The 131,735-nt window shown below is 42.4% G+C and overlaps 1 protein-coding gene across 2 annotated transcripts; it reads left to right on the top strand.

The window, feature by feature from the left end:
• Positions 1-518: 518 nt before the first annotated feature.
• Positions 519-117,444, top strand: FAM120A (family with sequence similarity 120A). 2 transcript variants are annotated; one of them, XM_006045415.3, is made up of 18 exons: positions 524-1,041; positions 25,348-25,594; positions 28,811-28,893; positions 45,088-45,216; positions 45,962-46,058; positions 64,586-64,683; positions 64,911-65,188; positions 75,258-75,345; positions 78,537-78,764; positions 81,261-81,435; positions 91,035-91,284; positions 97,911-98,025; positions 103,335-103,544; positions 105,609-105,792; positions 106,377-106,514; positions 108,641-108,782; positions 109,085-109,181; positions 115,532-117,444. In XM_006045415.3, the coding sequence occupies exons 1-18, from the start codon at positions 568-570 to the stop codon at positions 115,841-115,843; spliced, it is 3,345 nt and encodes a 1,114-aa protein (XP_006045477.1). In that variant the 5' UTR covers positions 524-567; the 3' UTR covers positions 115,844-117,444. The 2 variants fall into 2 exon arrangements, with proteins under 2 accessions (XP_025137866.1, XP_006045477.1); XM_025282081.2 differs by lacking the exons at positions 105,609-105,792; positions 106,377-106,514; positions 108,641-108,782; positions 109,085-109,181; positions 115,532-117,444 and adding an exon at positions 99,401-99,455 and having other exon boundaries at positions 519-1,041; positions 103,335-103,470.
• The last annotated feature ends 14,291 nt before the right edge of the window (positions 117,445-131,735 follow it).

The following is a 131,735-nucleotide window of genomic DNA, read 5'->3' on the forward strand; positions in this document are numbered from 1 at the left end:
CCAGATCCTGGAGCCGGGATGTGGTCTTCGGTGACCAGCTCTGGGAGACCAGGAAGGGGACGAGATGAAGCTACCGCCCCGACATCTCCTGGGAACTCGCGCAGGCACAGCTGCGTCCCTTGGGCCCGAGGGCTCCTTTCCCTGGGCTGGGCCTCGCGGACTCTGCCAGGGCTGGGACCGAAGTTCGAAGCCGGAGTCCGAGTCCTGCGCCGCCGGGAATCAGCCCCTCTTCTGGTTACCGGCCCCTCAGTTCGCAGCACCGCCTCTTCCGCCCCTTCCGCCGGCCCGCGTACGTCAGCTGGCACCGCCCCGCCCCGCTGCTGCCCGCCCGCCCGCCCGCGCGAGGCCGCCTCAGCTTGGCCTGGGCCTGGAGCGGCGCACGGCGCAGGTCCCTCCCCGCCATGGCCCTGGGAGGCGGCAGCACATGGCGGCCGCAGCGGCCATGAGCGCGCCCGCGGCTCGGCCCGGCCCCCCCTAGAGCCCGCCGCCCCGGCCCCGGCCCGCGCCACGGCCCCGCCGCCCCCGGCCCCGCCGCCCCGCCGCCCCGCGCCCGCCGCCGCCGCCGCCATGGGCGTGCAGGGCTTCCAGGACTACATCGAGAAGCACTGCCCGAGCGCCGTGGTGCCGGTGGAGCTGCAGAAGCTGGCCCGGGGCAGCCTGGTGGGCGGCGGGCGGCAGCGGCCCCCGCACACGCCGCTGCGCCTGCTGGTGGACGCCGACAACTGCCTGCATCGCCTCTACGGCGGCTTCTACACCGACTGGGTGAGCGGTGGCCAGTGGAACCACATGCTCGGCTACCTGGCCGCGCTAGCCAAGGCCTGCTTCGGCGGCAACATCGAGCTCTTCGTCTTCTTCAACGGCGCGCTTGAGAAGGCGCGGCTGCACGAGTGGGTCAAGCGGCAGGGCAACGAGCGCCAGACGGCGCAGCAGATCGTCAGCCATGTCCAGAACAAGGGCACCCCGCCGCCCAAGGTCTGGTTCCTGCCGCCCGTCTGCATGGCGCACTGCATCCGCCTGGCGCTCATCCGCTTCCACGTCAAGGTGCGGCCAGCCGGGCGGGCAGGCGAACTGGGGTCCTTGTGGGCCGGGGGCGGGGTTGGAGACTGGGGCCGGGCGTAGGTCTGCGTGAATTTAAGGGGTCGCTTGAATTTAAGGGAGGGTGGGTCGGGGTTAGACTAGAGTTTGGGGGCCCAGGGTTTGGGGTCTGGGGCCAGGGTCCAGGCCTGGGTCGGAGTCTGGAATTCGGTTGGGGTCTGGGTCTGGGGTCTGGGCAGGCCAGGGTCTGAAGTTGGAGCTGGGTCGGGTTTGGGGGTCTGGGCGCGGGGGACCGCAGGCGCCTCTCTCCTCCAGGTCTGACCTGCTGCAAAATGGACGCGCCGCCTGGAGCCCGGCCGGCTGCCGAGTGCCCGGGGTCTGGGAACCTCGGCTGCACCAGGCCGGCCGAGAACCGTAGGACCAGCGGATAGCTGCAAGCTTGGAAGGTGCAGTGCCACTCGCGGAGATCCCGAGTATTCCTCCACACTTTAAAGCAGGCATATTACTAACCTGAACTTTTACGAGACGCTGGTTTTCGATTTTGGAAGGCTTGAACAGCAACAGGTTTTTTGTGGGAGCAAGTGAACTAGATGGCGACAGGAAGGGGTCTCCAGCCACTGCCTACTGCTGTCACCCCGGTTCGACCTGGGCAAGGTCTGTGGAGTTGGTTTTCTCTTGAAAATGCAAGGCTAGGTCCAGGTTCCCAGTAAGGTAACAGTTTTTAGAGAAATTGTTGGGTTTTTGTGTGTTGGGCTTCAAAGAATCATACTTTGACATGATGGAATATTGTCGGTGCTACGATTTAGTCTGCGTGAAAAAGTCTTTGGTTCTGTGTGTCTGATGTGAAAGGAGTAGTCCAGGATCAGGCAAAGTCAGTGAATCAGAGTTTCCAGGATTTATTTCTCTCAGCACAGTAAGAACTCCACCACTTTGGGCTGTGCACTCAGGTAATCAGAGCTTTGGCTGTCCAGCATTCTGCTCTCCTTTTGGCAGAGGGATCCTCCCTGAACTCAGGCCAAGGAGTGCTTCAGGACCTAGCAGCTAGGGCAGAGATAACATGCAAACTAGTGACCCTTGACTTGAGTGTTGATTGCTTCGTTTTTCATCGTTCTTCGTTTACAATTCTTAGGGGGGGCTGTTTTATTTTTCTGAGTTTGGCCACTCTGCCTTCCAGTGTGCTTGTTATTCCTTTATTTCTGCTTGAACTGTGCTTGATCCCAAAGTTTGTGAAATTCGAACTTCCTGACTGCTCTTGCCTGTGCTGAGATGGTGGTGGTTAAGCCTAAAGTGATAGCGGAAGTCCCACCCCGATCCTAATGCAATTGGTGACAGGGTTTCTAAGTCTGCGGGTCGAGGCTGCTGGAAAAGCTGCTATTGGTCTGTGAATATGGCAGAGACCTAGCCTGCGTCCCTGGGGAGGATCGGGTGAGAGCAAGGGACTGCTGCTGGCATTTTCTGCCCTGGAGCCTGGGCTCTCTGAGAAGTAAGACAGTGTAATTCCCCGGTGTGATCCACCTCCAGAAGATGCTTTGAGTGTTAACACTTTTGTCTTGTGCAAAGATGGAAACTACTTACTACTGAAAAGACGATGAGGTTTTTAGTCAAATGGCTTTCAAAGGAACATCATAAATTTTACTTAGGATAAGATTCAGTGTTTGTACATGGTCTCTTATCTTTTGAAAGAACTGCTATCTACTTTTTTAGTTGTAAAGTTTCTTGATATTTATCTTTGCGTCCCTATAAATGTCTCACCTGCTAGGTGCTTAGATTTTTGACCAATGTGTGAGTAAGAAACTAGAATTAAGATCATTACTTCCATTTAGGTTTCTGGACTCAAGATATAATTGAGTGTATAACCACTTTGCTTTAGATAAACTTTGAATTCCTGATATAGAATCACAATATAATGTTAATTTTACAGTTTAATATAGTAGTGACTCAATTAATTCCCTGGTGTACACTTACCAGGCAGGCTCACCTTTTTGGAAAATGCCTAAGAAATTTAGCTGCTAAAAATTTCTCAGCAGCCAAATGAGAGGTCAGGAAGTTTTGGTATAGTGATCCGAAAAGGAAAAAAAAAAGCTTTCTGTTTCCTCATTGAAGAATCAACTACTCTCCCTTGTAGACTGCCCTCTCCTTTTCAGATGTAATTCTGATAAACTTAGTTACCTGTTTCTAAAGTCAGCTTGAGAAAAGGGTGCAGAGGAAAGTCTGCCATAGGCAAGCGCACCATTAATAGCAAGAAGTGACACTTTACAAGGGAGAAGATAGAAAAGGCTATAAAAAGCACACGTAATTCTGGGGCATCTTTAGAAACAAATAAAACAACCCTATGTACTTCAGTAGCCCCTGAGGGGTAGTATGGTTTACTCCATGAGGATGGTTTGGGGGAAAATGTATGTTCAGCATTCTCTAAGGAAGTGAAACAGCATATACTGTGTTTTAGAAAAATGCCTATTAAAATGGTTAAGTGAATTAAAACCATGATGGCATATCACTACATACTTGTTAGAATGGCTAAAATAAGTAATTCCGGCAATGCCAGAATGCTGGCAAGAATGCTGAGCAACTGGAATCGTCCCACATGGCTGGTGGGAATGCAAGATGGTATGCCACCCTGAAAGATAGCTCCCTTAGTTTCTTATAAGATGGGTTTACCATATGATCCAGCAGTTGTACTCCTGGGTGTTTTCCTAATGAAACTATTATTCACAGAAAAACTATACTTGATTGTTTGTAGTAGTTTTGTTCATAATAGCTCAAACTGGAAGCAACCAAATATCCTTTAAGAGGTAAATAGTTAAGCGATGGTACCGTGCAGTACTACTTAGCAGTAAAAAGGGAAAAACTACTGAAACAAGGAAGCCAGGCTCAAAAGGTATGATTCTATTTGTATGACATTCTCTTGCAGATAAGGCTGTAAATGGGGACCAGATGACAGGTTACACGAAGGTGTGAATATAAAGGGACAACAAGGGGGAGCTTTTTGAGGTGATGGAACTGTTCTGTAGCCTGATGGTTGTGGTGGTAGCATGTTTTAAAATTGTAGAACTATACATCAAAAGTAAATAAAAGTTAATTTTGTTGTATAATTTTTTTTTAATAAAAAAAGCTTAAGTAAAAATTGGCAAAGCAATTTACACAAGCATCTTACCGTATATAATGTTGGGCATATGAAGCATTTTTCTTATAAAAATCTACCATTGTATTGACCTTCTCCAGGGTTCTGTAAATTGGCAGAAAGGCTTAATTTCCTGTCAACTTTGCTTTGAGAAATCTTTTTTGGCTTAGAGGAGTATGTCTTCACTAGAGTAATAATTGTATTTCTTTAACCATTAGAAGTTGGCCCACACATCAGCTAATTTTGTTCAGGTCATTAAACTGCCTGGCCTGAATTTGGCTTCTGTTCGTTACGAGGAGCATTTCCTCTTGTGTGCCTTGAGTCATCATAACCTTTGAAACTTAGTGAGGACTGATGTTTACTTAAAAATCTTGGTGGCATTAAGTTCCTGGAACTTTCCTAAATGTTTCTTCCTCAAGACTTGTGGTGGTGTTGGTGTGCAGGTTTATCATGAAGTCCTTGTGTATTCACTGAGATCTCTCGTAAAGCCAAGCTGGTGTTTTAAGTCACTGGAAGAATGTGAGATTAGGCTGTGGCCTGAGATCTTGTGGTGATGCTCTTTCTTTGTGTCCTTGATGGGGGTAGAGGGACTACTCTGTAGGGCTCCAGTTCCGTGCTAGGTTCTCTCTCATGGTGCTGTCTCTTTTAGCCCTCAGTGTTTTGCTGCTAATTTTATATGGCAAGAAATGGGGTTGCTGACTGAGCAGTGTCTGGGGAAAGGTAACCAGTAACCTCTTTAAGAGGGAAGTGGTGTGCTGAAGTCAAAGTTCAGTTTCATTGTGTAAGAATGCTATAGGGGTGTGCCTACCTGCAGTTCACTCTCAGGTCAGATCTGATAGCAAAAATGCTTTTGCTAGATAGCACAGTTTCTATCCAGGAGACACTGAAAACTAGCAATATACTTTTACTCTTAAAGATCACTAAGCTCAACATTCAGAAAACTAAGATCATGGCATCCGGTCCCATCACTTCATGGGAAAATAGATGGGGAAACAGTGGAAACAGTGTCAGACTTTATTTTTCTGGGCTCCAAAATCACTGCAGATGGTGACTGCAGCCATGAAATTAAAAGACGCTTTTTCCTTGGAAGGAAAGTTATGACCAACCTAGATAGCATATTCAAAAGCAGAGACATTACTTTGCCAACAAAGGTCCGTCTAGTCAAGGCTATGGTTTTTCCTGTGGTCATGTATGGATGTGAGAGTTGGACTGTGAAGAAAGCTGAGCGCTGAAGAATTGAAGCTTTTGACCTGTGATGTTGGAGAAGACTCTTGAGAGTCCCTTGGACTGCAAGGAGATCCAGCCAGTCCATTCTGAAGGAGATCAGCCCTGGGATTTCTTTGGAAGGAATGATGCTGAAGCTGAAACTCTAGTACTTTGGCCACCTCATGCGAAGAGTTGACTCATTGGAAAAGACTCTGATGCTGGGAGGGATTGGGGGCAGGAGGAGAAGGGGACGACAGAGGATGAGATGGCTGGATGGCATCACTGACTCAATGGATGTGAGTCTGAGTGAACTCTGGGAGTTGATGATGGACAGGGAGGCCTGGTGTGCTGCGATTCATGGGGTCGCAAAAAGTTGGACATGACTGAGTGACTGAAATGAACTGAACTGAATTGATCAGGGAATACTTAGAACTCTAAGTTGACCACATTATAAGTCAAACCAACCATCCATTTAAAATACTCATTTAAAATTACCTATTTTCTTCAAGTGTGCCAGTTTGGTGACTGGTTTATTTCATTTAGCCTAATGTCTTCAAGGTTCATCCATATTATAACACTGGGTCAGAAGTTCCTTCCTTTTTTCTGTCTCTGTTGTGTGGATGAACCACATTTACTTTATGGATTCTTGGGTTACTTTCCCCTTGGGCTATTGTGAAATAGCCAAGTGAATAGCACTGATGAATAGTGCTCCTGTGAACACGGTTGTGCAAAAATCTTTTGGGAGTCCCTGTTTTCAGTCCTTTGGGATATGGACCCAGGAGTGGGATTGCTGGGTCATTTGGTATTTCTATGTCTCAAGGAATCACCATACTGTTTTCCACAGCAGCTCCCTATGTATATTCTATATATCGTATATTATCATAGTAATTTTAGTTTTAACGTTAATGTGATCGCTACATTATTCAGCAATTTTGCTTTCTTTATAAGTATATAAACAATCTTTTCCTGTCTATACTTACAGTTCTGATTCTTTTTAATGCCACGGTGTTCCATAATTTATCCATCTCCTACAAATGGTATGATACATATGCTTGGTGGGTCCAAGAGTGTGCACATTTTAAAAGCCTTACAAAACTATGGAGGTAACTTTGCCAGACCTTGAGATTTTTCAAGGAAGTCAGAAGTCCAGATTCTTATTTGAAATCATCCCATTTAAAAAAACACCTTTGAGCCAAGCAAAATGGACTCCAGGCTAGATTCAGCTCTTACGACACCGATTTGTGACTTTAAGCACTGATATTTATCAACAATTACCACCCATTTCTAAACCTCCCCCCGCTTCTGGCCTTTTTTACGATTAAAGTTAGACTTATCAAAGCCCACTGCCTCTTCTCTTCTGCCTTGTTGAACCCTTTTTGTTTATCAAAGCACTTCCATTTCCTGGAGTTACTGAAATATAACTTTGCATAAATGCCATAATTCTTTGAGACTTTTGTTTTATTGTTGTTGTTTAGTTTCTAAGTTGTGTCCAACTCTTTTGCAACCTGATGAACTGTAGCCCAGCAGCCTCCTTTGTCCATGTAATTTCAATTTCCGAAGAACACTGGAGTGAGTTGCCGTTTCCTTCTCCAGGGGATCTTCCCAACCCAGGGATTGAACCCACATCTCCTGCACTGCAGAAGGATTCTTTACCACTGAGCCACCAGGGAAGTCTATATGTGCATAGTATCAACCTCAAAAGAGATAATATTGGGGATTATAAGAAGAGTATATAACAGAGAGGGCTTCCCTGATGGCTCAGTGGCAAAGAATTGTGGGTTCAATCCCTGGGTTGGGAAGATCCTCTGGAGAAGGACATGGCAACCCACCCCAGTATTCTTGCCTGGGAAATCCCATGGACAGAGGAGCCTGGCAGGTTACAGTCCATGGGGGTCTCAAAAGAGTTGGGAACGACTTAGCGACTAAAAACGAAACTATGCACATACTTTTTCAGCTTTTGAGAGATTCCAGTGCACCCTTTACTGTTCTTAAAGACGTGAGCAGCTAGTTTAGCTAGTTTTATATACTTAGAGATTATTTCTACAATATCCCATTCAGCACACAAACTGACTATTTTCATCTCTCATCTGGCCTCAGATTACTCACCTCTAGTGACGGTTGTAATTTCACTTTAGCTACCCTGGAGTTTGTTCCCCATGATTATCAGGAAGAATGATAAGACTTCAAACTGCATGCTCCCCTCCCCGCCCCCGCCCCAACCTGACCACTACTGATGTATCCTTCGTTCTTTTTTCACTTTCCACAATTTTTCCTTCTCCCAGTCTGTTCTGGTTTCACTTTTAGCCCTAACTGGTTTGAACCTCATGGTTACCCACTTCAAAGGTACACTTAACCACCCTAGAATCATCTTTGGCATTTTTATCATTCCATCCTCCACTCCCTGCAGTATGACACGTCAGTTCTAGCCCAGCAGCCTCTCACACTTTTCTTCCTCGTTTCTAGTATCCCCAACATGTGAACTCCCCAAATTTACCGAAAAGGCCTAAGTCTTTGCAAACGTGCTGGTGGGTTGTAAAACCAAATTATTGGGTGTTTATTGGCATTTAAAAAGTTGACACAGAATAAAATAGAATAAAAAGAATACAAGACATATACCAGGGGTAAATATCATTATATTAAAGTGTGTCTTTACTGTGGGTGGTCTCTGGATCGCCTCTGGATCTGCCTGGGCCCCCACGCCTGTGTCAGCAGGGGAACTCCTCTTGTGCACAGTGTCAGAGCGGCCTGCAGGTCGTCGGGTGAGTCACTCTCCTGGCAACGACTAGAACGGAACCTTAATCCAAACTTACTGTTTAGGCTTTTAGACCCTCCTGCAGTCTGAGTCCATTCTACCTTCTGTCACATTCACAATTCTTCTATTGTACTTTTAAAACGCTCCCAACCAGACTGTTCACTGTTTCCTGACTGATGTTGCTCCCTCCTGTCTACCCCACTTTTGCTTGTTAGAATTTTACTTCTACCACAAAGCCCATCTCAAAAGCTTTATTATAGCTACCGGTGTATGTGTCTCTCCCACTAACTATAAGCTGCCTGAGACTGGGGACTAATTTTACTCCTCCTGTATGTTTAGTATAGGCATGCAGCTTGTTAATCATATATTTGCCTTGTTCTATTTATATAGGCAGACGAATGGAATTATTTTCTTTTAAAACCTGGATCAATGGCCATTAAGTAAGATTTATTTTCTCACCTTAAATTTCTTATACTCTCTTTTCTGACTTGTTCCCAATGATGATTCACTCTCCCTTCAGCAAATATTGAGTGCCTGTTATAGGCCAGGCATGGAGGAGTGAATATAACAGAAACAAATGGAATTCTTTAAGGCGTTGAATAGAAGCTGGGGCTCCTTTTCCCCAGGCAGTGTTTGGAACTTTCTTGGATGCCATAGGACAGTCTGTTTAGTCAGTGAAGAGTAGTGAGTGGTTCTCAACTGGGGCTGAGGACTGGTGGTTTTGACAGTGTGTAGAGACATTTTTGATTGTCACAACTGAAGGCATTTCAGCTGCAGGCTAGGAATGCTGCTAAATGTTCTACAATGCACACAGTTCAGCCCCACAGTAAAGAATTGCCCATTCCCAAATATCAGCAATGCCAGTACTAGGAAATCCTGGTGATAACAAGTCAGAGAATTCTAGGCTTTGCGCGTTAGTAAAGCCATAAAATGTTTGAAACAGGAAGAGAAGTAATTAAAGAGAATTGCAACTTAGTTTTCTAAATAAGATACATAAATATACATACCTTCTCTCTAATATATTTCTAGACCCACAGTGCTCTTCATTTTGTTTTATACAATGAGAATTCATACAGTGGACAGGAATTAATTAAAACATACTACACATTCCAGTCTTAGTATGAAATTGACCACAGGAATAAATGCCTTGTAATATGAAGAGGAGTTACTTTTTTTAAAAAGTTGAGATGTAGTGGGCATACAGCATTATATTAGTTTCAGGTGCACAGCATAATGATTCATTATATTTATATATTTTGAAATGATCACCCCAGTAAGTCTAGTTAACATTCATCACCATACATAGTTATACTTTTTTTTTTCTTATGATGAGAATTTTTAAGCCTTCTCAGCAACTTTCAAGTATACTGTGCTTAGTCTCTCAGTGGTGTCCGACTCTTTGCAACCCCATGGACTGTATGTAGCCTGCCAGGCTCCTCTGTTCATGGGGATTCTCCAGGCAACAATACTGGAATGTGTTGCCATGCCCTCCTCCAAATAGAGATGACCCTTGAATAGCACAAGTTTGAACAGTGCAGCTCCACATATATGTGGATTTTTTCTCAGTAGTAAATATTACAGTCCTACAACCAAATCTGTGGTTGTTGAATCAGTGGATGCAGAACAATGGATGGAGGACTAACTATAAAGTTATACACAGATTTTTGACTGTGTGGAGAATTGGTGCCCGTAAACACCTCTCTCCTGGTTGTTCAGGGTCAACTATAACTGGAAGTTTGTACCTTTTTATTTCCTTTACTTATTTTCTCAACCCTCACCCTAGGGAAGTGATGCTTTAGGATTTGAAAAGTTAATTTTCCAGTGGATTTATAGAAATAATTTTATAAATAGAACAATTAAATGTATTAATCAGAGTTCAGATAGAAATACTCTAAAATCCTGCAAATGTCTCTATATAGCTGATATTGTTTGTTTTTTACTTATGTTTATGTTTTCTCAAAGAGTCTGCCCAACAACAACATTTTCTCTAGAAAGTCCTTTGATGAATGACCACCATTACTCAGTCCCCTTTGCGAGATAGTGTTAGCAGAAAGATGGTAGAAAGTTTGTGTTCAAACTCAGAGTCTTGTCATTTCCATAGGTAAGTAGTCTCAGCTTGGTTACCTGGCGCAGAGGCTTTATCTTTGAGTAAACCCTTTATGCTGCTTAATTTAGGAGTTGTTTTGAAGAATAAAAAGGGTGACTGCTTAGGGTAATTGGCTGAAGTTAGCCATCATTTCTCCCTTCTTATACGTGACTTCTATCCAACCTTGTTTCTAGGCATCTTAGAACTAGTGTAGAGTTGAATTTGGCACACTGATTTATCTGCAAAGGTGATGGTGAATCTGTGAAATTAAGGATCTGTGATCTAGAAGCGTGTTTCTTTTGTACCCTGGTTACTTGCCTCCCACTTGTCTCTGGAATAAATTTATTTCTTTGGAAAAATCGAAGCTACCCTGTTGATATTAGGCTAAGTATTGTGGGGATATATACTGAAAGGGATATTACTGGAGGGTTGAGTTTTCATGGCTCTGGAGTGTACTGTTCATATTCATGAGCAGGAGGGCCAGCCAGTCCAGATAAGGAGGGCCTCACTTGACTGCTTGGATAAGCATAGGCTCCATGGGTTTTCAATCTCCTGTACTTATGTGGGGGCTTCCCTCGTGGCTCAGACAGTAAAGAATCTGCCTGCAGTTTAGGAGACCTGGGTTCGATCCCTAAGTTGGGAGGATTGCCCTGGAGAAGGGAACGGCTCCCCACTCCAGTATGCTTGCCTGGAGAATTCGAAGGACAGGGGAGCCTGGTGGACTCTCATCCATGGGGTTGCAAAGAGTTGGACATGACTGAGTGACTTTAACCTTCACTCCTGTGAACCATGCCTGTGTACTTAGGTGAGCCATAAAATTTTTAAATAAAAGAGTTTGCAGGTGTCACCCCCTTAAAATAGATTGCATCAATCTGAGATTCATTTTTCTAAATTCCAAAACTTGAATTTTGATGTTCTGAAACTGGATTTTTAAAAAGAATAGTATTGCTAGGAGTTAACGGAATCATTAGATTAATATAGTAGGCTGAATAAACACTGAATATAAATGATGGTATTTCTACATTCCTTTTATCATTTTATTTTTTATTTTAAAAATTTATGAAGTTTAACTTGCATTTCTTTTATGACATTTACTCTAATTTTTTTTTAAGCAGAGAAAGAAAAGTTTTATTTTGAATAAGCGTTGAAACAGATTGCAGTGGCATCACAGACAACATGCTAAAGAGATTGCAAAGAAGAAATCTCACCCTTTTATGTAAGCTGGCAGATAATATACGTTACATATATATTGTCATTACTCAAAGGAAAGATAAAACTTCTCTTTTGACAAGTAGGAAGTTATGTCTTGGCACCAAGTGCCTAGGTTTCCTGAGAAGACAGGGAGATGGGGTGCCACTCTCTTTTTATCATTATATATTTTTATTGTTTAAATTGTGATAACCTATATACATAACAAAAGTTTTACCATCTTAACTATTTTTAAATGGAATTAAGTACAAACTTCCCTTGTGTATACGCAGATGACTGATTCCAGGATCCCCCTCAGATACCAAAATCCAGAGATGCTCAAGTCCCTGATGTACAGTGACATCGTACAATGAGTGCAGTCAGCCCTCCATATCAGTGGATGCAGAACCACTTCCACACTGTCATGCAGTCGTCACTGCCGTCAATCTTCAGAACTTCCTCATCTTTCCCAAGTGAAACTGTGCTCGTTGAGCACTAACTCCCCGTTCCCCTCTGCCAGCCTCTGGCAGCCACCGTTTTACTTTCTTGTCTCCATGAATCTGACTACCTCATGTGAGTGGATCACACAGAATTAATTTTTTTTAACTGCATTTATTTCAGTGAGCATAATGTCCTTGAGGTTCATTGTATTGTAGCATTTGTCAGAATTTCCTTCCTTATTGAGGCTGAATAATAATGTGTTGTGTGGATAGACCCCATTTTGCTTATCTGTTCATCTGTCAGTGGACACTTAAGTTGCTTCTACCTCTTGGCTATCATGAATAATATTGCTGTGAAAATGGGGGTGCAAATATCTGTTTGAATCCTTGCCTTCATTTCTTTTGAGTATATGCCCACAAATGGAATTGCTGGTTCATATGATGATTTTATATTTTGAGATCTGTTATACCATTTTCCTTAGCAACTGCATCATTTCACATTTCCACCAGCAGTGAGTGAGGATTCAGGTTTTTCCAAATACTCGCCAACACTTGCTTACTTCTCTTTTTTTTATAGTAGCCATCTTAATTGGTGTGAAATCGTATGTCTTTGTGGTTTTGATATACATTTCCCTATGACTAATGAAGTTGAGAATCTTTTCATGTGCCCCTCCCTTATTTTAAAAGAAATTGCTTTTCCTTGCTTTTAAGACCACTGTAAACAATTCTTATAGAATAACCAAGAGCTGTATAAGGTAAAAAACTTTGTTCAGCCACAGTTTCAGATTTCCTGAGGAGGAGAGATTTACTTTTAGAGACATTGCTAATGTATCTCATGACACTGAAATTGCTCTTTAAACAACAGTAAAATCTTCCACCAAATTGGCATTGACTTTCATGTTCTCACTTTTCAGCTCAACTTGTTCAGTTCAGTCACTCAGTCGTGTCTGACTCATTGTGACCACATGGACTGCAGCATGCTAGGCTTCCCTGTCCATCACCAACTCCCGGAGTTTACTCAGACTCATGTCTATCGAGTTGGTGATGCCATCCAACCATCTCATCCTCTGTTGACCCCTTCTCCTTCTGCCTTCAATCTTTCCCAGAATCAGAGTCTTTTCCAATGAGTCAGTTCTTCCTATCAGGTGGCCAAAGTACTGGAGCTTCAGCTTCAGTATCAGTCCTTCCAATGAATATTCAGGACTGATTTCCTTTAGGATGGACTGGTATGATCTCCTTGCAGTCCAAGGGACTCTCGAGTCTTCTCCAACACCACAGTTCAAAAGCATCAATTCTTTGGTGCTCAGCTTTCTTTATAGTCCAACTCTCACATCCATACATGACTACTGGAAAAACCATAGCTTTGACTAGATGAACCTTTATTGGCAAAGTAATGTCTCTGCTTTTTAATATGCTGTCTAGGTTGGTCATAGCTTTTCTTCTAAGGAGCAAGTATCTTTTAATTTCGTGGCTTCAGTCACCATCTGCAGTGATTTTGGAGCCCAAGAAAAGAAAATCTCTCACTGTTTCCATTGTTTCCCCATCTATTTGCCATGAAGTGGTGGGACCAGATGCCATGATCTTAGTTTTCTGAATGCTGAATTTTAAGCCAACTTTTTCACTCTCCTCTTTCACTTTCATCAAGATGTTCCTTAGTTCTTCTTCACTTTCTGCCATAAGGGTGGTGTCATCTGCATATCTGAGGTTATTGATATTTCTCCCGGCAATCTTGATTCCGGACTGTGCTTCATCCAGTCCGGCATTTCGCATGATGTACTCTGTGTATAAGTTAAATAAGCAGGGTGACAGTATGCAGCCTTGATGAACTCCTTTCCCGATTTGGAACCAGTCTGTTGTTCCATGTCCGGTTCTAACTGTTGCTTCTTGACCTGCATACAGATTTCTCAGGAGGCAGGTCAAGTGGTCTGGTATTCCCATCTCTTTCAGAATTTTCCACAGTTTGTTGTGATCCACACAGTCAAAGGCTTTGGCATAGTCAAAGCAGAAGTAGATGTTTTTTTGGAACTCTCATGCTTTTTCAATGATCCAACGGATGTTGGCATTTTGACCTCTGGTTCCTCTGCCTTTTCTAAATCCAGCTTGAACATCTGGAAGTTCTCAGTTCACATATTGTTGAAGCCTGTCTTGGAGAATTTTGAGCATTACTTTCCTAGCATGTGAGATGAGTGCAATTGTGCAGTAGTTTGAACATTTTTTGGCATTGCTTTTCTTTGGGATTGGAGTGAAAACTTACCTTTTCCAGTCCTGTGGCCACTGCTGAGTTTTCCAAATTTGCTGGCATATTGAGTGCAGCACTTTCATAGCATCATCTTTTAGGATTTGAAATAGCTCAACTGAAATTCCATCACCTCCCTCAGCTTTGTTCGTAGTGATGCTTCCTAAGGCCCACTTGACTTTGCATTCCAGGATGTCTGGCTCTAGGTGAGTGATCACACCATCGTGGTTATCTGGGTCGTGAAGATCTTTTTTTGTATAGATCTTCTGTGTATTCTTGCCACCTCTTCTTAATCTCTCTTGCTTCTGTTAGGTCCATACCATTTCTGTCCTTTATTTGTGCCCTACTTTGCATGAAATATTCCTTTGGTATCTAATTTTCTTGAAGAGATCTCTAGTCTTTCAGCTCTATTGTTTTCCTCTATTTCTTTGCATCCATCACTGAGGAAGGCTTTCTTATCTCTCCTTGCTATTCTTTGGAACTCTTCATTGAAATGGGTATATCTTTCGTTTTCTCCTTTGCCTTTAACTTCTCTTTTTTTCTCAGCTATATGTAAGGCCTCCTCAGACAGCCATTTTGCCTTTTGCAGTTCTTTTTCTTGGGGATGTTCTTGATCCCTGCCTTGTGTATGGTTTCACAAACCTTCATCCATAGTTCTTCATGCACTCTATCAGATCTAATCCCTTGAATCAATTTGTTACTTCCACTGTATAGTCATAAGGGATTTGATTTAGGTCAAACCTGAATGGTCTAGTGGTTTTCCCTACTTTCTTTGATTTAAGTCTGAATTTCGTAATAAGGAGTTCATGATCTGAGCCACAGTCAGCTCCCAGTCTTGTCTTTGCGGACTGTATAGACATTCTCCATCTTTGGCTGCAAAGAATATAATCAGTCTGATTTCTGTATTGACCATCTGATGTTGTCCATGTGTAGTCTTCTCTTGTGTTGTTGGAAGAGGGTGTTTGCTCTGATCACTGCGTTCCCTTGGTAAAACTCTGATAGCCTTTGCCCTGCTTCATTCTGTACTCCAAGGCCAAATTTGCCTGTTACTCCAAGTATCTCTTGACTTCCTACTTTTGCATTCCAGTCCTATATAATAAAAAGGACATCTTTTTTGGGTGTTAGTTCTAGAAGGTCTTGTAAGTCTTCATAGAATTGTTCAACTTCATCTTCTTCAGCATTAGTGTTTGGGGCATAGACTTGGATTTCTGTTTTGTTGAATGGTTTGCCTTGGAAATGAACTGAGATCATTCTGTCATTTTTGAGATTGCAACCATTCTGAGTACTGCATTTTGGACTCTTCTGTTGACTGTGAGGGCTACTCCTTTCCTTCTAAGGGATTCTTGTCCACAGCTGTAGATATAATGGTCATGTGAGGTAAATTCACCCATTTCCATCCACTTTAGTTCACTGATGCCTAAAATGTCGATATTCACTCTTGCCGTCTCCTGCTTGACCACTTCTAACTTACCTTGATTCATGGACCTAACATTCCAGGTTCCTAAGTCAAATCTACAACTGGGTGTTGTTTTTGCTTTGGCTCCATCTCTTCATTCTTTCTGGAGTTCTCTCTCCACTCTTCTCCAGTAGCATATTGGGCACCTACTGACCTGAGGAGTTCATCTTTCAGTGTCCTATCTTTTTGCTTTTCATGGTGTTCATGGGTTTCTCAAGGCAAGATAACTGAAGTGGTTTTCCATTTCCTTCTCCAGTGGAAGTTTTATCAGAACTCTCCACCATGACCTGTCCGTCTTGGGTGGCCCTACACGGCATGGCTCATAGTTTCATTGAATTAGACGAGGCTGTGGTCCATGTGACCAGTTTGGTTAGTTTTCTGTGATTGTGGTTTTCATTCTGTCTGACCTCTGGATAAGGATAAGAGGCTTATGGATACTTCCGATGGGAGAGACTGACTGAGGGGGAAACTGGGTCTGCTTGAAACAGCTCTACTTGAGTAGGTAGTAAATAGCCTGAATAAGTACCCATCTAAAACCTAGCGTGTAGAATTCTTTGGATAAAGGTTAGAGCCTGATTTTTTTTTTCCCCCCTCAGAATTTAGCTCAACTTATATCCTCTTCTGTTCAGGTTAAGTTACATCTTTTAAATCTGGCAGTTGGTTGGAGGATGTGTCACGTTATCCCCTGAGCTGAAAATTATTCTAAAGAAGAACCACATAGGGTATTTTTTCCTTTGTGTTAGAAAATCTAAGAACTTAGGTCCTGCCTGAAAAGCATGAACAAGCAGATCCTTTCTCACAGAGCTTACTAAAAGTAAATAGTAGCTGACATTTGTTGAGTGCTTATTGTTTGTGAATGATTCTGAGCTGTTTACATGTAGTAACTCATTTAATCATCACGGCTACCCTCTAAGGTAGGGGAGTACTATTATTTTTACAGATGAAGAAATGGAAGTACAGAAAGTAGGTAGTGGAGTTCACCTACCTGGTGCCAGAGATACAAAACGTCACTGTACAAGTGCTTCTTCACTGGAGATTAGGAGTAAGTAACAGTGTTACTTTTTCATTCTTACTGGACTTTCCCCATAGCTGCTTTCAGCATTAATAAATAAATACATTTGCAAAGTAGCTTGAGAATTCTTTAGTCATTATTCTTTGTAAAAAATAGTGAATTTTTGATATATCTGCCTTTTTAATAATGAAAATTAAACCTATTGAGATAAAAAGATTTACCTAAGATTCTGTGGCAAAAATATAGTAGCATAAAGTTACCCCTAGCTAAATATGAAGTACTTCATTGGGACCAAAAATAGGGCGCTTTGCCAACTACTGAAGATCTTGAACATGAAGCTCTTCTACTAAAGATCTTGTATACACTGTGTTTCTTGGTGACGCCGTGTTTCTGGGTGGAGAGGTGAGGTGAGATGTTTGGTGGTTCCCAGCCTGGTTGTGATACCAAAACACGTATCAAAAGTCAACATTGAATGCTCTATGCTGTATACACAGGAGCTCCAGGGTTTCACACCCTTGATCTGGAGTCGCATTTTGATGCAGTGGTGATGGTAGCCATGGCAAAAACCAGTCAAGGCCTAGTGCCTTTTAAGGTGGTGGGTAGTCTTTGGTTCCTAGCCTGGGGTTTTCTGTAAGAAGGTATGCATAATTCCAAGTCTGGCTCACTCTGACAGGAGGCCTTAACCCCTTCTTTATCACCTGGAAGTAGGTAGGTCTCAGGGCTTAATTTTTTAGCTTGTTTTATAATACTCTTTGGGAGTTCAAATTGAAATAATCTTCCCAATTGTATTTGATAGTTTTTACTCATTTCTAAAATAAGAATTAAGAACTAGACACAGCGTGTTCATTAAGCATCATGTGCCCAGTCTGAGTCAGGAGCTAGAAGGCTAGGGAATTGGAGAGACAGACACAGGGACAGGGATAGAGCAGATAAGACAGGAAACAGGAGAGGGAGATGTTTGGACCAGAAGAGAGACACACTCAGAGCAGAAAGAACAACGGATACCTGTTAGACCCTGATTCTCAGAAGCTTAGTCTCTAGAATTTAATTTTTATTTTTAATTAAATAACTGCCTCTCAGGCTTTGTTTTGATACAACCCAGGCATTTTCCTATCTTCACCCACACCTTGCATTGAGTCTTCTTTTCATCCCATCCAATTCTCTGCCCCAGATTCTTTACCAGGCTCTTTGCTGTGAGTCTTGAAGAGTTGTTCACTGGACCTCTTACAGGTATTCTTGGTTGTTGGATTTTATCCATCCATTCATAGGTTTATGCCATCTGCATTGGGCTTTCCTACCTCCCTCAGTTGGACTGTCTGGAGACCCAGAGTTATGTTTTCATATGATAGACTCTTGGAGACTTTGCCTTTCATGCCGTTCAGTGCTTTGTTCCCCTGATGAAATAGTTTAAAACAGTCTCACAGTGTCTTGCAGACTTTTTTTTTTCCTTTTAAAAATAAACTTACTTGGGAATAATTTTGGTTTATAGAAGAGTTGCAAAAATGGTACAGAGAGTTCCTAAATGTCCTTCACTCAGCTTCCATACATGTTAACATCCTAGTTAATAGTTTAAAAGTATTAAAACTAAAAAAATTAGCATTGGTACCTCAGATATGCAGATGATACCATTGCTAATGGCAGAAGGCAAAAAGGAACTAAAGACCGTCTTGATGAGGGTGAAAGAGAAGAGTGAGAAAGCTGGCTTAAAACTCAACATTCAAAAAACCAAGATCATGGCATCTGGTCCCATCCCTTCATGGCAAATAGATGGGGAAAAAGTAGAAACAGTGGCAGATTTTATTTTCTTGGGCTCAAAAATCACTGTGGATGGTCACTGCAGCCATGAAGTTAAAAGATGCTTGTTCCTTGGAAGAAAAGCTATGACAGACCTAGACAGTGTATTAAAAATCAGAGATATCACTTTGCCAACAAAGGTCTGTATAGTCAAAGCTATGGTTTTTCCAGTAGTCATGTATGGATGTGAGAGTTGGACCATCAAGGCTGAGCACTGAAGAATTGATGCTTTCTTATTGTGGTGCTGGAGAAGAAACTTGAGAGCCCCTTGGACTGCAAGGAGATCAAACCAGTCAATCTTAAAGGAAATCAACCTTAAATATTCTTTGGAAGGCCTGATGCAGAAGCTCTAATACTTTGGCCACCTGACGTGAAGAGCCAACTGATTGGAAAAGACCCCGATGCTGGCAAAGATTGAGGGCAGGAGAAGAGGGCAACAGAGGAGGAGATGGTTAGATGGCATCATCAACTCAATGGACATGAGTTTGAGCAAACGCTGGGAAATGGAGAAGGACAGGGAAGCCTGGCGTGCTACAGTTCATGAGGTCACAAAGAGTCAGACATGACTGAGTGGCTGAACAACAACAAGTGTACCATTAACTGCATTATGTATTTCATTCAGATATCTTCCATTTTCCACCCGTATCCATTTTGGATTTGCTGTTGCCTTTAGGCATCTTGTCTCCCTTAGTGACCTCTGGCTTCTGCTAGTCTCTGTGTTACCTCAACACTTCGGGAGAATTGATCAGGCATTTTGTAGGCTGGCCTGCAGTTTGAGCTGTCCGATGTGTTCTTGTGATCTGGGGAGAATGCTGCAGGGACGCAGTGCCTGTACAGTGGTATTTACAGGCATCTGCTCGGTGTCACGTCTGTTGTCCCCTTTGCTGGTTTGGTTCTTTGGAGGCTGTCCTAAAGTGCAGCATACATTCAAGGGAGGGGTGGGGGTTAAATGGCACCTGTTGGGAAGGGGTTTTACATTACTATTTGAATTCTTCTGGGGGAAGAGTTGTCTCTTTTATTTCATGTATTTGTATCAGTATCGACTCATGTGTTCATTGTGCACTTTGGTTATACCCAGCACTACATTATTTGTTTTGTAGCACAGATTGTTTCAGCTTTGGTCATTGGGCATCTTTCAGGTGGGCTTTTGTGTGCCGTCAAGGCTGTATATTGTCACCCTGTTTATTTAACTTATATGCAGAGTACAGTATCATGAGAAATGCTGGACTGGAAGAAACACAAACTGGAATCAAGATTGCCGGGAGAAATATCAATAACCTCAGATATGCAGATGACACCACCCTTATGGCAGAAAGTGAAGAGGAACTCAAAAGCCTCTTGATGAAAGTGAAAGTGGACAGTGAAAAAGTTCGCTTAAAGCTCAACATTCAGAAAACGAAGATCATGGCATCCGGTCCCATCACTTCATGGGAAATAGATGGCGAAACAGTGGAAACAGTGTCAGACTTTATTTTTCTGGACTCCAGAATCACTACAGATGGTGACTGCAGCCATGAAATTAAAAGACACTTACTCCTTGGAAGGAAAGTTATGACCAACCTAGATAGCATATTCAAAAGCAGAGACATTGCTTTGCCAACAAAGGTTCGTCTAGTCAAGGCTATGGTTTTTCCTGTGGTCATGTATGGATGTGAGAGTTGGACTGTGAAGAAGGCTGAGCACCGAAGAATTGATGCTTTTGACCTGTGATGTTGGAGCAGACTCTTGAGAGTCCCTTGGACTGCAAGGAGATCCAACCAGTCCATTCTGAAGGAGATCAGCCCTGGGATTTCTTTGGAAGGAATGATGCTAAAGCTGAATCTCCAGTACTTTGGCCACCTCATGCGATGAGTTGACTCATTGGAAAAGACTCTGATGCTGGGAGGGACTGGGGGCAGGAGGAGAAGGGGACGACAGAGGATGAGATGGCTGGATGGCATCACCGACTCGATGGACGTGAGTCTGAGTGAACTCTGGGAGTTGGTGATGGACAGGGAGGCCTGGCGTGCTGCGATTCATGGGGTTGCAAAGAGTCGGACACGACTGAGTAACTGATCTGATCTGACATACCCTGTCCTTTGTTTTGTGATCACTACCTTCCTTCCTTGCACCACAAGGTAGATGTTCCAGACTCATCTTGGACTTCTCTGCCCTGGCGTTACCCACTTTTTTCCCAGAGGCTCTGGTCCCTTTTAGTGGAGAATGGTATTTAGAAACCCGATTGGAGTATAGATGTTTTCTCCTGGAGTGACTGCTTCTTGGCTCTCTGCTGACAGATAGGAGATGTATGTGTGTGTTTATAGACCAGCCCACGTGCACATGCTTACCTCTGATGATTTCTGTGACTGTGTTGTCATCTGTGAATCTCTCCATGGCTAGCCCAACACCACAGGAGCATGCTAGCCTCCTCCCTTTGCACATTTGTAACCCCGTTCTTTGACAGGGACATACCCAGATCATCTCCTATCCCTTTACCCCAACCTGACACATGTGAAAATGGTTGCAGAGTTGTTCACCGGCACCGCTGTGACAGACCGTTTATAATACAGTTGAGTACATTTGTCAGTTTGCATCGGGCCTAGCGTTCCTTACTGCTGGCTAATTTTTTTTACATTGTGCATATTAAAGTTTATTCTATGTATGAGGTGTACAATGATGTGCGCTTGTACAAATGTAGAGTCATGTTGTATTCATCAACCAGACTCTTTCATTTAGGTGTTCTGTGAGGTTTTTATTTTCCTAATTGAGTAACTGTTAGACCATACTTCCATTGTTCCTTTACTGAAAAGGATTTTATGTTTAATGTTCTGTACTCAGTCACGTCTGACCCTTTGCAACCCCATGGACTGTAGCCTGCCGGGCTCCTCTTTCCATGGGATTATCCCGTCTAGAATACTGGATTGGGTTGCTATTTCCTACTCCAGGGGATCTTCCTGACCTGGTGATCAAACCTGCATTTTTGCATTGGCAGGCAGATTCTTTACCACTGAGCCCCTAGGAAAGTTTGCATTTCTGTTACCCTGTGGCTCTTAATGACATGTAGCCTTTCCTCAGATAAAGACATAATAGATGTTAACTAGTAAGGAAGAATACTAGAATTTTAGAAGATGAAAGAACCTTGAAGATTCATGAATTTTACCTTCCTCACCAGACAGGTTGGGCATCAAGCCAGAACTGGAACTTGGACTTTTTGGTTTTCCTCCCCATCACTCACGGTACTTGGAATAGGAAAGATGAACAGGATGAAAGATGAGCAAAGGGCACAGATTGCTTGACCTTGCTTTATTATTGTTATTATTTACTGAAGTACAGTTGATTTGCTTCCCTGATAGCTCAGTTGGTAAAGAATCCGCCTGCAGTGCAGGAGATCCTGGTTTGGTTCCTGGGTCAGGACGATCTGCTGGAGAAGGGATAGGCTACCCACTCCAGTATTCTGGCCTGAAGAATTCCATGGACTGTATGGTCCATGGGGTGGCAAAGAGTCAGACAAGACTGAGCGACTTTCACTTGCTTTACAGTGTTGTGTTAGTTTCTGGTGTACGGCAAAGTGATTCAGTTATATACCTTGCTTTAGATTTGAAGTCTGTGTTTACTTAAGGGTGGGATTTCTTTTTCTTTTGTTTTAGGAGATTAATTGGCCTTCCCCGGTGGCCCAAACGGTAAAGAATTCTCCTGCAGTGCAGGAGACCTGGGTTTGATCCCTGGGTTGGGAAGATCCCCTTGAGAAGGTAATGGCTAGAGAATTCTATGGATAGAGGAGCCTGAAGGGCTTCAGTCTATGGGGTTGCAAAGAGTCGGACACGACTGAGCAGGCTCCTTTATCTTTTGTTTTAGGGGATTAATTCTAGCAGACAACTATTTGTTTCATGTTAGATGTGCTTTGGGAGAGGATTAAGATATTTAATCAAATGAACTTATAAAACAGAAACAGATTCACAGACTTAGAGAACAAATTTTTGGTTGCAGGGGAAAGGAGGAGGATGGGATAAAAGATACTTAGGGAGTTTGGGATGGACCAGTATACACTGCTGTATTTAAAATGGATAACCAACGAGGTCCTACTGTATAGCACATGGAACTCTGATTGATGTTATCTGGCAGCCTGGATGGGAGAGGAGTTTGGGGGAGAATGGATACATGTATATGTATGACTGAGTCCCTTAACTGTTCACCTGAAACTGTCACAACATTGTTAATTGGCTATAGCCCAATACAAAATAAAAAGTAAAAAAGAAGATATTGTTAATCACTTGCAAATTAGTCTTGCAGTGAATTATTAATAGTTCATTTACCTCACTTTTTAATGCCAGTCTGAAATCAAGTGTTCAGAATGAACAGGGAATTGTGTTTGGAAAAGGGTCTGTAGAAGAAGGAAATGACTGTGAAAAGTGCTACATCCCACTCTCTCCAGATAGATGAAACCACTCTATAAGGCTCTGATGGATGTTGGTTTCTACTGATTAGAGTTTATCCTATTAACCTTTATAAATAATTTAAAGACTGGGGGCCTCTGAACTGGAACCCCCAGAGTTTTTCATTTCTTAAGTAGTTTTTACTGTATGCCAGGCACCAACCTAGACCCTTGATACACAGATGAGCAAGTTGTATGCCTTGTCTGGTGAGCCATGGATATGAAAGGAGGAATATTTGACCCCAGGGCAGTGGCATAGAGGTGGCCTTTTTCTTTGAAAAAAAGTTTTTTTCTTTAAAAAAGCATAATTGCACCACCCTGAACCACCGTGTCAGTTTTTGCTTATTCCTTTGTGGTTGTATGTACAGAATATTGTGTTCTGAAATGGTTTTGTTTAATATTTTGTTCCAAGCTTTTCTCAAGTTTCTTCACAACATTGTGTAGTTTCTGTCTTTGCCTAGCTCCTTAATATTATTTTTCCCATAGAAGGCTACCTTCATCCTTTTTATGCTCCCAGCATTTTTTTTTATCTGATAGGTTGGTTTCTTAGGCTGTATTTCCTGGAGTAAGATTACTCCAGGATCAAAGAGTATGAGTGCTTTGCAGCTCTGGAAATGTATTGCCTGTTGTTTTGCATTGCCAGTAGCCTTCCTTGAAAACCTGCCATAGACCTGTCCCGCCTGCTGTGACTCCATCACCTGCTGCTTATCCCTGGGTCACTAGGATGGGGCTGCAGATACCACACTCACGTCTGAGCCAGTACACTTGCTCTTCCCCTGCTTGTTGAACACCCTTCTGAGTGACCACACAGGGCTGGCTCCTTTCCCCTTGCAGGTTTATTATGAGGGTAATGAGGTAATATGCTGTGAGGCATGTAGACAAAGGGTGCTCAGAGAGGATGTCTCTGGACTGCTCTCGTCCTAGAGCTGGGCAGAGGTAGGTTCTGAACTGCTCTTAGCCTCAGTTTCCCAGAAGAATAGGTTAATAAACTCTCTTGCAAAACATACATTATACACTGACTCAACTCATACCTTTAATTCTGCCCCATCTGGTGGCTCAGTGGTAAAGAATCTGCCTGCCTAAGGAGGAGACACAGGTTTGATCCCTGGGTCAGGAAGATTCCCTGGAGAAGAGAATGGCTACCCACTCCCATATTCTTGCCTGGGAAATCCCTCGGACAGAGGAGCCTGAAAGGCTAGATATGGGGTCAAAAAGAGTCCGGACGTGACTTAGCAACTATGTCACCATAATCTCCTTTACAGGATATCTGATTCTATGGAGCAAGGAACCATGCTGCCTTTTCTAGATCTGTGAGGGGGGTGGAGCAAGGGAATGGTACTTACAGTCTCTTTTCATTTCAAAAACCTCTTAGGAGATTGTGCAGACTTAATGTTAAAGATGTCTGGAAAATAGGAATCACTGGTGATTTTTAAATGCCTTAAGACATTGCTGTAAATATAAAATTCTACATAATAAAGTGATTTGAGGTAGAGAGCATGGACTCGAAGATTATCATTTCTAGATGCAGCTGGCCTAATTTTAGAATTTTTTTAATTATAGTTTTCTGTACTCTCACATCCATACATGACTACTGGAAAAACCACAGCTTTGACTAGACGGACCTTTGTCAGCAAAGAAATGTGAGAATTGGACCATAAAGAAAGCTGAGTGCTGAAGAATTGATGCTTTTGAACTGTGGTGTTGGAGGAGACTCGTGAGAGTCCCTTGGACTGCAAGGAGATCAAACAAGTCAGTCCTAAAGAAAATCAGTCCTGAATATTCAGTGGAAGAACTGATGCTGAAGCTGAAGCTCTAGTACTTTGGCCACGTGATGGGAAGAACTGACTCATTGGAAAAGACCCTGATGCTGGTAAAGATTGAAGGCAGGAGAAGAAGGGGTCGACAGAGGATGACGTGGTTGGATGGCATCACTAACTCAATGGAAATGAGTTTGAGCAAGCTCCAGGAATTGATGATGGACAGGGAAGCCTGGCGTGCTGCAGTCAGTGGGGTCACAAAGAGTCAGACACGACTGAACTGAACTGAACACACGTTCATTCTTATTGTCCCATATGTTCAATGCTTCAGGATCTATATTAACTAGTAGACAAATAGGTGATGGATAATACTTGGCTTTTATTTTTGTTTAGAAAATCCTTCTGATTATTTCACCTATTTGCTCTGATCTTCTTTGAAGAAATTATTTTGGTTTCACTGAGAGTGTCTGACTTCTCCCTTTCTCTCCTTCCTTCTCACTTCATTTTCCTCCTCTGTCTTCCCCTTCTCCCCCCACCCCCTTCCTTCAAAATACTGTCACAGGGGCCACCTGGTGTTGTATATTTTTAAATGGGGTGATCTTCAAATTTGATAAGAATTGAAAATTAATCTGCAGTATGGTTGGGATCATAAGTTACTGACCAGAGATATTTCTTACTGAAATTCTTATTTGAGTAATGTGCCTCATACTTTATTATGGCAGTTTTGACTATTTGGCTCTCTTGCATATTTTCCATATCTGGCAGTTGCAGATTCTGTACAAATATGTCTGCATATTGAGCGCATGCTGCAGTGGTACTGGCCTCTGATGAAGTGCTCTTCTTACTTGCACAGGTTGCACAGAGCATTGAGGACCATCATCAAGAAGTGATCGGTTTCTGCAGAGAAAACGGCTTCCATGGCTTGGTTGCATACGACTCTGATTATGCACTGTGCAACATCCCCTACTACTTCAGTGCCCACGCCCTAAAACTGAGCCGGAATGGGAAGAGTCTCACCACGAGCCAGTACCTGATGCATGAGGTTGCCAAGCAGCTGGACCTGAACCCAAACCGCTTCCCTATCTTTGCTGCTCTGTTAGGTAAGTGGCAGTGTAAAGCTCTCTCATTTTGTGAAAAAGTTCTGTGTATCAGGAACATACTGATTTTTTTTTTTTTTTAATTTCAGTGCTAGAATATTTTGGATTGTGTCTTAAATTTTAGAAAACCAGGGAATGGGCTTCTCTTCAGTAACATTCTTTACTCATTATTTTTTGCTGATAATGTATGTGCTTCTTTTGTTCTTAATGTTTGTTTATGTATTGTTTCATCTAGGCCAATAAACTAATTTTGGGGATAAAACGCTCTTAAAGTTTCGGGGAAATAACATTTAAAAATCACAAATGCTAATACGTTCTCACTGTGAAAAACATTTAAACCTTTGACACAAATTACAGAAGAAAATTTGCTGTGAAGTTAGCACTGTTCTGTGTTCCCCTTGTTTTCAGGATTCTCACTACTTTAAAAGGAAAACAACAGAAATAAACTATCCTACCTTTGTTTCCAAAGGCTGCATCTTAAGTAAATGTATGCTGCTAAGTCGCTTCAGTCGTGTCTGACTCTGTGTGACCCCACAGACTGCAGCCCACCAGGCTCCCCCGTCCCTGGGATTCTCCAGGCAAGAACACTGGAGTGGGTTGCCATTTCCTTCTCCAATGCATGAAAGTGAAAAGTGAAAGTGATGTCGCTCAGTCGTGTCTGACTCTTAGTGACCCCATGGACTGCAGCCTACCAGGCTCCTCCGCCCATGGGATTTTCCAGGCAAGAGTACTGGAGTGGGGTGCCATTGCCTTCTCCAAATAAATGTATAAATATCTTTAAAAACTCCCTTGGAGGAATTCTTTATGCTGAATATCTAGAAGGGATGAAATCTTGTTTTAACTAAGATTTTATATATAAATTTTTCTCTTTAAAGTAACTTGGTAAGCCACCAGGGAAGTCCAACTTGGTAATAGGTAATCCATTTATTTATCACTTTATGTCTGTAGTTTATAGTTATTTCTGTCTTTTCTGTCAGCTTCCCTTTCTTGTGCTTGGAATGTTCATGTCTCTTAGCTACTTGGGTATCTGGCTCTAGTTTGCTGAGAGTTTGTTAAAAATGTGAAGTGTGTTCTGAGCAAAACCCTTCTGTGAGTAAAACCCAAGAACTTCAGTGATGAGATTGAGAGCTGTTTGGGGGTACTCAGGCCCTCTTTGAGAGATGTGTGGTCTTAAGAAAAAGTGAGATCTTACTGCACTCTCTCAGTTTTTATTCTGCAATGCTTAGCAACAGGATCTGGTTGTGCTTACAAGGGGGACTATATTGTGGGTTCTTTTAGAAATTTCTAATTAGCAGATTTTTCAATAAACATTCCAAAAGAGTTTTATACAACTAGAAATTATAGTGAGGGAGCCATAATTTTTCATATGTTATTTGGTGATAACATTTCAAATTGTGTAACTACAAATTAATAAAAAAAAAATTCTGATTTTACAAGTTGTCTTTATTTGGATCCAATCTCAAACACATGTCTTTAAGTTAGTACTTGGCTATTTTCTGTCCATTTTCTTACTGAACTCTTGTGACTTGGGGTTCAGAGGATTAAAACCTAATTTCTAAATGCATATAGTACTTTTATGTTTTCAGATATTAAAATATAAAAGGATATTTCCTCAAATGTTAAAAAGTGATGAAGTGGATGGACACATGAAAAGTTTCATATTTGCTTAAATGTTATACCCATTGACTTGGACATGTTAATTGACTTTAAATGAATGGGAATATTGCATACTTTTAGAATATGGATATCTTAGCTACCCTGGGAAGGGCATTTGTTTATCTTATTTAAGAAACATTGAATAAATTTCTTGGGAGATAATACCAACTAATAGTTTATGAAATATTAAAAGAAATGAAAAATAATAACATTGTGAATAATTTAGTAATGAATTAATTTAAGGCTTGAAATTTCTTCAAAAAATTTAGGCGAATTATAAACTCTTAATTGGGTGAGCATTTTTAGAGCATTTTAGTTTAGATTTTGTGTGAAAATTTCAGTGTCCTCATATGAGAAATATTATTTTTCCTTTTTTTAAAATAGAAAGTATAATTTCTCCTTTTTGTAATAGAAAGCATAGCAATATAAGATGTTTTGTTTTAGAAAAGTTGAGTGAAATACTCATTTAAGTCTGTGGCCCAAGTTTTAACAGACTATACTTGATGTTGGAATTGGCTTAATATTTTTTCAGATAGTGGCTTCAAAAACAAATCTCAGATGCTTTATACTTCACAGTGATGTTCTGGACTGTCTGTGAGCAGAGGAAGGCAGTACAGAACTCAGTGATTGACGGTTTGGGCCTGGCTCTGCTCTCGTGGATGTCGTGAGAGTTCGGCAAGCCTGTGTCACGTGTCTGTGTCTAGAGTATTAGGAGTAGCAATGCTGAGACGTGCTCATCTTGTCTTGCCTTCTGCTAGCAGCTCAGTAATGCATCTGCTTAGTGTGGAGGTGACTAAATCATAATATACAAATCACAGAATTATTTAGGAAATTATTGCTTTTAAATTGTATCAAAACAACTAACAAATATGTTAGTATATCAGGCATCCAAGCATTATATTGAAGGGAAAATGTTTACCCTCCAAAATGTAGTTCCTCAGCTGAATACACTTCTTACCTGTGACATAGCCCTGGTGATATGCAAAGAGCTGACGGAAACTTCTTGGTGGTAGTGCAGTCTGTGCTTTGTACATCTATTTTGTGGGTGGTGCTAGAAATTTGAGGAGGAGGGTGTTGATCCGTGTCACAAACTGCAAGCATTGTCACTTAACCTTAGGTTTTATAACTGTGTAGATTCTGCATCTGCTGTCGAACCTACTTCACAGAATGCAGTTTGAGCCATAGTCTCTCATAAACACATGAAAATTTGTATCAGATTGGTATTTGGCATCTGGCATTGTCAGATTGACCTTAATACTGTGCTGGGGAGTTACTTAGGTTTTTATGCAGTTTATTCAGTTTGAATGCTGTTAAGCCTATAATGGAATGTACTTGAAGCAGCTTCAAGCGATTGGCCTGCTGTATGTTTTGTGTTAAAAGGTGAAGAAATATTCTCAATGTCTGTGTGGAAGTTTTATGCGGTGTATTAAATGAGGTGGTCCTAAGGAGTTATATTGCAAAGTCTAACACTAACAAAGATAATCTACAGGTTATAACATGCAGTGATATTAAGTTTCCCCCGTGTCAGTGATGGCTTTTGTGGTATCCCTGTTTGTATTTCAGGAAATCACATTCTACCTGATGAAGATCTGGCTTCCTTTCATTGGAGTTTACTTGGTCCAGAACATCCACTAGCTTCACTTAAGGTACAAATTCATTTTATTTCCAACATTTGTTGCTTTTCCTTTTCCTTTCATAATCTAAGTAATGTTTCTTTATTGTAGAAGGAAATACACCACAAAATTAGCAATATCATGCTTCTGCCTAACTTCAGAATCTGTGCTGTCTTAAAAAAAAACAAAGAACCTACCTTATATTGTTCCCAGCACCTACATTTTAGGGAAATATATGTAAATGTTTTTTAAAATTTCCTTAGATGAATTCTTCATGATAGGTGTAAATTTTTTAGCTAAAGCTTTTACGTATTTTCTTTTCTTACAAATATTATTTTTTCAATAGATAATATCATCTGTTATGGATCAATATCTTAGCAGAGTTTGATAAATTTCATAATTTTCCTACTGATTTTCTAATATTGTAAAAATCTATAGTTTTAACGCTTTTTGAGTGATTGAGGAGACCCAAGTTCATTAGAAAAATGGTCTATTTGTACTGTTTCGTCGATATTCATTTTCTTATTTTTCTCCCCTTCCTGTTTGTGGAAGTAATGAACATCCAAGAAGAAGCACTTAACTTTGCTTTTCTAAAGTGGGAGGTTTACAGTTTGATGTGAGCATAGTAGTGGAATGCTGTGAGTCACTAGGGAACTTGTATTTGTGAGCGGCTTCCTGTGATTTTCCGAATTCCCTTTGCTGGGTAAATTGGTGTGGTGTTCTCTGCTGTCAGTGTTGTGGTCATAGCTGCCACTGATTACATAGGGAGTTGGGAATTCTGAACCTAGACTGGCCGGCAGCCTGGGCCTCAGTTCCTTGTGCTAATGGGGAGGTTGCATGGAGTGGTTTCTGAATGCGTATTTTCCTATTGCCAGAATTGTCCTCCAAATAGGATTTTCAGTGTTTAGCTTACAGCAAACTGTGATACTTGGAAGTTCAGGTGACATTCCTCTCTTGCCTCTTTCATCTTGTTCCTTGGTGCCTAGAACCCTTTTTTTCCCATTTCTTATTGATGGGCCCTGATGTTTTCCTTTTTATCCTAACAGTTCTTGGTATGGGGCTTTTCAGCTTCTGTTGGAAGGTCAGTTTTTCTCCTTTTGTTTGAGATTACTTGTTTTCTTTTGCCTATTTTTTTTCCCCACCTGAAGGAAAACAGCTCTCTATTTGCTGTTGGCCAGAATGTTCTTCATGTGTGTTTTCATTTACAAAGTACTGCAATTTGTAAACTTGATTCCAAGCTCCTGGTGATACCATTAATGACTTGCAGAATGAGAAAAGTAGAGTCTGAAATCAGGTAGTCTCAGAAGTTTTATGCTCATTAGCTTATTAAACAGTATGCTTTTAAAAGTTGATACAAAATGAAAGCTTGTTTTTTACAAGGTTTGTATTGTTTTGAGTAGCAGGGGTGAGTGAGAGGCTCCCAGGATCCCCAGACTGTATACATATGTTTAAATTGAGCTTGCCTTATTTAGTGTGTCAGAGGTTAGAAGTGAGGAACTGTCTGAAGCATTATTGGAAAACCAACTCAATCCACTGATAGGTCACAAGCATCATTATCACGTACTTTTCCTAAGTTTGTTAATAAAAATATATAAAAAGTTTAAATAGAAAATATCTATTCATATATCCATCACCTTGGTTCACCTGTTGTTAACAGTTTGCTGTGAAGTATATTTGTATCTGTGTGTTTGTTTTTTAACTCAACTATTTGGAAGTAAGTTGCAGACATCATAACACTTTATTTGTGAAAACTTTGGTTTATATCTGCTGCTGCTACTGCTCCATCGTATCCAACTATTTGTGACCCTGTGGACTGTAGCCTGCCAGGCTCCTCTGTCCATGAAATTTTCCAGACAAGAATACTGGATTGAGTTGCCATTTCTTACTCCAGGGGATCTTCCCGACCCAAGGATTGAACTAGCGTCTTCTGAATTGGCAGGCAGGTTCTTTAGCACTGAGCCACCTGGGAATATCTTGGTTTATATCAACACCACCACCTAAAAATAAGGATAATCTCTTAATTATATTACTGTTATCACATCAACTAAATTAATGTCATTTAATATAAGTCCACATTGACATTTTTCTGTTTTCTCTGGAAGTCGTTTGTAGGATTGTTTGTGTATGTGTGTATTTTAAAATTAATCATATATTTTTGGCTGTGTTGGGTCTTCATTGCTGTGCACAGGCTTTCTCTAGTTGCGGTGAGCGGGAGCTGTTCTTCGTTGCGGTGCGCAGGCTTCTCGCTGCAGTAGCCTCTCTTGCTGTGGAGCACAGGGTCTAGGCGCATAGGCTTCAATAGTTGAGGCTCGTGGGCTCAGTAGTTGTGGCACATGGGCTTTGTTGCCTTTGGGCACGTGGAATCTTCCCGAACCAGAGATCAAACCCATGTCCTCTGCATTGGCAGCAGATTCCTATCCACTTGTGGGTTTTTTAAAAAATCAAATTTTTTGCACTATCAACATGTGTATTTTAAATATTAGCTAGGTATTTTTATAGCATAATAGCGAAGCAGTGCAACATAATTTTTCAATGATTTGATAAGTTGTAGGATTTTTTAAAGTGACATTATGAAAAGTGAAACGTCTGGCTTTGAGTTAAAAAATTGCAAAACTTTTGTGTTTTGACCTTTTACATAGTTTCTGTGTGTAGTATCATTTTAACAAAAACTGGGATTTTTTTTTTTCTTTTTAATTGGAGTATTGCTTTATAATGTTGTGTCAGCTTCTGCCATGCAAAAACGTGAATCAGCCATAAGCATACATATGTCTTCTCCCTCTCAAACCTCCCAGCCACCCGCGACCCCATCCCATCCCATCCCTCTAGGCGGTCACAGAGCACAATGTCGAGCCCCCTGTATAACTCAGTGACTTCCCACTCTCTCTTTTACAGATGGTAACATATATGTTTCAGTGCTACTCTCAATCCCTCCTGCCCGCTCCTTCCCCCACTGTGTCCACATGCCTGTTCTCTATGTCTGTGTCTCTATTTTTGCCTTGCAAATAGGTTCATCAGTGCCATTTTTCTAGATTTCATATATATGCATTAATATGTGATATTTGTTTTTCTCTTTCTGACTTCACTCTGTGTAACTAGACTGTGGGATATTGAATATGGTTTTTTCCCTCATGAACGTTACTACTGTTCAGAATTGTGTGTACCCATCTGCTTTTTCAGTTGCTTCTTTTTCCCAGTAATAAAACTAACTACATCTTTTGAAAATTTGGTTAGTTGTTGATTATAAAACTTTCTTATGATTTTTATTCCTTTTCAACAGAGTATGTTGTATACAGTTTTTAAGGATACTTGATTTTGCTTCCCTGATTTCAAGCATTCCTTTTCTCCTACTTTATTTTGCCGAAGTGTTTCACTGAGTTCATATCTACTAGTTTATTGTTCACAGAGGGTTGGTGTTATATGAACTTATTATCTAATAAATTCAACTCCCCCCTTAACGTGTAATGTCATAATCTTATCCCTGTCAACATTTTGCCATGACCATCCACAGTGCTGGTTGGGCCAATAGGAGAGCGTGGCTGGGGCTCAGGATTCAGAAGCACAAGCAGAACCTGGAGTGGCTGGTGATGAACAGCTGAGGCAGTTGGTTCATGAGGTGATCCCCACAGAGGTTAGGAAGGGAGCAGAATTCTGTTTTGTGCTGCCTTATTAATCAGGGATAGTGCTCATTAGAGTAGGCATGCAATGCTAAACATACTTAAAAACCTAAAAATCAAGTTAGAGCAGTAGAAAAAAGGAAGTTAAGGCAGCCAATCAAGTTTTTAAGCTTTTTAATACTTGTTTACATGTTAAGAACTTCTAGTTTCTTAGTTTTGGGAGTAAAGTTTCTTTGTTTTGGAAGTAAAGTATATTTCCTTTGTTTTCAGGACAGCAGGAACCCATTTTAAGTCACATCACTTTCTAGAAGCAGCGGTGGGAGTCTTCTGGGATGTCAGGTGATCAGCTCTGCTTAGGAGCACCTCCTGGCCATAAGCATGTGCCAAATGAGGGCCTTTTTTATATGTGCTTTTTTGAATTTTTAAAAATGGTTTTATGATTTTGAGTCCTTGAAAGTTATGGAACTTTTTATTTGGGTTTGGCATTGAATTTTTTAACTGAAAGTGTTTTCTTAAGTTAATCATAAGTTGCAGGTCTTTGTATTCATTGTAATGCTTTTTGTGTTCCCAAACTTCATATTCAGTTTCATGTATTTCGAGTTTTATCCCTGTCAGTCATTCATGACCCCCAAGTATTTCCTGCCCTAGAGTCCCTTTGTCATTTCCCTTTGCAAGTTTTGTGCTCACCTTTCCTCTCCTTAGACCTCCTACAAGTGTTGTTCTCCTGTATAGCTCTTCAGGTTCTATTTTGATCTCTCTATACCACTTCCCCAGCTGTGGCAAGTGGGCAAAGGAGACCTTCCCCTGGACACAACTGCCCACGCCACCATCACCGCCCCACTGCCCCAGCCCAGCTCTGCCCATCAGCTGCAGGCCAGGCAGGTGCTAGTTTCTCTTGAACTCCTCCCTGTGTGCGTCCAGTTGAAATGTCTCCTCAAAAACTTCCTTGCTTGCTTTTGGCTCTTCTCAAAATCTGAGTCCTAGCTCTTGTGCATGTCTCTTTCTGATTTAAACAGTCTTTAGTGCTTATACCTCTGCCTTTGGATTCACTTTTTAGTCACCTTCCTTTACCAGCAGTATCTTTCCCTGAGGCAGCTGTATAGCAGGTCACCTCAGGAACGTTTTGTTTTCAATTTACTTAGAATTTTACTAAAAGTTATCTCTATATGTTTACATCTTACTGTCTGCCACCAAAAGTCACTGAGTAATCCTTTTTACAAATGTCTTTAGGGACAAGATGTGGTGTTTGACCCTGGGGAGGAGGGAGTCTGGTTCTGGGAGAGTAGCATGTCAGGGTCCCCAGGAATGTGGAGGTGGACAGAAGAGCCGTCATGTCTCATCGTGCAGGCCACACAACCCCAGCATTCTCCAAGTCATGGCAAATGACACGGCTTGCAGTGGGCCCTCAGAATGAAGCCAGGACTTGAAGGATCTCTTCTCTCTTGGTTTCCCGGAAGGGGCTCTGTGGGTAGCACCTGCTGACCAGTGTCCAGCCAACCAGTGATTTTCATCTCCACTCCGCATGGCCCCTCTCTGGGTTTCACATCATGGAGCCAGCTTCCAGAGAGAAGAGCAGCATGATTTCAGGCCTTTTGAAGTTTTATGGTATAACTAACATACTGTGCAACTTTACTAGAGTGAGGTTGGTGATCAGACTTTCTGGAATCTTTTTTGAAAGAAAGTTGAATATAAATTGTGCATGAATAGAAAGATGGGCTTCATTTATTTTAAGAGTTCTACCTTTTAAGGCATTGCAAGAGGTTGCAGCATGGGCACTATAGGACATTCTAAAGAAGGAATTCCTGCTTGTATATTAGTGTTAATTGAAGTTAATTCATACCTTTTTTTCCTCAAAAAGTCATTGTATCATAAGAGCTAAAAAGTACTTCCTAAAACCCAAGGACTTTGGGGGCTCTAGAGAAAATATTGTTAGGGGGCTAGAAGCTTGAAAAACTCAACCATTATGCAGTGTGGAAATGAGAGCTATTTATAATTTCACTCTTGGAAGAGAACCACTTTTAACAGATTGATATTTGTACTCCAAAATTGTTTTCAAATGTACACCCTACTAATATTATTACACTGTCATGCATTCAGTGAGCTGCACATTATTAACAGTCTATGGAATTTCAGCACACAGGTTCATGGTGCTGGGATGTAAGCCTTTAGGTCGTGGAAACTTAGGTAAGAAGTTTTATTCTTTGCTCATTTAAAATTTATATAAGGAATCCTTAGATGGAAAATACGAGACTGAACTCAAAAGATGTTCGCTTATTTGTATCTTATCTGAGCTTCTTTCCCTGTTCCCAGTTGCTTTTAGAGTAAAGATGGAAAGCTTGGTGTTCCGGGGAATCTTCTGGGATCACTGGGACTCAATAGCTTTTCTATCTTCGGACAGAAGTCATTTTGCTGGGAAAGAGGGACAGAGTCATGGGAGGAGTCTGTGTTTCCTAGTTGCAGGGTTACTTTTAGCTTAGCTCCTTTCTGTAGGGACTGTGCCTGCCCGCAGAACTCTTCCTGAGTGAGCCGAAATGCGTAACCTGGTCAGGAGGAGAGAGAGATTCATGGTCCAAAAGCCGTCTGAAAGATACAGTGTTTGTAGTGGCTGACTTCTCATGCCTGCGGTGGTGAGTGGTAGGGTAAGTTAAACAAAAGGAAGCTTATTGGAGTACTTTTGGTTTCTCTGTTTCTTCTCATGACCTGGGATCTTCTAGTCTTATGTTAATTAAGTGACGTATCCTCAGTTTTTTAAAATGTGTGCAGACACTTTCAAGTGTATTTTCTCCCCTCTGGGTCCAGAACCTCAGCATTGTTCCTAAATAGGTCGTCTCCATCTCTCTAACAGAAGAGATCATTTCTTCTGAAAATGTGGCTCGCTTGGCAGCTTCCTGACCCTGTGTCTTGGGTGCATGCACCTATACCCCTCACCTTGCCAGTGGTCTCTGCCCTGGGCACTTCTAGGCAACTCAACCAAAGAGGTCACTTTTCTTGATACTAGCACAATCTGGGGCCAGGAAGATGTGACAAAACTGGGATTTGCTGGCAATTTACTTCCAAACTGCCATTCCTGATTAGAATGTTTTTAAAATTTTCTTTTTATAACAGTTTTATTGAGATACAATCACATGTCATAAAATTTGCTCCTTTAAAGTACAATTCAGGGCTTCCAAGGTGGCTCAGTGGTAAAGAATCCACCTGCCAATGCAAGAGATGCAAGAGACGTGGGTTCAATCCCTGAGGTGGAAAGATCCCCTGGAGAAGGAAATAGCAATCCACTCCAGTATTCTTGCCTGAAAAATTCCATCAATAGAGGAGCCTAGCAGCAGCAGCGGGCTACAGTCCCATGAGGTTGCAAAAAGTTGGACATGACTAAGTGATGGAGCATGTATGCAAAATGTATAATTCAGAGGTTTTTAGCTTTCACAAAGTTTATGCATCTATCATCACTGTCTAATTTTAAAATACTTTCATTCCCCAAAAAGAAACCCAGTACCTCACCTGCTAGCGATCACTTCCTACTTCTCTCCCTCCTCCACCCCTTGACAAGCACTAGTCTCCTTTTTTCTCTATGGATTTGCCTCTTCTGGACATTTCATATGAGTGGAATTATATAACCTCTTGTGTCTGGCCTCTTTCATTGAGCATTTTTTTTCCCCCAAGGTTCAGTCACATTGTTGCATGTATCAGTACTTAATTTTTTTTAATGGCCAAATAACAATCTGTTGTGTGGGTATACCTACCACATTCAATCTGTTCATCAGTCAATGGACATTCAGATTGTTAGCCACATTTTGGCTATTGTAATGCTGCTGTGAATATTCAGGTACAAGTATTTGTATAGACATGTTTTCATTTCTCTCAGGTGTATACCTTGGACCAGAATTGCTGGTCATCTAGTAATAATATGTTTAACTTTTTGAGGTACTACCCCACTGTTTTCCACAGCAGCTATACTGTTCACACTTACCAGCGATGTGTGAGGGTTCTGACTTTTCCATGTCCTCACCAACACTTGTTGTTGTCTGTTTTATTTCTAATTGTCATAGTGGATGTGATATGGTTTTGATTTGCATTTCTCTGATGACTAATGATGTTGAACACCTTTTCCTTTGCTCACTGGCCATTTGTATACCTTCTTTGGATAAATATCTATTCATATCTTTTGTCCATTGAAAAAAATTTTTTATTATTGAGGTATATGAGTTGGTTTTTTTTTTTTTAATATATTCTGAAATGTAAGTCTCTTATCAGATACATAATTTGCAAACACTTTCTCGCTTTTTGTGGGTTGTCTTTTCACTTTCACAATGGTGTCCTTTGATAACTCTTCAGAGACTCAGGCATGGTCATGTACTAGAGTTTGCCCACAGATAACTTGGCTGCATATTCTTTCTTTGTCTCCAGCGGTGTCTACTATAGTGCAGCCTTCTATGCCGAGTCATATACTGGGTCTTCTCCCAGAAGAGTTCTGATTCTTATCTTACACTTAATATCCTTTTGTCTCTGTTGCTTCTATCTTTAGTATTCTCACAGCTGACACTTCACTCTTTCACCCACCCTGGGGCTGTCTGCCCATTTACTCATTGTTTCTTTCTTCCCTAGCTGGCCTGGACCTCTTGATGGGTCATCTTGAGCCAGGTGTACCAGCATCACCCTTCTGTTGCTTCTTCCATCTCACCCACCCAGCAGACTTCACCCTGGATAGTACTATCTAGAGAATATCTTGGGAACCACACAGCTGGTGGATGCCACTGCAAATTTATGAACTAAGTTAAAGAAGGATCTAAATAAATGAGGAAATGTATGTGTTTATGGTTCAAAAGACTGTTGTTATATAGATGTACTACACCCTCATCAAAATCCACCCTGGAGAAGGGAACAGCTACCCACTCCAGTATTCTGACCTGGAGAATTCTGTGGACTGTATAGTCCATGGGGTTGCAAAGAGTCAGACACGACTGAATGATTTTCACTTTACTTTCACTTTCACATCAAAATCCAAGCAAGCTTTATTTTAAAGTGGAAATTGAAAAGCAGGTTTTAAAATTCATGTGGAACTGCAAAGGACCTAGAAAAGCAACAAAGATGTTGAAAAGGAAGAACAAATTTGAAGGACTTAGTGCTACCTAATTTCAGTGTGACTTTAAAGCTATAATAATCAACTCAGTGTAGTACTGACATAAGGGTGTCGAATAGATTAATGTAACAGAGCAAGTTCAGAAATAAACCTGTATATACATAGTTAGTTACCTTCACCAGAAGTCAATAAGTAACTAAATGGGGAAGGGGTTAGTCTTTATAATAGCTGGATATTCATTTGAAAAAATTAAAAATATAAAAATTATTCTAGAAGAAAATATAAGAGAAGATCTTTATGACCCGGAGTTAGAGATTTCTTAGCTAAAAGAATGAAAAGCAAGCAACAACAGTAAATGGAGATAGAATTACATTGTGCTATTTGCACAATGTAATTCTTACCAGAGGACTTGTATTCAGAGTATATAAAGAACAATACAATAATAAGATACACAACCCAACAACAATGAAAAAGACGGGCAAAATTCTGAACAGACATTTTACAGAATATTCAATAAACACACAAGTAGATGCTCCATGCCATTAGGTAATGCAGATTAAAATCACCATGAGCTGCATTACTAACCACTAGAATGGGCGAAATTAAGGAGATGATGAGAAGTGTCAGTACATGTCAGCACCTGCAGCTCTGAGATGTGGCTGTTGGGAAGCAGAATCCAGAATGGTCACTTTGAAAACAGTCTGACAAAGTTTCTTACAAAGTTAAACATACACCTGCCATATAACCCAGCAATCTCACTGCTAGACATTTACTCCTGAGGAATGAAAGCCTCTGTTCACACAAATGATTCAGTCTGAGTCTCCGGGCAGCTTTATCTGTTGTAGTCTCAAAGACACTAGGCAGCAGTCAGCTGGTGAATGGGTGAACAGATTGTGGCACAGGCTTACAATGAGATGCTGAGAGCAGAGAAGGGACCAACTAGTTTCTTACAGTATGTATGAATCTTAAAGCATTATCTTAAGTGAAGAGTCGAAAACAAAGGAAATAGATTGGTTTTATGTAAAATCCTAGAAAAGGCAAAAGTATAGTGATAGATAGCAGGTTAGTGGCTGCCTAGGGCTATGATGGGAAGGGGAACAGGAAACTGAGTTGATGGAAAAATTGTATTTCATAATTGTGGTAGTGGCTTCACTAATTGGAGAAGGAAATGGCAACCCAAGCTATCAATATCAACAGTTAATCTTTTTATTCTCCTTAATATTTATCTTAAACATTCATCATGTCTTTGGACCTCTGTTCACTTTCACAGTACTTTGTCTTACAGAGAGGTCTTTATCTAAGGATGATGAGAGTCCTCAGTTTCTCGTTCCCATTTGCCTTCTTCTTCATCCAGGCCCACTTTACTTCCCTTTTCCAGCCTGAGACTAGACTGTCCTGACATTCTTGAGCCCGTGTCACTGAATGCATCCGGGGAGCCCTTCCTTGCCTCATCCGGTCAACTCCTTGCTCCTATGTAGACACTCCCTCTTTTGGTCCTTGATCCTTAGTTTGTAAATGTGGTCTAGTCTCCCATGTTCTCCTAACTCTCTTTTTTCATTCTCGAATCTTCCAAGGGCAGTCTTCCATAGTGTCCCCAACAGCTTAACCCACCCTCACTGCCTGCTGTGCCCCTCCCCACCTATTTATAGTAGACACAGGTGGGTCTTTGTCCAAGGCTGTGGATTTGACAAATGATTTGTCAAATGATTTTCAACCTCTTTGGAGCATTTGACAGTGTCAGTCATCCTGTTCTCTTCACCCCTCTGGGAAATTCCTGCCTTGATTCCCAGACTCCAGCTTCATTCTATATTCCTTATTTCTGCATCCTTTCCTTGACTCTCCTGTGAGCTGGCTTCCCTTGATTGCATGTGCCTCCCCTAGGGTCCATCTGTACCTTGCTGTAATCCGGACACTTTCTTTCTGGCATGTCTCATTTGCCTTTAAGGTTGTAAGTACCATCTCTGTGTTGATGATTCTCCAGTGTACTTCTTCCAGTGAGACCTCTTCCTTGAACTTCAGGGTGTATCCTACCGTCCACTAAGTCATCTCCACTTGGGCACTCCACCTGTGCACCAAATTTGATATTTCTAAAAATGTCATCACCCTGCCTGAATGGTTTTGTCTTCCTGTGTTACGTTTCTCAGCTAGTGATACCACTGTTCCTGTAGTCATCAGGTTAGAAATTGGGAATTATATTTGATTCTTCCCCTCTCTGGGTCTAACTCCTCTGACCTTTCCCAGCTTGCCCATCCTGTCCTATTCTACCACCTGTGTTATTGTTGCTTGAGTTTGAGCAGGAGCCACTAATGTTCCCTCCTTTGTTCCTTTGCCTTCATGCCCATCCTCCACGTGTCTGACACCAGGCCTGATCTCATACCTCCCCTGTTGACAATCTTTCTGTAGCTCCTTTCATCGACAACAGGACTTTGGATTTCATGGATCTCTTGGGGGGGGTGGTGGGAGGGCTACTGTTGTGTTGCCAACTTCTAATTTTTCTAAATAAGAATGTTAGAAGAACAAGGAGCTCACTATCGACCATTATTTTACAGAAAAGGACATTTAATGCTAAAAGAGGCGTAATTTAGAAGATGACTAGGCCAGAGTGTGGTGGTCAAGTGTGCAGTCTGCGGGTTGGGTAGTGGCCCAGCTACTCACCTTGTTGGCTCCCATGGGTGCCTTAATGAGCTTTTGTCAAATGGGAAGTACATTTAAGAGTATACCTCACAGCATTGATTTGTGGATTAAATGAAGCAGTGCCTGCCGAGAGCAGTGTGTGGCATACAGTCCAGAGGAACTCAGTCACAGGACCTTGCAGCCCCAGCTGGATGCAGACACTTCTGCAGGAGGGAGCCCGAGCCTGCCCGCCTTTCCATCAGAGCCTCCGGGGACCCTTGCTCACCAAATGTGATGGAACTTTTCTTTGTTTACAGTTAACACTTTAAACTCAAATCTGTTGAAGTCTTCGGTATGTCTGCTTAACAGTTTCCATGTGTAGAGCTCTCATTTAGCATTGTGTGTGATTAATTGCATTTTAGCATCCTTTTCAAGCTTGATGGTGCTAGTGGTAAAGAACCTGCTTGCCAACGCAGGACACGAAAAAGATGGGGGTTTGATGCTTTGGTCAGGAAGATCCTGTAGAGGAGGGCATGTCACCCACTCTAGTGTTCTTGCCTGGAGAAGCCCATGGACAGAGAAGCCTGGTCGGCTATGGTCCATAGGATCACAAAGAGTCAGACATGACTGAAGCGACCTCGCATGCACACATGTATAAGATATTGATTCATGTCATAACTTTTTAAGAATCTCAAGACATAGCCACTGGTAGTTACTTAATGATTTAAATGTTTTCCTTACTCTTGACTCTTCTAGAAACTACTAGGCTTCAGGGTGTGTTCAGTGATGCAATGGTTAGAGGGCTTATTACAACAAACTGCCTTAGCCCCCTCACGTAACTCTTTTCATTGGTCTTGGGGCACCAAGGCTGCACTCAGTTGGATTTCAGGGCTACACTTTGAGAATCACAGGTGATGCAGAAACCTTTCTACCTCCTCAGCTGGGCCATGATTTTCCTCCGGGCTCTCCTCTGAGGTCTCTTTTGGAGTTTGGTCAGCATTTTTTTCTCCAATAAGAATGTGAGCTTCTTGAAGTCGAGTAATGGGGAGCTGCTCCATGTTCTCGTTTCTAGAACAATGCCTTACTCACAAGTGAATGTTGATCAAATCAGGTTTCTAGTTTTCTTCCTGAAAATTGCCAAAATTTGGCAAAATTGCCAAAATCATTTCCACGTTGCTGTTTTCCAAATGGCAGTGAAGTGGGTCAGGTTTTTCTGCTTCAGCAATGATGTTAAGCAAGAGTTCCAGAAAAACATCTTTTTCTGCTTTATTGACTGTGCCAAAGCCTTTGACTGTGTGGGTCACAATAAACTGTGGAAAATTCTGAAAGAGATGGGAATACCAGATCACCTGACCTGCCTCTTGAGAAACCTGTATGCAGGTCAGGAAGCAACAGTTAGACCTGGACATGGAACAACAGATTGGTTCCAAATAGGAAAAGGAGTACATCAAGGCTGCATATTGTCACCCTGCTTATTTAACTTATATGCAGAGTACATCTGGAGAAGGCAATGGCAACCCACTCCAGTACTCTTGCCTGGAGAATCCCCAGGGACGGCAGAGCCTGGTGGCCTGCCATCTGTGGGGTTGTGCAGGGTCAGACAGGACTGAAGCGACTTAGCAGCAGCAGTAGAGTACATCATGAGAAACGCTGGGCTGGATGAAGCACAAGCTGGAATCAAGATTGCTGGGAGAAATATCAGTAACCTCAGATATGCAGATAACACCACCCTTATGGCATAAAGTGAAGAACTAAAGAGTGTCTTGATGAAAGTGAAAGAAGAGAGTGAAAAAGCTGGCTTAAAGCTCAACATTCATAAAACTAAGATCATGGCATCTGGTCCCATCACTTCATGGCAAATAGATGAGGAAACAGTGGAAACAGTGGCTGACTTTATTTTTCTGGGTTCCAAAATCACTGCAGATGGTGATTGCAGCCATGAAATTAAAAGACGCTTACTCCTTGGAAGGAAAGTTATGACCCACCTAGATAGCATATGAAAAAGCAGAGACATTACTTTGCCAACAAAGGTCCATCTAGTCAAAGCTATGGTTTTTCCTGTGGTCATGTATGAATGTGAGAGTTGGACTGTGAAGAAGGCTGAGTGCCGAAGAATTGATGCTTTTGAACTGTGGTGTTGGAGAAGACTCTTGAGAGTCCCTTGGACTGCAAGGAGGTCCAACCAGTCCATCTTAAAGGAGATCAGTCCTGGGTGTTCATTGGAAGGACTGATGTTGAAGCTGAAACTCCAATACTTTGGCCACCTCATGCGAAGAGCTGACTCACTGGAAAGGACCCTGATGCTGGTAAGGTTGAGGGCAGAAGGAGAAGGGGATGACAGAGGATGAGATGGTTGGATGGCATCACTGACTCAATGGAAATGGGTTTGGGAGGATTCCGGGAGCTGGTGATGGACTGGGAGGCCTGGTGTGCTGCACTCCATGGGGTCGCAAAGAGTCGGACACGACTGAGCGACTGAACTGAACTATGTTCATACTGAGTTGCATTTAAAAAGCAGTCAAGAGATAGTTTGGGAGCAGTAGCACCAACAGTCTCAAAGGAAGACGTGGCTGCTCACCCTGAGCTAGATTTGGAGGGCTGGATTGGGAATGGAGCTGGGCGAACGAGGAGGGGGTGAGGTGTGAGCGAAGAGTCTGTTCCAAAGGAAATTATAAAGGATATAGTTGACGGTGGTGTTAAATTAGCCGTTCAGAAGGATTCAGGGGCCCTCTAATGACAGGATCTGTTCAATTCAAGGATTTTATAGCCTTAGTGTTGTAGAAGGTAGGGGTAGAGAAGACAAGGAGATCCATAGGAACAAAAGGGACCGACTGTCCTTTTCATTTGAGGTGGGATGGGGCAGTGTGCGCCTGCCCAGTCTGTTGTGCATCCCCTGGGAGAGGCTGCCTGCACCATACCATTAGCTCCCACCTCCTGGAGAAAAGCCATCTTCATATTGTGGACATTTTTATTTCTAATAAACTCTTGTTCTCACTATGTGAATTGTCATTTGTTCTCTGTATAAACGCTTTCTGCAATGGCTGGCTTTTCCAGTACTTTGTGCAGCATAATGAGGTAACCATAGACTTTCAGACTGCCAAGGGGTGTTCTGTGGCCAACTAGCCTCAAACTGTGGTCAGAGACAGAAGGTTGAGGCCCAGAGAAGGGGTTGCCCAGGGGCCTCAAGTCTGGTGGCCATTGCAGGCTGTCCCCTTCCCTGTAGTCTGTGCTCACTGAGAGTGAAATGTTGATGGTAGGAGGGCTCAGGGTTTCTCTTCTGGCTTCTCATTCCTGGGGCCGCCAGCAACTAGCCCTCCTCCCTGCCCTGGCTGTGGGACTGTTAAACACCCCAAAAGACAGGGAGTGGACAGAGCTTCCATTTCTCCCAGACTGACTGGAATGTGCTGTTCCAGGGACCTCTTCACCGTGGATCATGTGTATGTCAATAGATTTTCATTCTACAGAGGGGGAATTGGGTTTCTAGGAACGTGCTTGTGGTCTGCAGCCATGGACATCTTACTAGTTCCCTGGAGTTCATTATGATGACCTTTATCAAACACTGACCAGAACAAGGAGAGAAACCATTCTCTAGAAGACAGAGCAGCTAACATTTTTCAAACATGGAAAACATTATTTAAAAAAAAAGATTGCTTTTCCAAAACGAAATTGAGTATACTTTTGTGCGTCTGAAAATTTGTGTGATACCGTAATAGTGTAAGTATTTTTTAGAGGTTCTTCCATTCTGTTTATGTTGAGTTTCTCTGATTTTCTTCATTTGTTTTTTCTTTCATTTTTTCCTCTATTATTTATGTTTGATGTCTTAAAATATCACAAAGTTAATAATCTTACAGAGATCACAACCAAAGTGGGTCTCACTGGGCTAAAAGCAAGGTGTGAGAGGGCCACGTTTCTTCTGGAGGCTCCAGGGAGAGTGTTTCCTGCCTTTTTAGCTTCTGTAGGTCCTGCATTCTGTGGCTCATGGCCCTTCCTTCATCATCAAAGCTGTCAATGGCCAGTAGAGTCCTGCACTCCCTCATGTATGAAACCTGCTCCTCTGCCTTCCTTTCCACATTAGAGGATCCTTTGATGACACTGGGCCCATCTGCATCATCCAGGGTAACAGCCTGGCCTGAGGTTACCTGTCTGCCCACATCTTCCCTCCTGCTGTGTAATGTACCACATTTATAGGTGTGGTGGGCAGGAGTGCACAGCTCTGAAACTATAACAATGGCCTTTAGAAGTTTTTGCCATCTTATTTATCTTTATGATCTTTGTGACTAAATAGGACATAAAACATCATTTCATGCTATCATTAAATTAAAAAAAATTTTATAAACATAGTTTGTATTTGATTCATCTTTGTTTCTAAGAATATATCTTTCTTCATATATTTTTTTTTTTTAAGTTTTCGTGAAAAAGTCCAAAAGAAACCTTTTTAAAAAAAAATTTTCTTACTTACCATTTCCTCGTGTCAAGTGTAAAATATTCCTACACTTTATTCCGTGTGTCTTTCACCAGATGTGCCCCTCAGCACTCAGGGATACTGTTTTCCATCCATTCCAAGCTGACCTTGGCTCTTTTAGTGGACTGGGGAGCTTGGGGCTGCATAGCCTCCAGCTGGCTGGTGTTGAAAAATGAGAGGCACCTGTGGCCCAGGGCTTCTGTGCTGTGCTCACGTGAGCAGGTTGCAGAGATCTCTGAAGTGACGGAAGGCTGTCAGATGCTTTTTAACATAGGTTAAAGCCGCTGAGTTGTATTTCAATTGAAAGGGAGATCCAGGGCTTAACCCTCAGACTTTCAAAGTCTTAGGGACAAGAACTTACAAATTGATGATAAGCAGGCCCTTCTAAGGAAAGCATTACTTGTAGTTTCTGGGCCCCGTGTTTGAAATTAGTGTATTGACACGTGTGCTTGTTTTCTTAGGTCCGGGCCCACCAGCTGGTCTTGCCACCGTGCGATGTGGTGATCAAGGCTGTGGCTGACTATGTCCGCAACATCCAGGATACCTCGGACTTGGATGCCATAGCTAAAGATGTTTTCCAGCATTCTCAGGTAGAAATGCAAGCTCTTGGGTAATGCTTTGTGCTCTGGCGTGTGCTGAATTTGGAAGGGTCTTGAGAGGCACACACCAGCCATACCCAGAAGTGCTTCCAGCTGTCAGGCCTTGGTGCCAGCCAGGAGGGCTGGCCCCTCACCTAGCTTCTCCAACCTCCCTTCCAGCCTGCACAGAGGTAGACAAATAGTAAGGCCTCTACTGCTCCTAGATCCTCCATCATAATTCAGTGGGATTTTTACTAAGACAGACGTATCAAATGGGCAAACAAAATATGTGGATCTCTGATTTGTCCATCCCTCCAGGTGATGGTCAGGGATTTCTTCTTCCTTTTTTGGAAAGTAAGGAATTCAAGGGAGGTTGGACTTTAGTAGAAGTGATGAAGTTTGTGTGACTTCCTGTTTGCTCTCTGAAGAGCTAAAATTGTACCTCCACTTTGCTAGAGATGGAAAGTAAAACCTTTGAAGGTAGCATCAGAGACCTTGCCAAGGGAAAGTTGGAGGACTGCATCCCAGAACTCAGGTCTCCTGAGTGCCATGTCAGACTCTGATAAGTACAGTGTTGTAAGAGAATTAACTTGTTTCTTTAATGATAATCTGTTGATTTTCCTTAACGGTTTTAATGTATATTCTAAACTCTCATCTAACTTTAAAGGCTACAGACTTATACATGTGTTGAATTATATTAATATACGTATGACCAGTGGCATACTAATTTACAAAGGTTTTCCTGCATTTGTTTCAGTCTAGAACAGATGACAAAGTTATTCGATTTAAGAGAGCAATTGGATATTATTCAGCGACTAGCAAGCCTATGGCATTTCACCCACCACATTACTTAGGTAAGTAATTTGGGGCCTTTGTGATGCTAACCATGCAGTAACCAAAGAGATTTAAATATTCAGCCAATAATCTTGTGAGTTTATTGTTTTGAAATAAGATTTCTATCATTATACAAATAAGTACTAGCAGAACTTCCTGGGCAGACTCAGTAGTGATTCCTGGAAGTGTTGAAAAGCAAGAGCAAACTTATGAGACTTAAGAGGTTGGAAGAAAAAAGGATGCAACCATAAGGACTAAGGCTGGCAGTAATGGTGATGCTTAAATCTGTGTCTGTGAGGTGTGGTCTTATCGAGTGCGCCAGGGACACAGAAGACCCACCCGATCTTTAGGTGCCTTCAGCGCAGTGGATTGATGTCTCTCCTTGTTGCCTTTTTTGGCAAAAGATCAGATTTCTCTCAGAGAGTTGAAATTGGGAAATTAAAAACAATTGTAAACTGCCTGAAGGCTGCTTGATAGTAAATATCTCATGGGAGGTTATAAAGCACTAACCCTAAGTACCAACCTCCTTCCTAAGTCAGATTGCATTTTTTAGGGTCCAGATCAGTAAAGCTATGAGAAATCATCCTGCCACCTGTTGTTTCAGTTGTGCTTGTTTTATATAATGAGACTGTCAGAGGAATGAGACTTGTAACTGATTTCATATTAACCCTGTGGTTGAAAATGTTCCTAACAGTGTCCTCTGCATGATAGTATTCACTCACCCATTGATTCACTCACCCGTTTAAGCACAGTGTGACTGTGCCGTGTATGTGGTTGGCGGGGGCGGGGGGGACGATACGGATACAGGTAAGTGCTGGCTCTTGATGGCAGTCTCTGTGCGTGGGTAACAACAAGTGCATATGGATTGTGACTATGGACAAGTGAATATGCTGTGTGATGAAGGAGGGTACAGGCATTTCATCTGATGACCCAGTTCCCTGTCATGGGATACCCAACCCCCTGTCCCTAGCCGTTTCTTTTCTTCCCAGCAGTCAGAGTAGTGTTTAAAAATGTCAGTCAGCCTATTCCATTCCTCTTGTGCTTGTAACAAACTCCCAGCTGCATATCTGCTTCCTCCCCCCACATCAAGCTTCTTCTCTTGCTGGCTTCTGCCCCTCACCCTCTAGGCCCTGCCTTCTTCCCTGTGTGAAATGTCCTACACGGGCTCCTGCTGTGGGGTCTTGGCACTGGCTGTGGACCTAGAGCTCTCTCTCTGACTTCCTGTGCACGGGACATTCCCATTTCTGTTGTCCGGGCTTCACGGTCACCTTTCTTGGCTCCACTAGGCAATCCTGTCAAATGATCCTCTGCACATCTCCTCAGACATGCCCTCGCAACCCCTAAGAGTGTTAGGGGTCCAGGGATGGACAACCCCAGGATCTCAGCTGCCACCTTCATCCTTTACAAGAGTGGGAAATATTTGCCCAAATGACTTAATCCATGAAGAGCTGTTGAATCAGGAGAGTGAAATGATTAGATGCAACTTAAGGTTACTCTTGGAAAGGCAGACAGGGAGTGCTGAGCGGGGGGACTTGATACCACGTGTCTCTTCAGTTAAGGTGAGATATAACAGGGGCAGATGGTGGTGGCTGGGTTTTACTGCTGGCACAGGAATAGATGCTGCTGAGACAGGTGAGTGGCTGGGTACTGATGCCAGGTTGTGGGCATCTCTTTTCCATTGCCTCCTGGCTTCGTTTATCCTGTTTTATTAACATGGGATACTTATGTTAATATTAAAAGGGCAAGTATAGGTAAAGTGCTTTAATGAGTGCTTGTTACAAGCAGATACTGTCATTTTTATTCTTATAGGAAGGATGCCTGGCAAAAGCTCTGAATGTTGAATGATCAGATAGCATGAAAGAAGTTAACACAAAGACATACTTGGTACCTCATGTATCTGTAGTGATGTTCTAGTCCTCATATGACAGTTGTACTTTAAACATGCATTATAATTTACTTGGGACCAGGCTTCCCAGGTGGCTCATTTTGGTTAAGAATCCGCCTCCAGTGCAAGAGATAGAGGAAACTCAGATTCGACCCTGGGTTGGAAATATCCCCTGGAGGAGGAAATGGCAACCCATTCCAGTATTCTTGCCTGGAGAATCCAATGGACAGAGGAGCCTGGTGGGCTACAGTCCATGGGGTTGTGCAGGATTGGATACGACTGAAGTGACAGCATGCACTTGTGGTTGGGATTAGAGCATTTACTCTGATCCCTTCCTGAAGGAAAATAGGTGGGAAAATAGGTGGGAGAAGAATAGAGACAGGATAGATTGACTTAACATTTGGCATTGACCTGAGCTGATAACAGTTTGGAAGATGTTCTGAAGAGGAAGATGAATTTTAAATTAGGTTTAAATTTGAGCTTCTTAAAAATATTTACTGTTCTATAAAGTGCTTTCTTGTTCTTATTAAATCATCAAAGGACATTATGGGGTAAGTATTTTATAAAAGAAGTTAATACGCTTAGAATTCTCTTTCACTTTCACTCAGTGGTTTATGGAGAACAGTGGTGTGATTGGTAAAGAACTGGGGATATTTAGAGTGATGTTTTCAAGCAGGTTAATGTAGGTGATAACCACCTACAACATCCTTCTATAAAGCATTTCCTATTGCTTCTGACTATTGCAGCGATCTTAATCGTACAGCAATGGACTTAACAAAGCACAGGCACAGATAGTTGGGGACAGTGTAGAGTTCAGTATATGACCATATACTGAAATTGAGAGACGGTGAGGCAAGATTGGGAAGCAAGGTTTATTTCAAGTAGAACCAGCAGAAACAGATAAATGTAAAAATCACTATTTTTTTTTTCCTGATAAGTATAAAGAAGCAAAAGTATCTGGAAATAGTGCTCACTGATTTTTGTCTGTATGTGCTGTTGCTGTTGTTTAGTCACCGACTCTTTGCAGCCCCATGGTCTGCAGCACGCCAGGCCTCCCTGTTCTTCACCATCTCCTGAAGTTTACCTAAGTTCATGTCCATTGCATCGGTGATGCCATCCAGCTGTCTCATCCTCTGATGCCTTCTCTTCCTTCTGCCCTCAATCTTTCCCAGCATCAGGAACTTTTCCAGTGAGTCGGCTGTTTGTATCAGGTGACCAGAATCCTGGAGCTTCAGCTTCAGCATCAGTCCTTCCAATGAGTTTTCAGGGTTGATTTCCCTTAAGATTGACTGGTTTGATCTCTTTGCTGTCCAGGGGACTCTCAAGAGTCTTCTCCAGCACCACAGTTTGAAGGCATCAATTCTTTGATGCTCTGCCTTCTTTATGGTCCAGCTCTCACAATCGTACATGACTGCTGGAAAGACCATAACCTTGACTGTGTATGAATTATGTCGGCAAAGTGATGTCCTTACTTTCAACACACTGTCTAAGGTTTGTCATAGCTTTCCTGCCGAGAAGCAGTCATCTTCTGGTTTCATGGCTGCAGTCACCATCTGCAGTGATTTTACCACAAAAGGGAAATCTGTCACTACTTTCACCTTTTACCCTTCTGTTTGCCATGAAGTAATGGGGCCAGGATCTTAGTTTTTGAAATATTTAGTTTTAAGCCAACTTTTTCACTCTTCTCCTTCTTTCTCACAAGAGAGTCTTTAGTTCCACTTTGCTTTCTGTCGTTGGAGTGGTATCATCCGCATATCTAAAGTTATTGGTGCTTCTCCTGCCTATCTAGATTCCAGCTTCCAGCTCATACAGCCTGGCATTTCTCATGATGTGCTCAGCGTATAGGTTAAATAAATAGAGTGACAGCAGATAGCCCTGTTGTACTCCTTTCTCAATCATGAACCAATCAGTTTGTTCCATACAGAATTTTAACTTGCTTCTTGACCCACATACAGGTTTCTCACGAGACAGGTAAGATGGTCTGGTATTCCCATCTCTTTAAGAGTTTTCCACAGTTTGTTATGAGCTACACAGTCAAAGGCTTTAGGTAGATACTTTTCTGGTATTCCCTTGCTTTTTTCTGTGATACAGCAGATGTTGATAATTTGATCTCTGGTTCCTCTGCCTTTTCTAAACCCAGCTTGGACTTCTGAAAGTTCATTGTTTGTGTAATGCTAAAGCCTAGGATGTAAGATTTTAAGCATGACCTCACTAGCATGGGACTTCCCTGGTGGCTAGCTGGTAAAGAATCCACCTGCAATGTGGGAGACCTGGGTTTAGTCCCTGGGTTGGAAAGATCCCCTGGAGAAGGGAAAGGCTACCCACTCCAGAATTTCATGAACTGTTCATGGGGTTGCAAAGAATCGAACAGGACTGAGTGACTTGTTCTTTCACTTTACTAGCATGGGAGATGAGTGCGATTGTCCGATGGTTTGAACATTAGTATTACGCTTCTTGGGAATTGGGATGAAGATAGACCTTTTCCAGTTCTGTGGTCACTGCTGGTCTTCCAGATTTGCTGACATATTGAGAGCAACACGTTGATAGCATCATCCTTTAGGGTGTTGAATAGCTCTACTGGAATTCCATCACATCCATCAGCTTCATTGACAGCAGTGCTTCCCAAGACCCCCTTAACGTCACACTCCAGAACGTCTGGCTGTGGGTGACAGACCACGCCATCGTAGTTATCCAGTTCATTAAGATCTTTTTTTGTACAGTTCTTCCATGTATTCCTTTCATCTCTTCTTGATCTCTTCAGCATCTACTAGGTCTGTACCATTTCTGTCCTTTATTGTGCCCATCTTTGGGCAAAATATTCCTTTGATATTTCCAGTTTTCCTGAAGAGATTTCTCATCTTTTCCCTTCTGTTATTTTCCTCTATTTTTATGCACCATTCATTGAAGAAGGCCTTCTTGTCTCTCCTTACTATTCTTTGAAACTCTGCGTTTAGTTGGATGTAACTTTCCCTTTCTCCCTTCTGTCTTCAGCTATTTGTAAAGCCTCGTCAGAAGGCAAAAACCATTTTGCCTTCCTGCTTTTCTTTTTCTTTGCAGGGACCCACTAAATGGAGAGTGATGACTGAAATGGAAATCAGAAGCCTAGAAGAGTTAGGGAAATGCTTTCTTGAGTTAGGGAAATATTTTCTTGGCATCCCACATGAGCACCTAAGACATATTTTCCACAAAAAATATTCCTAAAAGCAGTAGGTTGATCGTAAGTGGTCTTTTCAAATCATAGTTCATTATGTTATTCTACAAGAAAACACGTTCAGAATTTCGAACAACCAATAGTGGAACATAACTTTCTTGTTCATTAGAACCTGTCTTTATTTAATCATTTTAGAAACTAGAGTATGTGTAGAGTTTTGGGAAAAAATGTTACAGAATCATTGTAGAAGCTCAGGAGTATGACTACTGAGAATAAAAATGGGGAGAGTTGATTCTACCCCGAGTTCTTAATCTGGCTAGAATTTTAGGTTCTACCACAGAATAGTTTTCAGAATCTTAATTGGCTTCAGGATTCTGTATTTTCAAAAGAAAAACCTTCCTGGCCAGATCCATGTGGACTGGCATTGGGAGGTGACTGTTGTGTCTTCCATGCTTTTCCTTCTGAGTCTAGTTAGTTTTCTGCAGGATTGAGGAAAAAAACCTCAGACCTCCATACCGTTATTGGATGGTGTGGAATTTATAGAAGGAAGTGCACATGCTCCCTGTCCCATTGCTGGGAGGCCTCGTCTGCATAGTGTATAGTCCCTTTCTTTTTCCAGTCCATACTGTATTTATACTGTGGACTCCCAGAAATTATATATTATAGATTATGGATATATACAATAATGGATATATATAATACCCATCTGTATTTATTATATACATGTATGAATTATATCTACTAGGTAGATTTTTAAAGTAAGTTACAGGTGAGATTAATATTAATTTTAAAGCATTTACTGTATCAGAAACACTGTGTTGGGAATTGGGGATCTAGAGATGAGTATACTTTTTCTCTTTCCATCATTGTATTTAATGCCCACCATCGCCAGAGAACCCTCAGTCTACATGTAAGCACAAATAACATATGTCAAAATTGAGTTGTCAGTAGTATTTGGCTCCCTGATTGAACAAGTAGTTCTTAAACCTTAGCTGTGCTCCAGAATCATTGGCAGAATTTAAGAATAACAAATAACACAGAGATATTAGAGGCCACCTCAGGTCCATGCATATGGATTCTGTAGGCATCAGCCAACCCTTGTCTATTTGTGAAAAGCCATGCAAATGACACAGAGGCCCGCTGCGTCAGCAAAAGCGTGCAGTGTGTCCTCGTGGCCTTCCTAGTGAAAAACAGATGAGCTGCCACTGTACACTACTAGAATAGCCACAGTCCACACACTGTCACCACCAAATGCTGGTGAGGACATGGGACACAGAAATCCTCACTCCTTGCTGCTAGGAATACAATACGAAGGTACAGCCACTCTGAAGACATGGTTGCAGTTTCTTAAAACCTGAACATACTCTTACCATAAGATCCAGTAATCCTGCTGCGTGGTTTTTACCCAAAGGAGTTGAATACTGATGTTCACACAGAAACCTGCACATGAATGTTTATAGCAGCTTTATTCATAGTTGCCAAGACATGGAAGTAACTAGGATATCCTTAACTAGGTGAATGGATAAGCAAATTGCTACATCCAGACAATGGACTGTTACCTAGTGCTGAAAAGAGATTGGCTACTTAGCCACGAAAAGACATGGAAAAACCTTAAATATACATTGAAAGAAGCTAATCTGAAAGGCTATATACTGTTTGATTCCAACTGTGACATTCTGGGAAAGACAAAGCTATGGACACAGTAAGATAGTCAGGGGTTCCAGGGTTGGAGGGTGAGAGAGGAGTGAATAGGCAAAGCGTGGAGTTTTTAGAGCAGTGAAAATGTAATGCTGGGTTTATGTCATTGTAAATTTGTCCAGACTTACAGAATGCACACCACAAAGAGGAAATCCTAATGTAAACTATAGACTTTAGTTAATAGTAATGTATCCAAGCCAGGCTTCAACAGTACATGAACTGTGAAATTCCAGATGTTCAAGCTGGATTTAGAAAAGGCAGAGGAACCAAAGATCAAATTGCCAACATCCGTTGGATCATCGAAAAAGCACAAGAGTTCCAGAAAAACATCTATTTCTGCTTTATTGACTATGCCAAAGCCTTTGACTGTGTGGATCACAACAAACTGGAAAATTCTTCAAGAGTTGGGAAGACCAGACCACCTGACCTGCCCCTTAAGAAGTCTGTATGCAGGTCAGGAAGCAACAGTTACAACTGGACATGGAACAACAGACTGGTTCCAAATAGGAAAAGGAGTATGTCAAGGCTATATATTGTCACCCTGCTTATTTAACTTATATGCAGAGTACATCATGAGAAACGCTGGGCTGAATGAAGCACAAGCTGGAATCAGGATGGCCAGGAGAAATATCAATAACCTCAGATATGTAGATGACACCACCCTTATGGCAGAAAAGTGAAGAAGAACTAAAGAGCCTCTTGGTGAAAGTGAAAGAGGAGAATGAAAAAGTTGGCTTAAAGCTCAACATTCAGAAAACGAAGATCATTGCATCTGGTCCCATCACTTCATGGCAGATAGATGGGGAAACGGTGACAGACTTCTTTTCTTGGGCTCTGAAATCACTGCAGATGGTGACTGCAGCCATGAAATTAAAAGATGCTTACTCTTTGGAAGAAAAGTTATGACCAATCTAGATAGCATATTAAAAAGCAAAACCAATACAATATTGTAAAGTAATTAGCCTCCAATTAAAATAAATAAATTTATATTAAAAAAAGACACATTAAGGAGAATTTAAGTTCAACAGTTAAAAAATAAATAAGTAAATAAAAAGCAGAGACATTACTTTGCCAACAAAGGTCCTTCTAGTCAAGGCTATGGTTTTCCCAGTAGTCATGTATGGATGTGAGAGTTGGACTATAAAGAAAGCTGAGCACCGAAGAATTGATGCTTTTGAACTGTGGTGTTGGAGAAGACTCTTGAGAGTCCCTTGGACTGCAAGGAGATCCAACCTGTCCATCCTAAAGGAAATCAGTCCTGAATATTCATTGGAAGGACTGATGCTGAAGCTGAAACTCTAATACTTTGGCCACCTGATAGGAAGAGCTGACTCACCGGAAAAGACCCTGATGCTGAGAAAGGTTGAAGGCGAGAGGAGAAGGGGACGACAGACGATGACATGGTTGGATGGCATCACTGACTCCATGGACATGAGTTTGGATAAGCTCCAGAAGTTGGTGATGGACAGGGAGACCTGGTGTGCTGCATCAATATTGGATCATGAGTTGTAACAAATGTACCATAGTAATGCAAGGTGTGTACTTCCTGCTTATGTTTTCTATAAAGTATAATTCCTCAAAAAGTAGCCTATTAATGTTTTAAAAAAGAGTAGATGAGCTCCTTGATATGTTTACTTCCTACCAGGCACTGTGCTGAGTGTTGAACAAGGTAGCAGACAGGACCGATGTCACTGTTGGCCTTTTAGATGACTGAGAGGAGGAATCATACAGGAATGTAACAAGACAGTCAAGGAATACCAACCTGGTTAAAACAATACTTGATTAAACCAGCGTTTGGTTCTGTTCAAATAAATTAATGTTTAGGTGAGGTTTGTGTGTAAAGTAGGAATTTAGCAAAATTACAATAGAGAGGAAGAATATATACAGAGGAGACAGAATGTGTAAAGGTTCTGAGGTGGAGGCCAGGATGTAGAAGAAACAATGTAGTTGGAACACAGGAATGCAAGGGAAGGAGTAGTAGGTGATGCTTGTCAGGCAGGAGTGCAGTGGCCATGTAGGACCTTAGACTTTAGACTTACTCTTTGGACCATGAAAACTCATTGAAGGCTTTTTTACCGTAAAAACTTAAAATTATTTTGAAACTATCATACGCACAATATATTTGTACAGTAAATAAAACAGACATCAGTGGAGTATTACTAGTATCAGAGTCCTATCCTTGTCTCTCCCTGGACACATTCCCCTGTACTCCAGCACCGTGGATTTTGTGTTAATGGTCTCCTTGCTTTTCTTTATTGTGTCTGTGCCCTGAGTACTAATTAGAGCCGTGGAAATGGGTGGGATTCCTTGGGGAGGTTTTTTGTGGAGGGCACTCTGTAGGGAGGTCTTGAGATAGTGTGCCTCAGGTCAGGGAAAGGGGGTAGAGCTGGGGACACAGGGAGAGCAGTGCAACAGCCAGAGGAGTTGTGGCAAGAACAGTTGTCAGAAGAGGGGAGGAGGAGGTGCCTGTGGCCCTCAGAGCTCCCAGACCCCGTGCAGGTGCATGTGGCTGCCTGGTTCTCAGCAAGGTGTGAGGGATCCTAGGAAAAATAGTGTTTTAGCTTTGTACCTTCTTCTATACTGTAAAATATGGAAGAGGGTAGGATAGGTGGCCAGCACCAGTCCCCCAAATCTACCTGAATTGTTTCCATAAAGGACTTGAAATGGGAGGGAGGTTTGAACATACTTAAACTTTTAGGTGGATGATGAAATCTGAGAGGGGGGCTGTGAAGGGAGATGGAAGTTGGGAGGGGATTGTGGCCCTGGGCCCCTTGGAGCACAGACGTGGGCATCTGGTGGGGACCAAGGATCCGTCAGGGCAGCGGTGCATGTGCAAATAATAGAGAACTGTGTAAAGAGAACCATATTGAAATAGGAGCTGTCACCACTAAAGCAAAGAACACATTCTATGGTGTCCCCAAAGAAAGGACCTCTGGCTATAGAAACTTCGTAGGTGCTGGTAGAGAGGCCCCATAGGCATTTTGTCTGGACAGGCTTGCCCAGGTCAGGGGCCTGCACCAGCCTGTGTCCTGACATGCCCTCAAGGTTGGCCACATTCTTCCAGACTGGGTCAGAAGATCCTGACTTACAAAATGCTGAATGGCAAACTTCGGTTCCAACCACTGGTGACCCATCTACAGAAGAACAAATGCCTCCTGTCTTAACAAGAATAATTAGATACTGTAGTTGGTGCTTCTGGACCCCAGCTCTTGGGACTGGGGCTCAGAAAGGTGCAAGGTCCAGTATAAGGGAAAAATAAGAACCATTCAGTGGGCTGTCGTTCTGGACCATGACTTTGTTGGAAGGCATCACTTTCTGTCTTGAGAAGGTGGCTTCCTGTGGATGCACAGGCTGCACGGTGCTCAGCAAACTCTTCTGTTGTTTGTTGCCAGGCTTTCTAGGTTGTGTTGACAACCTTTTTGAAAATATAGCTCTACCTCCTCGACAACGTGCATTCTCAGCATGGGAGGGAATGGTCAGGAAATGTCCCCCCCTGAACATGAAGACAGTCTGTGAAGAAAGATATGGTGCCTGCTGGGCTTCCTTGGCTGATGAGAAGAGTCTCTTAGGTCTCCAGGTGTCAGGGTCGCCCGTTGAGGTCCACTGGGGGACACAGTAGCTGCACAGAGTGCGTAGTGTGACCTGACCAGAGTAGAGGGTGATGGCACTGCTCCTGTGGCTCTGCTGAGCTCCTCAGCTGCCACTGCGCGCCAGGTAACGTTGCCCTCAGGACCTCATCCACCTGCTGCCATTGCCCATGCACCCAGGCTCACTAGGCAGGGCCTCCTGCTGCACACGCTGGCTGTAGCCAGGCCACAGGATCCATATAAGGCAACTTGCCTTGTTCCCACCAACAGTGTACCTTGGGGATTTGGTTGTGACTTCACAAAGGTTTGCTTTCGTAGTAGGTTTTTATTTTTTCCTGCCTTAGTATTTTTAAAGCTTGTCTAATGTTTCACAGTAGGGATGTGCTGTATGTAATCTACTTAACCATGTCCTGTGGTCATCATCTAGAATATTAAGGTTTTTTTTTTTTTACTGTTACAGTGATCATTTAAAAAATTCTTTTTATTGTCACCAAGTATTTGACATTATCCTGTTGCTAGACTTCAATAGTAAGCTCCTGAAATTTGGCATTCTTTACAAAGTTATATAGTATTCATTCTTTAAAACTTTGTTTACTAAACGCACTTTTCCCAGTATTTTTGCTTAAATTTTCTTACCATGGAAAGCTTTAAATGTAACTGAAAAATACAGAGGATAGTATAGTATCATGAGCATTAGGGTACCCACTAATCAGGTGGAACAGATGTCTTCAAAGAAATACATTAGGCTTTTCTAAAAGTCATGTCTGTCCCCCTCTTAAGGTTTTTATATTTCTTTACTTCATATACGGAATAATAAATCATAGTGTTTTGATTGTTAATTAAATGCTCTATTGTACCTGCCATTCTGTATTTGCCCTTCTTTTTTTTGAGATGTGTGCATGCTCATCTTTCTCAATTTGTATCTTGTTAAAGCTAATGCAAATGGCATTGATGTCAAGCCCCCAGGGGTCTGACAGACTAGATGCTGCCCGAGAGACAGCTAACATGCTATCATGTTAAATAGAAAGTCCATTTATTCTTTCTCCTCCTTTCTCGTTAATTCTCATGCAGGTCATGGGAGTCTCTCAGTCCATTCCTGTGACCTTTCATTCAGTGAGTTTATTTCAGGTGATGTGGTATGAAGTGCTATAGGCTGTCTGGTCTTGTGGTTTTTTGAAAGGTCATTAAGAAAAAAACCCTGAAAATCAGTCATTTTGGAAGAACTGAAAATATGTTTCCTTTTAGTTGTTGTCTGGTTTAAAAGACTGCACAGGTGTCTTTCTGAGGTGGACACAGCTTGTCATCAGGTCTGTGGATAGCTTCTCAGTATTCAGTGACAGAAGGGGGCTGCCAGTGCAGTTTATCAGTGACTTCCGAATAAAGGCCTTGAGACTTTTCTTTGAGGTTGTGCTTTTTAGAATTCACAGATGGACAGAAACTGCTTTGTCTTGATTTACCGTAAACTGTGTAGGTGGCTAGATGAGATTTTGCTGTTTAATGCCTACGATTCAAACCTGATTAAGTGAACCCAGGAATTTAATAGATTTGAGTAAAATTTGGGATAAACTTGTCACTGCTCTGTAAGACTCAGGTAACACATGAATTTGAATCATGCTGTATCCTTTGAGGTCCATGCACATACTATTTAAACTCAGGGACAGAAGAAATTTGGATAGCCAGGAATTCTGTGTAAGCACCGGGCTGCCTCCCGACCATGGACTATGCTACAGCAGTTACGCACTCGAAGCGGTGCTGTCACCGATGAGCTGCTCTCGTTCTCAGAAAGATCTGTATATTTATGTGGACCTGAAATGTGCTTCCCCAGGTTCTTTTTCATTGCTTATAATTCTTTCAGGTACCTACTTCTTTATTCATGATCTTACTTTTCTTGGCCCCATACTTAATCTTCCATTGTGGGGGCTTCTCTCCTGAATGGTGACCTCTGACTTTAACTGTGTGGTCTTGCCAGCTGATGCTCTAGACTGGCATCAGCTGGCCCAGGTCTGAGCTCTTGGGAGTTGGTACTGAATGGAAATTAAGTTCAGTCTTCTAAAAGCCCGGGATGATTTCTGTCTCCCCCTTCCCATAAAGCCCCATGACTCCCTTGGCTGAGCCCTCACGTCTGGTCTTCAATCCAGCCAGAACTACCAGGCTTCATAGGCCATACCAGTGTCTTATTGGTTCCCACTGTCCCTTTCTCGAACTTGCCTTCAGAAGTTATTCATTTGGGAGTGGTGTTAGTTGCTCAGTCATGTTTGACTCTTTGTGACCCCCATGGACTGTAGCCCATCAGACTCCTCTTGTCCATGGGATTCTCCAGGTAAAACTCCGGAAATTTAATAGATTTGAGTAAAATTTGGGATAAACTTGTCACTGCTCTGTAAGACTCAGGTAACACGTGAATTTGAATCATGATGTATCCTTTGAGGTCCATGCACATGTTGTTTAAACTCAGGGACAGAAGAAATTTGTTATCATTTCCTTCTCCAGGGGATCTTCCCAAACCACAGGAATTGAACCCAGGTCTCCTGCATTGCAGGTGGATTTTTACTGTCTGAGCCACCAGGGAAGCCCAAGGATGAAAACAAATTATGTAAAATTCTCCTTCATATAACTTTATGCCTTAACTTCTGTAGAATATTGGTATTGAATAAATGTGTCAAAATGGTTACCATAGTTTGAAAATTTCTCACTGTTTTTTATGGCACTGAAAGCTAGTTGGTGGTAGGGAATATACTGATTTATTTCATCTTTAATTTTTCAAAGCTATGTTTTTTGTGTATCACTTGAAAACCACGTATCAGCACCCATCTCAAATATTTTTAGAATATTACTTTGTTACTGTTGTTTATTTAATGTAACATCGTCACAGTAACATGCCTAGTAATAGATGAATAAATCTTACTTTAATCTAGAGAAAAACTGGTTAGCTTCATACAGGCACAGTGAGTAATTCAAGAGAGTGGATACTACACAACGTATCTTATGTATAAGAGTTCACAGCTAACTAAGAACAATTGAAAGGGCTACAATGCATGCTTTCTTTCTCTTATTCTCAAGTATTTAATATTTACATTTTTTTTTTTTTTACAATATTGTATTGGTTTTGCCATACATCAACATGAATCTGCCATGGGTGTACACGTGTTCCCAATCCTGAACCCCCCTCCCACCTCCCTCCCCATACTATCCCTCTAGGTCATCCCAGTGCACCAGCCCCAAGCATCCTGTATCCTGCATCAAACCTGGACTGGCGATTCGTTTCTTATATGATATTATACATGTTTCAATGCCATTCTCCCAAATCATCCCCCCCTCCCTCTCCCACAGAGTCCAAAAGACTGTTCTATACATCTGTGTCTCTTTTGCTGTCTTGCATACAGGGTTATCATTACCATCTTTGTAAATTCCATATATATGCATTAGTATACTGTATTGATATTTACATGTTTTTTAATTAAGAAAATATTTTCCATGTAGTAATTGAACACTTTTTTCTCTTTTCATCTGTCTGCATTCTGCATACTTGAACAAAAGTCCACCTCTTTTAGTAAGTATTTGTGAAAGGAGGAGAATGAGAACTGGTGATGTTAATCTCCACTGTGTGCACTGGTGTCCATTTTGAGAAAGACGCCTTGTCACACAGAAGACAGACAATGATTCTGCTTAGCTGCAAGAGGGCATTGAGAACAAGAACTGATTTACAAGAAGGCATGCAATACTCAGAGGCAGACCCTTGCGTATCAGGCATTTCTGCAGCCATCAGAGAAATGTAGACAAATTAATTCACTTAATAGACTAGGTTATGACAGAAGAGTAACTAGTTCTGTGGGTTCTCAAAAGTTTGTTTGAGGTCAGTGATTGAAATATGACTTTAGAAAATATTCTCTCCTTGGGAATCTTTGCTTTTAAGTTACAATTGTGTATGTTTATACTGGAGGGTTTCTTTCTTTCATTTTTTTTTTAGGGAAGGTGTGTGCTTTCAGGAAGTTTGTAGCATATGATGGTCAAAAATAGAGTGAAACATAAGTGTTCATCTTCACTTGAAAACTGCTGCATAATTGAAGGGTCCAGTCTCTCATTCTTATTACTTGGAAGTTAAGTATGGCAGGTCAGCTATAAGGGATTGTAAACTAGACTTTTGACAATGATTTAAGTTATAGTATTAGAGCTTGAGTGGATTTCGTAATACTCTCACCCAAAATCTGGCTAAAATTCATGATCACCAGTTAAGGGACTTTAACAGAGCATCATGTATCTCATACTTGGAGGTTTGTTAACTTGTAGACTTAACTGTTTGATCAGGAATGTCTCCTTGTGTGTGCGAGTGCACGAAAATGTGCATATGTCTGTGTGGTGAATGTATGTGTTCATGTGAGTGTGTGAGGTGAACATTTGCCTGTATGTGAGCATGTGGACATGTGTGTAGACAGGCCATCAGCCCCATATGCACATGTACCAATGTCACCATTCCCAGCTGTTTGTCCTGCAGCTGTCTCTGTTCAGCAAAAGGTGGAAGCTGGGCCACTGTTTCTGTCCATGTGAGCTGGGATCAGAGAATTGTGGCATTTCCAACTTGAGCTCCAGGAACTAGGAGATGGGATCTTCCAACAGATCATGACTTCTGAGGCTCCTGACTCTCTAGGGTAGTAAGAAGTGAGCAGTGGCCCAAGCCTCAGTGCTCCCAGTGTTCTTTCAGTGAATGAGAGGGTGCATTTGGGGCATGTTATTATTTGGGGAGGGGGGTGGCTATCACATGTACATTACCAGATGGTCAGTACTGAAATCAGATTGATTATATTGTTTGCAGCCAAAGATGGACAAACGCTATACAGTCAAAAACAAGACCTGGAGCTGACTGTGGCTCAGATCATCAGCTCTTTTTTTGCAAAATTCAGCCTTAGATTGAAGAAAGTAGGGAAAAACCACTAGGCCATTCAGGTATGACCTAAAACAGATCCCTTATGATTATACAGTATAAATGACAAATAGATTTAAAGGATTAGATCTGATAGACAGTGTGCCTGAAAAACTATGGCTGGAGGTTAACATTGTACAGGAGGAGTGACCAAAACCGTCCCAAAGAAAAAGAAAGGCAAAGTGAGAAAGGGAAAGATATACCTAACTGAATGCAGAGTTCCAGAGAATAGCAAGGAGAGATAAGAAAGCCTTCTTCAGTGAACAATACAAAGAAATAGAGGAGAACAATAGAATGGGAAAAGACCAGAGATCTCTACAAGAAAATTAGAGATACCAAGGGAAAATTTCATGCAAAGATAGGCACAATAAAGGTCAGAAACTACAAGGACCTAGCCGAAGGAGATGAGATTAAAAAGAGATGGAAAGAATACGTAGACCTGTATTTAAAAGGTCCTAATGACCCAGATAGCAGTGATGGTGTGGTCACTACTCTAGAGCCAGTCAAGTGGGCCTTAGGAAGCATCACTACAAACAAAGCTAGTAGAGGTGATGGATTTCCAGTTGACCTATTTCAAATCCTAAAAGATGATGCTGGTAAACTGCTACACTCAATATGCCAGTAAATTTGGAAAACTCATCAAGTGGCCACAGTACTAGAAAAGGTCAGTTTTCATTCCAGTCCCAAAGAATGGCAATGCCAAAGAATGCTCAAACTACTGTACAATTGTGCTCATTTCACGTGCTAGTAAGTAATGGTCAGAATCCTTTAAGCTAGGCTTCAGCAGTATGTGAACTGAGAACTTCCATATGTGTAAGCTGGATTTAGAAAAGGCAGAAGAACCGGGGATCAAATTGCTAACATCCATTGTATCATAGAAAAAGCTAGAGGATTCTAGAAAAACATCTACTTCTGCTTCATTGATTATGCCAAAACCTTTGCCTGTGTGGATCACAACAAAATGTGGAAAACTCTTAAAGAGATGGGAATACCAGACCACCTTACCTGTCTCCTGGAAAACCTGAATGCACGTCAAGAAGCAACAGTTAGAACTTTACCTGGAACAACGGATTGGTTCAAAATTGGGAAAGGAGTACATTGAGGCATTTATTGTCACCCTGCTTATTTGACTTCTATACAGAGTACATCATGTGAAATGCCAGGCTGGATGAATCACAAGGTGGAGTCAGGATCGTTGGGAGAAATATCAACAACCTCAGATATGCAGGTGATACCACTTTAATGGCAGAAAGCGAAGAGGAACTCAAGAACCTCTTGATGAAGGTGAAAGAAGAAAGTGAAAAAGCTAGCTTAAAACTCAGCATTCAAAAAACTAAGATCATGGCATCTGGTCCCATCACGTCATGGCAAATAGATGGGGAAAAAATGGAAACAGTGACAGATTTTATTTTCTTGGGCTCCAAAATCACTGCGGATGGTGACTGCAGCCGTGAAATTAAAAGACATTTGCTCCTCAGAAGGAAAACTATGACAAACCTAGACAGCTTGTTAAAAAGGAGAGACATTACTTTACCAACAAAGATCCGTCTAGTCAAAGCTATGGTTTTTCCAGTAGTCATGTATGGATGTGAGAGTTGGACCATGAAGAAGGCTAGGTGCCCAAAATTGATGCTTTTGAACTGTGGTGCTGGAGAAGACTCTTAAGAGTCCCTTGGACAGCAAGGAAATCAAACCAGTAAATCCTAAAGGAAATTAACCCTGAATATTCATTGAAAGGACTCATGCTGAAGCTGAAGCTCCAATATTTTGGTCACCTGATGTGAAGAGCCAACTCATTGGAAAAGACTCTGATGCTGAGAAAGACTGAGGGCAGGAGGAGAAGGGGGTAGCAGAGGATGAGATGGTTGGATGGCATCACTGACTCAACGGACATGAGTTTGGGCAAACTCCAGAAGATAGTGAAGGACAGGGAAGCGTGTGTGCTGCAGTTCATGGGGTCGTAAAGAGTCAGACATGACTTAGCCACTGAACAGCAACAGTTATTTTTTAAATTAAATCTGTGTTTATTTTTCTTGACAAATTGTGATTTGTGGGTTGTTTGGTTTTCACCTGGTGTCACTTGGATTTTGAGGTAAGAAAAGCACTCTTCCTGTGCTATATGGCATTTGCGTTGTGGTAACTCTAGACTTGGTCTTGTTCTGTTTCTAAATGAAACCTAATGAGATCGTGTGGCCATGGGGGTTTCAGTGGTGTCTATCGTGTGTTCTCTCAGGGTGTGTTTTCTGTGTCTAATGCAGTCTGAGTCCTGATGCCACCCTCGGGTCTTGTAGTATCCGTGCTTTCCCTCATAGGCTATCTTGTCAGGCACCCCACTAAACCCTAAGGAGTCTCCTCATTTTTATCACATCAGTAAACCATGATATTTTGAAGTGTATTTAGCACAAGGGCCACACTAATCCCCTGTCACTGCATGCTCAGGCCATTGGCCTGCCGGCCTTGCTCATGCTGGCCCCTCCTCTCCTCAAATCTGCAAGGAGACCGAATGTTGTGGACCTGAAGTTTTCTGGACCTTGGACTGCGATGATTGCTTTATGTCATGTCTTTAAGCTGATAGGGGACCCAATCCTGCCTAACGCTGTGTTTGGGGCTACTTCTCTACATGTTTTCCATTCTGTGCTTCAGTTTTTTAAGTTAGAATGAGGATAATAAAGAACAAACACCAGGTTTATAAAGTCATCTATGGAAGCACAAAATCCCAAGTTACTGACTCTGCACTGCCCGTGTAATGCATGTGTAACTTGATCATGGTTTCCTTAACAATGAAAAAAAAACAATAACAGGAATATATATAGCAACTACCACATTTCACTTTTTATACTTAAAAGTGTGCTAGTGGCTTAAAACTTAATTTTATTTTAAATTGAAGAGTTCTATTGCCTCACATATGGTAGGGGAAGTGCTGTGTCCTTTTATTCCTTTTGAACCTAGAGTACTACAGGGCTTCCAGCTTTGTCAGCAATGAGCAGAGAATGAGAACATCTGTTAGGTTACAGACAGAGACAAACCAGGCATTCAAGGAAATGAACCTAAACAGAAACACAGTCAGATAGTAATTGAAAATTCTTGAAAGTTAGAAATCTAGCCCTAGTGTATGGAATTGATCATCGTAAGATTAAATATTTTTTAATATTAAGCATGAATTTTAAAGGTTTCTGGGAAGTGGGGCCGGTGACGTGCTTGCACCCTGGAGGTGTAAGTCAGATGGCAACGTGTGTTAGCTGTGCTGTGTCTTGGGGAACGTCCTGCTCACAGTTGTTTATTGTTTTCTTTCTGTATTGATGAAACAGCCAGACCAAATCCGTTTGGAATGCCTGGGATAGTGCCACCGTATGTCCCCCCCCAGATGCTCAACATTCCACAGACCTCTCTGCAAGCAAAGCCTGTGGTAAGGCCTTTCCTGTCCATCTGCAGCTGGTCTGCTCAGCCTTGGCTTGGGGGACAGCTGCCTTGGAATCAAATCTTAATGAATGCTAAGATAATTTCTTAACATGCATAATATGTGAAGCAGGTGCCAGAGTGTGTTGAATTAAAATTTAGCCAAGACCGGGTTATGCTAATGTGTTCTGGGCCATGCAGTATGTGCACACACGTGATTTGTATGCTCTGTTTAAGGCCCCCCAGGTGCCCAGCCCAGGTGCTCCGGGCCAGGGTCCACACCCGTACAACCTTGCTGAGCCAGCTCTCACCTTGGAAACCAGCGGAAAGAATCTGACTGAGCAGAACTACAGTAACATTCCTCATGAAGGAAAACATACCCCACTGTATGAACGGTCCTCCCCAATCAACCCAGCTCCAAGCGGCAGTCCCAATCACGTGGACTCAGCATACTTTCCTGGTTCTTCTACGTCGTCATCTTCAGACAATGATGAAGGCAGTGGAGGAGCTGCAAAGTGAGTGGTGTATGGAGTAGCTGGTGCTTCCTGGAAGTGTAGCAACTGCCTTAGGCTACTTAAGTAGCTTGTAGTCCCCAGAGAAGCTGCCTTTGGCTGGTTGGCTGGCCGGCCCATGGCACTGATGGTTGTGTTCAAAGATGCTGTTTGTTGTAGGTAGGTGACAGTTACTCTTTGTTACTGTTTGTTGTAGGTAGGTGACAGTTACTCTTTGTTACTGTTTGTTGTAGGTAGGTGACAGTTACTCTTTGCTTGACTGGGATTCCTCAGACCAAGAGAAAAGATGAGACATCTCCTATGGCCTTCCAAGGTTGAAAGTGTGTACTATGCCAGCCCAAATTCTTGGGTTCCCCTCTTTTTTGGGTGTAATTTTAGGGAAATTAGTTTGTGTGACCACCAAATATGGTAAAGTTATCTGATCAAGTTCCACCTGACTCTCTTTGGGCTGTGATTTCTCTACTCCCACCCTCAGAAAGCATTTTAAATTAGACTTCTATGGTTTTCAGTCTCTTGGCTGCTGGGTTGAAGGGGAATCAGAATTTCCTTTTGTTCTGAATTCAATAACTTGAATCCCAACTCCCCAGATCATAGGACTATTCTTGACATAACACTGTTCACCTAACCAAAATTGTAGAAAGCTGCCAGACCCAGGCTGAAATTCTCCCTGTAGAGAGGAATATTTTAAGTAATGTGTGTCCCTGAATAAATGAATTTTCAAATATTTGTTAGACTCTGATGGAGAAAGTCTTGAAATGCATAGTCCTCCTCCTCCGCTTACATAACCTTATGTTTCTAAGAAACCTGGTTCAAAAAGAGAAAGAAGAAAGGAAAGGAACAGTCTTTCTCTCTGCATCTGCATCTCTTTTCCTCGGTTTGAACTCTGATTCACAGTAGATGCCCAAGGCTAGTTATTGCTATGTCAGTTTCTGCTGAAAAAAAATTGACACACAATTTCCAGTCTTCCTGCAACTTCTTATGGGTGTGCCACCTGAAACCAGAGATTTTTCCTCTTTTGCATCTGTAAAATGGGCACTAAGTCTGCTGACCTCCCCAGCAGGGAGGTCACTAAGTCACCACTTAGTCACCACTAAGTCCCCAAATGGGCAGTTCCTGAGGAGTTTGCTGCCATCCAGGGATGTATGCTGTTGTGAAACAGAGAAGCATAAAGTGCCCAAATGTTTACTTGCTGTATGTGCAGTCCTAAAATTCTAAAAATAAAGCAAAAAGTTGTAATTTATTATTCAAACTTTTAAATTAACCTTCTAGGAAGGTAACATTGAAGACCTACCAAATAAGAATTGCTATGTTGGGGCTTAGAAATCTGCATGTGTAAATGAGACCATGTGACTCTTTAGCGCAGGACGTTTGAGAACAGCTGATATATGCCTCAGGAGCCCTTTCACTCTCTAAGGAACTATAAGTTTTCTTTTAAAAATTGACTCATGTCATCAAGACCAAAGTATCTATAGTATACAATGGTAAAGAATCTGCCTGCGTGCAGGAGATGCAGGTTTGATCCCTGGGTTGGGAAAATCCCCTGGAGAAGAAATGGCAACCCACTCCCAGATTCTTCCCTGGAAAGTCCCATGGACAGAGTAGCGTGGTAGGCTGCAATCCATGGGATTGCAAAAGAGTCAGACACAACTGAGTGACTAAGCAACAAGAGCAAATTCTTTCTAGGCTCTGAAATACAGGTAGAAATAAAACACAGAGCCACTCTTTGTGGCTCAGAGTCCTGTGCAGATGACAAGCATGGTGAGCCAGGAAAGGCCCTGGTCTGGGGAGGTCCAGTGTTGATCCTGTTCCTATGGTTGGGGTTGCAGAGGTAATGTGAGTTACCTACTTAATTTGGCAAACTGCCCTGTTAGGAAATGAGTTGAACTTGAGTGAATAAGATTGAGAGTGACTCCCTTTTTTTTGTGCATACTCAACTCTGGCCTGTTTCCAAAGGTTCTGATCAATTGCCTTTCCTGGAGCTTTTTCTCAGTCTTAGTTGTCTCTCTTACCTCTAAGCTCTGTAGCACTTAACTGTCTGTTTCCCCAACTGAGGGCATTCTTATTGCGTTTTTCTGGAAGTGCCTCTGTAAGATCTCCATATGTGGGAGTAGCGTGGGCGTCTCACCCTCTCATGGTGTGAATCACGGTAGAAAAGGCAGAGCACGTCCACAATCTGGAATTGAAAGACTGCTGAGATTGGATCAAGTTATGTGGCTTAGGAATGTTTTCATTTCTTTGAATCTGTTTTTCCATTTATTATAACAAATAAGAAGTAGACATGGCTGAGACAGTGAAGAATCTGCCTGCAGTGTGGAAGACTCAGGTTCAGTCCCTGCGTTGGGAAGATCCCCCGGAGAAGGGAATGGCAACCCACTCCAGTATTCTTGTCTGGAGAATTCCATGGACAGAGGAGCCTAGCGGGCTACAGTCCATGGGGTCACAAAGAATCAGACATGCCTGAGTGAGTAACACACAATAGGTAGACATGTTAAAACTGAGAGGAAGGACAGAAGGAAAATGGGATAGGAACTTGTACCAGAGGTTCAGGGTCATAAGCCAGACAGAGTAGGACCTGGGATCAACCCTGATTATGGGCACCGCTTTCTTGCTAAGAAGGACAGTGTTTGTTATTTCAGGGTGAGGATTCTGGTTGAATAAGTTGTGTGTGTGCACTTTTGAGGCCATGCAGAGGACAGAGGATTCCTTTCCTTGTTTAGAAGCTAAGTAGGGGCAGTAAGTCAGTTAAGATTTGGTTTACCTTTGGTTTGGACTTAGGGTGGAATTCCTGGGTCTACATGGTGCTCTCAGGATGGTCTTGAGGGAAAGAAATCATCAGTTCATTTAGCCAAGCAACACTTGAGCACTGTCTATCAGTGAGCATGGTGGTAGGCAGCACCCAAGTGATGAGCATGTGAAGCAAGCACCAGGTGAGTGGGCCTAGATGAGCGTGCTTCCAGTGAGGCAGGATTTGAGCCATGACAGTGGGGAGAAAGCTGGACGAGGATGCAGGGTGGAGGAAGGGGAAGCCAGTGTGGCTGTGATGTCAAGTGAGATGAAGGCTGGTTGGTGTGGAGTCTTGAGTTCTAAGTGTGACAGAAAGCATCCAGTATTTGCTTGGAATGATCCTGGGGCTGTAAAGATCCCAGAGTTTCAGACACGTGTCTGGGTCAGCAGGCCATTTGACTGGGAGATTACTGTACAGGTTAAGTGAAGTGCCACTGTTTGTACCAGCTTCTGCAGATTGACTGTAGAAGCATTTGTAACTGCCCTTCCGTAAGACACTGAGTTGTACAGCAGAGAGGAGGGAGGCCTGAACTGGCCCTGGCTGGGTGTGCCCTTTCCTGTTTGATTCCCTCAGGCATTTCCACCATATTCCCCATGGTACTGGGAAATAATCTTGAACTTGGAAGATTACAAAATAAGTGACCTCATTCCCCCAGTGGAAAAGCAATGGCTTTTTTTTTTTTTTAAGTTGGTGTGAACAGGTAATGGGGACTGTTATATAAGAGTATGCCTCCCCAAAATACCCCACCCCAGAATTAGCCCCCAAATAAGCCTCTCCTCCCCATCCTCCCAAAACACCCAGCTTCCTACAAATTAAAAAGAATATAAACATGGGATTCACAGAGGAAACAGATAGTCAGTAACATAGAAGTATGTTGTTTACTTTCATTTAAAGAAAAGAAAAAGGAAGGTAACTTAAAACCTAACAAGGTACCTTTTTTTAACCTATGAAATTGGCAAATATTGTTTTTTTCTTTAATATTTATCTTTATTTATTTGTTTTTCTGTGCCAAGTCTTAGTTGTAACAGGCAGGATCTTTGATCTTTAGCTGCAGCATGCAGACTCCTTGTTGTGGTACGCGGACCTAGTTCCCTGACCAGGGATCGAACCAGGGCCCCCTGCACTGGGAGCATGGAGTCTTAGCCACTGGACCAGCAGGAAAGTCCCACATTGGTTTTTGAAGATGAAGCTCAGAGGGGGACATTGGTGGAGTTGGTGTGGCATGAGATTTGGGCTTTCCTGGCATGTCCTTGGTCTTTGTGTAACCTATAAAAGGTTGCTGTCAGTGCCCGAGGGACTGCTGACCATTGCAGAGACCCAGAGCTGTCAGGACCCAGTCCCCCAACCTCCCGTGGTTCGTCTTGCCAGGTACCAGTTGCCACTTGTGGTAGTGTGGCCTGAAGCTCCACGGGCCAGTGCTCCCAATGTGACTAGGAGGTCTTTGGGTTGTACATGTAAATTAGTTGATGAGTGTCCACAGTAAGTTTCAGCTATCACTATTATTTAAAAAATAACCATGGAGGCAATAAAATACCAAAACATTTACTTCATTCTTAATGTAAATACCTAAAGAATTTCATTTAGCACCCTTCATCTAGTGTCCCAGGAAACATGCTTCTTCTAATGCATCTTTTTTCCTTTAAGTGGTATTGGTGTTCTACATTTCTAATATCTGCTGAGAAAAACTATTCTGAATTACTTTTATGCTTGGTTGAAAATACTTATTATCTTTGCCATCAAAGGTGGAGGGTCTGTGTAAGTTCTAGCCACTCACTGACCCATGCAGGCCTTTTATGCAGAGCTGGGATTGAAGTCCTGTCAGGCTTCCTTTCCAGGGAAACTGTTTGCAAAGATAGTTACATTTTACCCTGGCCCTAGGGTACCCAGTCCCAGACAGGCTAAATAAGCTTCAGTTTCCCTTTCAGATTGTTACACTGTTGTGTCAGACAAATGGCTACTTTTCATTTATATTTTAAGGGTTGTTTGTTTTTTTTTTTTTTTTTTAGCACCAGGTTACACTTATAAAGCCTGGTGGGCTGCCGTCTATGGGGTCGCACAGAGTCGAACATGACTGAAGCGACGCAGCAGCAGCAGCAGCAGCAGTAGCAACACTTATAATATCTTTTGAGAAAAGCTATTCTGAATTATATTTATGTTTGGTTAAGAATTAATTATTATCTTTGCCATCCTAGGTGGAGGGTCTGTGTAAGTTCTAGCCACTTACTGACCCATGTAGGCATTTTATGTCGAGCTCATCTGACTTGGGTGTTGCTGAACATTCACTTGGGTGGGAAAAACCATGAGAAGTCCTCTGACAAACACATAAGAGGAGCGTCTGGGACAAGAGCTCCATCTTGACTGCTGCATAAGAATGAGACAAGTACTTCTGAAAGAATCTGAGTGTGTGTGACCCTAGCTTAATTTGGGGCATAGGGAGATGTACCTAGAAAGGATATTTATGTACGTGATACTCTTGTGGCTTCCCTTATCAGGGAGCTCAAGTCTTCACCCTCTGTAATAGGAACACCTGGCAATCAGAACTCTTGAGGGTCTGTTGTATGAGAGCAGGCTGTCGGTCAAATCTCTCTTCCGTTCTTGGGATAGGGAGCAGATGAAAATGAAAATGTATGTGCATTTGTTGAAACTTTCACATGGTTTAACCATATCTATGACCTTATTCACATACACTAGATAGTGCTACTGAGGATTTGATCTTGCTCATGTTTTACTTCTTCCCTTTTGTTTTTCTTAAATTAATTAATTAATTTTTGGCTGCACTAGCTCTTTGTCATGTGGGTAGTTGAGGCAGGTGGGGGCTACTCTCTAGTTGCAATGTGTGGGCTTCTCATTGCAGGGATTTTCTTGTTGCAGACCAGGGATCTAGAGCACTCAGGCCTCAGTAGTTGCGGCTCAAGGACTCTAGAGCGCAGGCTCAGTAGTTGTGGCACATGGGCTCAGTTGCCCCACCACATGTGGGATCTTAGTTTCCAGACCAAGGATCAAACCTGTGTCCCCTGCATTGACAGGCAGATACTTAACCCCTGGGAAGTCCCCCCTTTTGGTTTTATTTGCCTTTTCTTCCTTTTTTGTTGACAAATAAGTCAGCTTGTGGTCAATGCTATCTTCCTTTTCTGTTCCACAAGAGCAAACCACACCCAGGACAGCTGTGCGTGAGTGAGAAGTCACTGTGATGGGTCAGACACTTGGTATAAATATGGACACCAGTCTACTTCCATCCTAGCATCACCAACCTGCTAACTAAAAAAAATGTGTTTGAGAGAATTCAGTGGTTAGGACAGTTGGCTGCTTTCAACCAGCTTTAGTGCAGAAAAAGTCCCACGTGTCCTGGAGTGAAGTGAGGCTTTGCATCACCTGTTGAGAATTCAGATTCTCATCCTGGCGAGTTCTGTGTGGTGTTGGCCTTCCTCCTTGCCACCTGTCTGGGTATGAAGGTAGTTCTTTTCTGTTGATTGCCTGCTGCATCATAAATGCATTTCATGGCTTTCTGGTAATAGCATGGGGTAATGTCTGGAATGGTGGGTCTAGGTTTGAATCCAGTCGTTGTTGCTGTGGCTGTGAATGGATTCCTGAACCTGAAGTTTACCCACAGAGAGTTGTGCCTTTGGCTGAGCAGGAAGATTCAAATCCAGAACACATGCAGGCTTCCTGCCCTGCCCCATCCACTTCCCTGTGGCCTGCCTGGGTCTGAGCAGGTTTTCTCAGGGCGAAGCTGATGAAACTTATGACACCATTAGCAGTTCCAAGTGTGATTATAAGGTGGGAGCCGTTGTGCAAAATGGAACCTAACTGAATATACAAATATCCAGAAATTTCTAATCCATCTTGTTCAAAGCATGGCATTTGTTGTATCAAATATTTTGTTTTCTTAAGTTATAAAGTAATATAATTATCCTATTGAAGTATTCTGAACTGTATAAAATTAGCCACTGTCAAGAATGTTTTTCAGGCAGAATTTTAGATTTTATAGTACACTGTTAAAAGATCTTGCAAACATTTAGGTTATGATAACTTTTTAGTTTGGTAACTTTTTAGTTTAGTTTATAAAACAAAACTAAGATTTATAAATAAAAATTGTACGTGATCTTAAGTGGGACAAGCTTCCACGTTCGTCACATGGCATGATCTCCCCAGTACAGTGTATCCATATAAAATTTTACGCCTTTTTTGCCATATCCATTTAGGCTACAGTTATGTGATTTAGTCAGTCAGCTATTGCACACCTGTTCTGTAGTGACTGTATGGTTTTATTATCTTTGTAGAGTTCATGACTGAGTGATACAGACAGACAGTAGTGCTGAATGTGATGCATACCATGAAACACAGAAACGAGAATAGTGAGCACAGGGTGGTTAGGGGAGGCTGCACCCAGTCGCAGCCAACTTGTACAAGACGAGGCATCACATGTGGCAGTTGTTCAGTTACCCAGTCGTGTCCAACTCTTGGCAACCCCTGTAGCACACTAGGCCTCCTTGTCCCCCACCATCTTCCGGAGATTGCCCAAGTTCATGTCCATTGCATCAATGATGTCATCCAGCCATCTCATCCTCTGGTGCCCTCTTCTCCTTCTGCCCTCAGTCTTTCCCAGCATCAGGGACTTTTCCAATGAGTTACCTGTTCGCATCAGGGCATCACTTATAAAAGCTTAAATCTGTCATAGAGAGGGAGGGGTGGTAGTCCAGCAGGACATGGAAGATAATTGCAGTCCATGCACCTGACCAAGAACCTGTATCCAAAATAGATGATGACTTCCTATAAGTCCTTAAGAGCATTCTGCACATTGTCCACTTATTGAATGTTTAAACAGGCACACCACAAAAGAAAATATCACACATGGGAAGATGCTCATCTTCATTATTATCAGAGAAGTGCAGACTAGACTGTGCTGAGATTCACTGCATTTCCTCCCAAAAGGCCAACCGAAGAACAGCAGAAAATACTAAATGCTTCTGGGGCGGGGATCTCCTGTAGGACTGGATTGTAGGCCCAGCTATGGTGCCTCCATAGCACCGAGTGCATGTGGCCCTGGGGCGGGACCAGCACTGCAATAATATTGTTGAGCCCAAACTCCCGGACATAAAACGTGTGCAAATGCATGATTCTGTGTATATGGTGTATAAAAGCAGTCTTTGCTGTTAGAAGTCAGAATAGCTATTACCCTTGAGGAAGTCTGAGGAGCAGGTCAAGAAGGGGATTCTGGGATGTCAGTCCTGTGTTGCTTATGTGGTGTGTTTGTAGACATTCATTAAGCTGTTCATGTGTGCATTTTGTAGATAGGATATCCTTAAATATATAAAATGGTAGATAATAAATGTTATATTTCTGTATAAAACATGTGTCAAGTAATATATTCTAAAATTTCACACAATAAATGTTACTGACTTTTTAAGCAACTTTATTTATACCACCTTCTAAATAAACCACTTCAGAGCTACTTACCTTTCCTCCCCTTTGCTTGAAACACTCACTTTGGACATGTGTATGACAAGATTATATACCTTCTAATTCCCTATTTCACAGGTCTTGGCACAATTATCACATAACATGTCCTGACCAGTAGATACTCAATGAATAATTGATTGACTAATCAGTTTGTCCAGCTTCTTATCTGCTCACTCATGTAGTAGCTGCTCTTCTCTTGGATTTCAAATAGGATGGATCACTATGCTCTTAGAATACTTGTATTTATTTTTACGCCTTCTCATCACTAGAGTTTCCTCTGGTTTTGCAAAGTTGTAGCCTGAGATTGTACACATGAGTAGCGAACTTGGACAGAGCAATGGTTTCTCTGAGTCTTCACTGAAGACTAGGAGCCTGGATGCTGGATAACCTTGTTTGATGTGGAGGTATTGGGGTGACTCACATCAAGGAGCTAGACTCCAAAATATCACAACATTGGACATGATTCTTGGTTTAAGATGGGTCAGTCTCACTCTCCTCTTTTTGCAATGGCTGGTTTTTTTTTTTTTTTTTTTTTTAAGAACTAAAATGAAGTTGATTGGAAGATGGAATTACCAGGTTTTAAAATTTCTGTCACATGAGTCAGATAAGGCAAGCCAAATAAAAGCTCTCTATGTTGGCATGTTTTGTGGCCAGCACTGGTTTTAGAAGATAATTTTGGCTTGGAGCGCTTCAGGGAGAGGGGCAAGTGAAGGGTGGATGCGTGTAGTGGCTTAGGTGATCCCCATGATTGTCAGCATCTTATCCCTACTCGAGCCCCTCTAGATTCCCTACTCCCTCCAGGATACTGCTTTTCACAAAGTTTGCCTGGGTACCAAAGTAAATTTGCTTTTACTTTGTGGCCCCAAATATACAAATGGAAAAAGAGTTTTTGAAATAACGTGATTCATATCACATTTGCTGCATCCGGTCTATTCTGTTTCTCTCTCCCCTCCAGCAGGTAGAACCTTAGTTCCCTGACCAGGGATCAAACCCATGCCCCCTGCAGTGAAAGTGAGGAGTCTTAGTTGCTGGTCCACCAGGGAAGTCCCCATTTCCTTTTTAAAAAAAAAATGCTTGTTAAATCCCCTACATTGTTTTCTCAGGCTTCTAATTGGTAACAACCCACAGTTTTTAAGAATACTTATTGAAAGATACTTCATTCTGGTATTTTAAGATACATTGTAATCTTCTGCATCTTTTTCTCCCACTTTTACTTTACCAAAGAACATCATTCCCCAAGTAAGATTCAGGTAACTTCTTGTTCTCTGCACTCACAAATCCATTGCCTCTCCTTAGGCCTGCAAGGCGCACACCTCTGAGTGAGTTATCGCTAGCCTTAGCTCCCATGCTCCCTACCATGAATAGGAATGCCCCCCATGAATTGTCATTGGCATATAATACTTTACATTTATTTATAAATTATGAGTAACACTTGACCCGGATAACATTTAATCTTCTATTGCCTGATCATTGTCAATTGAATGTGATGTCTTATTTCTCCAAGATGACTGAGGTCCCAAAGGCAAGTCCTACATTTGTCTCCTGTACATCCGCAGCAGTAGCACATCCTAGACCATCTTTAAGCCGAGCCGTGAGGCATAGGTTAGGTGCTTGATTTCTCTTCGCCAGTGGGTGGTTACCGTTGAAGTAGGTGGAAAGGGTTCTTGTGATAGGATTTTCTCTGGACATAGGTTGTTTCACAAGGTGGGATCAGTAAAGCATAAGGTATCCTTGGTTTGTAGGCTCAGGGAAGGCCCTTCTTATCATCATGAGTACATGTGGGAAGTGGTCAACACTAATTGGTATTTTTGTTCATTTTATGTTCAGCCATATCAGTGGGAACAAGATTGGCTGGGAGAAGACAGGAAGCCATTCAGAACCTCAAGCACGGGGAGACCCAGGAGACCAAACAAAGGTAGTAAGTCTGTGCCTTTTATTCTTTCAAATTCTCATTCTCTCAGCATGTAGTGCCAGGGATTGATTTAAAGTAAAATTCTCTCTCTCTCTTTTTTTAAGCATGTTATTTATGAGTAATACATTGACAAGGGTGAGCGGGGAAGGGCTGTGCTACCCCCGTTTGCTCTCTCTCCCAGGGCAGGGTGGTGACCTAATAGAGATCCTCTTCTCTCTGCTCACTACATAGCCTTTCAGAGCCCTCATTTCTTGTAGGGTTTTGTGGTGATTAGGTGAGAAAAGTTTTGTTGATGTACACATTAAAAATGAAAAAATAAAAATAAACTAAATTTTATTCCCCCCCCCCCCTTTTTCTATTTCTACTTGTTAATATTCATCTCTAGATGAATATTTTAAACTTACAAAGCCACATCTATCTCCACCTTTGGTCACCTAGGATGAGCTGGTCTCTGGCTGGAAGAGGGCTTGTTTTTATACAGGATGATAGAATGTTAGAAATATGTTTAAAACTCTGAAATATTCTCACTGTTGAATGATTATCCTGAAAATAAATAACAGAAATGTTTTCTGGATACATAATCCAAAGCATTTTCAGTTGTTTATATCTACATACTATGGAACGGAAAGCATAGAAAACTTTCGTGAGTTATCCATGAATTATTCTTCTTAAGGCTAATTTTGGCACTTTGTATTTTAAAGGATGAAATTAAGCACTCAATGCATACCACTAAAAGAATACATTTTGTTTCAGAACAGAAAAATCAATATTTTTTGTTGTTATTGTTCATTCTCTTAAGTTGTGCCTGACTTCTTGTAACCACATGAACTGCAGCACGCCAGGCTTCCCTATCCTTTACTATCTTCTGGAGTTTGCTCAAACTCATGTCCATTGAGGTTAGTGATGCCATCCAACCATCTCATCTGCTGTCATCCCCTTCTCCTCCTGCCCTAAGTCTTTCCCAGCATCAAGTCTTTTCCAGTGAGTCAGCTGTTCACATCAGGTGGTCAAAGTATTGGAGCTTCAACTTCAGCATCAGTCCTTCCAATGAATATTCAGGGTTGATTTCCTTTAAGATTGACTGTTCAAGGGACTTTCAAGAGTCTTCTCCAGCAGCATAGTTTGAAAGCATCAACTCTTGGGCATCCAGCCTTTTTTATGGTCCAACTCTCATATCCATACATGACTACTGGAAAAACCATGGCTTTGACTAGATGGACCTTTGTTGGTAAAGTAATGTCTTTGCTTTTTAATACGCTGTCTAAGTTTGTCATAATTTTCTTTCCAGGGAGCAAGTATCTTTTAATTTCATGGCTGCAGTGGTTTGGAGAGCCCAAGAAAATAAAATCTGCCACTGTTTCCATTTTTTTCCCCATCTATTTGCTATGAAGTGGTGGGACCAGATGACATGATCTTAGTTTTTTGAATGCTGAATTTTAAGCCAGCTTTTTCACTCACCTCTTTCACCTTCATCAAGAGGTTCTTGAGTTTCTCTTCACTTTCTGCCATTAAAGTGGTATCATCTGCATATCTGAGGTTGTTTTATTTCTCCTGGCAGTCTTGATTCTAGCTTGTGAGTCATCCAGCCCAGCATTTCCCATGAGGTACTCTGCATAGAAGTTAAATAAGCAGGGTGTAATACACAGCCTTGATGTACTGCTTTCCCAATTTTGAACCAATCTGTTGTTCCATGTCCAGTTCTGTTACTTCTTGTCCCTCATACAGGCTTCTCAGAGACAGGTAAACTGGCATGGTATTCCTATCTCTTAAAGAATTTCCAACCGTTTGTTGAGATCCACACAGTCAAAGCTTTAGCATAGTCAGTGAAGCAGAAGTAGATGTTTTTTTGAAATACCTTGCTTTTTCTGTGATCCAGCAGATGTTGGCAATTTGATCTCTGGTTTCTCTGCCTTTTCTAAATCCAGCTTGTACATCTGGAAGTTCTCAGTTCACGTACTGCTGAAGCCTAGCTTTAAGATTTTTGAGCATAGTCTTGTTAACATGTGAAATGAGTGCAGTTGTACAGTAGTTAGAACATTCTTTGGCATTGCCTTTCTTTGTATATTTTTTAGGGTGCCGCAGAAGCAGTAAGTGAGCAATTATTTCTAGGGTTTGTTGTGAGGAAAAAAGTTTGCTGCAAAAATAATACTTGCTCTTGGTAAACAATGGTGGCTCAGAGGGTAAAGTGTCTGCCTCCAATGCGGGAGACCTAGGTTTGATCCCTGGGTCAGGAAGATCCCCTTGGAGAAGAAATGGCAACCCATTCCAGTATTCTTGCCTGGAAAATCCCATGGACAGAGAAGCCTGGTAGGCTACAGTCCATGGGGTCGCAAAGAGTTGGACACGACTGAGTGACTTCACTTTCACTTTTGGTTAACAATTAGGACTTTGCTAAAATTTGTAAAGAGAAAACTAAGAATCTCCCTTCAGCACTGAGCTAGTCATTTGGTGTACATTCATGTACATATATTCTGTATTTTGGTGATTGGTTGTACAGAGTGGATATTTTTCGCCTAATAATTTACCATGCACATATTTCTGTGTCAGTTTATGTAGATATGACTTATCAGTTTTAATGGTTTTAGCTTGTTCTTTGGTTTTAATTTTTGGCAGACAGTTCCCTGTGTATACTTAATTTGGGACTTTAAGTACCCCAAGAGAATACTTGAGGTTTGGTTTATATTTCTTCTTTAAATAAGAACTGTGGTGGTGGTGAGGAGCGGACCTGACTGAGATCTAGTTTTAGTCCCAGTTCACTAGTTACTGGTCTCATTACCACAGATAAGAGACATCCCCTCTTGGAGAATTAGTTTTTTCATCTGTAGAGAGGATGCTACCCATTGAGTTGAGGAAGGGTCTCCCAGTAAAGCAGAATCACAAGAGTTGGTCACATGAAGGAGCCAGATGGAACTTGGGTTAGCAATTACAGAAGGCTGTTCATCTCATGGGGATCTCAAGGGAGGAGCCATGAGTGGGGTCACCCAGCGGCTGCAGCAGTTCTCTGGGTTCCCATCCCTGACACAGGCACAGTGGGCATCCATTCACACTTCCTCTGTTCAAGGAGGAGTGGGTCATAGCTCTTGTCTTCCTTTAAGTTGTTAATCACATCTCTCTGTGTTACAATTGGGCAGACAGGTTAAAGGAATGGGAATGTGACACGAACCCATTTTCTCCTCTTGCCTGTTGCTCTGCAGGCAGAAGGTTCGTCCACTGCCTCTTCTGGCAGCCAGCTTGCTGAAGGAAAGGGGAACCAGATTGGCACTGTTCAGCCAATTCCGTGCCTCCTGTCCATGCCCACCAGGAACCACATGGACATCACCACCCCACCCCTGCCTCCTGTCGCGCCCGAGGTGCTGAGAGTGGCCGAGCACCGGCACAAGAAGGGGCTGATGTACCCCTACATCTTCCACGTGCTGACGAAGGTATGCCCTGGGGCTGTGCGTGTGACCTTCGTCTCAGTGGTCACTCTTGTGGGCTGTGTCCTTGTTCCTTTTGGAACTGCTTTTTATCTTACAAGGTATTTGAAATGAAGTTCATTTTCCCCTTTCTAAACTTGGAGAAAAAAGATGGATATTTATAATCACAATAAAATTAGAACTTGGGAAAAGTCTTATTTTTCTCATCAGTTTAACACAAAATTATTTTTGAAGCTTTTAATTAATGGCACTTCATGTTATTCTCTGGTTTGTAATTTTATTTGTATTTCTAATTTCAAAGTTTCCTACATGTTTTTGCTATAGTGTCAAGTTTAATTGTGATGTCACATACTATATCTGGTTTATCATCTGTCCTAGAAGCTCCCAACTTCTGAGTGGCTGATAGCACTTCATACTTTGACTTATTCCCCTACCTCATTGAGTACTTACAGCAAACAGTGGGATATGGGGCTTCGTCACTTTATTAGTATCTTCCTAAATGTATGCTTAAATAGATACACAGTGTGGCATTAATTGTTTCTGAATCTTGGTGTTTTGAATAGATCTGTGTTTATTTAAATTTCCTCAGTGACTTGTCATGTTTATAATCATAGATCCACAATTTAACTTGGTGACCAGGTTTCTGGTGTAACATTGGTTCGTTACTATGTGTATTTTATCATGTTTTCATCTGTATATGTACCACCATATATAATCAAGCTTTTTTCTTATTTTCTACAGTCCATGTATGGTTTATAGAATGGAGTCAGTAATTACAAGTGACTTCCATTCCACAGCACTCTCGAGCTGCACTTTTAACCATTAATTGACTAATTTGACTGCTTAATTTTATATTTTATAAAATAAAGGACAGGAAGACGAGTGCTATCATTTGGGTCCTGTAATGTATTTTTGAATTGTAATTGCCTCCAAGTCTCATTTGTTATTTGATATGGGTATGCATGTGTGGTATCACTTCTCAGATTATGGTTAAAGTAAAAATTTTATCTTTCAGGTCCAACATAGATTATAAGGGTAAGTGAGGATTACTCTTGCGGGAAAAGGATTTTGCTAAGTTTAAAGGGACTCAAGCTTTGGGAAGGTTGTGCCCTTTCACTCTGGGGTTGTTTGGGATATAAGGTCCCTGGACTCCCTGCTGTTTGTGCCCTGCCATGCTTGTGGGTCTGACTTAGGGACTTTTGGTTAAATCAGTCTGAGTGATGCAAAACTGCCTGTCCTCCTCTTTAGTACTCCCTGATTTCAAGGGCAAAGACTGATGAAATGACTGTGGTTGAGAAAAGTGAACTTGACTATCTTCAGATTTTAAGGTGTCGCCTAAAATTTTTCAGTATATTTGGGAAAAGTTTAGACTGAAATGTGTGCTGTTTCCTGCGAGCTGAGTGGCTCTGGTGTTAAATATTCCAGGCTGAGACATTTGCTGTGAATTCAAGCTTCAAGTGAGAATGTAGAGAATCGTCAAAGCCTCACAATTTGGGAGAGTAAATACTCACTAGATGAGTGTTAACCACATGTGTACCTATTAGATTAATGAGTATGCAGGTTCTGATAAGGGAAAAGATCAGTTCTAAATTAAATTCATGTGAAAGAAAGAATAAATGTTATGACATGATTAAAAGAGTACATATCAATAAATTTACTAAACATTGGGGTCATAAATATATTTTTATATTACGAATATGCATAATTAAATTCCTTGTGAAGTCTCTTGAGATGTGCCTTGATAACATGGACCACAGAATGTTTGGACTGATCTCAGGTGCAGGTGGTCACAGTCATTTGTCTCCTGGAGCCACAGGGAAGCCCCTGCTATGTTGGCAGAGAGGAATGGGGGTGGGGATGAACAGAACAGGGCTTCCTTCATTTCCAGCCCCTGGTGGCTGTCTCATTCAGTGGGACTCGTCTGTTGAGTTACTTGATGCACTGGGGCAGAGGCTTGATACATGCTGAACACTTTAAAAATGAATACCACTTAAAAGAGTTCTCTTAGGTAGGTTTTTTGTATATGATAATTTTTTATGAAAGAGCTTGGTAAAGAAAATTTGTGACCATTTTATTTTTAGGGTGCTCTTTTCTTGGATTTCATATAGGTCATTGAAAATTATGAATTACATTACATATGACCATCTTGACTCATAAAATTTGCCAGTTCTTAGCATTTTCTATGCTATTTGTTGTCTGGTGTTACCGACCTAGATTTTTTGGAAGACTTTGGAAGCATTTACATGGTTTTTGTTCTTGTTGTTGTTCCAGGTTAAAAATAAAACAATGTAGGTTTTATTTTGACTCTTTGAGCATATATTTTGACTAAACCTGCTAAATGAACTCTCCCTAAACATCTTGATATAGGCAACTTGTTAAGCAATTGATTTGGAATAGAATTGCGATTTCATTAACTGGAGATAATACATTATATTTCTGTGAGTTTATTGTAAATTCAACATGAAAAATGTGCAATATTATTCTGCTTTCTTCCATGCAAAGGGTGAAATCAAAATTGCTGTTTCTATTGAAGATGAAGCCAGCAAAGACCTGCCTCCCGCCGCCCTGCTCTATAGGCCAGTTCGTCAGTATGTTTACGGAGTCCTGTTTAGCTTGGCAGAAAGCAGAAAGAAAACTGAGAGACTTGCTTTTAGAAAGAACAGACTTCCACCAGAATGTATGTACTGTAAAATCCATTGTTTGTTTTCCTCGGTACCTCATAATCTCTTGTGCATTTTTAAAGCCTTAGAAGAATCGTGACTGAGTTCACCCTGAGAGTCCCCACATAAAGGAGATGGGCTCCATCGGGGCTCTTACGAAAGGAGGACAAGCCACAGGTTGTTTTCCTCAGTAACATCCCAGCAGTGGTGTTTATTCACTAAAATGATAAAACAACAGGTTTGCGCTTCAAACTGAACATTGATCTGGAAACAGTCCTGACAGTCGCCATCCTCGTGGTTAACATGTTCTGGGCAGATTGACAGCAGTTTCTGCTGTGGTGTCCACGAGATGTGGTTCCCTCTTTGCAGAGATCAGTGTTCCTGGGGAGGTCCCACCAGCTGTCCACTGGGCTGCTTCTGTGCAGTTGCTGCACACATCCCTGAGGCCAAGAGGGGACTTGTAACGATTTCCCTTAGAGGCCTCCCTCCAGCTGATCGATTCTGGGGGTGGAGGGGGAAGTGGGAAGACAGAAACTGTTGTTTGAAATTTGGGCAAAAGTTGAGGTCAAAGTATTTCCATCTTCAGTGGGCCAATGTGATTTTGGAGGAGAAAATCATGCCTTTCTGTTCTAGGTAATTTTATCTACTAATGTAGGGAAGATAAAAGTCACTGTATATTTAGTAGGAAATACAAAAATGTTTCCCAATATGTGCAATCTAAAATAAGAGTATTATTAAGTGTGGAAATTGTAGATTACTAAGTCTTCCTCTAAACTGAGGATATTTGGTGACAGATCACCTGCTTGTATGGCAGGTCATTGCAGGCCTGGTGACAGGGGTGAAGCTGAGCTCAAGGCCAAGTATGGGAGTAGATCTTACCTTTGGAACTCAAAACTAGAGAGGGTCTAGCAATTTTATCTAAACAGTTCTATAGATTCTTGTTTTCTGTTTCTATTACTGTGACAAAATTGTGATTCTGTAAGCCTTTAAAAAGAAGCCATCTGTCACTTCCCTTACTTGAGTATAGTCATACCTAGTGTGGCTGCTGAGCTTTTTGTGTGACTGTAGCTGGAGAAGGTGATGCCGGCTCCACAGGGCCTCCTCTAGCTGATGTTTCTACCACCTTGATCAGGCCGGAGGCACCATGTGAAACACCGAGTGTGTCAGTGGACACTTTTCAAAGGCCCAGTACATTCCAGGTGTACAAATCCTCATCCTTTTCTCTCACTGTGTGATTTATTTGCTCAGAAAAGAAGACCTTTTTAACTTTGCACAGGATTGGCCAGCTTTCTGTGCTGGCCCACCCAGGCCACCCTGGCCCCACAGCTGTGACCTCCAGTTCATCACCAGCCCTGAGCATCTTAGTCCCTGTAGCCTCTTGGGTCTCTGTTGGTCCTGGAATGCTGAGTGCTACAGGGTCCCATGCGGCCCTACTTGCTGCTGTGTCCTTAGCCCCATAGCACCATATTGGCTTCCATGGTGAAAGGCTGTTCTTCATTTGCTTGTGTGTTCCAGAAACACAGTTATCTTTATGCAGAAAATCCTCAAGAGTTTTCAGTGCTCAAAACCTGAATACCCTCAGGTATGTCCCAGGTTGGGCTCCCCTTGGCAGTATCCATAGCTTCATAGAGCAGCCTGCATATGGCTGGTGTGCTGTGTTCATGTCGTCAGCAGTGGGCACTGTGCATCCCTCGCCTGTTTCAGGGAGTTCTCTGTGTCGCAGGTGAGCTGCAGGTGCCAGGTGCTCTTGGGAAGTAAGAGTCTTGGTCTCCTCTGCCCTGCTGCCAGTCTGTGCCTTTAAGACACTGTGAAACACACAGCTGACAGCACCCCGCATGCTCCACTCCCTCATCAGTTAATTGTACCCAGTTGATACAGGTGTCTTACTGGCCTGGGAGAGGCTGGCCTTTTAGACAATAGGGGAAGCAGAAGCCAGGGGAGAGTATTGACTAAATAGACTAGCATCCTCTAAGAATAAGCAAGAGGGAGGCAAATTGTGGTAAAGAGCTGAATGTACAAACGACACCATAGGGCCCAATGCAGGCCTCACAGAGAAATGACTAGGTCAGCCTGCCTGTGGCAGGCCAGTTCTGGCTAGGGCTGGAGGGCATGGGGAATGGCATGCCCAAGGGAAGGAGAAAGGTGGTAAAGTCTGAGGGGACTCAAATGAGCTCTTTGAGACTCTGGATGGAGGTGCCTTGACCTCATTTGGAGGCTGGGAGGCACAGGGAATAGAAAAGAAAGGAGGAAAGTGTTCCGCTGTGAGGTGGATGGGGGAAGGGTGGGCGAGTGGGAGAAAACCGCAATTCCAAAGAGAATTTGGCAGGCATGTCTTTTGCCTTTGCTCCTGCCTCTGCTCCCCTCCCCACTCCCTGACTTCTCTTCAAGGATGGCACACAGTTGTTTGCTGTTGCTCTGTTACTTTTGGCCGGTGGAAAACACTGACTTACAATGCCCCTGGTTTAGGTTTCCATACCTGAAACATCTACTAAGTGACTGTTTTATGGAGAAAATATTGTAGCTTCTTTATGATTTGGATGAGATGGGAAAATAACAATGTCTGATCATGCCAAAGAGGCTAACCTGGTGCAGTTTCTCAGGAGTTCTTGGTTGATAAGATTTGGAATCTTGTTTTACCTACATTTATTCATAGACCATACGTAGATGAAATTTTTAAGTCAGTGGCACTTTGCACATGAAAGTGCACGATAAGATCCTCGGGACAGATTTGTTCTCCACGTGCCTGCTGCCTTTGCCTTCCACTTTGGTAGCCAGATCCGAGCTGTGTGGGTTCCAGGTAAACCCTCCTACTCAAGTGGGTGATGGAGCTGCTTCTGAATGTGAGGGTTTTGATCTGACATGGCTTCAAAATGCTGTGCATACAGATGCATGTTCTTGGTGTGGTCACTGTGACAGTCAAGAATTTTCCCAAGAGGGCTTTGTTGTCAGAACTAGTCAAAGGGCATATTGAAGCCTATAGGGTTGTTCAAAAATACTTAGCTCTCATTAGATGTAAGACATGTATCCATTTGGAATTATTTCTCTTGATTAAGGCATATGATAAAATGTTCATAATCTACAATGAATATTCATATGACTTACCAAAGTTTCATTTTTAGAAATATGGCTAAAGTAGGATATCTACAATCGAATCCTTAAAAAAAATCACAGCCATTTAGAGAAAATGGACTTGTGGACACAGTGGGAAAAGGAGAGAGTGGGACGAATGGAGAAAGTAGCATCAACATATATACTCTATCATGTGTAAAATAGATAGGTGGTGAGAAGTTGCTGTGTAACACAGGGAGCCCAGCCTGGCTCTCTGCAATGACTTAGCGGGGTGGGGTGAGGGGAGGGAAGGAGGGCTGAGGTGGGAGGCGATATATGTACAATTATGACTGAATTGCGTTGTTGTATGGCAGAAACCAACACAACATTGTAAAGCAATTTTCCTCCTGTTGAAGAATAAATTATTAAAAAATTAAGTTTAGATGATACGAAACATTCAACTTATTGTCATTTGACAGTTCCAAAAGTAATTTAGAAGAAATACAAACTTAAGGGGAAAAAAATTTTCAGCCTTTGAAGATTATATTGAATCACATGCTGGCAGTTTATTTTTCTGTTCTTCCTTGTCCATTCCAAGGTTCTAGCATTTTGCTTTTAGGAGAGTAATAAGAATACTTGTTTTATTATGGGAGAATGCTACTGAAGTCAGTATTGTGGAATTCACGGTCCTCCCAGTGGCTCAAGCAGCAGACTGTTGACCCAGCACAGTCTCACCCATATGGCCTAAATGGTGATGGTGGCAGTTTCTCTGGGGAGAGATGGGCCCAGGGAGCTAGCCATCTCTGCAGCTGCTGGAATAGGGGCTGGGCCTGGAGCCAGGCACCTGGTCTGAGCTGGCCCTGGCCTCCAGGCCTGTATGTGTGAGATCCAGGTGGCGTGGCTGCTCCTCACAGGCACTTCTGCCCTGGAAGCACCTCTGACCTTTAGTACCGTAGTGACTTTTCTTCTCCCTGGGGATGTTCCTCAGCCACCCAGGTACTCCCCAGTGATGAAGGGGAAGGACCAGAAAAAAGGGATCTGGTTCTATAAAGACTACAGGATGATCAGTCACCTCAGCTATAGTTGAAGAGAAAAAAGCAGGCTTGGGAATTCCTTGGCAGTCCAGTGGTTAGGTCTCCACTGCAGGGGGCAAGGGTTTGACCCCTAGTCTGGGAATTAAGATCCCACAAGCAATATGGTGTTGTCCCCCCTGCCCCCAAATAACAAGTTTATATACTATGCTTATATTTACTATACTTATACTATATTTAGGGCTTCCCTGATCGCTCAGCAGGTAAAGAATCTCCCTGCAAGAGACAGGGGATGCTGGTTTGATCCCTGGGTCAGGAAGATCCCTTGGAGAAGGAAATGGCAACCACTCCAGTATTCTTGCCTGAAAAATCCCATGGACAGGGGAGCCTGGTGGGTACAGTCCAATGGATTGCAAAGAAACAAACATGACTGAGCTACTAATCACAAAATACTACATTTGTATTTCCCTATATTTACTCTCTTCTTTCTAAACTGTCAAGAAAAGCCAAAAGGAACACATTGATTCCCCCACCACCACTGATCCAATTTGCTTTAGAAATTTTGTTAGTTGCCAAGTCATTGGGATTGCTGATTGAAAATAAATTTGTTCATTGTGAATCACATTATAAAACAATACTTTAACACGACAAATATTAATTAGTGTGCTGTTTTCATATGTGTGAAAATTGGTTGTCGTAAACATTTTTCTTACGATTCTATGAAGGCTGTTTGTATATTAATCTGAATTTTTTTATTCCTCAAAGCTTTTCAGGAGTAGCATTAGCAAACTGCTTTTCCCTCACAGAACTTTGAGTGGCTGAGCTCAAGAGACATCTATGGGAAAAGCAGTGTTGTGTGACAGGAATTGTTTGATGATACTCTTTTGGATTAATGTTTATGTCCTTGAACTTCGGAGTTTCTAGAACAGTAAGAATGACGTAAGTGGGGAAACTGAAGTCTAGGAATAGTGTTTAGCAAGCGTCTATAACACCATGTAACACTGTGTTCCACGTACCCTGTGGCCTACTGAGCATGTATATGTTTGTGGACAGTAAGATACTCCCAGCCTCAGATATAAAAAGTTCAGGGAGAAAATTCATAGTCTTTTACTTTTCAGAATCATGGAGGATACTCACACATGTGTCAGCATGAGGAAATGAGGGGCTAGTTGGACCCCCAGCCTGCACACAGAGCTGCTTGGAAGTTAACCGGCAGTTTTCCCATAAGGAGGATAGACCAGCTGTCATTGCGCCCATTTTCCCATTTCTGATAAAACTCTGATATGAAGGAGTTGAAGTTTTGTTTTTGTTTATTGTGTGTGTGTGTTTTCTGTAACTCCAGGAGAGCTCAGGGCATAAAACAGTGGCTCCTCCCCAAATACACACAGCACAGACACAGACCAAAGGTCCAGTTGGCCATAGCCTTGGAAGTTGTATCCACCTTTTTCCTTACCTTCTAACCACACTGTGTGCGTGCCATAACTCTCACTGCTCATGGTGCTCTGGAGTGAGCTTAGAGACATAATTCATTGTGTGGCACTGTAGGCAGCCACTACCAGTCAGTTGAAGTAGGCTTACAAAATGAGACATGTTCATTATTCCTGGCCTGGGATGGATCCCAAAATCAGTATTATAACAGATTCCTGAGATGGCTGGTTGTCATATGTGTAAATGTGAAAATAGAAGAAAATTAACGACTGGTGGAAAACATTGGGTTTTTACTAACAGCTTAAGTCTTCAGCAGTGTTTTATGTCTTGAAATTGTATTTTGAAGAGGTGCTTCCAGCAAAGAAACTGTGTTATAAATTTAGCCGTTGGTAATAACAGAAAACTGGTACCCTGGAGTTGCTTTTTGCCAGTGTAAAAACTCAGTTTAGTTTCAGGTAGGGAAGACAACCTGATGTTCAGATTTTTCAAAGTAGTCCACTTGAAATCATGAGTTTTTCCTGTCAGTAGAAAAGACAGGACAAATCTTTATTGATGGTGATACACAGAAGATTTATTCATGGACAGTAGCTAGATTAGCTGACCTCTGGGATTCTCTTATTCTTGTTTTAACAAGGAGGCATGAACATGTCTTTCTAAAATGGTGCCTTCACGGAGAGGGTTTTATACCCCAGTGCTCTTGTCTGCACGCAGCGTGTTCCCATAATCCAACTGTTCCATACCACTTGGATAATCTCTGTATAACTAGTTTTTTTTTTTTTTTTTTTTTTGCAAAAATGATAAGAGCCCAGATTACTTGCTATTAGCTGGCTGCTTTGCATCGGCTTATTCCTGTGAGCGTCAGGAGAGCTCAGGGAGTAAAACAGTGAGTGGGCAGCAGCAACTTGGGAAGAATCGCAGAGCCAGAGGAAGAGAAGGTACCCTGTGTGCATCAGCCACCCCGTTGGATGAACTTATAACACAGAGGCTGCTGTGTGTCTACCTGAAAATGGGATGTCCCTTGGAATTCATTAATTTATAAAACACTGACCTTTAATTAATCTAATGTTACGAGCCTATAAAGGTTGACCTCACATAGTTGTAAGCACATAACAGAGGTGCAGGGTGTCTTTGCATTTCCTCAACTGGACTGTGCTACAGAGTGAGTTGTTGGCCCCCCTTGTTTTAGTGCCTGGTTCTAGGGCTGGGCTGGGGCAAGGTAAGTGAGGGACCCAGGCCTCAGAATTTAGGAAGACCCTTATTTTCACACAGACACATGGTGGTTGACGTCTGAGCCCTGGGTGCCTTTCCTGCCCCACCCACTACATAGTAGGTGCTCAATAAATATCTCTTGGGTGATTGGCCAAAGGTTCCACAGCGCTTAAGTGGTGGTGTACACAAAAGATCTCCCAAGTATTCAGTTTAAAAACAGATACATGTGAAAAATAAAGCAAATCAGGGCATCTTTGCTTTCGGAACAAAGCTTTTTTGTTACTGCACATTTATTTTCTCTGAGAACATGTATTTCCCAAATTAGACTTGAACATTCTAGTCATGAATAGTGCAGATAGCAACACAAATGCTTAGAATATAAGAGAAAGCTATTATATCTAATACTTCTTTACAGCTACAGTGTCGCCTGCCTGTATTGGGGAAGTCCTTTTACCAGTACATGGGAGGGATGGTCAGGTGAGAATTAGGTGGCAGTTCTCAGGCACAGGTGTGTGCTCATCTGTAGCCTTTGCAGGCTGAATAGGATCTGAGCACACAGCATCAGGCCAGGTAAATTCAGGCACACCTGGAGCCCCAACTAGTGTAAACAGCTGTCTAGGGCAGCTTCAGGGAACACTCAGGAGAACTTGTGAAGGGACTGTTGGCATCTCTGACCTCCACTTAACTTTAGGGTTTGAAGCATAAAGCATATACAGGTCTAAGCCTTTTGACCTTGAGAATGAAAATCCTCAACCAAAAATTTATTTCCAGAATGAAAACAATATAATAAAACAATTGCTAAAAATTATTAAAGAGAAGCAAGAGCAGAGATGACAAAGGGGAAAGATATAAATAGATGAAGATAGTTTTAATAAGAATGCTTCTGTTGAGAAAACTCAAAGGAGACCCTGGCATTATAAACTGAGTTTTTTAAGATATAGTAAGCTTAGGCTTTGTTTGCACACACACGTGTGTGTGTGTATGTGTGTGTGTCTATTTTGGGTAAAGAACATGAGAGACTGTAGATAACTAGGTTATTAACCCAGATTAAAAACCAAAGATAAAATATAATCAGTCCCATTAAATAAATCTTTGTCACCAAAATGAAGATGCTACATGGGAGAAATAGATTTATTCATTTTTACTGTGGGGGGGGGCGGCGCATGAAAATAAACTTTGTGGACTGACTTAATGGAAACGCAGTGTATTGGTTAATGGCTTATCTTGTAACCTCCTTTCACTTGTTTTCTTGGGGCTGACAGTGTGCCAGCCTCTGTGAATGTAGTTGGAACAAAGGGAGGTGGGGTGTACTGCACCTAGGAGGCCACTGTGGTGGTGACGCCTACCCTCTGCATACAGGTGGCAATCTGTGGAGCTGTGTGCACTGGAATTCAGCAGGAATGGGGGTGGGCGGCTAGATTGTGAGTCCAAGGACAGGGTCTGCTGGACAGTAGGGACCATATGAGTTTGTGTCTGGCACCTAAAATAGATGCATTTAAAGATGCATGTATTTATATATACATGTGTCTTTCTGTTTTGACTTGATGGACTTTAAACCTTTTAAGTTTAGAATTTTTTTTAAACATTTAAACACTAAGATATTCAAATGTGAATTAAAGGGATTCCCTCAATGACAAAACAGTTACATTTTTGTAAAAGAATTTTCAGAAACTTGTCTTGATTTTGCACCCCTGCTCAAGCAGCCTGCTTCTGGGAGTTGGGGTCCCTGCAGAATGGCTGGTCATGGCGCTCCTCTGCAGCACACTACCATCTGACTTGACTGGGGTTGATTGTGCAAAGCTTGCTTTTCCTGTTGCTAACAATCGTGCCTATCCAAGTATCTAACTCCTAAAATTCTTCATGCCCTTGGAAGAGATGATTGTCTAGACTTGGTATGGAGCTGGAGATGAGCCAGTTAATCATTTAATTTTGTCGGGATTTGGCTTCTTCATAGTCTTCAGTTTGCCTCAGGTGTTACTTTAAGGAAAATGAGCCCAGGAAGGGGGTATGGTTATTTGGATAGAATTGATGTATCCAGGATTGCATTAGAATCAGCACCATCCTGGCTTCTGTACCTGCTGTCAGCCATGTGAGGGGAGGATGGGGTCTCCATGTGGCCCTGCTTCAGCTCTCATGTTTATTGACCAGAGTAAGCTATTTGTTACAAAATGCACACCCACGTTTTACCATCTGACTGTTTCTATCAATGCACTTTGGGGAGAAGTTTTCACATTCTTCTGTGCAGTGTGCTTTATCTCCATTGTTCTCCTTTCCCCATCACCGTTTTTCCCTTAAGTTATTTGGGAATTTTGTGGGGAAATGTGCATGTTTGTGTTTCCAGAGTTAATTCCTGCTAATAGTGGTAAAACTACTGTGGATAAAAGGTTATTTATGGAGTTTAACAGTTATACTTGTTATATAGTAGGAGATGCTTAAGTAAAGTGGCTGCCAAGTGCAAGTTATTTCTCAGATCTAATTAGTAAAAACATGGAGAAAAAGATCAGCTATCTAAATTGGATTTTCCTTGATTTCTGTGATGATCACAAAATATGTGTAAGTTGTACCCATTGTTATTACTAAAACTATTAATGGATTTATAATATTAAAGCAAATTTTGTCTAACATCCTTGATTTATACATACTAGTTTTATGGGGAATCTTTGATCGAGAAGAAATTTATTGATGGTCTGACTGAAATTCTGAATGAGTCTCCGAAGTGCATAGAGTAGAAAACAAAATATTTTAGAGTTGAGGATTGATGACTGATGGCTTACTTAATTAGAGAATACATTGTTACACAAGAAGTGACATCTTCATACTGTAATTACTAGAGCTGTTTTTGTCAGGCTTAAAGTAGCTAAGATAGGGCATAAATGGTTCTCTCATTTTCCTTTCTGTAGTTTCACCAGTGATCATTAAAGAGTGGGCAGCTTACAAAGGGAAATCGCCGCAAACCCCGGAATTGGTGGAAGCTCTTGCCTTCAGGGAATGGACCTGCCCCAATCTGAAGAGACTGTGGCTGGGGAAGGCGGTGGAGGACAAGAACCGCAGGATGAGGGCCTTCCTGGCCTGCATGAGGTCAGACACACCAGCCATGCTCAACCCAGCCAGTGTGCCCACTCATCTCACGGTGCTGTGCTGCGTCCTACGGTAGGTGCCACTGGCCGCCTCTTCAGCCACTGCACGTTCTCCAGCAGGGGCTTGTACAAATGCCTCTCAGAGAAGTGCAGTGTATGAAGCTACAGTTCAGTACCCCAGATTCACCTGGGGTTATTCCAGATGAATCAGGTTGTCAATTGAATTTGTTCCCATCTAATATTTTCATATATTACAGAAATATAGGTCATGTAAATATAACATAAGTTTGAGTTGATGCTATATAGTGTGTTTATAGAATAGGTAACATTTGATGAACCTACATTTTATGTAGATATCATAATGATTTTAAACATAGTTTATCCTTTAAATGTTAAAGCTTTTGATGACTATTGGACTGTATTACATGTTTATATATTAGTAATTTTTCTTTGGTAAAATGTGTCTTTTCTTCCTCCATTTATTTAATCATATGTAGATCAGTATGGACTTGTGGTTATCTGTCTTTCTAGGGTTATAACCTGATACAACCTTGTTATTTGGTTGTTCAGTTTGTTCCAGCTTAGGCCTTGGGAGCTTGTTAAGTGGCTCCTATGTCCTTTGTCCCCCCCCCCCTCCCCCTCCAGCATGTCCTTGCTTTCTGGCACCACAGGATGCCCAGGTTCGTCCTGTGTCTGCCCTGCCCTGGAACCTGCTGTCTCTAAGGGGCTGACTCCTGCCTTGGAGAGAAGGTTAAAAACCCAGATATGTGCACTGTGTTCTTCCAGACTCTTATCAGCCAATGGGCCGCAAACGCCTATGTGGAAACTGTTGGTTTTTGGAGTAATTCAGTGGTAGAATTCTGCTGTGTGGGATGCCTGGGTTCAATTCCCGGCCAATGCAAAAGCAACTCTGTTGAGCTTCCCAGGTGGTGCCAGTGGTAAAGAATCCCTGCCAGTGCAGGAGACACAATGCAGGTTCAATCCGTGGGTCAGGAGGATCCCTTGGAGTAGGAAATCTCAATCCAGACCAGTATTCTTGCCTGGAAAATTCCCTGGCAGAGGAGCCTGGCAGGATATGGTCTATGGGGTTGCAAAAAAGTCAGACATGGCTTAACAACTGAACAACAACAACAATATAGCGTGGTATATCAGTTTCTTATCTTTATCTCCATTGAGGATTAGCTTAGTGGGAGAGACTAATTTTTTCATTTTGGTTTTAGAATCTTCTTCTGATTTCCTCTATGGAATTCATTTTATATTAGCCAAAACATTAAGACTTTGGGTTACTGGAAGATTAAATAGCAGTAGTGAATTTGGTTACTTTGTGTTTCTCTCTTCTAGTGAATTTGGTTACTTTGTGTTTCTCTTGTCCAAGTTTAAAATGATGTGTGGCATTTCATCTGTTGGGTAGACAACTAACTCTCTACTGTATGCCTGACTTGAAGGTCCCATTGGGCCCTGAGTAAGAATGATGTGTGTGGCACTTGAGGCTTGTTCGGTTGCCCCTTGGCCAGAAGCACCCATATGTTAGTGCGGGACAGCCTCCGTTGATGCTTGCACGGTGCTCATAGTGTTTCATGACGCTTGGGATTGTGGTGCCTTCACATCTTGTCTGTTCATTCATTGGACCTCATGGGGTACTGGGATACCTAGCAAGTGCAGACTGGACAGTGATCAGACCCCAGTCTTTGGCTCAGTCCTCATGACTTCCTTGGCCATTACTCCAGAAATAGCTCTGCCTCTTTTAGGCACTGTTCAGATGGCCTTTGGAAAGTCATGATTTCAGGATTGTCCTGGCTCCCATTTATTTGTTTGTTTTGTGGTTGTTTATAAAAAACATAACTCATTTTAGAACTTGAAAAGGTTAACAAATGCAACTAGTAATCTTGAGTTTGATTGAGCCTCCTCCCATGCTCATCTCTGTGGTGTCAAGAGTACATGAGTACCATGAGTACAGCACAGGTTCCCTCATAGTTGCTACTTGGGTAGAAGCCAGAGACATGCTTGGTTGTGCAGAGACTGTTGTGTGCAGTGTGGGCTTGAAGCCATGGAGTTTGCCACTTGGTAAGACTCACAGAGTTTCAGATCCTGAGGAGGAGGGGCTGGTTGGGAAGAGATGAGAGAGAGTGGCTTGTGGCACAAGTCTCAGGATTTGGGGTCAGGACATCAGTAAATGGGTTGGTCCATCTCTGCAAAGAGAATTTGTTCTACCTTCATGAGTGTTTTGGGCCACAGGGACAAGTAGGTAAAGGAGTATACCCTGTATGGCCTGTTTGATTGATGGGTATGGCCTGCTAAGAATGTGCGATGAAGGGCATGGGGGTGGGGGCAGGGACAGGTGCAGATGAGTAAGAAGGTTGGTGTGTGTCTCCAAGGGCTTGCCAAGGACAGGCTGTAGTCTAGGGCCAAATGGGCCCAGTGGTCTTTCTCTGGAGAAATTGCAGCTGTGTGACAGCAGTCTGCTGAGGTTGGGGGAGAGGCACCAAAGGGCAGCTTCTGTGTCCCCGAGATGGTAAGGCCCTGTTGGAGGCCACACAGCGTGACCCTTGGCCTTGATGGCTGACCTGGGCAAATGTCAGCAGCCACAAGGCCAGGCTGTCATCCCAAAGGCTCTTACCTTCCTTAATCTTTTTTTTTCTTTAACATAATTTTAAACTTGAAATTGCAAAATTGGTACAAAGAGTTGGTGGCTATTTTTCACCCAGTTTCCCAACATATTAAATTTTTACTGCAGTGGCTTTCTCCTCTCCTGGGTGTTTGTCCTGAATCCCTTGAATGGAAGCTGTGAGTATGATACCCCCCTTATCCCTAATCTTTTTGTTTCTTTCTTTCTTTTTTTTTTTAAAAAGACATCCTCAAAATCAGAAAAATACTGATACATCTCATCTACAGATACTCAGATTTTTCTTGTTATCTCAGTAACATCCTTTATTAGCAACAAAATCTTGCCTTGTTCTTGCATTCAGGTGCCTTGTCTCCTCCAGACTTCTCAGGTTTCTTTGGGTTGATGCAGAGATGTTTCTGAAGAGTAAACACTGGTGTGTTTTGTAGATCAGGGATCTGGAGATCATGTCTTTTAGACAACATGTGAGCTAATGGGTGTGGCTGCTCCAGGAAATTGTGTTTAAAAACAGCCAGCCAGCCCCTGGGTGCAGTTTGTCAATCTCTGGGTAGACTTTTTCTCAGTCTAGATTTGCTGATGTTCTTTCGTGATGAGGTTCAACTTCTGCCTTTGGGGCAGGAGGTGGTGATCTTCTCTATGCTTTCACTAGTGATGTCAGTACCCATATGTTACGTATGTTCCAAATGTGACATTGCAAGAGCAATCAGGACTTCACTGGTGATCCAGTGGTTAAGAATTCCCTGCCAGTGCAAGGGACACAGATTCCATCCCTGGTCTGGAAAGATCCTACGTGCCTCGGGGCAACTAATCCCATTCTCAGCAAATACTGAGTGCCACAGCTTCTGAAGCCGACGCGCCCTGGAGCCAGTACTCCACAAGGAGAGAAGCTTACACAGTGAGAAGCTAGCGAGCCACAACTAGAGAGAGCCAGTGCGCAGCAGTGAAGACCCAGCATAGCCATAAATGAATGAATGAATGAATAGAGCAATCAGAAAGGGGGGAATGATAGCCAAATCTCTAGAATCCTTGTAGTGACGCCAAGGAGGGACTAGCATCAGAGCAGAGGTTCAGTGTGAGGGTCAACTATGTATCCAGAATGAAACAGAAAGTAGCCTTCCTGGGGGACAGCTGAGACCAGACCGATGACGTCCTTATCCAAGAGAGCTTCTGAGAAGACAAACTGAGTTACTTTCTGGAGGAACTTAATAAATTAGATAGAGGGAATAAATTAGATAGAGGGTTTGAGCCCCCCCCAAACAAGTGCAGCTTGTTGCAGCATAGCCAGGAACATAGCCAGGGTTCAGCTGCCCAGCTGTGCCAGTCAGAGGCAGACCACGTTGGTTCTGTCCACCAAGTGACTTGGAGACCTCTTCTAGTCCAGCTTCCGTGCTTCTAAAGGGCAGTGAGAGGAGAGGTGACTAGCAGAGAACTCAGATACCCTCAGACTCCAGTGGTAGAAAACTTAAAGCCTGGCCCAGGAGGAAGACATGGGAAAAAGTGTCTGGAGAAAACTGAGAAACATAAAGGGATTGAAAACACTGTCATACACAGATAAGAATAGTGTGGACACAGGAGATCGCCAAAGGTCAGCTTTTGTTCACTGCAGTGCCGGTGGTACCGTCCATGTTCTGTGGTCTTTAGGCTGTTTGTCTGTGTATATGCATATCTTTAGGAACACACATCATGCTCTTTCTATATACAGAAGGTCCTTCTGAGGACTTGAATTGAAAAAGAGATAAAGGTTAACTTTGTTAAAATGTAAATAGAAAGTCAGATGGAGGAAATGGTAGGTATTGGGATTCTCTTGTAGCTAAGTTGGTAAGGAATCTGACTGCCATGCAGGAGACCCAGGTTTGATCTCCTGGGTCAGGAGATCCTGTGAAGAAGGAAATGGACACCCACTCCATCCAATATTCTTGCCTGGGGAATCCCATGGACAGAGGAGCCTGGTGGGCTACAGTGCATGGGGTCGCAAAGAATCGGATACAGCTTAGCGACTAAACCACCACTAACCCAAAAGACTTTCTGTTGCAGCTGAACTGAGTGCTGAGAGTCTTTGCTGCCAGGAAAACCAGGAAAGAACTTGAGAAAAACACCCTGTCCATGAAACAGTCTTTTCCCGAATCATATTTAAAGAAACATCTAGCCTTAGGGCTAGGGGATGAAGAGGGGAACTAGTGTTTGTGGGATGAAAAGAGTTGTAGTGATGGATGGTGGGGGATGTCTGTTGGAATACAGTGAATATACCTAATGCCGTTGCACTGTCACTTTAAAAGTGATTAAAATGCTAGATTTTTTGTTATGTGTATTTTGAAGTGTTAGCTGCTCAGATGTTATGTGTATTTTACCACAGTTTTTAAAAAATAAGAAAAATAAAAGGGATGCATAATATGGATACTTAGGCAAGGAACATTTTATATTGAGCACAATCTTTCCACAATAATTTTTTTCAGAGAAAAGTAGGGAGACTTTGTTCAGATTTGCTGTTTCTTGCATCAAATTGTGGTTAAAACTCAGTAAGACTGTTGTTTAAGATGTTTGGCACTCAACCAATTGCATAGGGTATTGTTTTTATCTTTGTAAGTGTTGACAGTTTAATGAAGTGAAACTTCCACATCACTCTTAAGTATATCTGATCAAATCTAAATACCATAGAGATTTAACACCCACCTTGTTTACCTTGTTTGTTTACCTTCCTTTCTGCTTCTACTGCATAATTTGACCATGAAGTACATAAGCTCTGTGCCTCCACTTCACCGTCTCTATAATTGGACAGTAATGGTTCCTACCTCAGAGTGGCTGTGACCACTTAAGGAATCGGTTGTGTGTAAATACTAGCGCCTGGCACCAGTGAGCACTTTCATTTTTCTTTTGGGATTTTTATTGAAAATACCCCTCTTAATCATTTGGATAGAACTTCCTCCTTCCCCTTTTATGTTTACATTCCTGTGGATGAATATTAATTATTACCGAAATGAGAGAAGGCTCTGCACTAACTCTGATTCTAATTTTGTCAACTTAAATTTTAAGCGCTGAGAAACCTTTCTCAGCAGACAGTACTGGAAAAGAGCTTTGTTAGGCATGTCAGAGTTCTCCGGACTCCTCTTAAGCTATTTGCCAGAGATCACATAGGGATGACCAGGAGTTATTTGGAGGTATCAGCTGGCAACTTGACTAGGTCATCCTTCAAGTTTGCTGAATACAGACTTAGGAACCATTGGATATGCAGTGAGGCTTATGATGAAGTTCTTACTGGCTAGCCCCTCACTCTCTCACACCCAGATACTGTTTGGGGTTGTGCCTTTACCTAGTGCTTTGGAGGTTGTCACTGGGCCAGTGCTGAGCAGCAAGGTGAGTAAAGGGGAAGTGATCAGTAGAGAAAAGGGACTATGGACACCTGCCAGTTCTCAGGCAGATAGTACAAATGGAAGTTTGGAGACTTAGAAATTGATTTCCCTTTAGGTGCTTACCCCAGGGTGGCCCCAGTACGTCTGCATGACCCCAGGGGTGGCAGGCACTAGCTCTTCAGGTGCCGGTTCTGAAGCCTGAAGCTTTATTGTCCCTGCTGTCACTTCCTATTTCACTGCAGGGCATTCACCTGCCACCACCAGAGCCCCTTCCATGCAGACAGTTTACACAAGACTTAACTCTTTATCAGGAGGTAAATCTTGCTTATTTGGACTTAGGACCTGCCTCCCAGGTACTGTGTGTTGAATTAAAATAGATAAATCATATAAATTGGTGCTTAACATGTATTTTCAGAGTTTAAACCCCTCAGAAAAATATATGTTATATATTTAAAAAAAAAATCACCAGCTGGTTTGCAGTGTGTTCTTATTTAGTGTGCTATTGTCAATTATTGCAGAATCAAGCATTCTGATCAGCCCAGCTAATGATTAGGCTTCCATTTGTAACTGGCATCATCCAGTGAAACTAGAGAAGCTGGCTAAGAAATCCGTAGAGGCCTCCTTGGTTTGTGTCATCCTGACTCTCCCTAGAAGCTGAACACCAGGTTGCGCGTGTGACTGGTGACTGCTCCATCCTGACACCAGACCCTCTCTGTCCACCCCCTGTAGGTATATGGTGCAGTGGCCTGGAGCACGGATACTGCGTCGCCAGGAGCTGGATGCCTTCCTGGCTCAGGCGCTGTCCCCCAAACTCTATGAGCCTGATCAGCTGCAGGAGCTCAAGGTAATCTACAAACCTCATTCTTTGTTTTGGGAGGTCTTGTTTTGGAGCCATGGCTCACCAAGCAGTCACTCAGTGCACTAAACTAGTAACACTAATGACGTGAACTTAAGAGCCTTCAGGGCAAAAGGAATTTCCTTCCCGGTTATAGAAACAGTCAAGTCTACTTTTGTGTGATAAAGATTTTTCCCTTGTTTACCAGTGGGTGTTTATTCTTGTTTTTCACATCAGGAAGTAAACTTGCCTTTTATTTCAGGTGGGGATCCCAAACCCTGGGAGGGCTTGGTCCTAAGAGTTTACTAACATCTGGCCAGGAGTCTTTTTCTTATTTCGTTCTATTATTCCTAAATACAACATTCGTTTTCTCTAAAAAAAAAAAAAAAAAAAAAAAAAAGTCTTTGCCCTCCTGGTATTATAAATCCCTTTTAAAAAACCACTTGAAGAACAATATTATGTCATCATTCCTGTGCCCTTCTAGTCAGCATTTAACATCGTATTCCTTTTAATTTTCCCTTCTAGTATTCTTTTTTTTTTCCTTTGATTGTTTTGACAGTATTAATTTTGTCCATTTTGTCACCTGGTTTTTTGGTGTGCTTATCTTTTCAGTGCACTTTTATTAGTCACTGTGTCCACATGGCTGTACTTGCTTTCTAATTTCTACACTAAATTTTAGAAAGTTCAAGACTTCAGAGTTAGCTAAATTAGTGGATCTGCCTTTTCTTTTTAATGTACAGGGTTTTGGTTTTTTCTTTGACATTGGTTTGATTTTTTTTTGTTGTGGTTTGTGTTTTTTGTTTGTTTTTTTTTTTTTTTTTTTTACAAAATTTGATTTGTAATCAAGTAATCTCTTTTGACAAAATTGCCTTCACTTTTAGATCTTTTTACCATTCTTTATGAAGGCGTTCTTACCCTGCAGAAGAGTTTTAGGCTCATTTGATGGGTTTTCAGTATTCTCCTGTTGGGGCTCAATAAATCTGTGGTTGCCCCTAAATTATTGAGTTAAACTCAGTAATCCAGTGTTGGCCCTCAACCGTGTGGACCCCATGTCATTTGTGATCACCTTAGGCTTCTGATGACTTTGAAACAAGCTAAACTAAAGACAACCAAACTTAGGCGAGTCTACCTCAAATTATATTCTTTACTTTGTAGTTTAGAGAGAAATTTTTTTTAATGGTTCTGAGTTTAAGTTTTCGTTGTAGAATATTTGGCCGGGTGTCCCCTGAGAGGCTGGCACTAAGTGCAGGCTCCGCGTCCTGTGTCCTAGAGTGGTGCCATCACCACCGTCTTCATCAGCAGACTGTGCTCAGGGGTGTGGTAAATACTTTGACTAGAGTGTGGTGCCATCCCTCTACCTCTACTTCCTGTTTCTCTTATTTAGATTATTACATCAGTATTGACATCCCAGTTCTGAAAATCAGACCGCCAGGTATCAGGTATGCCCACCAAGCCTTATTCACCATCAACTTGCTTTTACTCAAAGTTCATCTTCTCCCATATCCTTTTCATTTTTGGATCAACACATAGGATATAACTTTTGAAAGATAGTCACACTCTAAGCTTTCATTTTGGTTCTTTTGAGGTCTTAGTGCTTTCATGATTTTCTCCTGATTCTTCATCTAAAGCCAGGCATTTCTAGAGCTGTGTTTAGAAAGACCCATTTTATGTGCAGTTACTTCAAGCCCACCACTGTCCCTTTGGGTCTTGCTGGTCTGGAGGTCTGTGTTCCTTTCACCAAGGACAGCCTGCATCATTAGTGCTTCATTCACAAGCACCATAAATTCTGAGAGAGCTGGAAGGGAAAATAACAGCGTTCATTGGGGGGAGAAATAATAGTTGGGGTGTTTTGTTTTGTTTTTTAAGATCAGTGATCCTCTCAGTTATCAGATTGAGAACTAATCATTATTTAAATGAACAAAAATCCCTATGCAGAGACTGAGAGTCCCAAAATTCAGTGATAGAAAAGTAAATTTCAAAATGGCTTTTTCACTTAACCATTAAAGTTGTTTTGATATTTCAAAAGCAGTGACAGTGCTTTTCTATAAAACACCATTTTCCTGCTTAGGATATAGTCAACTCTTGATTTTTGTTGTTGTTTTAGAGGCCATTATCCAGTTTGTGGATTGCCCAGATCCTGTTTTTCTTCTCCCATTTTTGCCCATCATGTGCTTTGAAAATAAAGAGGAGAAGAGAAAGGAAAGACCTAATTTTGACAGTTTGCCCTCTTGATGGCTATTCTGATGGGAGGTTTGGGAAAAGATGTTGAAACCATTGGTTTAAATGAATTTGCAAGAGTTTCATCTTGTCCATTCTCTGTCCTCCCGCCACAACCCTGAACAATTGATGAGTGTTCTGCGTGGCTCAGTGATTAACAGCCCTCACTTTTTCCCTGTTATTTTTTATTTTTTGGCACCTCTCCTAGATTACCAGCACAAACATAAAGACTAAGGTAAAGTCAGCACTGATGCTGTATTTGAAGGAGGGTGGGTAAAGGATGAAGAGAAAGATCTTTGTACAGTTTTAATATTTATCCAGTTTCTTTCTCCCTTGCTCTTGACATCCCTATAATTGCCTTAAATTCTTTTAACAGTTTCACATGCCAAGTGCAGAATTAAAAGATGGAAAATGAAGAGCTTTAAAGACAGTATTAGGGACGTGCAGCATGTCTGTGATACCTGTAAGAATTGTTGTGCATATAGGTAAATATGCCAAATCAAAGTAAGAGTCTGTTGCCCAGTAATTAGAAGTCGGACAAAGTAAACCTCACTGGAATTTGGTTCTTCAACTAATTGGCTGGAGATACGTTCCATATTTGTGTTTCCTATAAGATCAGAAAGTCTTGTCACTATTTTTCTAGTTAAGGAACTTTGAATAATGGTGAATATTTTATCTTCTGTGGTATAAGAGAATGAGGTTAAAATGTGAATATTACAGCCATTTCTATGATCAAGGGTTCAGATTCTGGTGCTACCAGTTATCAATTTTGTGACCTTGAGCTCTCTGTGACTCAGTTTCTCCATCCACGAAATGGAGTTCTGACAGCAGTATCACACATACAGTTGTTGAGATGTTAATGAAATAATATATGAAAAAATACTTAGTGTGGTATCAGATACATATTTTTTAAGTGCCCCATAAATATTAGATAGTGTTATATGTATAATTAACGTTTAGGGAATGAAGTATAAAGTACCATGTAAAATAATTAAAATTAAAATTTTTTTGAATAAAGTGAATCCATACAGTAATTGAGATTTTATTCACTTTATTTAGACAGTTTCTAAGAATTTTCCTTTATTAAATTAATAGTAGTTGCTGTTTCTAAAACTAATTGACTTGAAAATCATTTCTTAAACCCATAAAAACATAGTTCATTAAGTAATGATAAAGTTATTTAAAATAAATATATATGTGTGTGGATAAGGTAGACTTAGCCCTTCCTCCCATCAGCTCACTGGGAAGTTACTTGTTTTAACTGAGGTGCCTCTGTGTTCCTGCTCTTATTTCTTAGCCTCAGCACTCGGATGGCCATCTGCCAGAGTGGGCTTGAGCCCTGTTAGTTAAGTGAGGCCTGAGGGTGGATATGGCCCGCGCCACCAGTCACTAAGAAATGACAGTAGTATCGAATTTCCCCGAAGGACCTGCTGCCACTTTGTTTTCTTCAGAGCAGCGTCAGCATCACCGTTGCCTTCCCCTCCGCCTTGACCAGGCCCTCCCTCCCCTGGCCTAGAAGACTGTGGACTGGCAACAAGAGAGCGGCTAGAGGCCTGGTTGCCATCGTCCCTGCAGAGAGGCCACGAGATGGGTGCTGCACAGGCAGCCCCCAAGCTCAGGCTGGCATCGCTGCTGGGACACTTTCCCACAGCGTCAGTGTTTAGGAAGGAGAAACTCTCCCTCTCTGCCTTGAGACTCAGAAGAAAGGAATTTCCTCTTCCTTTCTGCAGTGCAGAGAGAGGCAGGATCAGTAGGGATCTAAGTAAGTTAGGTGACTTTTTTTATTTTCATTTTGCGCCCGCCTCGCTTTCTGCTCATAAATGTAAACATTCATCTGTCATCCCGAACCCACATGCCCTCAACTGAATATGCTTATTAGTTACTCTTTCCAGCACTACACTGGACAAGCAGAAGCCAGCAGGTGTGGGCTGGGAGGGACAGACTTCTTCAGGTTCAGAAGTTCTTCACTGCATTGACTTCAAGTTTTGTTTTTTGTGTTGTTTTGGTTTTTTTTTAAGTTGAAAAATATGGTGTTAGCTGATAGTGGGGAATGTTGACAACGACAGCACGAAACATCAGATAAGCATAAGTTCATCAGTATTTGGCACCGGAGTCATCTTTTTTCTCTTTAATGAAAAGCTCGTTTACCTGCCACAGTTAGGCATTGCTTAGTTTGGTACGCACAAAGACTGCATTCGCAAGATACCATAACCTTAGAAAATAAACGTGCATGGTGGGAAGACAGACATCAGGACAATTAAAACTCAGTCCTGGATAATCCACAAACTAGGTCCTTCACAGATGATCAAGAGTTGACTGTATTTGTCAGTGTTTCTTGTCCTGTGCATTAGATGCTAGAAGAAAGGGCTGTGTGTACAAAGGAAGGCTCACAGCATCAATGACTAGAGGGAAAAGAACCCAGAAATGCAAGTCTCTAGACTCTGATAGTCTGCATGGTTCAGATACAGTGTTTTTGCTGTTGTGTTCTTTCATTTATAAGCTATCCATTTCTCCTAAAACATTTTGACAGTCTCATTAATAAGTTGCTATCTAAAACATTAACATATAAAATAGACATAAAATATAAGCTTTAGAATGAAATTATACCAAATAATTTCTTTTCAAATAATTTTTTTAAGATAACTACTTGAAAAATGCAGAATCTTAATAGAATATTCCTTTTTACCACATTTCTGTTAATACATTACCAGTGTTTAGAATCTGCAGTATAAAATTTTATTTCATAAATGAATTGTGGGCTTCTTAACTGCTAAGGAGACCATGAATGATTTGTTACTTTGTCATGTGTCCACCTTAAACACGGTATTGATTTATACTTGTATAACTTTACAAATTTCAAATTGAAATATTTCAGTATATTTATAAAACAGCCTCTTAAACTTAAATTTGTTAAATAACATAAAAAGTCTTTCTGTTCAGACAGGTCAGTGTTAAGTCACTGTAAGATAGTGATAGAGCTACTTAGGGGGCATTTGGTTGAGGGGTGCCCTTATGACCCATGGAGAGTTATAGTCAGACATTGCAAGAGTTGGATGCTGTAGTGCTCTTACTCCATAGAAATAATTCTTTTCCATTTAAAGATTGAGAACCTCGATCCCCGAGGCATTCAGCTGTCAGCTCTCTTCATGAGTGGCGTGGACATGGCCCTGTTTGCAAACGACGCATGTGGCCAGCCAGTACCCTGGGAACACTGCTGTCCTTGGATGTATTTTGATGGGAAGCTCTTCCAGTCCAAACTCCTCAAAGCAAGCCGGGAAAAGACCCCACTCATCGACCTCTGTGATGGTCAGGTCAGTTGCAGGAAAGCAGGCTGGGTGGGGCAGGGAGGAGGGGGTGGCCCCTTCTAACCAGAATGAAATAATGTTCACTAGCTAATCTGTTGTCTTTCCTACTGAATTTGTAATGAGCCCATGCAACAAGAATTTAATTTAGATTGAGCCAGCCCAGTGTGTAACTGAATGTCAATTCAGTGCCCACATGAGCTGAGCCCAGAACATACACTTGGTTCTCATTATTCACAGTAATTGTACTGTATGAATTCACCTTGAACACTGAATTAGCAAATACTGAATTTTTGCACTTAGGGAAAATACAGGGTTAGGGTCCTGCAAGCCTTCCGTCGCATTGTCTTCATCGGTCAGTCAATAAGACAATAACCTTGTCTTATGTATATTTCTGTTTAAATACTTCTTAATGCATATACATTGTTAACTCACTCACATTGAACTTACGACTGGCAACGTTATAACTCAGCTTCAACAAAGCTCATTTAACTAACACACGCATTTTGTCTGTACGGCACATCACAGCCTGGCACTTGGGAACACTAGCCAATACTCAGCACTGTGCTATTCTAACAGCAAAGTCATTCACAAAAACACGAAAACTGTGGCACTAAGGAGACGGTGACTGGACACATGTTTACAGTATAAAAACTGAAGCATGAAGGCAGTGCTGTGCTTTCTTTAACCTTAGGTGGCAACTCAAGCTTTATTCCACTCAGTGAATGTCTTCAGATGACTGTGAAAATGCTAGGAGTATTGATTTTGAGTTTATAAATAAATTTTAGCAAGTGGCTGAGTTTACAGATGTGGAACTCATGAATAGTCAGGATTGACTGTACTTGTTACAGTTCTAATTTAAAAATAAAGTGAAGTAGGTCATCAGGTTATCTTGTCCCTTTGTATATAAAAGAAGTTCACATATGCTGCAAGCTTTTTGCTTTTTAACCTTAGACTACAAAACAAGTATTCTTCCACATACTGCTTAAGTTCAGCTCAGTTTAAAGACAAATTTACAGAGTAAGCAGATTTTCAGGTTCTCTGATTAAAGATTTGTTGCTGGTATAGCGACTTAGCACATACCTATTTATGTATTTATCAACAAAAGACACTCAGTGTTTTTTTGCAGTATAATTTGACACACACAAGTTGTATTGCTCACATTTGTGCAGGCTACCTCACTGGTAGCCCCATGGACAGGTCAATTGGTCTATTGTCCTTTCTCTATTAAAGAGCTCCAGGCATCTCTTAAGAAGCATCTACTACTCTTTGCCTCAGTTCCTTTTCTGTAAAGTGAATGTTTGACCTAAAATTAAATTGGTTAGGAAAGTAAAATTTAAAGATGTGAACTAGGCATCATCTACTCCCTGGTGCATGAGTGGAAGGAAGGCTGTGAGCATGACTTGTCTGGACTTAGTCATTGATTTTGAGAACCAAATTTGTTTTCAGTTAATGAATTTTATAGTAAGTGGTTCTCATCTAAAAATATGTTGAGAAGGTAGAAATTTAAATTCTTGTTTTATAAGATTATGAGATAAAGTATCTTTTTTTTTATTTTTTGGCTTTTTTTTTTTTTTTTTTGGCTTTTGTGGTCATGTTTGCATTCTGTAGCCTTCCCTGGTAGCTCAGTGGTAAAGAATCTGCCTGACAATGCAGGAGATGTAGGAGATACAGGTTTGATCTCTGGGTCAGGAAGATCCTCTGGAGAAGGAAATGGCAAGCCACTCCAGTTACTCTTGCCTGGAAAATCCCATGCACAGAGGAGCCTGGTGGGCCATAGTCCATGGGGTCACAGAGTCAGACAGGACTTACCGACTATACTACAACAACAACAGTAACATTGCATTCACTGAGCAGATTGTGGCTGTGTTCTTTATGGGTAAATAAGCACAGACAGAGGAGCCTGGCAGGCTACAGTGCATGAGATCACAAAGAGTAGGACATGACTAAGTGGTTAACACGCATGTAGGCGTAGCATAGTGGTCAGCATGTCTTATTTCTTTCCTTTTCATTCCAATTCAATTGAATTGAATTTGTGAATGAAGTTTTCACATGCCAGTCCTTGACTTCCAGGCCGAGCAAGCTGCCAAGGTAGAAAAGATGCGACAAAGCATCCTGGAAGGGCTGAACTTCTCCCGGCAGAGCCACCCACTCCCCTTCCCACCGCCAGCGGCGCTGCCTTTCTACCCCACCTCTGTGTACCCGCGGCACTTCGGGCCCGTCCCCCCGGCCCAGGGCCGAGGGCGGGGCTTTGCAGGTGAGTGTGTCCACCACTGTAGGTACGGACTTGCTAGTGTGGGGAGACACACACACACGTAACATGCAGGCCTTCTCAGTGAGCTGTCTCCTGCTGTGCTGAGACCTTGTAAATAATTCTCAGCCTTAGTTATGAAGTTTGCAGCAACAGCTCTTCACATTAGAAAGGAATAAACTTGATCCTGGAAGAGATTACGTATGGGAAAGGGAGTGGGAGCAGAAGCTATTGCAGAGATATGATTTTTAAATTGGTCAGTGTAGCCAAAAACTCTGCTGACATTTGTGGTTTAAGATTTTCTCATGTTGTGGGGTCAGCGGAGCTGTCCTCCACTAAGGCTGCCTCCCAAGCCTGTGGCAGAGCCCATAGCAATAGTGTTTGGTCTCCAGAGGCTCCTCCAAGAGCAGGCAAGGTGACTTTTCTGTGTTGCTGGTGAGCAGAAGGGTCAGGAGGCTCTTCCCTGACAGCTGATGGTGTAAGAACAACTGAAGGACACGGGGGTCTCTCTGCCTGAAAGCCCACTGGTGGCCTTCCCTGAACCCAGTTCCTCATGGCTTCTCCCGTCTCTCTCCACCCGGGTCCCACAGGAGTCTGTGGCTTTGGAAGCCCCTATGGGGAAACTGTAGCGACAGGCGCTTACCGTGCCTTCCGCGTGGCGACAGCAGCAGGACACTGTGGAGCCTTCTCAGGCAGTGGCAGCAGCAGGACTAGCAAGTCACAGGGCGGTAATTATGCCCCGATTCCCCCAGAGCTTTTTTCCACCAGCAGCTTCCCGCTCCTTCTGGCTCTTCTTCCTTTGTCTGTCCTGACTCCAGCACCAAGTCCTTTCTGATAGGCCCCCACTCTGGTATTTGCTGCTGCTCATCTGCCAGCCTCTGCCTGCCCCCGGATCTCTGCGGCAGCTTTGCTCTGACCCACGTCTGTCTTCCAGCGGGACCAGTGTGTCCACACACAGCCCTTCTGTGCACCTGCCTCCTAATCATTGCCTCCTGTGATAGACAGGTTGCCCATTCATTCCCAGGGACGTTTTTTTGCCTTTGTGTTCTCTAACAGCCCTCTCTAGGTAAAGAGGATCATGCTTGTATAGAAGAATCTAAGGGCATTGTACAGTTCTTGGCATAAAAGAGTTTTTCATAGTTTTTTTCAGAGAAATATTAGTAAAGAAAAGTCTAATAAAATAGTCTGGTTTAAATTTCCATTGCTTCTCTTCTCATTCATATTAGGCTTGTGAGGGTGAGAAAAAGTCTGAACATTGAGTTTTGAAATATTATCTCGTGATTTTGCTGTACTTGGAAGCCCATGACTTATAACTTTGTCATAAATGCCACATTTTGGGACTGCAAATCTAAACCTGATTGTCAAGTCTGTGTTACAGGATTACTCAAATACAGTTTTGAAGAACTTTTAGGATAGGCAAGCCTTTCTTGATCAGAAATATTTTTCCAGTTGAGTTACTTGGGTTCTTACAGAAGCTACTAGAGACATCTTTTGTAATAGTAATACTCTTCTGGGTGAATGCTGCCCTCTCTCTGTAGCTATGGAAGCCACTTTTCTTCTGCTGGACTTGCATGCCTGCTCCTGCCTCCCCTTAGTTCTCCTGGCTTTCCAGGGTGCTTTCCTCCTGTTACTGCGCATCACACAATGCACAGTAATGTGTGTTCTCTGCTTTACAATCAGCTTCAGCTTTTTGCAACCCTTGCCTGGAAACTCATGCTGGCCTGCAGTTGTGATAAAATACTGTTGGGGGAGGTGGGGAGGAGTCCTGACTGTGAACATTGCTCTATCAGTGGTTTAGTCTGAAATGACAGTAGGAATGTGCTTCCTAACTTTAACCAAATTGTGTCTGGAATTCAGATCTCCACTGTCCAGTATGGTAGCCACTGGCCACATATGGCTTTCAAGCACTTGAACTGCGGCTCATCCAAACTGAGCTGTGTCCTAAGCGCACATCTAATTTTACAGACTTAACATAGAAAGAAGGCATAATGTCTCATTAGTAGTTTTTTATATTGATTACATGTTATTTTGGGTATATTGGGTTAAATAAAATATATGTTATTAATATTTACTTCATGTGTTCTTACTTTTTTAATGTGGCTACTAGTAAGACTTATTTGTAGGTTTTGTTGGACAGCGCTACCTAGCTGTTAATGAACATGGCTAACACCCGGATGATGGAGAATTTATTATAATCCTTTCCATCTCCCAAAAAAGAAGATGCTTGAGTTTCTGTTTTGTTTTGTTTTTATCAGAAATTTTGGTATCAATTAATTGTCTAAGCATTTTCTTAGGTAAGTTAGAAAATTTTGGAATAGTCAGGCTACCAGTAATTAATAGAAGTTAGTGAATACAAGGAATATTTGTAACCCTGCCTAGGGAAATTATCATTTAATAACACAATAAGACTTAACAGGCTAGCTTTACTGATTAATTTCTGTAGTGTTTTGTTAAGGTAGTAAAGTCTAAGTAATTACCCAAAGAGAAAAACATTTGAATTTGCAGATTTCTATCTTGATAATGTGGAAGGTGTGCCATGTATACCCAGTACTTTATTGGATCTGTTTCTGCCTAATAGCTGTACTCATTTTTCAGCCATAACTTAATTTCAGTTGTGATTTCTTCCAATAGCCAACACAGTTGTCTTACTTTCAGATATATTTTTAATGACAACTTAAAATCATTAAAATCAAACTGTGTGCAAAGATAGTTCACATAATAAACAAGAAGTCTTTACAAAGGAAGAGAAAGGGTTTCATATGAAGTAGAAACCACATTTGAAAAGAAATTGCTTGCTTGTTTCTCTTTGCTATTTCTGTGATTGTCAAGATTTTTTTCATCTACTTTTGTGCAGGAATCCAACCTATACCTTCTCAGGGAGGGAAGCTAGAAATAGCTGGCACCGTGGTTGGCCACTGGGCTGGGAGCAGACGGGGCCGAGGAGGCCGTGGGCCTTTCCCCCTGCAGGTAGTTTCTGTTGGAGGACCAGCAAGAGGGTGAGTTCTGAACAATGAAAATGTATTTGTGTAAATAAAACCAACCTCTTACCTGTTACTTTAATTATAAGCTTGCTGGTAACATCTTTATATCATTAAATATATTTTTATTGGTTATGTAGGATTCCATTATATACAACATTATGTAATTATTTAAACCATTGTTAAATAATTATCCAGAAATTAAAGTCTGTGCTTCCTATAGCATAGACTAGACACCTTTAAATCCATTTGATATTATTTTAAATGTTATCTTTAAGAGATACAAGCCTGTTTGCTTTTGTCCTCTTTTATGTGTTTAGGCGTCCAAGAGGCGTTATTTCCACTCCAGTGATCCGAACATTTGGAAGAGGTGGAAGGTACTATGGCAGAGGCTATAAAAACCAGGGTGCGATTCAGGTAATAGCACCACGTAGTGCCAGTGCCAGCTCACTTCTGGGCGCCTGCTCTGCCCCGGCCAGTGTTTCAGGGCCCCTGACCAGAGAGGGGGGCGCTGGAAGGCTTCTGACCCAATAGTGGCACCTGGTGGTTTTCAAATGTACCTTCCCTCAAACCCACCTTCCTGCAAACCCAGACCGTTTTAGCATCGTGTGGGGTAAAGAGTGTGAGCTCGTGTTCGTGTGCTGTACCTGGGAATTTAGCTGAGATAATAATCCAGAAGCTGTTAATGCTATCTATATTATAAACCATCATTTAGGTGAATCACATTTAGGATTTAAAAAGAAGTTGTGACTTTGTAAGTGCTAGAACAGTGCCTTTTTTTTTTTTTTTTCCCCCTCCTGCACCATCTTGACTAGTTCTTCCATGAAAGGATCAGCTCATGAGAAAATAAAGTCACAGACTGTCTGTCTTCATAAAAGAGCTAGAACTTTCTTCTGCTTTGGATATTCCATTTTAGGACCTGGATTCTGATGAATTTCCCCTTGAGAATGATGTTTTAAAAAGACCAGTCAACCTTAACACTGTATTACATTGTCTCATTTATTGAATTATGGCTTTAATTAAAGTACACAATTTTTTTCTTATAGCATCCTTGTAAACATTAAGAGGAGTACACTTGTGTGACTCATTTATTAATTAATAATCCTTATTTGGAAATAGTTGGCCAAGAGAAAATAAAACTTCTGCCTTTGCCAGGTGATCTTAGCATCTTGATAGCTTCTGTTTTGATGAAATACATCAAATAAATCAAGTGCAGAAACAGTCTCTTGCCTGAAAACAGGTCCAGGCAGCCCCTATTTGCCGTGCAGCATCCAGCAAGGGGGAGGTCCTCAGCTCATTCCGGCTGCCCTGTAGTCCCACCCTGACCGTCCTCAGCCTTCATCAAAATGCTCTTTTGAGCCAGAGGTACTCTCAGTCTCTCAGTGGGTTGATGAGGAGGAGGAGAACTTCTTCCTTACTTCTCTAGCCTGGAGCTTGTCCTATAAAATGCCTCTGGTTTTTCATTACAGTCATCCTTGGTGGGTACAAGGGCCTTTCCTGAGCTAGTAGTGGGAAATATGTATCCCTATAATGCTTAAGCACTTTTATTTTCATTATAAAACCTAGATACCAAAAAACCACACACGCATATATCAAAACGTAGTTAAATGAGAGATAAGGCAAGTAGCCATCACCCATGTGATGAGTAGCATTTTCCCAGCTCTTTCCAAGAGCCTCACAGGCCCAGTCACAACACTAACCTCCTGCCTCCCTCTGCACAACATAACCACAACCCTGGAGTTTTACACTCAGTTATTTCTCCCTTGTCACTTTCTGGTTTTTTATCGCTCATATGTGCCTTCCTAGACGCTTGATGAATTGTATTCATTTTCTTTAGTTTGCTATGTCTTCTAAGTCTCTCTGAATCACCAGGTTTCCCTCCCTCCCTTTTTCCTTCATTTATCAACTGAAGGACAACTCCGGCTATTTCACCTTCAGAATCCTGGCCTTTGCTGCGTGCACACTCACAGTGCTGTTCCTCGTGTGCCTCTGACCTTTCTTGCCCACTAGTAGCTGGGTCTGGATGCTTCATTGTACTTTGGTTTGTCCCTGTGGCAAGACTGCAGTGGAGTCATGTGCTTTCCTGTCTGCTTATCTTTTTTTATGTGTCAGAACCTGTTGATCCATTCATATACTGCAGATTGAAAAATGAAGATACTCTCATTCCATCATTTGTTTTTCTTTATTGGGATATTTTTATAAAGAGATGCTTCCCTTCGCTTTCCATTTGGTGCCTCAGTGTTACAGCCCTTCAGGAAAGCTATAGATGAACACATGGTTCTGTAACTCAACTCACCTGTCTTTGGCCACTGGGACCCTTTGCTGTGACCTCTAGTCTTCAGTAACTTCCTGTCTGGTGTATCACCCAGCCCAGCAAACCAGTGACAGTCATTTCTCTTTGTTTCTTGGTTTCTTTAGTGAGAAACAGCATTTCAAGACCACAGTAAGAGCACTCCCTGATGGACATAAGTGGCCATAGTGTCAGTCACAGTTCCTAGTGTTCTGGGTACATAGACACACACAGTCCTATTTCTTTATATATATAAACACACACACAAACGATATGCTTTTTATTATATTTTTTAAAGGTAGGATTCTCTTGAATTAACACTGATGTTTTCAGTTTAAACTGAAGACTATAAGGCTTGTATTTAGTCTCATCTCTGTTAAATCTGTATGTTCTTTCTTCTAGACCAAGTCACCATTTCTGGGCTTTTCCTATGAACAGATCTAGAGGGAAGAGGTGTACCCATGCACACTCATGTATAATGCACATGCAAACATATATACATGTAATCTGCTGTTCCTGCCCACCCCAATTAAATTGACTCTTCTAATGCAAATTCAGAATTTCAGGAATTTGACTTACCGTTTACTATTTATGTCAGTGTGTCCTTTCTTCCCTCCTGAGAATCTTGGTTCCTAAGAACCCAGAGAATGATTAAATTAGAACATCCCGTAGCTCCTCATTTATTTCATCCCACATTGCACACACAGTCTGTTCAGCTCAGTTCAGTTGCTCAGTCGTGTCCGACTCTTGGCGACATCATGAACTGCAGCATGCCAGGCCTCCCTGTCCATCACCAACTCCTGGAGTCCACCCAAACCCATGTCCATCGAGTCGGTGATGCCATCCAACCAACTCATCCTCCGTCATCCCCTTCTCCTCCCGCCCTCAATTCTTTGGCTCCATCCCTTGATTCTTTCTGGAGTTATTTCTCCACTGATCTCCAGTAGCATATTGGGCACCTACTGACCTGGGGAGTTCATCTTTCAGTATTCTATCTTTTTGCCTTTCATACTGTTCATGGGGTTCTCAAGGCAAGAATACTGAAGTGATTTGCCATTCCCTTCTCCAGTGGACCACATTCTGTCAGACCTCTCCACCATGACCCATCCGTCTTGGGTGGCCCCATACGGCATGGCTTAGTTTCACTGAGTTAGACAAGGCTGTGGTCCATGTGATCAGATTGGCTAGTTGTCTGTGATTGTGGTTTCAGTCTGTCTGCCCTTTGATCTCCTCTCTCAGTGCCTACCATCTGACTTGGGTTTCTCTTACCTTGAGGAATAGCTAATACTTCCATCACTAGCACAATCACAGGAAACAATTAAAGTGTTGGTATATGCTTCCTCCTTTTCCCCCCACCATTCTCACATTTTAAAAAGTAGCTATGCTACTACTGTCTACATTGTCCAGGGTACATTATCCTTTCAGCTACATTTGTCCAGGGTCTGTAGATAACTATGTCCTATGCCCCATAAGCCTTGAGGCTGATGGTCCATTTTGTCCCTCTGAGGCTCTTTTCTTTAGTGAGTTCCTAGGGAGGACTTAGGATAACAGTAATTTGAAAGTAGTTTATTTTCCCAGTAATTAGAAATATTGGCTCACATCTTCTCAAGATACTTTACACATGTTACGATTTTCTTCTGTCATAAAGCTTTGCTTTATGACTAATAAAGACTAATAATAATTGAATTGTCTTTCCCTTTGAAGTCATTTGCTGTTTTGACCTAAATGCCTAAATTGTTTTCTCCCCCACCCCACCCCCGCCACAACCCCAGTTTTCATTTTTTTTCGCTGAAGTTTAGTACTGGTCATTCTTGGGTCATTGCACTCAGTATGCAATACTCCGGTACAATTTCAACTTTTTTTTTTTTCCAGAAAATTTTCTTGAGTTACTTGTTTTTCATTTCAATTCTTTTGCTTTGGTTTCTTTTCATCTCTGGTGCTCTGTCTTCAGTGTTTGGCATACTCTGGATTCCTTTTTGTCTCAAGATGTGACTCATATACTAATGCAGTTCATCTGTTTAAAGTGTACAATTCAGTGTATTCTCAAGGTCATACAGCAATCACCACTAATTCCAGAACATTTATCACCCCAAAAGAAACCCCAAAAGAAACTTTACTCATGAGCAGTCACACCCCACCCTCATAGACTCTGATGATCTGCTTTCTGTCTGGACTTGCCCTCTGTACAAATGCACCTGCTGTGCCCCAGACCAGGACTTCATTCTTTATTGTTGCGAGTGATGCGCCACTGTCTAGATAATACTGCATTTTGTTTACTTGTTCATCAGTTGATGGACGTTTAGATTGTTTCCACTTTTTTGCTATTATGAATAATGCTGCTGCTGCTGCTGCTAAGTCGCTTCAGTCGTATGAACACATATTTAAAGAACACATATATTTTGTGTCCCCCCCCAAGTTTTAAGGAGATATAATTGACACAATATTATATCAGTTTCATTTCTACAACATAATGATTTGATACTTGTATTTACAAAATGATCACCCGAGTAAGTCTAGTTAACATCCATCACTGCACGTAATTACAGATTTCATTTTCTTGTGATGGGAATGTATCCTTTAAGATATTCTCAGCAACTTTTAAATATATAATAGAGCACTGTTAATTGTAGTCTTTATGTGCAAGTTTTTGTATGGACACATTTTCAGTTCTCTTGAGTATATATGTAAAAGTGAATTTCTTGGTCATATGGTAACTCTGTGTTTAAGCATTTGAGGAGCCACAAAATTTTCAAAGTGACTGCATTTTCCATTCCTGTTACCAATGTATGAAGATTCCAATACTATATACGTCCATGGCAACACTTGCTACTCTCTGTTACTGAGTTTAGCCGTCCTCGTGGGTGTAAAATGGGATCTCATTGTGTGTTTGATCTGCATTTCCCTTTCTTTGTCTCTGATTTTAAAAATTTTCTTCTTTAACCTTCAGGTATTATATGATGTTTACTTAGTGGTGTTTCTTTTAGTTTAGTGTTCCTTTCTGGAATTATTTTTTCTTTTATTTTTAATTCTTCCCTAAGGTTTTCACCTCACTTGATGGCTTTTCCTGGGTTAATATGTGTTCCTGTTCATCCTGTCCTGTCATAGCCTGTTTTAAAATCAGAGGAAGAAGTCTTAATCATTTACTGGCGTGCCATTCTGACGTATTTCATTGTCCTTGGGGATGCTGTTCCATCTTTTATTGGTATAATGTGTGACTTCACCGTGGTACTTCCTGTTGCTCATTTTTAAGTGAAAGTAGTACTCTTGCCCCTTGAGAAGGACAGCTGATAACTGGCACCTTGTTTCCTGAGTCGCTGGCCTTCCTGCCTCTGTTCTTGCCATCCTGATGGGGCAGTTCTGAGAGGCTGTGTCAGTGGGGCAGGAGTCAGTGCTGCCCCCTGCTCATGGTGCTTATAGTGGTGGGCGACTCTTTGCAGTGTTCTGGGCTTATGGGAAGAATTTGCTGTAGAGAGAGGGAGTGTCTGTTTCCAAACAGCTACAGGCTATAGGAAAGACAGCCTATAGCTGTCTTTCCTTCTTAGTCTTCTGCATCCTTCAGAACTATAGGGCAGGCCCCTCAAAGCATTTCCTGTAGCAGGCATCTGTGAGGGAACTGCTTCATCACCACTGGCAATACTGCACCACATATGTGTTTAGTCTGGGAAGTGGACTTTTTCCTTAAGAGAGTGAGGGCTTTGAGATTTGAAAGCATGTACTTGAAATCGTCAGTATTATTTTTCTTCCCTTTTGGCCCTCCTGTATTTTTATATTAATTACTTTCCTCAAGGTTCCTAGAGAATAACAGAAGTATTGACTTCTAGAAAAGTTTACATGATATTTCTGAACTGCAGGATTCAAAACTAAAATGAGAAGACACTGTGTAAAAATGGCCCCAGCTGGGAAACATGATAACCCTGGTGTACAAGAGGGTGTCTCTAGAAGCAAGGGTGATAGGTACCGCCAGTTCTACTCTGTATATAGACTGCAGAGTGGAGAGAGTATATAATAGAATGAAGAGCAGATACAGAGTATGTAATATAGAATGTATATGTATTACAGAGTGTATATGGACTATGAAGTTGACCCTTGGACAACATGCAGTCAAAAATCCACATAGAACTTTATAGGCAGCCTTTCTTCCATGTCCACAGTTCCACATTTGCAGATTCATTTAGGGCTATAGTACGTATTGATTGAAAAAAAATCCATATAATGGTGGACTTGGGCAGTTCAAATCCATGTTGATCAAGGGTCAACTGTATAGAGAATATATGGAGTATATAATAGAGTGCATAGAGTATATTATAGTGTATAATATGCATAGGGTAGAGAGTACATACAATGAGGGACACAGCCACACATTCACTGCATTCTATTCTTGAATCTGCAGTGAGTCACCAGGCCTCAGTTGGTGTCTCCTCTCTCCCGTTGTTTATCAAACACTGCCTTATTGCTTGCTGTCTTTCATTTTTAATAGGGCAAGCCTCCCTATGCTGCTTCAGCAGAAGAAGTGGCCAAAGAACTGAAGTCGAGATCCGGGGAATCTAAATCCTCCGCTATGTCTTCAGACGGGTCCCTGGCTGAAAACGGAGCGGTGGCTGAGGAGAAGCCGGCTCCCCAGATGAACGGGAGCGCGGGCGACACCAGGGCCCCCAGCCACTCGGAAAGTGCCTTGAACAATGACTCTAAGACGTGCAATACAAATCCTCACTTAAATGCACTAAGTACAGACAGTGGTTGCCGTAGAGCTGATGCTCTGGAGGCAGCTGTCTTAAAGAAAGAAGAGTAAACTTATTTTTTATAGAGGGTGAAGGATGCTGGAAGGGTAAGGATTTAGGAATATCTGGAGAGAAAGAGAGCCTACAGTTATGTACATTTTTTCCTTTCCGTAAGAGAAAAATGAGGACTTTGGAAATTCGGATCCCTCTTTGATATCAGAGATTTAAACAACACATTTTTAGTTTTAACCAGTTGTAGTCAAAATGCTACAATAAAACAAAAAGAGAGAAAGAAAATGAAGAGCATTTGACTCCCACACTTAAAATGAAGTACACACAAAGTTTAAACTGGTTAATGACAAAAGCCTATAGTTGTTTCTTGAACTATAAAGAAAACAAATTTTGGCAGTCTTTAAGTATATATAGCTTAAAATATCATTTTTAGCATTTGGCACCATATGTATGCCATTATCTTTGATTTTGCATTACTGTTCACAAGAAAGCTTTGTCTAAGGCTTTGATTTTATGATTATGAAAGAAATAAGGCACAACCACAGTTTTTCTTTCTTACTTAAAATTCATCACTGTTGATGTGGTTCTTTTGTGTTAAGAAAAAAAGTGCAACTATCAAAACAAAAAATTATAGAGTAATATTGCCGTTCTGCTGATTTTAAATATACAGTACATCATACATACTTTACAAGCAAGTTAAATGGAGATAAAGTTGAAATCATAGAAGATGCAAATGACCTTTCAAAATCAACACAATGTGTTCTGAAACTTTTCGTGACTTAATACCATGCATCTGTGATCAATGAACTATGTGGTTTTGAATCGGATGTAGACCATTAGTGCTACTTACTTGAGCTAAACTTCTGCATGGTTCATAATTTTTAAAGTGTGTAGTTAATATTATGCATGTTATCGTCCTTTCTTCCATTCTTACCAGTATGTGCCCATTTGCAAAACAAAAATGCTAATAATCAGTAATAGTCCTATAAAAGATGTTAACTCTGTTTAGTCATTGACTGATCTTGCTCTAACCTTAAAATTTTGTGATTATTGACCTCTGTTGCATTTATTCTAAAACCCCCCAAATTATCTAGCTGTTTCAAATATCAACATTACCCTGGTGTATTCACTGCTGTATGCATTATTGTTCTTTGTTGCTGTTTTATGCCTTCATATTAGCAAAATATGAAATTCTGTGAAAAACAAAAAAAATCCCTTTGATCTTTAAAAGAAAAAACAAAAAAAAAAAACAACCCCCCCTTCTGTAGCAGGAAACAAATTGCTTGTTCTTGAGAACTTTCCCATCAAGAATTTAGTAGAAGCAGGTATACTTATATCATTTTGATGTTTTTGTTAATGTTTCCAAACAATGTACTTTGAAATCAGAATCACTTCTTATTCGTTTTCATATAATTCTCCTGATGCTCTTCATCACACATTAGTGATCAGAAATGAGATGTAATTCCCCAATCCCTGCCCGCAAGACCTGAGTAGGATCTTACTGTAAGTTGAAGGGAGTTTTGCCCTAACTCATGGATTGTGCAAGAATGAACTGCTGTTGGGTTTGACTGATTGTAGATGGGTTGTGGTGTGGTGTATCTGAAGGCTATTGAATGCAACTTACAATGCTTAATAAAAATCTTTATTCTTTTAGTATAAAGATGGTGTGGCTTTAAATTCTTTGTAAGAACATCCATTTTACTGAGGTTTAATGCCAAGTGAAACAGCTATTAAAGAGCTTAGTCAAATAACCAAAATTTAGAAGTATTTTGCCCATTGCAAGCAATTCCATGTCTTGCTGTAAAGGAACATGTGTTGTCAAAGTGCAAGTTATGTTGATGCTGATGCCTGAATTTCATAATTACAAAAAAGACAGTCTTTGATAGAGCAGGCTTAGAAATAGAAATTTAAGTGTTTTTTTATAAAAGCCCAAGGAAGAAATACATTTGATCTTGATTAGACCACTTTTAAAAAAGCCAAATCCATACTGTATTTGTTTAGTTTTTACTTAATGCACTTTTTTGTTCTACCACATTACATTTAGCTGCCATGTCTCCTTAGGCTCTTCATTGTGACAGGGTTTCAGACTTTGTTTTTGGTGACCTTGTGACAGCCTTGAGGAGTAGCAAGATATTTTGTCAAATGTACCTTTACTGTTATTTGTCTGGTTTTTTTTTTTTTTTTTTTTCATGAATGGACTGGGGTTAGGCTATGTAAAATTAGCATTCCTTATCACCATTAATGGTGACCTTAATCAACTGACTGAGTCAGTGTTGTCAGGTCTCCTCACTGTAAAGTTGACCAGCCCCATCTCCTTTCCATGGGTTTCCCAGGTGGCCCTGGTGGTAAAGAACCCGCCTGCCAATGCAGGAGACTTAAGAAATGCGAGTTCGATCCCTGGGTGGGGAAGATCCCCTGGAGGAAGGAGGGCATGGCAACCCATTCCAGTATTCTTGCCTGGAGAGTCCCATGGACAGAGGATCCTGGCGGGCTACAGTCCATGGGGTCACAAAGAGTCAGACGCGACTGAGCAGGCAGGCACTCCTTTCTGTACTGTTCTCTTTGAAAGAGCCACCGTGTTTCAGCCCTCAGAGTGGGAAGTCATGCTTGAGTTATCTAGTAAATCATTTGGAACTGTGAGTGGCAAATTTGTCCCTTCTTTTATTTCTCCATGTTTTTACACCATCGAGTTCTGAGTGCTTAGCACCGAATGGCAGGCATTTAATACATATTATTGGTCCTTGTGAACATCCATTGCAAACGTCTCAGGTTATAATAACATCTTAAATGATGACACTAAAATAGGACATGCTTTTTTAGAAGCACTACTCTAGGTTTTTGGGTGTTTTTTCCCCCCAGATCCTTTAATGTTCACAACAGTGCTATCAGTATGACATTATCACCACCAAATATGATTTTTAACTTATTGGAGGCCACACTGCTAGTGAACGGTGGAAACGGGATCTGAGTCTGCGCCCGTCCGAGCCTATGCTCGGAGCCTTGCAGACACCCGGTGGTCTGAGTCCCCTCTTCCCGGCTCCTCCGGAATCTTCTTCGGGCCTGGCGGGGAGGTGGGGCTGCGTCCCCGCCTCCACCGGGTGGGCACGAGGGGAGGAGCCGCAAGGGAGAGTAGGAGCAGTGGGGAGGAGGAGCGATGTTAGAAGACTCGGTATCAAAAATACCGGGACTGCGGGCGCGCGCTCCGGACCTACCGCGCGGAACCCCGGGGCGGAGAGGGGCGGGCCGCCTCAGGGCCCCGCCCGCCCTCCTAGTCAGAGGAAGACGCTCCCGGGATGCGCGCTTCCGGTCTTGCGTGCAGCGGGGCGGGGCCGTGCGTGGGGCGGGGCGGGGCGGGGCCTTGGCAGGGTCGGCGGGTTCTTGGCCTGTGCTGACTGCGCGCGCACCTCGCCCGAGTTTAAGGCCCGCGTTCCGGTGCGAGCCTTTGGATCTCCCTAGGCGAGGCCCGAGGCTACCGCTAGAAGCCGGCGAGGGCCGGTTCGGTATTTACACAGCGTGCACTGGGACCGAAATCAGTGCTCAGAGCGCCAACAGGATCCTCGGGGACCGCAAGGGTTGGGCCGGGGTTCCCCACACGGTCAGCACTCAAGTTCGTTCCTGGAACCCGATCGATCGCAGAAAACCCCGCCTGTCCTGGGGCTGGGCGCCGGCACCGCGTTCCCTATAGCCAGGGGCTCTGCGCTTCTGTGAGACCGACCGCGGTCCCTGGTCCCCGATCCCCGGGGCTGACCAGGCACTGTCCTGAGCTAATCTGTTCCAGGCAAGCCCTGGTCCTGATGGGTGTACCGTTAACCCTCTGCTCCTACAGACTGTGGCTCTGAGATTTGGAGGAAAAAAAGGAAACACCCACACTTCTCCCTGACTCTTGTCTGGTCAGTCGTGCTGGCCCCACAATTCCTCAGGGACTTGGATTTGAGCTCCTCTGCGTTCGTATCGTGCTCTGTTCCACAGTACCAAGGGCTACTGTACAGACCCCCGGCACCCCCTCTCCCGGTCCCCCGCCCTTGCTAGTCCTCGTTTTGTGAGAGAGACACTGGGGAGCAGGGAGGGCTTCCGTTTTACAGAAAGACAGTTCCAGGGAGGACTCGCTATACGGCTCCCCTGACTTTGTACCCGGAGCACTTTTAATCCAGTGTCCACTGCAAATGCCTGGCGAGGTTCTCTTCGGGGAGGGTTGTATTCTTAGTGCCACTGGCCTCTGCCCCCAGATGCCAGCGGTAGCTCCCCACCATGACAACTGCAACCCTTCCTTCCCCACCACCCCCGCCGCGTTTCTCCTCTCTGGAGCAGGTCCTCCCCGCTGAAGAAGAACCCCGTGTTTTGGAAAACGGAGAGGGGTAGGCGCAGGAAGCAAAGGGCCACTGAAGACCCCATGCTTTCTTGGGGATAGGCTGGCCGACTGTCCCACATCAAGAGTCACAGGGACGGCCTGCGTGGCATCCGGATATATGCAAAGAGCCAACAGCTGTGGGTGGCCAAGCTGGGACTCTGGGCAGCTGGATTCTGACCCTGGCATTGACCCCTGGACAATCCACACAATCTCCTGGGCTGACGGTTACTTTTCCTTTCTTTCTTTTTGAAAAAATAGCTTCTACTGATTTTTTTGTTTGTTTCAAAAGTAATATGTTTATTGTTGTTTTTCAGTTGCTAAGTCGACCCCCATGCACTGCAGCACTCCAGGCTCCTCTGTCCTCCACTATCTCCCCGAGTTTGCTCAGATTCATGTCCAATGAGTCAGTGATGCCATCTAACCATTTCATCCTCTGCCACCCCCTTCTCCTTTTGCTTTTAATCTTTCCCAGCATCAGGGTCTTTTCCAGAGTCAGTTCTTTGCATCAGGTGGCCAAAATACTGTTAATATATGAATTACTATACTGTTAATTTTCAGCCTTTATCTTTCCTTTTTCCATGCAATGTAGAATTTTTTTTTTACAGAAAATAATAAAATCATCATACGTATTTTGTCACATTTTCTCCCTACCTAGAAAAATTTTTTGGCTCTCTTAACGTTTCATATTCTGCCATAGCCCCACAGTTCCATGGGTGGCTGCTCCATGATATATCTGTTTGCCCAGTATGGCTGGACATGGCTTTACTTTGGCATCCTCCAGTATTGATGGAGGATCTGTGTTGGGTACTGCCCTAGGCCTGCAGGCTCAAAGAGGGCAGCAAGGGCCCTGCCTTTGAGAGCATTTACAACTGGGGACTGGGGGAAGTATACACGTGTACAGATTTTTACATTATTATGACATTATTATGATAGAGAAGAAGATGAGGAAAATAAAACGGGGTGATGGTTGCATGGTAGGGAGGACCTCTGGGATGAGGAATGAGAAGGTTAATGGTTTGTGGAGAATGCAGTCAGGCTTGGGCCCAGGGAAGGAAGTAATGGATGCAGAGGATCCATGAGTGAGGGGGGAGAGCAGCGCTGCAGGGTGAGGGTTCTGGGCATGCTGGTGGCACTTCGGAGGTGGTGACCAGTCTCCAGGTGGTCACAGCCTGGGAGGCATGCAAACCCTACAGGTGATTAGCATTTTACCAAAAGGACTGCCTAAGGTGGGAAGTGGGGGCAGGTTGTCTTGGTCCTTGGTGTTGGCCAGACCCTGACTCTTTGCTACAATGATGCAGAAGATGGGTTTCTGGTTTTCATCTGCACTGCTTTGATTGCCAGCAAGGGTAATATATACCTTCTTAGGTTTACTGTGCCCTCAGTTTACCATTTTCTAATTGTCAAAAGAGTGTCTAATGTCCTGGCTCTTTTATGATTCTAAAATGCCAGGCCAAGGCAAGAATGTTAAGAATTCACCATTTTGTACCTTATCCATACAATCACCTGTAAGGACAAAGGGAGTTTCGGACACCTCCCTCCTCACCCTTCTTCTCATACTTGGCCTCAGAGAGAGTCTGTGGGTACACTGGGTGCCACTTCTTTCCTGATGTAGCTCTCGCTTCCAGGGAACTTATTCTACCCTCAAAATTTCCTGAGGATTACTAAATTTATGTAGTCATTTACTCCTTCATCCCCACTTGGTAAAGTGACCCTTGCAGAGACCACTTTGCCTGGAGCCCTGTCTTTGCGCTCCCCATGTGGGCCCAGACTATTGAATGCTTGTTCTATGCTCCTTGTCCTGTTGGCTGCTGTAGACAGCCTGGGCCACAGGTGACCAGCGGACCTGTACACAAGGCTAAAATAGCTCTGCCCTAGACGCTTTACCCTGTGCTATGGGCTGGACTGTGTCCCCACAAGTTTCATATGTTGGAGCCCTAAACCCCGGTCCCTCAGAGTGGGACATTATTTGGAAATAGGGGTGTTGTTAATGTAATTAGTTAGGTTAGGATGATGTCATCCTGGAGTGGGGTGGGTCCTAACCCAACAAATCTGTTGTCTCTATAAAAAGGGGAAATTTGGACACAGAAACAGACACCCACAAAGGAACAAAATGACGATATGAAGACTGGACTAATGCTACCAAAAGCCAAGAAACTACCAGAAGCTGGAGGGAAGCCTAGAACAGACCCTTCCTGGGGCCTTCAGAGGCAGCATGGCCTTGTTGGCACCTTGATCCCAGACTTCTGGCCTCTGGAACCCTGAGACAACACATTTCAGTGGTCCTAAGTCACCCAATGTTGTACCTTGACAAGGAAGCCCCAGGAAGTTGATATACTCTGCATGCTGCTGTCCTGGTAAGTGCAAACTGTGCTCTGTCCAAGGGTCTCTGAAACCATGGGGGGAACACCACCATCCCAGAACCCTTAGCTGGGTGTGACTTAGCTCTGGATGCATGTGTTTCTTTTTTCTTGACACCCAGAACAGTGATGGGAAATGGCCCAGTCAGAGCTGCGTATAAATGGTTCCACTTGGAATGAACCTGCCCGGTAGCAAGAACTATGGCCCTGCCTCTCAGGCAGGCAGAGGCTAAATTCAGCCTGAAGATCTTAGGTCTTTCTTGCTTAGAGAGATTCCTGGATCTCTACTGGACTCTTTATCCATCTGTTGGTCTTCTGGCTGCTTGAAGGCTCAGCCATGAGTAGAATAGAGACCTCTCCATGCTCTGTCACTTCCTCTGAGTGGACAGTCACGTGGAAATGCAATGAAAAATTAAACCCATGTGAAAATGCAATAGCAATGATAATACACTCTATGAAGGAACATGCAGAGGAAAGTAGGAACTTAACTATGATGGAGGAGGGTATCAGGGAGTCCTCTGAAGAATGATGTGGAAGCCAGGTGGGAATTACCCAGATGAGCTTGAGCTGCTTCAGGGTGGGTATCCTGGCTGGCCTTAGCCTACTGTGTGTGGCAGGCACTGGCACCCATGGTAGACCTAGCCAGACTGTTCACACCACCTCTTGGCATTTTTGCATGTCCATTCCTGCAGACCTGACTAACCCAAGTGTGGGCTATAGGAGGGCCACCTTGGTCCCAGTTTGACCAGAATAGCCTTGTTTGCGCCTGTTCTGGTGCTTTATTACCAGCACATTTTTGGATAGTAAATTATATGGTCACCCAGCTGAGGGACCTTGATCTACAAACTCACGACTTTCAAACATCACTGGACCATCCTAGAGATGGACAAAAAGAAGGCCACTCTTTCATTAGTTCAGTTCGGTTGCTCAGTTGTGTCCAACTCTTTGTGACCCCAGGGACTGCAGTATGCCAGGCTTCCCTGTCCATCACCAACTCCTGGAGTTTACCCAAACTCATGTCCATTGAGTCAGTGATGCCATCCAACCATCTCATCCTCTGTCATCCCCTTCTCCTCCCGCCTTCAATCTTCCCCAGCATCAGGGTCTTTTAAATGAGTCAGCTCTTTGCATCAGGTGGCCAAAGTATTGGAGTTTCAGCTTCAATATCAGTCCTTCCAATGAACACTCAGGACTGATCTCCTTTGGGATGGACTGGTTGGATCTCCTTGCTGTCCAAGGGACTCTCAAGAGTCTTCTCCAACACCACAGTTCAAAAGCATCAATTCTTCGGCCCTCAGCTTTCTTTACAATCTCACTCTCACATCCATATGTGACTACTTGAAAAACCATAGCCTTGACTAGACAGACCTTTGTTGACAAAGTAATGCCTCTGCTTTTAATATGCTGTCTAGGTTGGTCACAACTTTCATTCCAAGGAGTAAGCGTCTTTTAATTTCATGGCTGCAGTCACCATCTGCAGTGATTTTGGAGCCCCCCAAAATAAAGTCTGTCACTGTTTCCACTGTTTCCCCATCTATTTGCCATGAAGTGATGGGGCCAGATGCCAGGATCTTAGTTTTCTGAATGTTGAGCTTTAAGCCAACTTTTTCACTCTCCTCTTTCACTTTCATCAAGAGGCTCTTTAGTTCTTCTTCACTTTCTGCCATAAGGGTGGTGTCATCTACACATCTGAGAACACCATGAACAGTATGAAAAGGCACACTTTCATACCTATCAGAAAAACCCAGAAGGCTTCCAAAGTTCCCATGGCTTACTGTTCATTTCAACTGCTTTTCGTTTAGATCACCAAGGTCTAGGTAGTCCAAGAAGAGCCTGCTCTTAGAACTTTCTTTGCATTGATCACATGAACTCATCCACTAACGAAAGCACACACCCAACCTTGAATTAGTGTCTCCTTTCTGACATCTCCCCCATGACATCTATTAGTTGTCTGTTTCTTGCTCTGGCATATGAGCTCCTTGGAGGTAGGGATGGTGTATGCCTTGTCCATTACTATAACATATGCACTAGTTGTTTGCCAACACATTGGATAATCTAGATTAAATTAACAAATTCCTAGGAACACACAGCCTACCCAAATTGAATCATGAAGAAATAGAACATCTGAATAGAACTAAAGAAAAACTCATAATTTAGCTTCACTGAATTCTATCATACATTTAAGGAAAATTAACACCAATCCTTCTTAAAGTCTTCCCAAAAACTGAAGAGGAGGGAATATTTCCTAATCCTTTCTATGAAGTCAGGATTACCCTGACAAAAGCCAAAGATTCTGCAAGAAGATTACAAAACAATATTCTTTATAAACATATGTTGAGGATGGAGAATCCTCAACAAACTACTAGAAAACCAAACTCAACAGCATATTAAAAGGATCATACACCCTAACCAAATGGGATTTATTCCTAGGATGTAAGGATGGTTCAATATCCTTAAACTCAATTGTAAAAAATCAGTGTAATACAGACCACATTAACAGAATGAAGGGGAGAAAAACAACCATACGATGATCTCAATTGATGCCAGGAAAAAGCATTTGACACAAAACAAAACAAAACAAAACAAAAATAAACAAACAAACAAAAATCTACAGACTAAGAATAGAAAGAAACTTATTCAATATAGTAAAGGCCATCCATATATGAAAAGCCCAAACCAAACATCATACTCATACTTTCACCTACAAATGGTGAAAGACTAAAAAATTAAAAAACTTTTCCCCTGAGATCAGCAACAAGAGAAAGATGTCCACTTTCATCAGTTCTATTCAATGTGCTATTGGAAGTTTTAGCCAGAGCAACTGGGCAAAAAGAAAGAAAGAAAAAGAAATAAAAAGCATTCAAATTAGAAAGGAAGATGTAAAATTATTTCTGTTCATAGATAATATGATCTTATATCATGTAAAATCATCAATATTTAAGAACTCTGAGGATTCTACAAATAACAGAACTAAAAAACAAACTCAGCAAACATAGAACATACTGCTGCTATGTCACTTCAGTCGTGTCTGACTCTGTGCGACCCCATAGACTGCAGCCCACCAGGCTCCGCCGTCCCTGGGATTCTCCAGGCAAGAACACTGGAGTGGGTTGCCATTTCCTTCTCCAATGCATAAAAGTGAAAGTGAAGTTGCTCAGTCGTGTCCGACTCCCAGACCTCATGGACTGCAGCCTACCAGGCTCCTCCGTCCATGGGATTCTCCAGGCAAGAGTACTGGAGTGGGGTGCCATTGCCTTCTCCAGAACATACTGAATCAATACCAAAAATTAGTTTGTTTCCATATACTAAGAAAGCACAATCCAAGAAGGAAATTGGAAACACAACTCCATTTACAATAGCATCCAACAAATAAAATACCCAGGAATAAACTTAGCCAAGGAGACAAAACACTTATACACTGAAAATGATAAAACATTGCTGAAAGCAATTTAAAAAGACATCCCATGTTCATGGATCAGAAGACTTACTGTTGTTAAGATGTCAATAATACCCAAAGTGTTCTACAGATGCAATGCAACCCTTTTCAAAATTACAATAGCCCTTGTGCAGAAAGGAGAGGCCAATCCTCATGGCTCAGATGGTAAAGAATCTGCCTGCAGTGTAGGAGACCTGGCTTCAATCCCTGGTTTGGGAAGGTCCCCTGGAGAAGAAAAATGGCAATCCACTCCAGTATTCTTGCCTAGAGAATCCCATGGACAGAGGAACCAGGCAGGCTACAGTCAATGGGATCACAAAGAGTTGGACACAGCTGAGTGACTAACACACAATCCTCAAGTTAATATGGAATTGCATGGGGCTCAGGAAAGATAAAACAAGCTTGAAAAAGAAAAGTCAAGTTGGAGGTCTCATCCTACCAAATATCAAAGCTTAATACAGAGCCATAGTAATCAAAACAATGTGGTACCGGCATAAAGATACACAAACCAATGAAATACAATAGAGAACCCAGAAATAAACCCTGGTCCATATGGTCAAATGATTTTTGACAAGGGTGTGATGAACATTCAGTGGGGAAAGGACAGTCTTTTCAACAAATGGTGCTGGGAAAACTGGATATTCACACATGAAAGAATTAAGATGAACCCTTACTTCACACATCCTATACAAAAATTAATTGAAAATGGACCAAAGTCCTATACTTAAGAACTACAACACTTTTTTTCTTTTTTATATTCTTAGTTTATTTTTTAGATTGCATATGTGAGTAATAACATACAGTGTTTGTCTTTCTCTGACTTATTTTACTAAGGATAATTCTTTCAAGGTCCATCCATGTAAAACTACAACACTCTTAGATGAAAACATATGGAGGAAAGCTTCATGATATTGAATTTAGCAAAGATTTCTTGGACATGACATCAAATGCATAGGCAACAAAACAAAAAATAGATGAATTGGGCTTCATCAAAATTAAAAACTTAAAGTGCACAGGATGGGAGAAGATAATTGCAAATCATATATCTGATAGGCAATTAATATCCAGAATATATTAAAAAATCTTCTGCAACTTAGCCAAAAGCAACCAACTCAAATCAAAAATGAGGAAGGGATTAGAATAGACATTTTTCCAAAGAATATATATAGATGGCCACTAAGCACATAAAAAGATGCTCAACATCACTAATCATTAGGGAAATGCAAATCAAGATCCCAGTGATCATGGAGTTTCAGTGGAACTACATTTTTGCCATTAAAAATTGGTATTATATTGGACTATACATTGAGAAATCAATCAAAATAGAAAAAAATGTACTTAAAAAAAAAACCCACAATGAGACACCACTTCCCACACATTAGGATGGCTATAAAAAATAGAAACAAACAAACAAACAAAACCCAAATTAGGAACAATATGCTGATAAAGATGTGGAGAAATTAGAACACTTGTACACTGTTGGTGGAAATTTAAAATGCTGTAGCTGCTGTGAAAAACAGTATGGTGGTTCCTTAAAAAGTTAAAAATAGAATCACCACATGATTCAGCAATTTCACTTCTGGGTATACACACAACAGAAGTGAAAGCAGGGACTTGAACAGATATTTGTATACCCGTGCTCTTAGCCAAACAGCGGGGACAACCCGTGTCTAACGACAGTGAGCAAATAAACCAAATGTGGCATATCCATACAATGAAGTATCTTAAAGTCTTAAAAAGGAAGGAAATTCTGACACATGCTATGCCATGGATAAACTTTGAGGACATTCTGCTCAGTGAAATAAGCATCACAAAAGGACAAATAATGATGCCACATATGAAGTCCCTAGAGTAATCAAATTCATAAAGACAGAAAGTAGAATGGTAGTTACCAGGGGCTGGAGGTAAGGGGTATTGGGGAGTTAGGGTCAGAATTTCACTTTGGAAAGATGAGAATAGTTGTAGAGATGGATAAGGTTGATGGCTGCACAATATTGTAAGTATACTTAATGCAACAGAGCTGTCCACTGAAAAATGGTTAAAATGGTAAATTTTATGTTATGTACATTACCACAATGGAAAATCCTGCATCTGCATGCAGTACACTTTGTTGAGTAGTAGGTGAATGAATAAACACATACTGGAAGATGCTGCTTTTCCACTGGGTAATAAGGTGAAAAAACCATGTCTTGTCCTCAGATGCTTTCTGCAGAGCATGCAGCACTGCAGTCGTGCTTCACCAGAGCGCCAGGGTGGAGGGGCAGTGTGTGGGCCATGTAGTTTGGCAGCCCACCCCCTCGCCCCTACAGTATGGCAGGGGTGAGTGGTGAAGTCTTGGACGCTTGCACAGACTCATGGGTGATGTGCCGTGAGGAATGGGGCAAACTTGGGGGAATGGGTGTTGAGGCAAGGGGCAGACCACATGGAGGGCCACTGATCTTAGGGTGGAAAAATACCAAGGTCACCCCCCATTTTTTCCTAGGTCCTTCCATGTAAGTTCCCTTTGTTTTCCTTCCCCAACTCACCACTTCTAGGCCTCTGCTTTCAAGTCACCTCAGAAGCTCTTCGCCTCTGCCCAGCCCTGACACTGTGCCAGTTTCCATAGGGCACTATGGTACCCAGCCCACTATATGTGTTGCTGTCTCCCTTTACTGCCATATGAGCTTCACAACACTTGGGGCTAAGTGCTCTATGGCTACAACACTGCTCAGCACACAGCAGGTGTTCAATATATGTTGACATAAATGTATTTTGAAATAAATGACTGAGAGGGAGGACACAAAGATAAGTCAGGCTTTCTGACAGAGGATAAGAGAGAAGTCATAGGGAGAAAGTCTCTTCCAAAGAGAAGAAGAGTCTGGGACCCATATTGAGACATTTTAGTCTGTAATTGGCAGGCAGCCTTGGAAGTGCTTTGAGTAATAGGAAAGTATCTCAATAAACACTTCCAGATACAAGAGGTCATGGATGTAGACAGGGGAGTGCTGGAGGGCAGGGGGTGGAGATGGTAGGGTGGGGTGGCCAGAGCCATCCCAGAGGTCTGCGGTGAATGACTGGGGTGGAGGACCGGCTCCCACGCCTACTGCATGTGCTCGGGGTGCCCTGGGAGGCAACCAAGGGGTGGCAGTGCAGGCTCAGGCCCTGGAGAATTCTGGGCTCCTGGCTTGCTCCTTCCTCTCACTAGTCAGCTGACTTTCTCCATTCAACTGCTCTGAGCCTCAGTTTTCACTTTCAGAAAATGGCATCCATACTATACCATGTCTATTAGTCGCTCAGTCGTGTCTGACTCTTTGCGACCCCTGGACTGTAACCCGCCAGGCTCCTCTGTCCGTGGGATTTTCCAGGCAAGCATATGGGAGTGGGTTGCCATTTTCTCCTCCAGGGGATCTTCCCAATCCAAGGATCAAACCCCTGTCTCCTGCATTGCAGGCAGATTCTTTACCATCTGAGCCACCAGGGAAGCCCTGTACCCTCTCTACAACACCTGTTTATATACCTATCTCTAAAGTGGCAGCAGTCACACCTAAGGTGTCAATGTGAGTGCTGAGTTTGTAATAATCACTACCCAGGGGATATGCTAAGTGCTTTACGAGCAGCTGGGTGAGTTCTGGTCCATGTCTGAAGAATTAAACACAGTGTACTGTACCTGGTAAGCATTTGATAAATGCTGGGTACCTATTACCATTATTATCCAAGTTGGCTTCCCCTGGACCACAGTCAAGTTGGTCTCCAGAAGTTTCTGGCTCTAATAGATGACAAGTGGGGGGAATGGGGATATTGCTGGTTTAAGTGCTTCAGTACTGCCATGAAAAGGGAAAAATAGTGAAACTGTTCATCCTTCAGTCGTGTCTGACTCTTTGTGACCCCATGGACTGTAGCCCACCAGGCTCCTCTGTCCAATGGGATTTTCCAGGCAAGAATACTGGCGTGAGTAGCCATTCCCTTCTCCAGGGCATCTTCCTGACCCAGGAATTAAATCTAGGTCTCCTGCATTGCAGGCAGATTCTTTACCACTTGAACCACCAGGGAAGCCCATTCAGTACTGCCATGGGAGAAGGTAACTCAGCAGTGCCCAGGCCAGGCTCTTTGGGCTTCCTTGCAGACTTTGTTCTACTGGCTGAGCACTGTTTACTTGCACCAATTCACATCAGGGTGTTAATTGTGGACAATGCTTAATAGTTACTCCCTTTCCAGGGCCATCCAGGCTGTCATCAGAAGGATCAGAAGGAAGGACTCTGGAAGGGAGGATAACAGCTGGAATTCAGATAAGAAGGTAGTCCAGGTCCTGGGAAGCTCACCAATGTGTAAGAGTGTGTGTGTGTGTGTGGGGGTGGGGGTGGGGTGGGGAGATAATTCCTTTCTCCTTACTTCCCCTTTCTCCAGCTTCTTTTCCCCACTCTCACCTAGTCCCTCCCAGCTAAGGCCCAGCTTTGGGCATTGCTCAGGCTGCAGTTGAGGGGTCACCTGTAGAGGGAAGCTGGGCAACAATGTGAAGGCAGATTTTGACTCAACAGAAGAGAGGGCTTCAACTGAGCTGCCTACAAGTGGAGCAAGTGACCCTTAGGAGCTGTAGGCCTTGGTAGGGTACCTGTCAGGGATGCTTCTGTGAAGTGAGCTGGACCAGGTTTCCTGCCCCAAATCTGGAATTCTGTGCTTGTGGCAGCCAGCATCTCCTAGCACCATACAGGGAGGATGGGGAAGGCCAAGAGAGTGAGGGAGCACAGACAGGTTCCTTACTTTGAATTAGGAGCCAGCTCTGCTCTAGCATCCTGAAATGATCTCAGATGCCCAAAGTATACAGCAGCTGGGTAGCAGGCCGGGGACAGTCTGCTATAGAATGCCTTGGGAAAAGATTCCTCAGAGCCAGGGCCTGAACCCCTCACCCTCCACCCCACAAAGACCCTGACCGTCATAGGTGAGATGGAATGACCACTAGCCCAGAGCAACATGGCAGCCCTCTCCTCCTATATCCTTGTTGCCACCAGCAGAACTCAGCAGTTTGGGACACAGACAGGAGGCCTGGGGCCTAATGTCCTTCCTGTGCGTTAGGTCTCCCAGGCCTGGGAGCTCCCACCAGGGCTCCTGGGCAGCTCAAATTCCAGGTAACCTCTTCCTCTTCATAGAGCTGACCTGTGCCGGCATGCTTCTGGATCCTTTGAACTATGTCCTCCTCTTGAGGGCTCAGCATCAAGGGAAGTCCACAGATCTTGTGAAGGAGGGAGTGCAGTCCCCAGCCAGGAATAAGGGAGAAAGGGAAGTTGTATTCCAGCCAGAAACTCAGTTGGGAAGGTAGGAGGGAGGAGGGAACAGGAGGAACAGCCCCCAAGCTGCCCCCCTGCTCTGCTGCTTATCAGAAGAAACTTAAGAGTCAAGTAGTTGCTCCTCTGCCTTCTTAACCAGGAAGGACGTCTTCCTTCTCCTCCTCCAGGGTCTCACCCCACACCCAGGGGTCTCCCAGACCTGCCTTCCCCTTGCATCCTCGGGCCACCTTCTACTCGGGGAATCCCCTGACCCACCTTCTTCCAGGTGACTGTCTTCCAGCTCACCTTCTCCCCTTCAGGGGTCTCCTAGCCCACTTTCTCCCTTGGCAGGGTCTTCCCAGCCCACTCTCTCTCCCTGCAGGTCCCCCGACCCACCTTCTCCCGGCAGGGTCTTCTGGTCCCTCTTCTCCCCCAGCACGGTTCCCCTGGACCACTTTCTCCCCCGGCAGAGGGGTACCCCGGCCCGCCTTCCCCGCGGTCCCCGGCCCGCCTTCCCGCGGCGGGAGCGGCGGCCCTGGCTGGCGGGCGGAGGCGGCGCCACCCGGGGCG

The sequence above is a fragment of the Bubalus bubalis genome, chromosome 3 (genome assembly GCF_019923935.1).
Source record: "Bubalus bubalis isolate 160015118507 breed Murrah chromosome 3, NDDB_SH_1, whole genome shotgun sequence".
NCBI classification, from domain to species: Eukaryota; Metazoa; Chordata; class Mammalia; order Artiodactyla; family Bovidae; genus Bubalus; species Bubalus bubalis.

Excerpts from the sequence above, each read along its gene's own strand:
- FAM120A (XM_006045415.3), top strand. The coding sequence starts at position 568 with ATGGGCGTGCAGGGCTTCCAGGACTACATCGAGAAGCACTGCCCGAGC. Across the intron at positions 25,595-28,810 it reads TATCTTTGCTGCTCTGTTAG|GAAATCACATTCTACCTGAT; the intron begins GTAAGTGGCAGT and ends TTTGTATTTCAG. Across the intron at positions 65,189-75,257 it reads GGCAGTGGAGGAGCTGCAAA|CCATATCAGTGGGAACAAGA; the intron begins GTGAGTGGTGTA and ends TTTTATGTTCAG.